The 144179-nt window shown below is 34.2% G+C and overlaps 3 protein-coding genes across 5 annotated transcripts in view; all 3 read left to right on the forward strand.

The window, feature by feature from the left end:
- Positions 1-19228: 19228 nt before the first annotated feature.
- LOC124355712 lies at positions 19229-30635 on the forward strand. Its single transcript, XM_046806871.1, has 4 exons — positions 19229-19820; positions 21200-22145; positions 28754-28910; positions 30486-30635. The coding sequence occupies exons 1-4, from the start codon at positions 19229-19231 to the stop codon at positions 30633-30635; spliced, it is 1845 nt and encodes a 614-aa protein (XP_046662827.1).
- On the forward strand, positions 23391-120984 carry LOC124354303 (rho GTPase-activating protein 17-like). 2 transcript variants are annotated; one of them, XM_046804649.1, is made up of 17 exons: positions 23391-23547; positions 44250-44350; positions 62452-62602; positions 69295-69368; positions 72998-73186; positions 77112-77220; positions 81837-81987; positions 84490-84639; positions 88674-88851; positions 92831-92957; positions 97600-97793; positions 101877-101990; positions 104579-104905; positions 105675-105957; positions 106788-106863; positions 107642-107734; positions 115107-120984. In XM_046804649.1, exons 2-17 carry the CDS (start codon positions 44298-44300, stop codon positions 115205-115207), a joined length of 2370 nt encoding a protein of 789 aa, XP_046660605.1. In that variant the 5' UTR covers positions 23391-23547; positions 44250-44297; the 3' UTR covers positions 115208-120984. The 2 variants fall into 2 exon arrangements, with proteins under 2 accessions (XP_046660605.1, XP_046660606.1); XM_046804650.1 differs by having other exon boundaries at positions 104582-104905.
- A 9496-nt stretch (positions 120985-130480) lies between these two features.
- LOC124356291 (putative inorganic phosphate cotransporter) overlaps positions 130481-144179 on the forward strand; it is a 14745-nt gene continuing 1046 nt past the window's right edge. The window contains exons 1-8 of one of the 2 annotated variants that reach the window (XM_046807474.1): positions 130481-130631; positions 133624-133811; positions 134286-134516; positions 135182-135269; positions 137675-137883; positions 138545-138706; positions 139804-139936; positions 143099-143334. In XM_046807474.1, the coding sequence (XP_046663430.1) occupies positions 130610-130631; positions 133624-133811; positions 134286-134516; positions 135182-135269; positions 137675-137883; positions 138545-138706; positions 139804-139936; positions 143099-143334 (1269 nt within the window). In that variant the 5' untranslated portion in view covers positions 130481-130609. The other variant, XM_046807475.1, reaches the window with a different exon arrangement.

A 144179-nucleotide genomic window follows, 5' to 3' on the forward strand; every position in this document is an offset into this window, starting at 1 on the left:
GCAGTAAAATGGTGATTAGTCTCTTGTCCATTGCCAATCTGATATCATCAGTAATTTTAATTAGGGTTGTGGTGGTGCTGTGATTAGGCCTGAATCCAGACTGGCATTTAGATAAGATGTTATAGGTATTCAGATAAGATGAAATTTGTTGATGTACCACTCTTCCAAGGCATTTGGAGGGACAAGGGAGAATACTGATTGGACGTAGGTCAGAAGGGGATTGAGGATTAGACACTGTTCTCAACGGACGAACTAGAGCATGCTTCCAGTTTAAGGGAAATACAGAGGAATTTAAAGAATAATTGAAAATGACTACTAAAACAGGAAGGGTGATTGGCAATGTATCTTTTAGAAAGCGCAAAGGAATGTTGTCAGCCCCAACTGCGTTGCTGGTCATCCTCGTAAAAGCAGCAAGCACATCAGCCTCACTCACAGGTGTGAAAGAAAACTGGCGGCCAGCAGCTTCCTAAGGAGCAGCCTCCAGTTCAGCAAAATAATCGCTAGCTGCAGATATATTAACAGGGATCAAAATCAATCAATCACAATTCTTTATTGCCAGAAGACAAATACAAAATTTGTATAGCAGTCGTCATAACTCTATAACTATCGTGTAACTCTATAGATTTATTAATAAATAATGTTAATGTTTAAAATTATTTTATTTAAACAATTGTTGTACCTAGTAAAAAAAACAAGATCTGCTTCTAAAATTAACAATGTCAACCTAAGAATAGACAAGTCAACACCCTATGGGAGATGCCCGATCAAGTTGTATGTTCCATAAACTCATTTAATACTAAATAGCGCTTAAGCAATCGTTTAAAATGCAAAGGGTTCGTTTGGTTCTTAATATTATCAGGAAGTTTGTTCAAAAATTTTACACCAACTTCAGATAGTAGGCTCTCGTAAGATTTTAGTCTATGTTGGGTAACTCTAAAATTTCCCGGCCTCTAGTATTGTAGTTATGAACGCCCCTACCCTGCGTCAGCACACACTTCGAACGGCAATATATTATTGTCTCAAATATGTATAAGCAGGGCAGTGACAAAAACTCAAGTTCCCTAAATTTATTCCTACACGAGTCTCTAATTTTCAATCTCAGAATCGCTCAATCGCTCTGTGCGCTCTCTTTTGTAGTCTGAAAAGCTGCATTCCCATAACTGCCCCATAATGCAATGCCTTAGGACAGATAAGGAAATACAACCCCATAGTAAGCCGTTCTCAAGATCTGCCTTGAACAAAATTTTTACAGGTATCTCAGAGCATAAATGCCTGATGAGACCTTTTTACATACATTGTCCACATGTACATTCCATGTCAAATCTCTATCTAAGAATATACCAAGGAATTTGGTGCTATATACTTCGTTGAGTTCTTCTTCTCCCAACATCACTGTTGGCCTATGACCGTTTACAGGTATTCGGTTACAAAAAAAATATATAATTGGTTTTAGAATTGTTAGTATTTAGATTGTGCATATTAAAATATTGTATACAGCTATTCAGCCCTTCAAAAGTTTGGATTTCAAGATTTGACATGTTATTCGATTTAAAAGAAACAGCTGTGTCATCAGCATATTGTATGATGTTTCCGGAATTGACTGATGATGCAACATTGTTCACATATAATAAGAAAAGTATAGGTCCCAGGATTGATCCTTGGGGTACACCATATCTTACTTTCAAAGCTTTAAGTAATGTACCGCAGATCTGAACTTGTTGAGTCCTATTACTTAGGTATAATTGAACCCAGTTTAATGGGACTCCTCGGATACCATAGCCACGTAATCGATCAAGAAGGATCAAGTGATCCACACAATCAAAGGCTTTGGATAAGTCTAAAAAGACGCTAAGTGTCGAATTTCGTTCTTCAAGACCTTTAACTATTAATTCAGTTAGCTGAATGACAGCATCTTTTGTGGATTTACCAGCTCTAAAACCAAATTGGTGAACCGAGATGATTTTGAATTTATCTATAAAGGATAATAATCTAGAGAGAAAGAGGCTTTCAAAGACCTTACCAAAAACAGGCAGTATAGAGATCGGCCTGAAGCTATTAGGCTGGGTATGATCACCTTTCTTAAAAACAGGTGCAATAATAGCTTTCTTTAGAGGCGAGGGAAAAATTCCTTCGTTAAAAGAACAATTTATCAATTGTGGGAGGGGGGCTACAAGTGAGGCAGCGCACTGTTTTACGAGCCACGCCGACATGCCATCGACATCAGCGGTCTTTCTTGGTTTTATCTTTTTTATTACCATGGCCACCTCCTCTTCACCGACTGAAGTCAACATCATTGAGGATGCATGGCAGTTTATAATTGGGCCTGCTATCCTTGCAGTCCCTTTGTCACACACACTTCTTTGTCACGTCATATGTAAAGAAGTCATATAGCAAATTTGCTACGTCCGTCGATTCTTCTATAATGTTTCCAGTTTCAGTCTTTAAATTAATGCTTTTGTATTGTAACTTGTTTTTATGTTTATTAATTATTTCCCATGCAGTTTTATTTATATTTTTGGAAAACGTTAGTTTTTTGTTTACGTCGTAAGATTTAGCGGCGTTAATTACCGTACCTTGCGGTAAATTCTTTTGTAGGATTTAAAATAATCGAGGAAGTACTTATCAGTCGAATTTTTTGACATACGTGACAATTCTCTCAATCTATCGCGTGACACTAGGATGCCCTTGGTTATCCATTTAGCATGGTCGTTTAAAACCTTGGATTTAAAACTTTTGTACGGACAGGTTATATTTAAGTAATAAAGGAAGGTTTCACAAAAGGAAGAAAACATTTGTTCTGAAGAGATTGGTTCGTTTAAAAAATCCCATTTCTCTTTGCTGAGGAGATATTTTAGGTGGGCAATGTTACAAGGTTGCATATCCCTTTTTAGCTTTATTTTTGGGTTAGTGGCACAATGGTGTCGAACTATCAATGACGGCAATCTGGGCGTCATGTTTGGCGATTCCCGTGCACAACACTGATACTACTACGTTTTCAATATTTGAGATAATATTGTCGATGGCAGTTGCAGACGTGGCTGTTATTCGTGTGGGCGAGTCTATGGTCCATGTCAACCCAAAGGTCTTCAATAAGTCACGCAGCTGTCTTGTATCACCGCTCTCTTTTAATATGTTAATATTTAGATCACCAATCACAACAAATTTAGAGTTTTTAGAGAACAAGTTATTCAAAAGAAGTTCTAATTAAAAAAATATTGTATAGACCCTTGAGGTGACCTGTAAATTCAAATTATTATAACATCTTAATTTAATTGGATGTTTCTATCTGTTTTGTAGCAATACAAATTGTATAATAAAATAAATCTTGAGATTTTAAGGACGTCTGAATTTTCAGACCAGACACCTCAAAATCTTTCTCATAGATTGTGTGGAAGAATCTTAAAATCGCTCACTGGTTGATCCGCGGAGATGTCTCTTTTCAATATTTTCAACAGCCCGAGCGATCAACTTGCAGAGAGCTGTTTTTCCGGCTCCATTCAGGTGTTGTCCATGCCGTGTGAAGAGTTGCCGACCAAACTTATTTACATCTAGTACCGACACACCATTCCCCCGTAGGTCTTTAAGTCCATTTAGCTTTTTGTTTGTTAATTTTATTTCTGTATTAATAAGGCAGTTCTCAGGAAGATCATGTCGATGAAAGAGACCTACAATTACAACATTAGTATGCTCATACTGCCTAGTGGCCCTAAGGATTTGCCCAGCAAGCACCCTTGCCGGTCGTCTGTTATTGTAAGTAACATCTACTACGTCATTAGACCCTCCGATGATTACTACGATGTCATTTTTCCCCGACTGCTTTGTCATGTCATAACAATTTTGTAGAACATGACTGAGTGGAGCACCAGAACTGGCACATGCAAAGATATTCCAATTGTCTGCCAATACTGGACGAAGTTTAGCACTCAGTTCCTTAACATGACTATCTCCTAAAACGTTGATACTGCCAGTCACATGAGGTAGACTGTTATAAGTTCCTGTTGTATGTTCAGAAGATTTACTACATTTTGCCTTAGACTTGATTGCTGGGAACTTCTTTTCATTCAAATATTTGGGCCTAACTTCACGACGGTTTTTCCTTTTCCGTTTTTTGTCTTACCAATAGGATATTAATAAAGTAATCATTTATAATATTGAGGTCAAATGGAACAGGTGGACTTATATTGGATTTTCCCACACCAAGGTCTTTAATTTTACTCCACAGTGATTTAGTGGACTGAGGTTTATTTATTTATTTACATTCCAACGGCAATACACCAATTTACACTTTACAACAAGTTGATGGCTCATGTTAAGAAGAAAACAAAACAGCAAAAAACTTAACGAGTAAAACAAACAATTGGATATAACAATAGCTATGCTACAAGATGCTTAACTGTCAATGCAATGCCTTACAACTAAATCTGACATTGAATACTTAAATACTTACACAACTAAGATATCCGACAACTCTGCCACAAATGCTAATAATACGGTGACTAGAAAGTACTACGAATCAGATAACAAAGATAACAGAAAGAACAAGAACAACGGACTTAATAATAACCATAACAAGGCAAAAATATCAGAGCAATGAATAACAAACGAATAAATAACAACACTATAGAATAACAAAACTATAGAGAATGTGATTAATAACAAAAAAGAAATTGCAATAAGACTATGATTATGACTAGAAGAGATGACTAATGCAGGTCTGGGCTAGAGTCCGCAGCAATGCATTTGATGGCTCTAAGGGATGTGGAGAAAAAATCCACAGACGAGCAAATGTCGTTGCCGAGTCGCTTCAATCGTGGGATGGGGCTATGTCGGAAGTAGTTCCTGGCGGCATGACTCAGCTCGAACAAATGCTGCTGCCTTGTTCCTGTGGGGATGCGAAACCGGATCATCTCAAGTAGGCTGAAGCAATAGATCTGGCAGTTTATGAGCCTGTACAGGAAGGAGATATCAGCAACTCTTCTTCTGCACTCTAGACTCCGAAGACCATACGCAGCCGACAGCTCGTTCACTGATACGTCAAAGTATCTCATCCCAGAAATCGCACAAAGCGTCTCTGCACTGACTGGAGCTGTTTGATATGTCCATGTTGATATGGGAGATGGTAGGCCTGACCTACATTGGTTGTCAGCTACGTCTATGTACTCCGTAATTAATTTTAATATACACGTTTCACGGTAATGTACGCGCTACAAGACTTGGCGTAACTATTATACATGCGTGTGCGAATTTGACGACAGAAGGACTCTTACTTGGCGGAACGACAGTCCGTGAGTTATAGGCTTTTATTATCTCGGCTGGGTCACAGTGATCTAATGATAGCAATCATATTCCCTAGAAGAAGAGGGCTACGCTACGTCACGCTTTGATAAGTTGGCGCATGCGCACTAAGATTAATTGCTGCCATACCGGCACATCAAGATTTACCGCCAGTCAATCAGGCTGATACGCGCCGGCTTCCACTTGATTATATTCTGTGCCTTCAGCTTTTGCAATGCAATACAATTACTAATCTGTTTTGCAGAACGTATCATATTATTCCAGGCATTATTGTTCGCTACCATTATTCCTTTCTTTAAATCCTGCACTTTATTTATTTATTTATTTTTTTTTTTGCTAATGCTAGTCTAGTGCAGTAAATACTAAAGTGCAGGACTCACAAAATACCACCATGGTATTGGTAGTTGAAAAAACTGGAACGGGTAAGCCGTGCTTAGTGGTGGGAAATTATAAATACCGTGAGTCTCACACACTTACGAATGGGGATTTTGCGTGGAGGTGTCTCGGGCGACTTTGCACCGCAACTGTGAGGACTGACTCTGAAAGATCGACAATTTTACTCCACAAAGACAACCACTCGGGCAAGCACCCACAAACGTTTCGAAATGTTACTCCTCTGACATCGCCGCTACAAAATAATAACTCAGTGGACTACGGATCTTCTTTCTCGTCGTTGGCACTTTCACCTCTCGTTTCACAAGTTGTGAAAAAAGTTAAAACGGAGGAACGCTCGATTCAGACGGATGATGAGTGTTTAAAGTCAAAAGACGAGTTGCTGAATAGGATCACTGAATTAACCAGACGCCAGTCAGCTCTTATAGACAAAATCCAGAATCTTCAACTGGAGCTTGAAGCCAATGAACACGGTAGAATATCCTCAAGTTCTAACAAGGTCGACGTAGCAATTGGGTGTGATATTCCACATCAACATGACGCTGATCCGCAAACTGAATTGTCGTTTAATGTCCCCTCTTTTGAATGTAAGCAATGCGAAAAAGAAAAACAACGTGTTAAGTATTACAAGTACTCTAATTTTCACTTTCAGATAGAACTTGCTGCTTTCAAAAGTAAATAATTATGAAGACCTACTCAAGCAGCATGAGGTACTTTTACAAGCACAAGGGAGGGAGAAAATAAATGACGACAGTTTGATCGACAAAATGCTGGTAATAGCGGACGATATTCCGATTATAAACAGGTACGATGTACTTAGGGAACCAAAAATTCATGACACTCACTCGAAGGATGGTCATAATAGGTCTGAGGAGCGTCTGAAACCTAAACGGAAACGCAACCGAAAGAAAAAAGAAGCATCTAAACACTCATCCGTCTCATTTAAGCAAAATATAATTCAAAGAGACATATTTGACCCGGCTGTTACACTACAATGAACACCGCCGACGGGGTTTGCGATGTGACGATGTGTAGTCAACCTAAGAAACTTTACGTGTTTGAAGACAGTCACGCTAGAAACATCTCTGGTATATTGCAAAGAAAGGTGTCGCATAGTGTTTTTGTCTGTGCCAGTTCCAATGCTTCCTCTGATTACATACTGAAGAACGCTAACAGTATGGCAGAATCATTGACAAAGAACGATACAGCAGTTCTAATTGTTGGCACTAATGATGTGTCAAACTGTACCCCCAGGTATGACCGACCAGCTATTACTCTGCCAGGACATTTATTGAGATTTATAAGGGCCAACCAATACACCAACTGGGTCGTCGTCTCCTTACCACACCGTTTTGACCTCCCTCCGAGATGCTACACCAACAAACTAGAGAACCAGGTTAATCACCGACTTAAGAGCCTAACTAAGGAGGGGATCAAAGTTATCGACTCTCGTCGACTGGAACGAAAGCATTTTACACGACATGGCCTTCATCTGGATGCCACGGGTAAGGAGGTTTTGTGTGGACTGATTGCACAATGTGTTTCTTCACCATATCCTCAACGCAATGATCAGTTGGAATGCCAACAACAAGCGTCGCGCTTCCAGACACTGGGAATTCGCCTGTGAGATCGGGAGTCACGGACATCATGCCTTAAGTGAACTATTTCGACCGCACTTCAGCCCCAGTTGAGCCAACCACTGGGACAGCGTCGCCGCCTCTGGATTCCTTGTCGGAGTTTCCTCCCCTGCAGCCCGGTAGGAGATCAATGTCGGGGAAAGGGAGCCTTGGTGATGCTGACTCCAAATATGGTTCTGACAAGAGGATACCAGTTCTCGTTAACGAACGTTTTTTTAGATGTAAGCCAGCAAGTAGAGGTAACCAACCTTGTTTAGTTAATGTCCCGATTCTAGATTGTGAATTTTCTGGAATTAATGTCTCAGTCCGTAGAAATGTTCAAAACAACCAACTCAAAATTCTTCACCTAAATATTCAATATTTACGTCAAAACATCGATGAAGTGGAGGTATTATTGGCTACCGAAAATCCGGATATTGTTTCATTTACCAAACATGGTCTGAAAACCGATGAAATTAAAAATGTGAGTTTTGATAATTACACGCTGGTATGCTCATATTGTAGAGGAGTTCGTAAATCAGGAGGTGTTGTTATATTTTGTAAACGTGGCATATCCTCTGAAGTAATCGATCTCTCTCATCTTTCAGAAGACATGAACATGGAAGTTTGTGGGGCTAAATTCACTTTAAAACAATCTTTTACTTTCAATATTATTGGATTATATCGCTCCCCTAACGGAAGCAAAAATGTCTTTTTTAGCAAATCGGTAAAACTTTTTGAGCAACTAAGTAAAAAGAACAATCTGATGATCCTTGGAGACTTCAATATTGATTGGTTGGACCATTCAGTAGCTCTCCAGGACATGAAAGACCTCTTACCTTGTTACGGTCTGAGACAACTAGTTAGCTCTCCCACTCGTGAGGACTTGGTCTCTGGCAGGCAGTCATTGCTGGACTGGGTGGTGACTGACATGCCGGAGGGGAGGGTGGCTGTTGAGGTGATCGGAACAGGAGTTTCTGACCACTTCGCTCAGCTCGTCTCTGTATTTGGCGCCGTCGGGTCAATCGTTGCCAACACACGTCCTAACCGTCAGTTAACCTCAAATAACATTTGCTTGTTGAACCTCATGTTATCCAGGGAGCCGTGGAATGACATAAATCAGTTCCTGCCAGCAGATAATACATTTGATAGATTTTTAAAAACTTTTAGTTATAATTTTGAAGTCGCTTGTCCTAAGAAATTAGTTAAATTAAAACATAATCACAATAATAAAAAGTGGATTATAAAAGGTATAGTAACTTCAAGCAAAACATTAAAATCTTTACATTTCAATTTAAGAATAAGCCCAACACAAGAGAAAAAGAATCATTATAAATGCTATAAGAAGCTTTACTCTAAAGTTATAAAAAATGCTAAGTCCAAATATATGTTTGAAACACTCTCATTATCTTCCAATAAAAGCAAAGACGCTTGGAAACTCATCAAGCCGAATGTAAGAAAAGGCTTGAGTTCGAATTCTGAATTTGAAATTGAGATTGAGGGACGTATGGTAAAGAACAAGCAAGAAATCTGTGACTCATTTATTAGGCATTTCACGACAGTGGGTGAAAATTTGAATAAAAATCGGCACGAACCTCCTTTACAGTTCCAGGTGCAGAACTACCTGCATGATAATCCAGTATCGATGCACCCGGTGACCTCGGGGGAGGTGGTCTCTGCTGTGAAGAGGTTGAAAAACAAAATATCCTCTGGTATTGACGGTATACCAAGTAAAGTAGTAAAATCTTGCATTCAAACCATAAGCCAACCTTTGTCTAGCATAGTTTCAGCTTCTTTCGGACAGGGCCGGTTCCCTCGGGCACTGAAGAGCACAGTTGCGATTCCAATACACAAGGGGGGCATTGTAATACTCTGGATTCTTATCGTCCCATTTCTCAAATTTCTACCTTTAGTAAAGTCTTCGAGCTAATTTTTCTTGGCCGATTAAATTTTTTCTTGAGTTCGAATGAACTTCTACATAAGAAACAATTTGGATTCACGACGGGTAAAAGTACCGGAGAGGCAATAAGTTTTTTCGTGTCGGATATTGTGACCGAGCTGGATCAAAATCGGCGGACTGTGGGGGTGATGATAGATTTGACAAAAGCGTTCGACTGTGTCGGTCACCCACAGCTTCTGGAGTGTCTAAGGTGTCTCGGTCTGGGGCGCTTGGCTATACAGTGGCTGAACTCTTACCTAACTCAGAGAGAGCAGTGTGTGCAGGTTGAGGGTAGTCGTTCATCGTGGGCTCCAGTCAATTTTGGTGTCCCTCAGGGTTCGATCTTGGGACCAGTACTCTGCAACCTATATGTAAACAACTTACCCCAGGCGATCCCACATAACCAGCTTGTTATGTACGCTGACGACATAGCCCTCGGGTTTTCTAGCGGGACAGTGGAGGACTTAGAAATATTAATAGTCATATAGTTTTGACACAGCTGTACCAATTTTTAAATAATTTAAATTTGCATTTGAACTTCAAAAAGACAGTTTTTTTGGAATTTTCAAAACGTATGAAAGATAATTCACCTTTTATTCTAATTAATAATTCAGTAGTACAACAAAGAAGGTGTGTCAAATATTTGGGGGTAAAAATAGATGATAACCTCAGCTGGCGTACTCATATCAACTGTGTATGCCAGTCGCTGTCTTCGACTGTATTCCTAATGTCCCAACTTGCCAAATACCGTAACAAGTTTCTTCTTAAACTTGTATACTGCTCTCTCGTTGAGTCTCGCTTGAGATATGGCCTGCTGGTCTGGGGCTCAGCTACACTAGCACAAATTAATAGAGTGTTTGTGTTGCAAAAGCGTGCTGTTCGTGTACTCGCTGGACTGAAAAAACGAGAATCATGAGAAATTACTTTTAAAGAAATGAACATCTTAACGCTACCGTCATTGTATATATTTGAAACAATAATGTTTGCAAAATTTAACAGTGTAGCAGTTACTGATGGATCCGCAGTACACGAGCACAACACCCGGGCTCGAGTAAACCTCCGCCAAACTCGACACCGGACCGTTTTGGGCAGCGAGTTTACCGCACAATGTCGGTGCCAGGTGCTTTTGGAGACTTCCTGAACCGCTGAAGTGCATCCAAAATAAAGAAGAATTTAAAAGAAAACTAAAGGAGCATTTAGTGGCGGGTTGTTTTTACACGGTGGGAGAGTTTCTAGTATAATAATAATGTTTTTGTTTTATTGTTTTGTTTTCTTGCATTATTAGTTGGAATTGTAAACTTCTTTTTAATCGGGCATAAACTAACAAATGTAAAGTTGTGACTCGTTTTACAATTTTAGTTTTTTTTTTACAATAATTATAATTATGTAGACTAATAAAAAAAATGTAGTATAATATTTACTGTTGCATAACCATTGTATTTTTATTGTTTTACTTTATAAGCTATGTATATACAGCATGTACTTGACTCTGTCATATAACAAAAGTTGTCTTATGACATTAAAGGAATTTGAATTTGAATTTGGACCAGACCACAGACCAATACTCCAGCAGCGGGCGAGCTAGTGTCCTGAACATAAGGGCAGCAGCGCCGGTACTCAGCCCGTGTTTAACTGTCCGGATGATCAAACCCAATGACCTTGAGGCTCTGGAGAAAATGTGGCTGATGTGGGAGCCAAATTCGAATGACGAGTCGATTAAGACGCCAAGGTCCCTGATTACCTCACATCTCTCCACCCGGGATCCGTCCACGGAGTACTCAGCAACTATAACAGTCGTCCTCCTACTATAGGTGATAAGCTTGGTCTTCAAAGGGTTCACAGACATTTCGTTGGAGGTGCACCAATTAATGACATTGTCCAGGGCGCTCTGCAAAACCTGGCAGTCGTGGATAGATATTACCTCAATGAAAAGCTTAATGTCATCAGCAAATAGCAGGAAGGGAACACCAATGACTTCCTCGATGTCATTTATGAATATCGAAAAGAGAAGAGGACCCAGATGGGAACCCTGGGGCACTCCAGAGCTTGCAACAAAGGAACAAGATAGGTGATTGGCAAACCGGACAAACAGTCTTCGATCAGAGAGGTAGCTCTTGAACCATCGCAGCATCACCCCGACGACCCCGTATCCCTCCAACTTAGCTAGAAGGTGCCGGTGACTCATTTTGTCAAAAGCTTTGCTAAAGTCTGTAAACTGCATCCACTTGGTTTCTGCGGCTAAGAGCGTCCATCACATAACACTGGAGTGAAAGGAGGGTTGTTTCCGTTGACCTTCCTGCGAGGAAACCGTGCTGCTCATCAATGATAACATGGTTGAAGAGAGGCTGCAGCATGTCCACAATGAGGCTCTCAAACACCTTACTCAGGACAGATTGCATCACAATCGGTCTGTAGTTAGTAGCGTCACTGCAATCGCCAGACTTCATTATAGGGATCACGAATCCATCCTTAAGAGCATCAGAGAAAATTCCAGTGGACAAGCTGAGGTTGAACAGAAAGCAGAGCAGAGGAGCCAGTTCAGAGTGACAAAGGACTTGAGGACCCCCGGAGTAACCTCATCAGGACCACATCCCTTAGCAGAGTCAAGAGCAACGAGTTTTCCGTGAACGGCATCGAGCGAGACAGAGCAATCAGAGAAGACAAAGGAGGTATTGAAGGGCGGAACAGGCCGAGCTTCGGAAGATGCAGGTGTGTATACAGAGGAAAAGTAGGTGGCGAAGAGCTCGCACATCTCAAAAGGAGTAGAGACCTCAACGTTGCCAAGTCCAAGTGAAGAAGGAGTGGTAGATGTGCGATTGAGGTCATTCACGAAGCTCCAGAACACCTTGACGTTCGAGGAGATAGTAGAGTTGACGTAACCCACGTAGCTAGCACGGCATTCCCTGGAGAGGGTCCGGCAACACTCTCGGATTCTGCAGAACGAACGATAGTCCATATCACCGTGAGATCGTTTGAACCTCTTGTGAAGTATCTTCTTAAATATGACTAGCTCCTTCAATTCTCTATAGAACCACCTAGGAAATACAGAGGGCCCAACACGCTTCCAGGGAGAGTGGGATCTAATGCAATCCCCAAGTTGTTTGCAGAAGCTGGAACAGCAGGTTAACATCATTGCAATTATAATCAAGTCGAGCTATTCCGTGCTGGAGATCACATCTTACCGCTTCTAAGTTACACCTCCCAGTATTCCGAATATATGTGGGGTGGTCAGCACGAGAATTCATTGGGCAGGAAGCAACACTGGTAACGCCAAGGGCAGGGTGACAGGGTTCAGATGCAAGAAGCAGATCGTCCTCCAAAGAGACAGTAAAAAGGTCAGACGAGCCAAATATCAAATCCAATTGGACTCCCCGAACATTGAGGACATCACTGATCTGTGATAAATCCAATTGAGAAGCAAGGTCCAGAAGAACACTCACAGGAGGAGCAACGGGTAGGTCAGGGTTAATCCAGTTGAAGCCAGGCAAATTGAAATCACCGGTAATCAAAACCACATCGAAGTTGTGGCAAGTGGAGATAGTTTCAGTGAGCGACTCAGCAAAAAGAGAGTAGATCCCTGTTGGAGACCGTGGAGGTATGTAATCAGCACAGATCAGAATCTTCAACAAGGGGTTAAGTCTGACAAGTACACACAGAGTCTCAACCGGTAGATCAGGCTGCATGATCTCAGAAGAATGAATAGTCCTGTTAACAGCTATCAGGATGCCACCACCACCCTGTTTACCGCTGGCAAGGGCTGAGCGGTCCTTGCGATAGACAATAAAGTCATCAAAGCCAATCTCCGATGATGAAATAGATGAGTTCAAGTTTGTTTCGGTAAAGATAACAACATTATATAAACAAATAGGGATGACAGCTTGCAGAGAACCTAACTTAAATCGAATTCCATTGACGTTTTGATAGAGTAAATTGAGTTGTGTAGTGCCGTTGGAGATTATCCGTTTTTTGTCTGTACAATCTTGGGACTGCCGTTGATGTACTTAATTGTGAGGTTACTTTCACCCGAGTCTGATCGACGAGCCAACTCAGCTCTAAGGTGCTTGAGACGCACTGCTTCGTTCTTGGTTCTATCACGTCCAACAGATACTTTGGAAAAGTCATCGCCCAGTCACGACATTATATCTTTGGTGGCAGCCCTAGTAATTTTGTTAACAATAGCCTCGTGCCCGACGACAACCTTGATGGGACGAGGTTTGATGCCAGAAGTTTTGCCCACTCGGAAGAATTTGAATTTATGGACATCAATACCAGGATCGATAGCTGCAACTATAGACTGAAATCTTGTCTTGTCGTCCAAGATATTGTTCTGCACAGACCCTTTCTTACTCTCGCTAAGGCCAAACACCATGACATTTTTAGCACGAAGGGTCCTCTCATTCATTTCCTCAATAGCCGAGTCCACATACGATTCCGCAGAGGGAGGGTGACTTTCCAGTTTACATAATCTGGTTTCTTGAGAGATGGCCTTTGTTTCGAGATCTGCCACGCGAGGCTCAAGTAGAGCCATGCAGGTCTTGATAGCAGACACCTCAGATTTAATCTCAGCTACATCCCTAGAAATACTCTCAATCTGGTTGACTTTACCGATGAGCTCATCCAGCTTCGCGATGACAGTAACCATTTGTGCGCTGAGCTGGGTAACAGGAGCAGCCGGGAATGAGGTGCAATCAGTCCGAGAACAGAACCAATCAATGTTGTTATCACCACTTAAGCGGTTATATTCGGCTTTAGATACTTTAACGCATGCCCGATAAAAACCAACGTTTATAGGGACCATCGCAGCCTAAACCCACCTCTGTATCAAGGAACAGCCTCACACAAACAGGGCAGGTGGGTGACATTGTGTAATAATGATGAATAAACAATGACGTATAGTGCTTATGTGAATAATGGTGACAAAATCTAGAAGGCTGTGGCAAAATATTTGCGTAGGTCAATCTTTTGATACTCTATGCAGTTGACACAGGTGAGTGACGCAGGTTATTGACAAGACAGGTGAAATGGAGATTGATGTTATTCATTGATTAAACATGCTAATCGAGTAGAAAGAAGTGTCCAGACTTAAATTGTTCGTTAAGACAGGTATGAAACAAATGGCACATTTAACTCACGGTTCAAAGGCGATAAAAGTCGCATGCAACAAATGTCCAATAGGTTATTCATCCAACCAGGTAACTTATTTTAACGATAGCACTATCCATGTTACACCATAAAATCCGCTATCTAGGATAAAAAAACCTAGATTTCTGAAAATCTAGGTGAGGTTCTAAAAGTGTTGTGTGCTAAAATCTAACTTTGGCGTTACGGATTTGATGCTGCGTGTGATTCATAAGACGCTTATAGGCCTCCCAATCTTGAGTGGATTTAGAACGTTTAGCTTTTCTGAAGGCGGAATCCCTTTGCTTTTGCAAATTTCTTATCAAAATCATTCATCCATGGAGAGGGGGCTTTGGTTACTCTTTTAGTTTTGATTGGGACATGTTTATCAAATAAATTAGTAAGAAAAGCATTAAATTTGGTAACCATTTCGTCTACATTATTGGCATTTCGTCTACTTCATGCCAGGGTAAAGCAGCAGCATCTGTGAGAAGTGATGCATGATCTATGCCCCTGTATTTGCGCTATTTGATTATATTGGGCTTATTTTTGGGTTTATAGGCACAAAAAATGAGATCATGCTTTGAAAGTCCAGGGGCAGGAAATTGTCCGTGGTCGGGTCAGAAACAGCCATGATGTCAAGCCACGTGTCGGTTTTAGCAGTGTGGTGAGTGGCCTGAAGTGGTAGCGGAGACATGTTACATGACTGAAACATTGTGGTCAAAAAGGTTTTTTCATATGTGGTAGGCTCTAACAAATCGGAGTTAAGATCGCCCATGACAATGACATGACTGTAACGAGCCATAAGATCGATGAGTGTGTGTTCAAATTCGACAAGGTGACCGATATTGGGGGCCCTGTAACATGCACCGACCAAAACACTGCATCCCATTAACACTGGCGTCCAAAACCATAAATTCAGGCCGTCCCTCTCTAGATGTATCAGATAAGAATAAGATGGAAGTAGGAAACTGAGACTTGACATAAACTGCGACTCTACCACCACGTTTGTGTAGACGGTCGTTCCTGAAAATGTTGTAGCCAGCTAAATTAACATTCTTGTCGCTTGTGGTTGGTTTTAGCCAAGTCTCAGAGACCAAGATAATGTCGGTATGTACTGGCTCAAAAATGGACGAAATTCGTCAATATGACAGTGATTGTGCGTTAACGTGGGCTGCCTTGAGGAAGTTGTTGTAGGGAGCGAGCAGAGGCGCGATACTGCTGGCAGCGAGGGCCGGCGGTACACGCGACAGTGACATTGCGGTCAGAACATTCACACACACACACACACACACACACACACACGCGCGCGCGCGCAAACCATAACAAAGTAAAAATAATACCTTATCATTTAATATAAACTTAAAATTAATTGGAATTATTACTACTCCAATAATATACATAATGCATTTAAATATGCATGCAAGCTTGCAGGCTCTCATTATAATAATCATTAGTATTATAAATGTAAGTAGAGAAAAAGAGAAAAGAAATTCAACGAAAATTTAGTTAATGAACATTATTAAATCTATATTCAGTACAGAAAAACAAATAAAATGGTAGTGAATTAAAAACGGCAAAAAATTGTTACCTAAATTGAAGAACTGAAAATGGTAAAATAAATGCTTTACTTAATCAGTTAGCGGGTTGGAGGTCGCAGAGCCGGGTCGCCACTCCCTTGCTGCCGTCGCTGCCCAGCCACAGCACCCTGCCGTCCTGGGTCCAGGTATTGCGGACCCCGTGTTGCGCCGTCACCCTCTTCAGCACCTCCAGTCGCCGCGCCGTCAGGTCCTCCCGCACCGTGATGCCCGTGCCCTTCAGCTTCTTCTTCGTGTTGTAGATCGTCCGCCGGTCTCGGTAACTGATGAAGCGGACGATAATAGGATAATGCCTCTTCCTGCCGTCGGGCCCGGGCTTGGGCTGGCTGCCAACTCGGTGCGACCTGCAGATGGCGGAGGCAGGCAGGTCCACACCGAGCTTGTCCCTGCAGAGCTCCACAACGATGCGGTCAGTGTTCTCCCACGTCGTCTCCTCCACCCCGAAGATGCGGAGGGTCTGGCGTCGCTGGAACTGCTCCAGCTCGTCACAGCGCCCCTGCAGCCGGTCGTCCATCTCCTCTAGCCGCTAGGTCAAGGTTCCCACCTGCTCCCGGAGCCTCGCCACCTCATCGCTGACGGACGCCAGCGCCACCCGCACAGCCTCCTCGACGACACTCTTCAGCTCGTGGCTGATGCGGGTCACGAGCCGGCCGAAGACGTCACCAGAAAAAAGATGCTTGCCGACGAGGTCGTCGATGACAGTCGCGTCAACTCTGGCGGCCTTGTCGGTCCCGGTGGCAGGCATTGTTGGTGTTGTAGAGCGGCCGGGGTCGGACGTCACAGATAAGGAGCGCTCGGACCTTTGCTTATCAGCTCCGCCAGATAATGGAACAGGCTCACCTTTAGACCCGGACCTGAGCTGCGGCGGTGATCGGTACATGAAATATTGCACAGATGAAAAAGTGTATGCATTGATGAAAGCATCGTACCTTTTCTCGGAAGAGAGATATTTCGACAATACCTCAAAAATAAATCGCACCGATACGGTGTCAACATTTTTAAACTTTATACTAAAGACTGTTATACGCTACAGTACAAAGTGTACGCTGGAAAAAATTCAATTGTAGGTCATCCCGTTTCAGAACATGTAGTAATGGAGCTTATGGCACCTTATCTGGACTGTGGAAGAACTTTATATGCTGATAATTGGTACAATAGTGTACAATTAGCAGAAGCCCTAAATAATCGAAACACCCACTTAGTAGGAACCCTGAGGAAAGACCGAAAAAATAATGCACCTGTTGTAGTAAAATGCAAACTAAAAAAAGGTGAGATATCAGCTCAGAAAAACGATAAGGATGTAGTCATACTTAAATAGAAAGACAAGCGTGATGTCCTCATGATAACAACCAAACATGTTGATAAAATGAGAACAGTCACAGTGCGCAATAAACAGTATCACAAACCTGTAGCAGTTATGGACTACAATGCAGGTAAATCGTACATAGATCGTACTAAGAAAAACAGTAAAATGGTACAGAAAAGTGGCCTTTGACCTACTTCTGAATGTTTCCATTTTGAATGCATGGTTCATTTATAAGACTGTAACTAAAAATAATTGTTCCATTACCACTTTCAAGGAAGACATAGTAAAAATGTGCATTTATACACCCAGTCCAGAAGTAGGCCACCCGGAACCATTACCTCACTTGTTGGTTGCAAACAACAAACGCATCAGATGTCCATCGTGTTATAAGAAGAAATCCCGTGAGTTTGGACGAAGATTGGCACAACAAAATGCCAAAAATATTTCTACTAAATGTAGCCAGTGTGGAGTACCTATGTGCAAAGAATGTTTTTTTATAAACCATGTAGCTAAAAAGAAATCAAAGTGAAATTTTACTAAAATAATAATATACCTATAGCCTCTGAACTGAATAATTGTCATAATTGTAGCTTTTATTTTGTTCTGACTGTAAAAATCAGAATTTTGACCCTGAAACCAGTAAAATTTACGTTATAAAAAATATAGTTATGGAGAAGAGATTCAAATGTCTTAAAGAATGTATTTAATAACGAAATCGGACGGCAATTCTCAATATTTTCAACGTTTCCTGATTTAAATTAGGAACCACCTTAGCGTCCTTTTATTTCTCCCGTAAAATACAGGTTGTTAAAGGTAGATTGAACAAATAACACAAAGGATCACTTAGTACCTTAGCACAACCCTTTACTATATATGTAGGAATACAGTCAGGCCCAGAAGATTTCTTTGATTTAAATTTTTTGATCGCTACTAACACATCTAGAACTGTGAACAAAACCCCTTGGTTGTTTTCCCTATATAAGTTTTCAACACTCATATTCATGGGTTTACTTCTGGAGTTACCCGAGAAAACTGTACCGGTATATATATACATATTAGTAATACGTAATTATATTTAAAATCCTTATTTACAAATTATAAAATTCTATTATATATAATATTTTAAATCCAAGTTGGATAGTCTGCGTTATAAATATTTTAATTATAATTAATTAGTAATGAATGAAATTAAAATCATTGTAGTGTTCTGTACGTTTGACTTGTCTAGAGTTTTATAAATCGGCTTTCATTAGAAGAAGAAGAAGAAGAAGAAAACTGTGTAACGTGATATTTTATAGTGCACAATATTTAACTTATACATATAGACTTCAGCATTGTTGTGACGGTTCGTGTCGAATAATTTCCTATTTATTAGTAGTTAATATTTTAAGCACATAGTTTATTTTACTAGTTTTCTCAAATTTTACCAGAACTGTAGTCTGCAACTGCAACGCATGTTACTAACCTTACTTCATCTAGTCTGGCTGTTGTCGTCTGCTGGCCACTGTCCCAACGCCTCCTGTCCGCAGATCCACAGCCATTACAATCTTTGTTTGTGCATGGCTTGCTATACTATAACGCATGATTCTTATTGAATATAATTATTGTTGCATGTGCATTTGGTTTTCTTTTTTGTACTTATTTGGTGATCCATATTGCATAATACTTGCATGAGTGTTTGTTCTATGAAATTGAAAGGGCTTTTTACAAGATGGCTTCAGAGTACCCTGAGACTGCGTGTCCTTGCTGCCTCAAAATTGTCTTGGACTCTGAGAAAGGAATCCAATGTGATAAGGAGTGTCAGCGTTGGTTTCATTCAGTATGCATCGGTATGTCTGATTCAATTTATAATGAATTTGCCACGAATGTTAAGAAAGTATGGTATTGTGATAGAGTTGATTGCTCTGTCAAAGTTGACCAACTGCAAACTATGTCCGCTCATATTTCCGAAATACTAAAAAACATGTCTAAGCTGTCTACCAAAGACGAGATTACTATCGTCAATGACGGCATTGCCAAAATAAAGAACGACTTAAAAGAAATACATAGGAAGCTGAATGAGTTTGAACCTCGGCTAAAATCTACTGAAGATAGATTGGATATAATTGAAGAAAAGATAAATGGCATTGGCGATCGTGAATTCAAAGAAATTATTCCAGAAGATATTATCTCAGAGCTCAACGATCGTACAAGAAGAGCGCGCAACGTGCTGGTGTACAATATCCCTGAGAATAGGAGCACGAACAACCGGGCCAGGATTTCGCATGACAAGTCTCTAATGGTGAAACTGATTCAGGTCGTCTCCCTAGACATTGGAACTAACGATATAAAGGTGCTGAGACTCGGAAAGCCAAACAAAGATAAACAACGGCCCATTAAGTTGATATTTCATGAAGAAGCTGAGGCACGTAGATCTAATGAATTGTTCTCAAAGGACTTGGTTGCTGAGGCAGATGTAGCTTTCACAGACATAAGTATCTCAAGGGATAGAACACCCCGTGAAAGACAACGTTTGAAAAGTCTTAGAGCGGAGTTGGATGCTCGAGCAGGAAAGGGTGAGAAGAATCTTACCATAAAATACCGAAATGGAGTTCCTGAAATAACAAAAACGCAGTCAAAAAACGATTAAATGGCAATACACCAGCTACTGTTTATTATCAAAACGTAAATGGTCTGAGATCAAAATTGAAGAACCTGATAATGTCTGTCAATCTTAGTTTGTACAAAATAATCATTCTCACTGAAACAAATTTATCATCAGATATCTCTAACTCAGAGTTGGGTCTCTATAATTATGCTGTGTTCAGGAAAGATAGGTCACCTCTTACCAGTGCTAAAGAGTCGGGTGGGGGAGTCATGATAGCTGTACATTCTGATTTCACCTCATTTGAGATTTGTTCTTCTATAATGGATGTAGAGCATGTGTTTGTGTCTACCCGAACCTGCAATCGTGAAATAATATTTGGCGCTGCATATTTACCCCCCAGCTCACCGTCTGACAAGTATTCCCATTTTTGTGATGCAGTCGAGGAAGTGTATATGTTGTCTGATCCTGGCACTTCAATCGTGATAGCAGGAGATTTCAATCAACCATCAGTGAACTGGATAGATACCTCGGCCCTTGCTCCGCCTATCGGAGCCCAATTATTGATCGATATGTCAAACCTTCTTCAGCTATAACAAGTCAACAACGTTTCAAACAGCAGAGGAGTATTTCTCGATCTTGTATTCTCTTCTGATCCGGAACTGCAAGTGTTTCCATCTATTGACCCATTGATAGTTGAAGAGAGTGCTCACCCAGCCCTCGAATTTATGCTTGCGGGTGACCATACCCCCCAAAACCGCCATACGGCCTATGTACCGAACTTTAATAGATGCAATGTCGCTAGGGTAAACGATTGGATCTCTCAACAGATGTACCCCGCTGAAAATTCTCTCATCGATGCGGAAGTCCTGTTTGTCAAGTTTTGTGGAGATTTGAGGGACATCATATTACAAAACTGCCCTAACAAGAGAATTGGTCACAGCCCCTTTCCCAGCTGGTTCTCAAAGCAGCTTCGTGAATGTGTTATTAAGAAAAAAATACTTCATTCCCGTTTCAAGTCAACGATGAATTTAGAAGATTATAAAATATTTAGAGAAGCTCGCAATGAGTGTAAGAAATTATCAAGAGAATGTTATTCTTCTTATATATCCAATGTTGAGGCGGGCCTATCAAATAATCCAAGGACTTTTTGGGGCTATGTGCGGAATCTTAGAAGTAATAATTCTACTCAGAATTATCTTAATCTTGGCAATCAAGTGGCTAGGGAACCGCACAAGATCTGTGAACTATTTGCTGATTTCTTTTCTTCCATCTACAGAGTGCCCAGTGCTGCAGTTCCTGAATACTCCTTTACCAACAACTTTAATCTTTCGACTGTCCATGTTACAGCCACTGAAGTGGAAGGGATTTTGAGGAGTCTGGATAGTTCTAAGAGCCCAGGTCCAGATATGATTCCCCCGCGTGTTCTCAGGATGTGTGCAGAGGTTCTGGCTCCCCATCTATCGATACACTTCAACAATTTACTAAGCCAGGGAGTGTTTCCTACTAACCTAAAATCGGGATTTCTTGTACCTCTCCACAAATCAGGATCCCGTTCTAATGTGAAAAATTATAGACCAATCGTCATTCAACCAGCTATGGCTAAAATATTTGAGAAATTGGTCTTGGACAGAATGACTTTTACATTTAAGAATCTGATTATCCCTGAACAACACGGATTTCAGCGAGGAAGATCTACTGCGACCAACTTAGTGGAGTTTACTAGTGTTGTTCTTCCTGCATTGTCGAGAGGAAAACAGGTGGATTGTGTTTATCTGGACTTCAGCAAGGCCTTCGACAGAGTTGGACATTCCCATTTGCTGAAAAAACTTGAGGCTTTTGGTGTAACTGGAACCTTACACGCATGGTTTCGAAGCTACCTTGACGGGCGTACTCTTCAGGTCAAGTATGCAGGAACGCTCTCCAGACAAGTTAATGTTTTGTCTGGTGTTCCCCAGGGATCACATCTGGGACCCTTTTTGTTCTCCATGTTTATCAATGACATTGGTACTACTTTATCGAGCCAATATCTCCTGTTTGCTGATGACGTTAAGATCTTTGCTGAGATATCAAGTATCCAACATCAGCAGGAACTTCAAAGGGATCTACAACGAATTCAAGACTGGTGTCAAGCAAGTGGTATGGACTTAAACACTGATAAATGCAACACTATGTCGTACACCAGAGCTCATGAGATCCTGCAGTTCAATTATACGCTCTATGGTGTCACCCTTCAGAGAGTTACGAGAACCCGTGACCTTGTTTTGAGTTCTCCTTACATCAACGCTGGACTTTGGTGAGCACATTCGCAGCATCGTCAGTAAAGCAGTCTCAATCCTAGGGCTTATATGCCGCACCTGTCGTCGTGGTTTCTCTGCTACTGTAGTCGGGACCCTGTATGCTGTTCTGGTCCGTCCGGTCCTCGAATTTTCTTCTGTGGTCTGGTCCCCCTACCAGGTTGGACACATCTCAATGCTTGAATCTGTTCAAAAGCGTGTGTTCAGAACTGTTGGTGTGAAGCTTGGTTACCAGTATCTCGATGTCGATTTGGAGACAATGTCTAATTTTCTTCACCTTCCACCGCTGTCAGTTCGCAGAACCTTAATGGATATGGTTTTCCTTTTTAAGATCTTGAATGGGATGATCGAATGTCCAGCCATTCTTCAGGCAATAGACCTTCATATACCTCGTAGTCAAGCACGGAGCTCCCAACTGTTCACCAGACGTCACCATCATACCAACTACCTTTACCACGGTACGATCCCGAGGCTGATGAGAACGGGCAACAGTATGTGTTCTGACGTGGACTTCTTTGATCCGTCTTTTCGTCACTTCAGGAGAAACGTACTGGCAGCTATAACTTCACCAACTGGAGCCTGAAAATCGACAGTGTGTTCTAAGTGATGAGTGCCTGGGTGGTGCTTTTAAAGGGCCACATCGTGCTTTATGCACGAATATTGGCTGTGATAGCAACTTAATAAGGGTCCACATAGTGCTGCGATGTTATATATTTGCTATCGTTACTGTTATCTATCTGTTATCTATATTTTATTATTTATGTTATTGTTACAATGTATTATATAGTTTATGTCCATTGTTATTGTCCTAGTTACTTATATTGTTATGTACTGTTATTAATTTATTATTGTATATATTATTGTTGCATGCTGCTTCTAAGTTACTAGTCCTCTTCTGAGCTAATTATTGATATTTTGTAAAATGGTGTATTGCCGTAAATGAAATAAATAAATAAATAAATTACCGTGGGTTAAAGGAGCGAGTATAAAGTTATGACTACAATAATACTATATTATTCAGTCACATTATAAACAGTTTTGCATAAAAATTATTTGTAGTATAGTATAATTTGCAGTTGTTATTGTACTGTACACATTTGAAACATCTCTAGTACCTAAAAATTGTTCTAAACATAATGATAATTAATACCAGTTATTTACTGGCTAATATTACAAATGCCAGATTTCTTCAATTAGGTACTTACAGCTGTTCTTCCCCACCTAATCTTGTACAGTTGATGTAACGTAATTTAGTTGGCCGTAACCGTGACAAAATAATTTTGTGGTTGTTGGGTGGAAGTAAACTGATTATCATAAGATGTGCTGAGTTTTAAAGTTATATTACTTACAGTATTTTGTTTAATATATATGTTTCCAGAAATAACCATCTTCACAAAAATAGTGAGTTGAATAATAATATTGATGCTATAGTCTATTGAACAAATTTCCCTTAGCCATCCATGATGTAATGGTTTATGAATCCTAGGCTATGTGGAAATTTATACCAGCTGAGGTAGTATCTTGAATTGGTTGAAAGATGATTTAGGTGTAATAGTATTCAAACTATGTTCTGTAGTTTTACATTTTTATAAATTCAGCCAGAAAGATTTTAAATAAGGAAAAGGAAATTCATATATTGTTTAACCAAGTAGAAAATATTTTCAATTTCCACTAAACATTTTTCAGATTTCATATAGTGTGTGCTAATGTAGAAATGGAACATTTAGTGTGAGGAAACATGAAATAAGGAAGTTACGATGATTGGCTGGAGTAGACATAAAAATTTGCTCTCAGGTTTGCTGATCGATCCTTTAGATAGTTAACCTCCAAAATAATATTTAAAGGGAAGACTTTAATAAGCGGCCTACACTTGTTATTCGATTGTTGTTATCGAACAATTCTGTATATTACCCAACTTCGATATTGTGTAATAATCGCACGCAACAAAATTTATAGTACATCAACAACAAGAATAACACATTACAATAACAAAAGCAATTTAACAATAGCATTAAAAATAATAAAACCAACTTTAACCTAGACCTAAATATGGGAGATATTTCATAATAGTTACAGTTTGCCTGGAAAGCAGTGAGCAACCGCGTTTGCAAAATGGAGGAAAGGATTTTCCCCTTACAGGAGCATTTTCCTGTAGTATAAAAAATCACAAAGGTGGTAGTGCTAGGCAGTCCACTCAATCCACTCTATGACTGTTCACCAAGAACATTCAATCTCTTTTAATCGTCAATTTTTCAATAATTATTTACTTATTATATTTTATGTTTACATAAAACATTATTAGTATAATTTATTAACAACTTGAGATATATTTTAAGTTAAATAAATGGTAATAATATCAAAGTATTTGATAAAGGGTCATTCCACATCTATTCAACCAAAGAAAAATCACTTTCTCACCCACCATCTCAGATTTTTGATGAAACTTGGCTTGTTTGTTCTACCCATGAAGATAAGTTACCATGCCAAATTTTAACACTCTACCTCTTACCGTTTAAAGTTTTGCATTTCCGCAAATTCTAACCTATGGGTATCGCAAAATGAAGGACGCTTACGTTTCAAAAATAATTTGTAACTTTTTTATTTACCATTAAATCTCAATGAAAATTTATAGGCTTCTTCTTAAAACAATGAAGATTCTAGAAAAAAATACCTTAAACCTCTAAGTTAACAACCTACTAGGGCTGAAAAAATATTTTGTTTGCATCTTTGTATTTTTTTTTTAAACGAAGACATAGTTTGCATCACAGCGGTGGAGGGGTATTTACGCCGTCCTGCGTGAACTAAAGTCGCCAGTGTCTTTTTATAAGCCGTTTACCTATAGAACTAAAGTCAAAAAGTGTTTTTAAATTTAATTTGGAGTCATATTTAACTATATATAAATCCATGTATTGAGAACACACCTGTAATTTATCAAACATAACCCAATATCACCTTCATTCGAGTAATTCGCATTAAATCAGCATTGGAAAAAATGTGTTTTTTCTTTACTTTTGGAAATATTTAACTTTGTTCTTAGTCAAATATCAAAGTTGAAATTCCTACACTACTTTAGTACACATAGTATACTACTAGTAGTATACATGCACATGCTGTGCAAAATTCAGTTTTTTGTTCCATGTCCCATCAGAGATATAAGGCTTCAAACAAATTTGAAAAATTTCAGATGTTAAAAATTCATAAAAAATGTAGGAAACATGTTTTAAGGCTAAAACAATATTTCATGTTGTAAGCTATCTAACTGAACAAAAATTTGAACTATGATTAACCACCCATTCTTTGTTTTTTGAGCTTTCAAAATGTTAGATTTCTCGGTTTTTAACATGAAACTTTAGAGGCTATTTTGGGAATAAAACTTTGCATTTAGAGCTATAAAAAAGATAACAAATATTGTAGAGAGATCTTTTTGAAAAGAATGGTGTTTGTTTTAAAGCTCTAGCACAATTCATTCCAGAGATAATCAATTTAACACTTATATCTGCAAAGCCAAAAATCCTTGGATTTTTCTGAACAAAAATGGCCACCATGACTAAACGGTGTAAGATCAAATTCTTTAAAATTAATTTTTAAACCTTTTGGGCATTTCCACAGAAACGTCAACCTCTACCAAAAAAAGGTTTTTTTCATAAAATCCTATGCAACTATATATTTTTTTAAAGTTCAAATACACCTTTATAAGAAACTGGTACTACATTTTCAAAATGAAGTTTGGCTGTTAAGTATGATAGCTTTAAACAAAAGTTTATTTCAATTTTTTCAACAATTAGAAATACGGTCCTAAACAAACAATGAAATAAATATACTTATTATAGAGATTTTAAAATTGAAACACTTATAGTTCAAAACCTTATAAAGTAAGCTAACTTTTGGTATACTGACATAAAAAAAAAAATCCAAAAGTAAAAAAGAATTTGGATCTGTTGGAATATGGCTCACTTTTAATTTTACGTCCGACACCAAAAAAGTACGTTTTAGTTTTTCTGCTGAGTTACAAAATTTTTTTTAAATACATGAAAACTTTGGTTTTTAAACTAGCTTGTTATGTGCTTTAACAACATGCATTGAGAAAATAATTATCTTGCATACATAATTTTATAGACAGGTGTCGGACGTAAAATATTATTCCAACAATTGACTTTACGTCGACACTTACGTCCGACCCTAATGCATTTGGTTCCCATAACAAACCATTAACAACAGCTAGGTCATACAAATATTTTACACTTGCCTTTTTACTAAGGTTTTCTAACTTCTTAAGGTTTGGTTATGTAATGTTTTACACTTAATTAAATTAATAATTTGTCGGTTATCTTTCTATACAATGACACATGAAAAAACTGTGAAAAGGCTGAATGGGTATTAATACCAATTAAAACCTTTTTAAATAAAAATTCCTCTTTGAAAAAGGAAGAAGAAGTAAAATGTTAGGTAGTTGTTTCTATTTCAGGTTATGTTACTTTTATTACTACACAGTAAATGAGTTCATTGTTAGAGAAGAAACTCACAACTCAATCTCCCAACCTGATTCCTTTCTACTTAATATCCAAATACAAAGGTAAGTCTAAATGCATATTCTTAATTCATTCTGTTAGTGTTTTATTGTGCAAAATATCAAACTGAGTAAATATTTAAATAATAATATAGATTTATATTAGAGTTTGACTTTTTCTAACCTCAAAGTAAAATTGTACCTTATGTCCACAAGTATATTAACAAAATTTTAGTATTTAGTTTAAAGAGGCAAACTTAAACCTTTTACTTAAATGCTTCGTGGATTTTTTCAGATGCCGTTAACAAAATAAAGAAAAGATGGCCCGCAGAAGAGAAGGACAGAAGGCTGACCCCAGTAAAATATGCAGCTGCTTTGGAAAAAGATAGGTTGAGAAAAAAAGTGAATAGACAAATATTCAAAGAATCAGCAACGAAAAGGAAATGAAAGATTTCAAATGCAGAGAAGTACAGCGTGTTATGGGTTACTACTCTAAAAAAAATCTTTACCACTTCAAGGTGGTCAGGACCCTGTGACTCCTGAGAAAGGTCAAGGCTCACATTCAGCACTAGGCAGTCTTTAGGTAAAGCTGTTTTAAAAGAGCATCCAGAAGTCTTCCTAATTCACCACGGAAGAAAAGGTGTGTTGTCAAACGTCTAGTGGATGAATGTGGTCTAAAACTTCAAGACCCCATAAGCACATCAAAATGCCATGGCCTAAGCCTAAGCGAAAGAGACAGTTGCCACAGTGGTGACATTTTTTAACAGTGATGATGTTTCTTGGCAGGCCCCCGGTAAGAAAGACAGGATTATTCAGCGCAAAAAAGATGAAAAAGGAAAAAAAGGTAAAATCTTATGTACAGATTCGTTACTTAACAATGTCACTTGGAGAGGCGTTTAAGATTTTAAAGAAAAATATCCCAACACGATTGTTGGCAAAATCTAAGTTCTGTAACTTAAAGCCTAAACACTGTATGTGTTTTGAGAAAATTCCACACAATGTGTGCATTTGCACATATCATGAAAATGTTCGATTATTAATATCAAGTTTGAAACCCCATACTGATTACCAATAGAATTTTAAAGAGTTTATTAACTCCATGGTTTGTGATTCAACTTCCAAAGAGTGTATGTTTCAAAAATGTAACAAACTGCAAAAACAAGATAGATTTTCATGCTCCAGAAAAACAGCTTGGATGAGCCATTAAAGTATTTTCAATGGCAAAAAGTTGAAGGTAGAGCACAAAAGGTTGAAGTTATAAGCACTGTTCAAGGGACTTTTGATGAATTGAAAGCTCAGTTAAAACCCTTTTTTAGTTCACACTTTGATCAAGCGAGAACAGGCTAAAACTTTTAATAATTTAAAGTCAACAGTCAATGGCTCAGAAATTTTGATACAAATGGACTTTTCTGAAAATGCAACATTGTTGCATCAAAATGAAATCCAGTCAGCTCATTGGAGCCACTCCCAGGCTACAGTGTTTACAACATACACGTGGGTGTCGGAGGACATTGGAGAAAGCTGTGTAATTGTATCAAATGATTTGGATCATACCAAAACTCAAATTTTCTGTTACACAAGTTACTTGTTAAGCCATTTAAAGACAAAATATCCCGAAATAGCAGTGGTAAATGTTTTTTCTGATGGTACATCAGCCCAGTTTAAAAATAGGTTTATGTTTTCTGTTCTACATTTACTTGAAATAAAATTCAATATTAAGATCATATGGCACTTTTTTGCAACTTCCCATGGGAAGGGTTGTGGTAGATGGGATTGGTGGGACCATTAAAAGGAGTGTCTGGAACTATGTTAAAGCTAATAAGAATTGTGTTGTCAGTACAGCTAGCCAATTTGCTACAATAGCAAGTGAAAGAAACCCAAATATAATGGTAGCCTTCATTTCCAAAGAAGATGTACACAATTCTTTCACTGAAGTTGAAGAGATGTGGTATTTCAGCAGTCCTAGTGCCAGATACTCATTCTGTGCACTACTGTGCAACTGTCACTAACCAGCGTTACATCATAGTTGGGGAGACTAATACAGGACCTTTCTATGAGAAAAGTAAGGATTTTAAAAGGACAAGCTTTTGATTCAGACAGCAGTGACGAAGATGAAATGGTGGAAGGAGAGCCAGTTCCTACTCTGCAAATAAATGATATTAAGCCTTTTGACTGGGTTGTAGTAAAGTACGAAGATGTGTTCTACCCAGGTGAGGTCAAACAAGTGAAGCTTGAAGAAAATGAAGTGGAAGTACAAGTAATGCATGTTTCAAAGACTGGCAAACACTACTACTGGCCCAAAGATGAGATTGCATTTGTTACCTATTAAAAGATGTCATAAAGAAAATTGGATCTCCGATTCCTTGCGAGGGAACTAGGGAGCAATATAAATTCAATGATAGTATTAATGTATATTAATTTTTTTGTCTTAACATCTTAAAAATGTCTATCACATGTGTTAAGTTAGCTAATAAAAATTGCATTAGTAGTTTAATCTTGTGTATTTTATTTCTCTAGCATCTCAAATCCTTCTTTTTAAGTCAGACATTTTACGTCCGACACCAAAAATTTTACGTCCGACACCAAACATTATTATTTTATTAATGAAAAAACCAGATCATTAATCCAATTAAAATTTTCATGTTTTTATAGCATATCTATTAGTGCACCACACAATTTTTATTGCATGTCTAAGTGAAAAGAATGCATAGAGTTTTTAACATATCTTAAATGAAGTCACCACTAACATTCTCAGCAGTTTACGTCCGACACCAGTGATATTTATTTTATTATTACTTAGTGAGTAATATTTAAGAGCACTTTCATTTATCAAAATGTTCCTTATTGTTAGCTCTTTCAATTAAAGTAGTCAAAGTGTGAAATATTATCTGGCAACTGCAAATAAATTAAGAAAGACAGTAAGAAAAACTGTATGAATTTTACGTCCGACACCGTGGAATTGCCCTTTTATGACTATGGTAAAATCCTACAAAAAAATGCAAATATGGATTGATACGTCTGTATAACCATTTTGCTCATCTTAAGACTCATATTAAGTCTCCACCTTCTCTCATCCTTAGCGTGAACCCATTTCCAGATAGCCCCAAAGGATTCACTCTAAAAACTTCCACAGAATGGCTGAGGCCCTGTTATGCTGGACGCTGAGCACAAGTTGTCCAGAGCTATGACTTCTGCCTGAAAAATTGTGTGAAAAATTCCCATCACACAAGTTTTCCACCATATTCAGAGCTAGATTGGTCACTTCCATGACAGTTATGTTGAACTTGCCACTCACAAGAATCACAATGTGATCTGCATACCTCTGTGCAAAGGCATCACTACTGTACAAGGACATGACTAGGTTGTTTGCAACTAGGTGTCATAGAAGGGGAGTAAGGACGCCACCCTGGGGACAACTATTCCTAATAACAGTGTCAGTTGCACTGATGCTCGCTCCTTTAAGATTGGTAGTAACCACTCTATCCGTAAGAGCAGGGCTCTGATCCAGTAACATACTTGAACATCAATACAATGTCTTGAGACTGCATTGACAATTGCCTGTGTGTTTGTGTTGTCAAAATCTCCTTTGATATCCAGAAAAATACCTATGACTACTTCTTTCGCTGATAGCGTCTTCTCAATCCTGCATAATAATCGATACAGGGCTGAGTCTTATGATCTTTCTAGAATGTAAGCACTGATTAGAATGTAGAGGGCGCTCCAAAGAAACCTAGCAATCATCTTCTCCTTGTTTTAAGAAGAAAGGAGGACAGACATATCCGTCCTAGGCCTCCCTTACCTCAGAATAAACACCACCCTGGATACTCTCCAGGATACAGGAATGTATCTTAGGGCCAAAGAGGCTCTGAATGGTCTGCACCCTCTGCCTCCTACAGGAGATTTCGAAGGACTAAGTGAGTTGATTGCCCACTCGATCCTTCTGAAGGTTATTACACAACATGCCAAACTTCATTGTAAGTGAGTGTTGTATCCTGGAGGGTTCCTTCTACAGCTAAGTGATTGATAATTGTCATGAATGATACAATCTTGAAAGTGTATTCCCATCATAACTTTTAGAACTCCCATATGATTTTGTATGATACTTGTCTTGATCATTCTTGAGACCACCAAGTCGCAAGCTAGAAATGTTTTGCTATTAGGTTCTGAAGCCTTGTGACAATATCAGTGTCAGTACAGAGCTTCTTCCAGGTTAATCGCTTAGCTGTAAGAACCTTGCAGTTGTACAGTACAAAAGTCTCATGGTAGGTATCCTGAGGACCGCAAGGTTTTGCTCTCCTGAATAGAGCCCTGACTCTCTTCCTCAAAGAGGGCCAGTTCAAAGCTCCACCAGACTTCTTTGGATCTCCTATTAATGACAGGACAACTGACATGAAATGAACTCACAATCATAGAAGTCAGACTCTTGGCAGATTTGTCCAGCTATATTGTGTTATAAACCCAGCTGCTACCATCAGATTCCAGTTGTGTCCTTAGGTTTTCCTTGTATCACACCCAGTTTGTAATTCTCGTATTCCTGTACTGTACTTTTAAGTTCTAGGTCTCCAATTTTAAAACAGATGTGAGCATGATCGGAGAGGGAATGCTTGTCAGACACATGCCAATCATGTATCCGATGAATCTTACCCTTTGTTATCATGGTCACATCTATCACTTCCTGTTGCGTCCAAGTGCAAAATGTGGAAGCATTACCTATGTTTGCAATCATTAGATTACGGGACATTATATACTCCAGAAGCGACTTACCTCTGCTGTTTGTGGTGCTACTCACTCATTTGTTATTCGGAAGCCAGGTGCCATCAGCCATTTTTTTTTTTTTTTTTTCACCCATTGCTTGTGCAATTTGAAAGGGAACTTGAGGTTGCAGTCCAGTTCACATACCGTGATTCTGTATCCATGAACTCTGTAGTCCTACAAAATGCTGAAGGCAACCGAACGGGTCTTCGTGAGGGAACTTACAATCTTTGTTCAAAGTTCCAAAGATGGCAAAATGATCCACTTCTAAAAGCATGAGTAACTCCATAGAGTGTAGAGTAGACAGTGCTTTCCCTTTCAGTTGAGTCGATGATTTAGAATCGACCAATAATACTGGTCCTGTGTGCACAATAATTACACTGTAACCACATCCTGAGTTCTTCTAATCACCCAACTCTCATTAACTCACGGTTCCCGGAAGTAGCAAGGGTGTACAACTCATTCCAACATAGTGTATCTTTTAATAGATTGGATTTTTAGGGTAAATGATCAAAATAAACTTTTAACAATCTAAACAAATTTAATATCAATAATTAAATAACAGTTTATTCGTTTCAAAATTTAAGTTTGTAATTAAATCTCTTACTTTGTCAATTAATAAAATTAGTAGGCTACTATAATTCCTTTTAACGGCCTGATTGCTACAATTTTATTTGAGCGAGTTAGAATGGTCATAACCATTTCAATAATCATTTAACTCCAGGATGTGAATAGTTGCATTTGTGAGTTTAAATTTGAATAAGTAGTTGTAAGTTTAAATTTGAAGGCCATGCAAACAGTTTTGAGTAAATATGCCTTCATAGGCCTACTTATGGCTTTATGTTAGTATTGGCTGCTAGTACAATTTTTAATCCATGTTTTCAATTCCTTTGTTCATAACCTTATCAGTTGATAAATGGTACCTTGTTTTACTTGACTCAGTAGAATATACAGAAAAGATTACAGAAACTTGAAGTTCAGGCAAATATGCCTTTTTAAATAAAGACCCAGAACTAATGGATTTCAATGTAAAGTGGCAAACACTCTAAAGAGACAGTAACAAAATTTCTCAGATAAGTACACTTTATTTTGTGCATTTGAGTTTTAAACATTCTTGTGTTTCCTATAAGGCTCTACTTTGAAAATTAACTTTTAGACTTTATATTTTTGTATGTGCAGCAACAAAATAAATACTGATTTACCTAAAATCACAAATGTTTCAAGTAATGAACCGAAAAAAATAGTATACTTTACTTCAATAATTAACAATCTACAGAGGTTTAAAGGTTATAGTTGTGCAAAAGTAACAATTAGTATTTGCTAATAGGTTATGTAGTGTAAAATCCAGTGCACATTCTTTATTTTAAAATAAGATAATTAGTTTCAGTGTAATGAATTGTAATATTTAGTTTAATTTTGTGTATGATTTTTTATACATTACCAATAGTGTAAGGTTTTTATCATTATTTTCATTCTGTATATTTAAATCATGTAAGAATTAGCTACTGAAATAAATGTATCTACAAATTCAACTTCTAATTACATATAGAACTCATAAACTTAAATTTAAAATTTTATAAATTCATTTTTTTATGTTAAAAGGTTATTACGTTATTATCTTTAAATTTTGCTATAAAGATATTGCCAGTGAAACATCTCAACATCATGAGTTCAATCTGTTATAATGCATCAAGTGTAACAATATTATTGAAAGTCAGTACTATTTACAGGTATTTGGTTTTAGAGAGCAGTATAGGTAAAAACTATGTACATATATGTTTGTGGGAATATAGAGACAATCACATACCAGCTCAGCAAGGCAGTCCTCCTAGCATTACTGTTTTCATCACAGAAAAAGTGTATTTAACTTTAATGCCTATAAAGTACTATAAAAGTAATTAGTGCTTTCAAAAGATTTATGCCTTTTATAAAGATTATATTTTGATCAAATATTCACCACAACTGTAGTTTTATGTACTTAAAAACGTTTACAATAAATTTTAGATTTTTATTGACTAAAAAGAATACTTGAGTATTTTTTAATATTATTTAGACCTAATAAATCCTAACTTTAACATAAGTATACATGTTTGTAATCTAAAATGCAGTGTCCTTTCAAAGAATTTGCTCTAAGGATTTTAAATTGATGGCCCTTTTTTCTATTAAACACACGACACCATTAATTCTATGAGGGAGAATCATTTGATGTCCCTACTACCTAAATTCAAGAAAATAGTGAAATAAAATGACTATTATGTAAAAATAGAAAGTTTGTACCATATTTTGACACGGTTTGAAGCGAAGTGTATGGTGTTGTGTGATTGATGTTCTGGAAAGGTAGGAATGCGAGATGGGCTAAGTGGAAGATTGGATGTGCCTGCTTAATTGTAAGCTGGTGTCAATACAGAGGATGTGCTACTTGGAGTGTGGGGCTACAGTGTTACTCTATCCAGCTCAGCCACAAGATTTGATAAAATAGCTTATTGATAACCAGGAGATAACATGGCCTGCACTTCCTGACCAGTTTATATTAATATTATTTTTCAGTTTAATTCAATTTAAAACTGAATATAGCCCATTGCTTTTAAAACCCATGGTTAATTGAAATTGTGTACCCGTGTATAAATGTATAGTTAGGAGTTTTAACTCATTGAGCTCATACATTGTATTATTGATATCTCTTTATGTAACGTTAATAATAAAATTATTTTTAATAGATGGTTGTAAAATGTTTTGGTAAATATTGATAATTTTTTAACAAACAACAATAAAACCACCATAAAATGGTCTGATGGGATTATTAGATTACGCCTACATACAAAATTTGAGCAAAATTGACCCAGTGGTTAATCTTGTTGCTTTATTTATATAGGTAACCCAATGACTTTCAACATTCTTTTCCAAATAAACTTTCGTCGTGCCTATTAGAGGACCCAAAATAAATCTTTAACATATTTTAAAAACCTTTGTGTAGGGAGTAAAAGTAAAAATAAAAAAATATAGTGAGTCTAAATACATTTGAAGAGCAGTGAAAATACATTTTTAAGTTATGGAAGGAAAACACTTTAAAAAATGTATACATTTGTGTTGTAAAATCTATTATGAGTTCAACAATATAATAAGATGATAGCTTAAATAATGTTGGGTATGCTGTTGGTAGAAAGTCTGTAAACCTGCAAATTTCACTGTATGTAGAATTGTTAAAATAGAGAGCCTAGATGTGAGCTAGAAGAATATAGAATAGTTACTCCTTGCATGCGTGTTTGTGGCATATTCATGTCATTATAACTTTTTACCAGACATACAGCAGCTTTGAACACATTCATATCTCATACTAACACCTAAAACTAGTCAAAATTCACAGCACACGATTTCACTAAATAATTAGAGCTGCCTTTGAGCCAATGTTGAAAAGTGTGCATAAATTTAATTCTTCCACCTAGAATCTATTCAAATATTTTGGAAATTTACTACAAACACACTTATGCCAAATGAACAGATCTTTTACTAGGATAAAAGTAATGCTGCATCTGAAAATGTAAAAAATTAACATGATTTCCAACAATTTAAATTAATTTATGAGTTTTAATACAAATTAATCAAACATCTAATAACAGTTTTTAAATATTAAAAACTTTAACGTTTATAAAAGTGTTACTTTATATATTTGCCACGTTTACTGTTTATTGAAAAAGATATACTGAACTCTCTTGCCAAAATCTCTCTGATGCTAATGTCAAATATTGACCTTTGTTTATTCTGACATTTTACAGACTGTCAGAATTGGTTATTGTATTCATATAAAGTGTTTTCATCTCATACCATAGGTGTGTCGTACAGTATCTTACTATATTTTATCTATAAATATTTTATTTGACGTGATATATGAATAGAAAAAGCATTAAATATTTTTTACTTGAAGCCATAGTTTATATCATATATTAAATGATTCATAAAGAGTATCTGTCTTTATGTAGTGTTTTTTTTTATTATTATGATATTGTTCTATACAGGTTTTTCTATTCTAGTACTCTTTTGCTCCTCTCCTCTCTCTATCACATTCTTAGTACCTAGACATACAATATTTAATTTAGTAGTCCTAGTAGATGAAGTAAGAAATAAGTTGTCATTAACACCATGTTTTCAATATTAGAATCACATTACTACTATAACTAGTTGAGCTTACTATCAATATCCATATGAATTTTTGGTACCTTAGATGAATATGACTACGAAGTATTTAGTTAATCAGTGTATAAAATACAGAAGCTTAACAAATTTGATGTTTACGAGGGTGGTTTGATAAGTCAATGCAAAAATCAAATGTACTTGTTTCTTCTAGGGGAGATGTGGAACGATAGTTCTAATAGTTATGCTTAATATACATTTGTAAAAATTCTACCCTTTTACAAGTATATTAACAAAAATTATTCCTTGTTAATCCCAAAAACAGTGGTTGAAATTTGGTGTGAAACTCTACCTCAACATTGGCTTTGAAAATGCTACATTATGGGTAAGTATGTTGTCAAGAATAATAAGACAGAACAAGCAAGTTAAATGGTGTTTAAAGGAGTTTTTAACTATGTTTTATTGTAAACTGGAATTATGTATGAAAAATGGAATGGATCTTTTATTTTTGTTTTCTCTTAAAAAAAAAACAAAAACAAAAAAACACCAGTAGCCTTATGCAATTTAACATAATAAAAGTGTTATGTATATACATCTTGATTAATATTTTTGTTGTAACTCCTTGTGGACCATCGTCCATTGGATTTGAAGAATCGCTTACTATGTTAAAACATTATTTCTTAGGTCCAGTGTACATTTACAAAGTTTAACTTTCACAACTTGAGCAAAAAAAAAAAGAATATTAAGGTGTCTACAACAGGATTTATATTGTAAAATTTTGACTCTGTAAACCAGTATTTTTAAATATCAGATTTATGGCATTGTGATCTCTTAATAGAGACCTTTAATTTGATATACTATTCAACCTAAGCTCTCATTTAAGATTTCATTTTGACTCCTTGTGGTCAGTCCCTCTGATATTCCAGAAAATTTACAGTTACTCCAAAAAGTAGATTTTTACGTGTAGTGACAATGTACCAAGTGTTATTGCTTTATTTTTAATCATTCAAAAAATAATATAATGTTATAAAGTAGCAGCTACCTGCTCGTAAGTGTTGCCCTGTATAAGCACTTCTAGTTTGAGTGAATTATATTTCCGACGACAATGTTGAGTTATTTTCTTGTTGCCTCAATCAAGAAAATAAGGCAAAAAGTGTATATTTATGGCCATTGCAATTTAATTCATTCTTAGAATTTTTTGTTTGGTTTTGGATTTTGCCTTGTTTTCCAAAATTACAAATTAGAGAAGTCTACTTCTGTCAAAAGACAACTAAGATGGATTTTATAACAGTCTTTAAATTCAAAGTAAAAGTTAGTTAGTAATTTAGTTTTTTATATCTAATACTTAACATTATCTGAATATTTTCAGTTAAATGTATAGTAAGAATGGCAATATTTATGTATTTGTTTCTTTATAAACTGAAAAATATTTTGTTCTATTTTAGATTATTTAAAAAAAAAAAAAACACACACACAAACCACTTTGTGTTTTGGTTATGGTTTTTTTCTAGATTATTTTTAGCTGTATGGTTACTCCTTAGAAAATTTAGACAATTTAAATGTAAATCAATTTAAAATAGTGGTTACATTAATAAACATATGGTTGTGCTGTCATAAAACAATGTTTACGCAGAACAGTGGATTACATTTGACAGGATTGTTCAACTAATATTTCACAACTTTAGAGACTAAGATGGAATTTTATGCTACTTCAAAGACTTGTGGGGCGTAGCATGGAGAGATTTTTGAAATAAGAATAGACTTATATTCATCCCAGGTACCCTAAGAATGTCCATGTAAAATTTCAGTACAATCAGTTGAATAGTTTATGTGAAAACAAAACAAAACGAAAAAAGGCACTTTCACATTTATAATATTATATAATCTAATCATCTATATACAGTATGTTTACTAACTCTCTTTAGATATTTGGGAATTTGTTCTTTATGTCAATACAAACAAAAAATGTTAATACAAACATGGATAAGAAATTCTTAGTGTACCATCTGTCCTTATGTATGTATTTTTTAGTTTTAATTTTTTATTTCAGAAACCAAAAAGATAAAAAAACTGAAATTTGACAGAGTTATTTTTCTTGCAATCTTAATCAGAAAAATACCATAAAAATGAAAATATTATACAAATTTTAAAGAATGATAAAAGTTGGCCATTCCACATCAAGTAATCAAAATAAAAAATAAATTTTCCCCAGTTTTTCTTTTTTTAATTATTTTTGGTATAATGAGTTATTACATAAAGTACAATGAAAATGTAAAAAACACAAATTTTTGATCTTATTCAGTTTTTCAACATTTTATTCAAAAAATGTGTTTTTAAGCATGTATAGATTTGTGTTTTATTTCATATCTCTGGTGAGAATGAATATAAAAAGGTAAAATAAAAACCACTCTGCTCGAAAATAAATTAGCTTTGATTAAATGTACAACATGACAGTATTTCAACTACTTATAATATCAACTCCAATAATTTCAACTTATAATTTTAAAACTTAGTATTTTAAACTTGAATTTCCAAAAACGCATATGTTTAAAATAAAAATGATATGAATTCTTAATGCTATTACTAAGTTGTGTGCACAATTTCAATTTGAGATATCATTAAGATTATATTAAAATAATTTAACGTACATAAGCGTACAAAGGAGATGGACATCGCATAGGCTATAATACGTACATTAATTTAGTCAAAGAATGTTTAAATTATGTTATGAGCAGTAAAAAGCTAACAGTTTATAAAATGCACAGTTTTCATTTTAAGATTAATGTAAAGTTTATATATATATATATATATATATATATATATATATATATATATATATATATATATACATACATACATACATACATACACGATAAGTTGGCCTACCTATAGAAGATTAATGACTATGTATTTATTAATTAATGATTAGGTAAGGCAGTCTTTAATATAAGCTCTTTGTCACTACAATAGTTTCATTTTGGTAAATTACACATGTTCTTCCTGTAGTTGTGTTAGGATTCACTTCAGTTAAGATTTTTGTATGACCACTTTTAAGACATCAGGATTGCATGGGAAAACGAAGAAGGGAGCAGGCCAGAAAGATGTAGAAGTGTTAATTTTGCATCTTCACTTTCATTGTTTTTTTGACTGCACACTTGCCAGCCACCAACGCTGAAATCATATTCACATATAAAAAACCTGAAATTTCATCTTTAGGAATGTTTTACCTTCTTCCACAACTTCCTGTATGCAAGAGTCATCATCGCACCAGGAACAAATTTTACACTTCAACTCAGTCAAACTGTGAGGAATGAAAGTATGAAACTGTTGTGTACCTTTAATATTTTCTGCTTTTTTCCAGAGATAAGCAATCCTGGAAGGTTTGACTGATAGGTGATCAATGTGGGGTCCCCATGTCAAATGATCATCCACACAGACACCTAACAATTTCACATTATCCAACAACTCAATATCAGAGTAAATATTGTAATTTACTGGTCTCTGGCTTAAAAAATTACATGCTGTGTGTTATCTTCAATAGCAAATAAATCAATAGCAATACTCCAGAGAAACACAACTGCCACTTTCAATAAAACAAAACTATTCTGTACCAGAAATGACCTTGTCTTAAATAATAAAAAAACAGTTCAGATGACCTTCAGCAATCTACGCAGAGACCTTAACTTGACGCTCCCAGACCTAGAAATAAAAAACACCACCAGACACCTTGGTATCATAATTGATGATAAACTGTCATGGAAGCCACAAATAGATCAACTGTGCAAAAAACTATCTGCAGGAAACTATGTTATACGTAGAATAAAACAAATAAGTGGCACAGACACGGCCAAGGTAGCTTACTTTGCTCTCTTCGAATCACACCTGAGATATGGCATTGCCACTTGGGGAGGAACATCCAAAACCAACCTTGAGAGAGTTCTGATCAACCAGAAGAGGGCAATTAGATGCCTCGCAGGCCTTAACTACCGTGACAGCTGCCGAGAACACTTCAAAAATTTTAAAATATTGACAGTCGTATCACTCTACATAAGAGAAGTAATCTTCCACACTGTAAAAACATCACAGCCAAGACACTCAGATCTGCACCAGCACAACACTAGACATGCCTCGGACTTCGCATTGCCCCCACACCATCTGAGCCTATACAAGAGGAAAACCATCCTATAAAGGAGCCGCCTACTTCAACCACCTTCCAGAGCACTTAAAGAACCAACCACCTCACCGCTTCAAGAAACAACTGACTCTGTGGCTCCAAGAGAGACCTTTTTACACAGAAGAAGAATTTACAAACAGCTAAAAATTGTTACCTTATACCTGTATAACTGACGCTATGTACTGTTCTCAAAGAACATGTCAATAAAGTATATTGTCTATTGTCTATTGTCTATCTTCATTCAATAAAAATCTTTTGGAATAAAGCAACAATGATTCTTGTTGACGGATTCCATTGAAATTTGTTTGATTTTTATTCAGTTCATTACTACTATTTAAAATTGTCATGTCTCAATATAGTATTGTTTTGGAATTGACTGAGAAAGGTAAGTCATTGATTGTGACCAGAATCAAAAGCGGTCTGAGAACAGAGCCTTGAGGAACGCCATACTTAACCAAGAGCTCCCCTTCCCTAGCCAAGATACAATTCTTCGATCTTAATTCAGTAAACTTTGAAAACTCAATATTTGCATCTGACTCAGTATTTTTGAATAGTTTGTGACATTCTTTTATATTCATTAAAACCAGTCTTTTTTCCATGTGTTCATTCTTTCCATTTATTTTCATTGCTACAAAATCTTACTTACTTGGCATAACTCGACTCACATCATCAGAGTTGTAAAAACTTTTACTTTATCTACTATATTCTGTTCAAAAGTTATTTCCTGACTTTGGATTTGAACGGCTTCTTTTACTACGGTAGCGATTTAGCTTTTCTGGCTTGCTTGTTACTGACACTATACTCAAAATTTCAAATTTTTTACTGTGTAACTTTAAGTAATGTGAGGATCAAGAACTTTTCATATTTTTTTTGTAGTATTCTAGAATGTTTCTTTCAGTTGGACAATCATTTCCAAATCTGAGTTACCTTGCTCCTCATTCTGAGAGAGGCTTGTATCACTGACAAACTCAGTGAAATCTTCAGTAACTTTTTCCAATTTCTTCCTTCTGTAACCATGTGGATGCTATCTTTTTTGTAATAGCATTTTTTTTTCAATATTTGACAGCTGATTTGTTTAAATAATCTAATGATAAATCAAATTTGGTAAAGTTTGTGTCTATTTGGAAAGATGATGGTTTACCTATCTTAACAGAATGTAAATTATCAACTCAACATAATGTAAGTGATTGTTTTCTGTTAAGGGGAGAGTTCACGCCAAATTGGTAAAAAATGAAAAATTTTAAAAAATTTGCTTTTTTGTATATTTTGGTTCTATATTCAGTTCTGAACATAAAAATATAAAATATAAGGTCCAACGATTTTTTAAACTTTGAAAATAAATATTTTAAGTTCATAGTTTAGGATTGATTTTTCAGTATTATATGTGAAAGTAGCAGTAGACAATATTTTGTCAGCATTTCTTTACGATTTATGTTTTTTATTGTATCAAAACTATACTGTAATTGTAATTATATTTAGTACTATAAACCATTGTGCCGGCTTATTATAGTTATTGGCTTTTTATTTGGAAAAGTGGGACAAGACAACTGTTTACAAACTAAACTAATCACAGCTGATTCTCTCTGCAGTTTGTTCTTTGTTGTGACATGTGACTGTAGTGTAAGTGCTTTGTTTACATCACATAGTTATATTCATTGTGTTCAGTGGCTGTTGTTATTTGTGCTAAAAGCTAAATGAAATAATCAATTATAGACTTATAGTGCGGGATCTAAAAAACCCTTGAAAAATATGGAAAACCAACCCCCCCCCCACCCCCCACGGGGGTTAAAAAAAATTACCAATTTTTTTATTTGTTTCTATGTTTATATGTAACAACCAGACACAGTATAGAAATTTTAAGTTTATAAATAAAGGATTTAATTTTTTCATGAACTCCCCCCAATAGATGCTTACGACAGCTGCCACACATTTTCATGCTATAGTCCCCCACTCCTGATGCCTTACTTCACTATTTATTTCCAACATCCACCCTTGCATTTGTCTCAGACTTTTTAAAACTGTGTAATTAGTTTTTTCAAGCAGATTACATTAATACACTTTTTTTTAATCTACCAGGTGTTTTGTGTGTTTTTTATCTCAAGTCTAACATGAATTAACAACTAATTCATTTATTACTAATTATTAAAAACAAACTATAAAATGTACACTTAACTTTCACACTAACTGCTGTAACTAGAGTACAAATTTAATGTTATGTTCATGAGGAGACATGAAAAGAGCACAGTCTCTCACAATTTTCCCAACTCCTGTGACTGATCCCACATTGTTCTGCCACAAGGAAATAATGTAATTTATTATAATTGTATAATACATTATTTTTATGTGGTTCTGCAACCTATATTCCAAATAGAAATTACTTTGTAACTAATTTAAAGAATTGCGTATATTGTAAGTTTCATTTTTACCAGTAATTATTCTGAAAACATACTGATGAGCTGAAGTAATATTGCTGTTAAGGTTGTGATTTTGTATTAGCCATTTTTATTAGGCCTATTGATATAAATTACTAAGTATAATTAAAGTTTGCTTTTAATCAACTTTTTATTACAACATTGGATTGAATGATAAACACTTCAAATAAATAATCTTTAAAATGTTTATGTTCTAACATAAACATTTTAAGGTTTGGTTGTGATTCCACTGAGACTCCAAATTGAAATTTTGTACATAACTTAGTACTGACATTAAGAATTCATGGTATTTTTTTTTAATGAACATGCGTTTTTGGAATTTACTTTAAAATACAACTTTAGAAATACTGTCATATTGTATAGTAAATAAAATTAAAGCTTATTCAATTCTGAACAGAATGGTTTTTATTTTACCTCTCTGTCATAATTCTAGCCTGAGATATTAAATAAAACGAAAATTCTTATAAGTGCAAAAACAAAATCACATGCAAAATGTTTTTTTAAACATTGAAATCAAATGAAATTGGGATTTGATCGCTGGATAAAACCGCTAAATTTAGTTACAAATAGTTCCACAGCTAAAACATAAAAATCAGTCTGGAAATAATATAGATGTAAGCTTTTAACTGTTACAATGCATAGCAAAATTGTCATTGTTTAGGCCATAATTAACAGTGCACTCTTTGTAAGTATTGGATACTGAGGCTTAAAATTTGGATTGAAAATTGGAAACGTTTGCTTATAACCACAATGTATATTGATGTTTGATATTTTTTATATTTGAACTCACGAGGTTAGGGCTTGGTGCATCGGAGAGAGTTAAAATACAAAAATATTGATTTGAGAATATTGTTTGAGAATAGGTCGACACCAGTGTGTTTCTGTTGGAACCTCAACGGATAAAACCTTGGTGGGAATGCTAGTTTTTCATTAATACTGAAAAATTATTTCGAGTACTAATAGTTTAATCACAGTTGGAATGGGGGAATACAGAATTTTTTTACATGTAAGAATTTTAAACTTTTTCTCTTCTGGAAACCGCAATCAAATTGGATTCTAATTTTAACACGTGGTTAAAAGAGATTGTTTTGTTTGGATTCAAAATTTAATATCTTCAAGAAAATCAGTTATTGTATTTTTGTTACTAATAGAACTATTTCTTCTTATTATGGGGTCATAAAATCAATTTTTGGGATTGATTTAAAGGATATGGAATTTAAAATTACTTATCAGTACTGTATCTATATAGGTTCCATAAAATTATGCAGTGGCTAGTCAGGGACGGAAAAGACAGTGATGTTTTGAAACATTCATTTAATAATGTTCAACATTTAAGATTGGTTAACTATTCTTATTTTTACGTAACCCTTAATACTTATTTATTGTTATTACCAATACCTTGTAAGGCATTCTATACTTATTAAGTTCATTTCTTGATCAGTCATTTTAGATATTCCATTGATAGACCTCCATATCAGAACAAAGTATGTAATTTTGTTGGAGACTCACACAACATTACATAAAATAGCTAATTTATTTTATGCTTAAAATCAAAATACACCTAAAAATGCTCATATTTTCCAAAAATTTATTTCTGAACACCACTGTTATTAAACACCTGAGAGTAGATGCGCAATTTGAAGGCATGGCCGATTTCGAGTATAGCCAACTTGTGGCACGATCTCACCGACAAGCAGTGATAAAACGTACTCTTCCAAACTTTGACAGTTCTATTTCACTCTCACCTCTGTAATGAATAAATGAATAACAATGGATAATAGAAATTTAAGGTGTTAAAACTGCATATCTAACAGCGGGTTATTTATTTCATGGATTTTAAAACACACTACATGTAAAGAATTTTTATAATTTCTCTAGGGTTTTGTGTGAGTCCAGGATGCCTTGGACCTCCCACATCAATGCCAATGTAAAAATAGATTTACAAATGCAAAAAATACATTTTGAATTAAAATTTAGCCTGCACCAAAGAATGACTGAATGAAAATGTAAAACATTGTTTTATCCTTTTTTATTAATTTTAATATAGTTTTGTATTTATGCCTGGATAATATTCCAATTGGTCTCTCTGAATAAAGATGTGATGTTTCAGTGAGAAATGAGGCATCGCAGATGTTAATGTGACAGGTCAAGATCCAAAATGAAGAAGCAGTTTTTCCGGGTAAAGCAGCTGGCCGATCAGACATTCTCCAGGTGAGTAACCCCGACCTTGATCTTGCCTTATCAGTGGCAGTGGCTGATAGAAGGTTCTCAGCCTGAGATAAGAACCATGTGTTGTATGTGGGTGTGTATACAAGATTGTGGCAGGCCCACATTATATGTTGTGTAATAGTATTGGTTCTTTTGTTGGTTTTACCACTGTTTTTTTAAAAACAATTTTAAAGACATCAACTATTTTTGATGACTTATTGGTTTTTAAAGCAACTTCCAATCATTCCAAACAAAAACTGGCTAGTATATGAGTAATCGCTTTAGGATAGGTTTTGTAGGTCTAAATAAACATTAAAAAATGAAACTAATCAGCTCTGTTTTACAGATCTCAATCGTTAAAAAGGAGGTATGTTTAGATTTTCATTAGTTTTGTGTGTCTGCTAGTTTGCTATCTGAACATAGCTGAAGCTTCCAGCAGCCTGATTAGCTTTTTGATCATTGTTTGCTCAGCTACTACATGATTTTTTTGACATTTGGATAGGATTTAACCCTTTGAACGCCGATATACAGGTAAATTTAGTAATTTTTTAGATTACCCTCATTTAAGGTGAAAAAATAAAAATGAAAATTCCTTAAAACTAATTTTTTTATTCATTCCTAATGACTAATAGTCACACACAAAAAAAATTTTTACAATAATTTAATACTTGCATTAAAATTATCACATTTTTTCATAATAATGGAATATTTCAATCAAAATCAAATTTAGGTTAAAGAGTAATCAAATGCATGTGATGAAAAATATGAAAACTATGTACAAGGATAAGAAAACAAATAAAGTGTAATATGCTGATCTTGATTAGTTTTATAAGTTCTGATAATAATAGATTTAGGCAGTTGTACAGTAAACTTCAAAACAAAAATTGGGATGAAGCCATGGGGTCTCGGGACATGATTTGCAGCCATAATTATACAACAGAAAAGAAATAATAAAAACTTTATTATAACACCTAAAAAATGGTAATAACTATTTACAACTGTTTGTATAAGGAATGACAACGCAAGAACACTTCCCAAAGGCACAATGCGTGCTACACTGACAGTCGGTAATGGCGGATAGTATCGTCATCGGCGTACAGACGGGAATGGGAGAACAGCTGCAAGCAACAAAACAATTTACTGTTTACCTACTGCGGCCAGCTGACAGCTGCAACTGGTTTATCTGGTCAAGCCAGTACATTACTTTGTATTGTGGCTTATGTATTGAACTTATAAACTTCAAAAACAGTAATAAAATATATTTTTATCGATCGGCGGATTATTTTGTCTTTGGCGTTATAAGACCAAAAAACATTGCGGATTATTCCGTCTACGGTGTGCTAAGGGTTAATGATAACTACGTGAGGGCTCCTTGAATTTCCTAGTGAAGTTGTAGATCTAGAAACAATTATTATAGGTTATAAATATGGTGCGAAGAGTCTAGTTTTGTATTTAGCATAGGCCAAACAGTTGTAGAAAACAGTTATCGACTGGTGAAATTTAGCTAAGCATCTCGTATAATAGGGAGGTTAGAACAGAATAAAGTTTAATCTAGCCAACCAATTGTTATTCCTATCTAGAATAATGTTGAATCTATTTCAAATTATTTGAGTATTTTCATTAAGAATTCCATATACTTGTATTTTTGCATGAAAAATATAAAATACCAGAATATTTAAACTTTTAATTTTAATCTTATAACTTATAGGGAAGAATTTCTCATGAGTTGTCTGGTGTAATTAAGTTCATCGATCATCTGTAGATAGTTTGGTTTATTTACTAATTCATGCTTACTTTAAACATTTTACACTTGTTACAAATATTTCTGAAAGGAAGATTTATATTGGTATGTTCTCTATGCTCCCTACTAGTAGAGAGCTTGATTTGAAAATCAGAGTTGATTCTAAAAATTATGGCATGAAATTCAAAGATAATTCAGATTCAAGATGGATCAATGGACTGTATATATTTGGTATATTGTGCTTACGGTAACAATGAAATAGTGGATATCATGTGTTGTGGAAAATTGCAATTCAAGAGATATGTAAGATTTTCACTAATTTTGAATAACTTACTTTCTGTTGTGTATATCAGTAAATTTATTATCAGTAGCAGAAACTACTAAATAACCCAGTTCTCCTCTATTTCCAGTAGATTTGTCGTATTCCTGTATACTCTTTCAATCTTTGATATTCCCCCAGTAATATTATGAGCTAAGATGAAGACACATGAACTTGGTTATTTCAATTCATTCTTTTTGTGTTTTATTAAATGTGAACAACAAAGTGTCATATAGATCTTGCAAAGGTTCAGTTTAACTGATATTGATCAGTGCATGAGTTATATGTACGTTGTGTTCACTTAGTTATAGTATTGTGCACAATTTATGCAAAAAATATAAAAATAAATGTTATAATGATGTTCATAACAGAGGGGAATAAGGATGCAAGTTAGTTGCAAAACCGGACCTTGTTCAATGAGATGAGGAATGTGATTCAAGTAATTAGAAGTTTACTTAAGTAAGTTATCTATTAATTTCCTGAAGTTTTAGGATCATCTCTTTACCCTATAGTGTAAAGACACTATAAAATACTAAGGCTAAAAACTGTGTGCTCAATGAGTTCAACCAATGTCAAATGACAAGCTTAATCTATGAATATCACAATTTAAAATCACAAAGGAACTAATAATTATATTTTTTATTTTGTGAGGGCTATTGACAGCATAGGTGTCTTCATCAGACGTAACATCACAAAAGCTTAGACATTGGACAAGATAATGTAAAGACCCATCTCAAAGTATTAAGTTGGCAACATTTTTGTGAAGAGGATTTTGAAAACCCTTGTCCACCAGTACAAAAAGACAAGAATATTGAAGGACAAGTATCTATGAATGTTCCTTTGGGTGATAATTATTTTATTATTCAGGTTTTGTTTTAACCTGTCAAAGGATGAAAAACATGTTTTTATATTTACAAAAAGTGAAATCTTTTCTCTTCAATTACCAATTATAGAAATGATTAAGGCATTTCAAAGTAAAATATATTTGGTTATATCTGATAGGAAAGATTTTGATAACTTCTGGACTTGCTTTATACTATTTTAGAGTGATCAGTAAACAAGTTTAACCCTTTGTCGTCAGGTCACTGGTGTGGCCTTTACTGATCTTTTGGTTAGCTGAAATGAAATTCAGGTAGTTGTCCTCCCAGCCTGCCGAGCCACGGCTCATATTTAAAGGGCAGTATATGAGTTTCGGCCCATTATATGACGGGAAATAAACACAATTTTCTCAGAATTACGTATTTGTTGTATTTGACATGTTTACCAGTTTTCACCCTTCCCACGCGGAATTTATCTTTCAATTTTGACTCATAACGCGTAATTAACTTTAAAATTTTTTTACATTTTACCAACTCTAATTTTTTTTTGTTAGTGGTGGCTATTAGGACTAAAAAATAATACAGTATCACAAAATAATCAGACCCCTATATTTTTTAACAAATTTTCAAATTTTACAAAAAGTTGAAAAAAACAACCTTTTTACTTGAATTTATAAAAATATTGTCAATAATGACACAACAAATAAAGTAAACAACATAATAAAAAGATAATATAATGCTAAATACAACATGAACACGAATAGTAAATAAGGAAATATGGCAAAACAGGGTTAAACACTAAAATATGCCGTGCCGGGATATATCCGTTTACCACGTAATGGTTCACCGCAGACTAAGGCTAAATCACGCTACGAGGGACAAAGCCACGCCCTCCCACCACTGCGACGCTCCAATGAGGTTCAAACTGTAACATCTGCTTTTCGGAACATATTGTATTCAACACTCCCTAAAACTCTAGCGGATTCCACGGCAACTACAATTTATTAAATAACACAAAATAGACTTTGAAGGATATATCCGTTTACCGCGTTTCAGTCAAAATTAGGCCTAACGAATATATCCGTTTGCCGCATGGGAAGGGTTAAGCAACTTTTTTTGTTAGTTATTCTTTTATTGCAAATGTTCCAAATAATTTAAGCTTTTCTTTTTCCCAATTAAAAATAATAGACATTTAACATTTTTTAAATACCGCTTTATATAAAAGTAATGCTTTATATTTCATAAAAACAGAATAGTCCAAAAGTTATGGAAACCTAAACATGTACATACAGTATTTTACTTATAATAATCTTTGTTTTTGTAGTTGGTAGTGAGGTACAATCAGGTCAGATGGCAACAGCCTTTTTTTTGCATTATTAAATCATTTGAAGCTCTGTTTCTTCAAACTAGGCTGAGATGATTCTTTGTCAGCATATAAAATACAGTATTGTGCCCAAACTGCTGTTCATATACTAGTCTCAAGTGTGGTAATCCTTCTAGAGAAATTAATGCAATATCCAATTACAATTTTTTACTTTATACACAATTTTTTCTAACAATTTCATTGTTTAAACTGTTTTAATGTTGAGAATCAATCAATTTTCACTGAGGACAAGAAACTGAGAAACCTCTCATTGCACTCAGTCCTGAAAGGTCTGCTTGCTTCTGGAGTGACAGGTTATTCAGGATGAGTAAGGACTACCTCCTGTCGAGATCCCATGAGGAAGTGTATGTACCAGGCACTATATCTCGTTCAAGTCACTTTGGAAGAAGGGTAGGCTAGCTCTGTTCCAGCCTCTTTCAGTCAAAATGGGTAGGGAACAGTACTCCATGTTTAGACTAGCAATAAACTGTAGATGGTGCAACTGATTTTGAGTTTAGGAATTTTTTAAATTAAAAATTTATAGCTCTTTAAGATAGCTTACCTAAATGCAGAAAACGTAATTTTTTGATCAATCCACTTAAAATTACAGACATTTAAAGTAGGGAATTTAAGTATTTTGTAACTAATTAGGTCCAAATAAAAACAGCTGAAGATACAGAGTTAAGCTTTAGGGAGTTATATTATTTTTTTATTTATACAATTTTTTATTTTGCTAAGAAAAAAATATAATTTCTTTAAGTAATAAATGATTGTAGTAAACAATCTTCAAACGTTAATAAAAATGCAAGCTTTTCATCTTGATTGGTGATCACAAGTTTATCATCCAAAGTTATCAGCACTTGAGATAAACTACAGTCATCGATTGTTCATTGCTATTTTAATTAGTAGAAAGTTATTCAAAATTCCAAAAATGAACTTTTTATTTCCAAATCGTAGCCTTTTTTCAGAACAAACGCCTTTCTCAAAACATTGTTTTGTGACAGTGGACAGTTTTCAGCTGTTTGTGATTGAAAACATGATTATCATTCAATTACATATTATTGAACTGGTTAAATTTACTTTCTATCTTATATATCAAGTAAAAAAAAAGAAAATTAATGCGGACAAATGGAATATGTAGTGCTACTGTGTGTTTCACCTATATTGCTTATCATTCCTCAATATAGCTAACAAACTAGTCATTGGCTACTTCTCTGATTCCCAGTAGTTATAAGCTTTTTTAAAAGTGCACTCCAGACAGTCAAATGCTTTACTGTAATTGAGAAAGAGACCAATTATGTAATTTTCATTGTCAATTTCTATTATTATGTGTTCTGGCAGGCTGATAATTGCTTTGTTGGTTGATCTTCCCTTATAAATCAATGTATATTGGTTAGAGGGGATAAGATTATTCTGTTTAAGAAAACTTAAAAGTTCCTGAAGTGCAATTTTTCCATCAGTTTGGAAAAGATTGGCATTAGTGAGATCGCCCAATAGTTTTCAAGAGTAGAGTTTGATCCTTTTTTATGTTTTAGGTATACAGAGTGTTATGTTTATGTTTTAGAGAGTATGTTTGTTTAAGTGCTGAGGGAAAATGCCCGTCAGAAAAGGATTTTTTATGATGGATACCAAGAGAATCGTCAGTTCTTCTGTGCAGTGCTTGACTGCTTTTGAGCTGTATTCATCACACTAATTGAGGTTTTGGTTTTGAAAGATTTCATTGTATCTAGAACTTCTTTGGTGGTAGTGGGGCTTAGTGTTAAGGAATAAGCCCCTGTATATCATTTATATGGTTTAGTTGGGGTTTTTATAGTGTTTGAATTTGGTTTAAAGTCTCTTCAGCTACTTATGCAAAAAAAGGTATTACAATTTTGAGCTATTTTATATGAGTTGTCAATAATTTTGTTGTCAATTTCAATTTTGTGTTAATTTCTTCTATTGAATTTAGCTTATGGTACTTTTTGACCATATTTCACAAAGCTTGTTTTGTTATCAGAGTCGGTGATTTAACTGGCATTGGAGTTTCGATGCAGTAGTCAGCTTATTATCATACTCTCTCTTTAGAGCTATCATTATATCTTCATAGTTACTGTTTGCTTCTACTCCATGTAGTTATCCTATAGCATGTGCACTTCAGGGTTATAACTGAAGTTAGGTCAGTTTTTTCTTTGTTTTTAAGTTTTTCATTGGGCATGCTACGTGCAAAGCTGTATGAACTACAGCTTAAAAACTATTATAGGCTGTTTCAGAGTCAGGTGCAGAATAAACAGGCTACCAGACACTGTGCTTCAGTTCAAGTGTTAGCTGATTAAGATTTCCAATACCCAAATGTCTTTTTTACTTGTTTTGTCTTATAGTACTTCTATTTCAAAGTAAATTAGATTCTAGAGTTTCTTATTAACAAAAGTTAATGATATAAAATATTTGTAATGTTTTTACTTAAGTTTTCCACAGACTCTATTGGTGGATATAGAAAATTTCAAACTATTTTTGCATCTTATTTGCACACATTAATTATTTATGTCTTGTTTAGTTAATGTTATGATTAAATATAATATAAAAAGCATTAACGACATATAAAATACAAAAATAATTTTTTGAGTATTTTATATATATATATATGTGTGATGTGTGTGTGTGTGTGTGTGCATGCGTGCGTGCGTGCGTGCGTGCGTGCGTGTGTGCGTGTCTGAACAATTTAAAAATATTGTCTCTTGTTGATTATTTTGCTAATGGTTTTCACTGGAGTAAAAATTGTATCATTTTAGGAAAATTTAAAACAATTAAAAATATTGAAAATTTAATATATACCTATTTTGAGGTATAAATATTTGTATTTAAAAGTAGTTTTAATGAAAATAAACTATAGTTACATAGAGTAATAAGAGGACTGATTATCTAAAACAGTTGATTTTAGGGAGTGTTAAGATAATACAGTTTTTTGATAAATCACACATTCCTTATAAAAGTCTAGTTTTTATTGAGGGTAGTGGAATGTGTAGGGTGCAAATAAAACACGTATTTTAAGTAGAAATATGTACTATAATAATTTTTAATGAAACTACAGTGCATTATTACACTACACATATAATACACAAACCTTTTTAGTTAAATCACTACCTAATGTGATATACAAATATTACAAATGACGAGTCTCAAAGCTTAAACAAACAAACACATTTAACTATTTCTTTTATGTTGTTTGTTTAAGCTTTGAGGCTCATCTTTTTGCCACCAAGTCCTGTAGGCATTTCAAAAACAGCAGCTAAGCTTGATCCACTTGCACCTTTTTTAAATCATTGTATACTTTTAATTTGTCAGAAAAAGACTAAGCACAACATGTTTAAACATTTCGCCGACATTGTTAAACATCACACAGCATAATAAACACTACAGGTGAGACACAAAAGTGAGGACAGCTGTGTATTTCAGCCATATTGTATGTGGGCATTTCTGTCACGCACATGCTTAAATAACTAAACTAAAACATTTGATTGGAAGACCAATTTAATAAAGATTGAATTACATAAAGTAGTTGCTCCGCTGGGACTCAACCTGAATCTCTCAATTGCTGCACAAGAATGTTACATTACACCACAGAACCCTTACTTTTTACGATTCATGTATATTATACGTGGCAGTTCATGTCACACATATATTTCAATAACTAAACTAACGTATGACCGGAAGACCAGATACCTATCAAATGATTTTTAATATATATACAGGGTAACCAGTAATTACTTCTCAAAACTTTACCAGTTAGGTTAATCTGTAGGTCAAAACCAATAATTTTTGTCATATTGTATAATCTTATCATGCTATATAACTTTTAATATACACTGTATTTATTTAATTTTATTAAGAATACTTCACAAAAAGTAATCTACTCAAACCTATGTCTCCCACTTTTCACTTACCACTATACAACAAAACACTCACTATGTAATTACATTATTTTTGGATTTTTATGTTTCCTTTCTATATATGGTTAAATAAGAAAGCATATAATATATTAAGCAGATCATTTGGAAGACCAAATACCTGTCAAATGTGTTTAATATATTATATTCATTAAAGTAACATATAATAGAAGCAAAAGTGACAACAATTTACACTTTACTACTTTATTTCAAAGGCTAAAGCCAATCTAATTGTGTTTAAAGAAAATGGTGGGTTAGAAAGAATGCCAGTGTTTTTTTTAAATAATAGATAACAGTTTTTTATGATAGATACAGATCTTATTGTTGATAGGATGAAGAACTGTATATAACTAATTCTGGGTAGCATCAGAGATGAAAGTAAGAAGAATTCAAGGTCATGTGATCAGATTATTGGATCTGATTAACAAAAAACAATAATAGGTGATAGAATCATTCATGGTGTGGTATCTTGCTTTTATTACATTTTTACAGTGAATGGAATACTCCTCAAGGTGAAAGTTTTCAAAGAATATAACCATTTGATAGGCTCCATATTTTAACCTTTGCAGGTACAGTAGGCATTGATTGATATGGCGATTAAAAATAAAAGTATATTATCCCAATAATTGCTTAAGAAACAAAAATTTTAAACAGTGGCATCTAGTTTTGAATAATTTTCTAGGAGTAAAATGTAAGATTTAGAGTGCTAAATTCAATTACTTTACAGCATTACTAACATTATCTTTCTTCACTTTCAGTAAAATGTGCGTTTTGAAAAAAATGCTTCCAATACACATGTTGTGTTTGATATTAGAAAAACAACAACAACAACAACAACAACAACACACACACACACACACACACACACATTTATATCTACAAATATTTAAATATTAAAAAGAATAATTGCAGTATCATTAATTCACCCACCAATAGAGGGATATTACCATGGCAGCTGCGATATGACTTCATCTACAAGTATTCAGAAGTGGAGACAAATAAAACGACTTCAATGTATCTTATATCTATAAGAAACACAAACAATGAAATCAGAAGATTAAAATGCCTAAATGATCATTAATTATGTAACTACTGTTTGCACCCTTACAGCCAATCTACAGTTGACAAATAATTGGGGTAGTTCAAATAATGTTGTACATCACAGCATCTACTAGCACTGGAACAAAATCATGAATCTTCTGATCTTTATAGGCAAGTTCTTGCCACCAATCCAGAATTTTTTCCTGTGTTTCATGATTTTGAAAATTTTAAAGGATTTATTCCTGCATAAGACCAAATGAAGAACTACAAAATAAATAAATAATGATGTCTTTCATCTATAAGACATTAGTGCCTTACTATCGTTTTATGCATATTTATATGTATATTTAATTCAAAAAAGATGAAACAGCATTTGTATGGTCATTATAAATGGTGAATTTGATGACCATTCAGTCTTTAGTGATGACATATTTACCAAAACATGTGATAAATGCAGAATTATAACTTTTTTTCATATTTTCCTGTATAGTATAGTACTTTGAGAGTGTATTGTACAAATAAATATACCCTTTTTCAGCACAAACTTCTGAAATACATTTCTGTTCCTTAAAAAACTAAACTATGGATATTTATGCAAATTACAAAACAATTCCTGTCTTGTACTATTATCCCACGCTTAGTCCTAAAAGGACCTTTGCACCTCCCTTACTTTAATTTTGTGTCCTCAAAGTCCGAGGCTTTTGCAAAATCCAATCAAATTTTAGGGCTCCTGTTCTCTGATATTCTTAGGGCTGAGGAGATATGCTTCCAGGAATCTTTTTCGAGTTTCTAAGATAGCAGGACAATCTAACAAAATATGCTCTGCTGATTTCTTCCTCTTTCCTCAGAGTCTACATTCGTTAGTCTGGCTAAGGCCTACCTTCATAAGATGTTTCCTTAGGGGGCCATGTCCTGTCAACATTCCTAATATTAGTCTTATATCCTTAGTATTCTGATCTAAGAGAGCTGTCCACCCTTTAACGTAAGGGGGGACTATAAACATTTTGGATAGTCTTAATCCTGAGGCTCTACTGCAATTAATGTTTCTTATCCTCTTTTCCCAATCTTTGACCAGAGCTTTACTGTTGGAGAAGGCTATCCCACAACCTGGCTCAGACCCCACCTTTGTGGATTCCGCTCGCTTTTTGGTGAGGATATCTGCTTTTTCATTTCCATGAATGCCTTCATGACCCGGTACCCAACCGAGTGTTACTCTGTTACTCGTTGCCAGCTCAGCTAGAGCATTCTTACATTCGCAGACCGCTTTCGAATCAAATGAACAGGTATCAAGTGCCTTCAGTGCAGACTATCAGAAAGTATTAAGTATTTTAATCCTTTTGTCCTCATTTGTATGAGTCTTCTGGAACATGAGTCTATTGCCATGACCTCCGCCTAAAAAACCGTGGCATGTCTTCCTAGGGGCACAGCCATGTCGACTCCTGGTCCGTGTATTCCGTATCCTGCCCTAGAGTCAACCATCTGTGTAAAACTTCAGGACTCTTTTTGTAGGGTAGGCCTCCTTTTTAATCCATTTCTCCCTACTTTCGATAGAGACCATATATGGGTTGTCAAAGGAATATTTCTTAACCATTGCGTCTGACACATTTCAGCCTCAGGAAATACTTGTAGTATTTTCATGTGGCCTTCTAAGGAGGTAGCATTTATTACCTTTGTTCTTAGAAGCTTCATTGCACTTAAAGCGGCTGTTCTCATCACCTCCTGCCCCAGAGGAGTGTATCTCAGGACCGCTTCAATTGCTAGTGTTGGGCAGGAGCTCATCGCTCTCGTGATGCTTAAGCAAGCTAGCCTTTGAAAACTCTGTAGCCTTTTAGCAGCTGTTGTTTGTTATACTTTTGGCCACCACACTAAAGCAGCATATGTGACCATTGGTTTTATTATGGTTTCGTAAATCCAATATATCATTCTGGGTTTCAGTCCCCATTTAAATCCAAAACGTCTCTTACAGGCCCCAAGGGTCATTGCCGCTTTGGATATTTTATTTTCAATATGGGAGTTCCAAGTGAGCTTCTCATCCAGGATTAAACCCAGGTATTTCACTTCTTTTGTTTGGTTTATGCTGATTCCCTCCAGAACAGAACTGTGTAAGCTGGAACTTTCTCATAAAGGTTATCATATTTGTTTTAGATGGGTTGATCTGTAGACCTTCCTTATGACACCAGTTGCTTATGAGGTTTAGTTCTTTTTGAATTAGGCGTTCCAGCGTGCCTTTGTTTTTTCCTTTGACCATAAGCACTAGGTTGTCCGCATAACATAGTAGCCTTGTTCCCCTCTTCTCTGCGTTGCTAAGAAGATCATCCACCACCATCGCCCACAGGAGAGGAGACAGAACTCCCCCTTGGGGGCAGCCTTTCTGGGCCGTGATAGCGGCAGATTCGTCTCCGTACTTTGCTTTTACTTTTCTGCTTTTTAGGAGGGCTAGTATCCATTTGTCTACATCCGGGGGAACTCCAAAACGTTCCATAGCAGTCTGTATGGATTGATATGTAACTCTGTCGAAAGCTCCTTCGATGTCCATAAAGACGTTGACTAGGGCTCCCTTTTCCTCTAAGGTGTTCTTCACCTCTCCCACTGAGCTGTTGAGAGTGGTGGTAGTTGATTTACCTTCTATATAAGAGTGTTGTGTGGGACTAAGTGGGTGGTCTGGTAATATTACGTCCCTTATGTGTCTGTTTATTATTTCTTCCATAGTTTTCACCATGAAGGAGGTTAGGCTTATGGGTCTGTACGAGTTGGGTTTAGTCGGATCCCTGTCTTTTTTCCGTACGAACACCACCAGTGCTGTCCTCCAGTTTTTTGGTATGTATCCTAAGGCGAAACTGTTTCTAAACAGAATGATAAGAGTATTTAGTAGGATGTCCAGCCCCTCTTGAAGAAGGGCTGGGAAAACTCCATCTGCCCCAGGTTATTTAAATGGCTTAAACGATCTTATTGCCCATTTAATTCTTTCGCGTGTAAATAGTCTGTTAGACTGCTGTCTGGCTTTAGCAACCTCTCGGCTGGATCTCCCCTCGATTAGAGAATAAATATCCTCATTTCGAGTCAAGTGACCCCCCGGGAAGTATGTCTCCAGAAGCAGTTCTAAGGTCTCCTTCCTGTACACTGTTAGGTCACGGTTGGCCTTTACTAAGGTCCCCATAGGGTTAGTGTGATCAGTTTGGAGAGTTTTTTGAAGCTTGGTAGCCTCAGGTAGGCTGTTAATGTTTTTGCAAAAATTTCTTCAGGTTCTTCTTTAATTCATTCCAAGTTCTCTCTTATATTCGTTTTGGGCATATAAGGAACCAATCGTCAGTCCTTTTTGCCCATTTTATTAGTTTCCTAGTTTTATTTCTTAGTTTTTCTTACCTCCCAGTCCACCACGGCACGTCTTTCTTCAGCATGTTTTGCCTGAGAGGGCAGTTTTTCTCATAGGCCTTTATTATAGCTTGTTCTACTAATTGTGCAGACCTTTCTATGTCAAATTCATTTTTCTGGAAGGGTTCTATTTTTTTCGGCTAGAGACACTCGATATCTCTTCCAGTTGGTAGATTTAGGAACCCTTTGGGTCACGTTTTTTCCCCCTATCTCCTCTATGTCGAACCTAATAGGACAGTGGTCCGATAGTGAGGCCTCCTCTGAGACGTGCCACCTTACAATGTTTATGTTTTTGAGTCTTGTGGATAGGGTTATGTCTAGGACTTTTTTCCTAGTTCTAGTAATAAAGGTTGGACTTGACCCTCTATTTTCTAAAACTAAATCATTGCTAAAAAATAAACTGCAGAAGTTTCTCACCTCTTGGGTTTATGTTTGTGTTTCCCCAGTAGTTATGGTGAGCATTGCAGTCGCAGCTGAGAATGAGGGCCGAACCTCTATCTCTGTAGCTCTGCAATAGTCTTTCTATCTCTTTTGGTGGGCAGCTTGTTGACGGGTTGGGGAAATAGTCGGAGGCTATAGTAACCTCTTTCACCCCTTGCTGTGATGCTACTTTCACTGTAGCCACCATCGGATCTCTTGTTATTAGATCTGTAATAGGAAAGGCTGTTATTTGTTTTGAAATTAGAATACATGTTCTGGGGTTTTCAATTGATCGATCATATATGAGATTACCGACCGGAGTCGTCAATCCTCTGATGCAACCTCTATTGATCCAAGGTTCCTGGATTAGGGCGATATCCTGTTCTGTTGAGATAAACTTCCTTCCCAAGATGTCGGTTGCACCCTTAGCATGGTGAAGGTTTATCTGTATTAGGTGCATACTTATGCCTTTTTTCCATTTCCCCCTGGTGGTCCATCTCCGTCCTTCCTTTTGGACGAATATATATCAACAAAAGGATGATTGTTATGTGTTCCAGTATCATTGTGTTGTTTGTTTTGGAGACACTGTCTCCTTTTCTTCCTCGGGCCGAAACGGATGGTCCTTTTAGAAAGAGTCCAAGAACAGGTTGGTTTTACGCTTTCGATCGCTGCACTGGCTTGTGGAGTAGACGTTTTAGGTAAGGTATGTACAGATTGCTCTGATACCTTCATGGTCTCCTCCACTTCCATCTCTTCAGCGGTGCTTATTTCCGTGGTGACTGTCTCAGATTTCTCTGGTCTCCTCAACCTTCTTAGGTTTTTCCGTGTTTCCATAGTGTTTCTTTTTCAGTCTGAGCTGAATTTTTCCAAACTTTTAGCCGATCCATGGACCCTACTTCTCAAGTTTGTTTGCTGTGGCGGAGTCGACTGCCAGGGTAAGTAGTACTGACTTTCCCTTGTCGCTTCTACGCAGGACGTTCTCTAACAGATAGCTCTTTGTTTTGTACTTTCAAGAATTTAATAATATTGTCGGTGGTTTCATGTACACTGTTAGGAAGATAGACAGTCGCAATTCTTGTACATGGAATTTCTTCCTCTGGTACAATCCTCAGACTGACCCCTTCCTAAGGCTTAAGGGAATCTTGCTTTCCCTTCAGCCATTCAGCGGTATTGGTGTTTTCACAAGTAAAGATCAGAACTCCTTGTATCCTGTTGATACCGTAGAATCTTGGAGAGTAGGGACCCTCCTGTTCCTCCACGATAGCTTCCAGGATGAAGCTCTGGATCTCCTCCATCTGTTCTGTTGTGAGTAGGGTCTCGGGAAAGTTGGGAGTGTAGACCCCACCCTTATACCTTCTACTGCTTGTTTATATGAAGGTTTCTGGGGCTGTGCAGATTGCTCCTTATGTTCCCCTTGTCTTCCTTTGTTTTTTTTTCTTTCTCCGATGAACTTCCGGTGTGGATCCATCAGAGTGAGGTCTTTTTGATTTTTTCCCCCTCCTTTTGTTTGTTGAGAAATTAATTTTTTGTCTTCTGGAATTGGTTTTAAGGCTAATTCCCTGTCTTCTTCCTGAGAATAACCTCTTCCGAAGCCAGGTCATACGTTTCCTGGCAGCTCCACATAGTTTAGGCAGTTCTGGGAGCAGCCTTTCGTCTTTTACTTCCTCTTCTTTTTGGTATTTGCCTTCCTGTATGGCGTCTTCTTCATCAGTGTCGACTCTAGCCGAGTCTGAGGTTTGAAGACTTCTACTAGGAAGGCCGCCTGTTTTTTGAGTTTGTTCAGGACAGCTAGGGTCGGAACCCATCATCAGTCCCTCTATTTTTTGTGAATTTTCATCCTCTTTTTGAGTGCTACAAGAGCTCTCTGGTTGGTTTTCGTTTTTTTGTATTTCTTTACTCATTACCACGAGTAGTGGAGATCTAAAGGTCACCCCAAGCATTGTCCCGTTCTACTTGGGGAAGGCTATTTAAACTGGAGGTCGCCAGGTATCCAGAGTTCGCATATTAACGACCAAGGACTCCCTTGATTACTAAGCTCTCGGCATATGCTGTTCCACCTTGGCTTGGATACAGAAGGAAATTTAGATTTAGGATAGTTATAGATAGATTTTTACCCGATAGGTGAGAGTAGTACGAAAAGAAAAATGAATGTAATGAGGATAGTTTGAAAGAAGCCCACCAGATCAGCTCAGGCTGATCGGAATAATAAAAGAAGACAAGATTTGGATTAGGTAGTTCCCAGGTGCACGTGCACGAAAAATACAGCACTTGAGAAGAGAGAAGATGGCTGTGCGTGTACTTCGTGGACGCTCTGGTTTGGCACATGTATTGGGGTATGGAGATCCCGCCACTTCAGCACCTAGGGTTTTCGGTTAGTATTGTTTTGAGCAAACCATCATTGGTTATACATTTCATGTGATCGAATATGGAATACCAAGTATTATAATCAATGAAATTATGTTCAATGGCAATTCTGAATGAAGTTACAGCTGAGGACCACTGGTGGCTCTCATGGTGTGGCCAATTCTTTAATGCCTCTATGCTTGTATTTTTTTAACATTTATCAGCTGTTAAAACAAATTATGCTACTGCAGTTTTTTTTAGCATTACCAATGTTTTTTTCCATTTTGAGGGCCCCCGCTAATTTATGTGCTGTCTTGTTTGCTTATTTTATGATCCTCAGTTGTGTGTGTGAACTATAAAAATGAGTACAAAACGTCTTAGAGATGATGATGAAGATCTAAATGATTTTGTACACAGAATTTGAGGAACCTTTGAGCACGGATCAAATGCATGGAAGTGATGTATCACAAGATGAGGATGATTTTGAAGACAATGTTAGTGCAGTTTCCAGTGAATTGTTTGGAGGTTATGACTCGGACATGGATTCAGAATATCTTCCGTCAGGGAACAGCAGTGAATAAAGTGACATTGGCAACATAATAGATCAAGATCAACTAAATCAGCCAGTCCAACTACCTAACATACTTCAGGAGCCTGAAAGTGCAATCCCTCAGGTAAATCAAGACATTCAAACTAACGAATTAGGATTGATCCGGGAAAATACTAATGAAGATAATTTATTATCTTTTCAATTTAATGCACCACCTCTTCTATCACAAGAGATACAGGACACTATTGAGAGCTTCTCTACTTGAAGTGTACAATAAAGTCTTTGTTGAGGATTCTCTCTCTTTAACCAAATTGCAGAGTAAACTTATATGTTCAGCTGACCATTGAATCTGCTGAACCCTCTGAAAAGTCAAGGCTCAAATCCTGGCTTCCCACAGATGAAAATGAAATAAAACAATTAATTGTTTGACCTCTTTATATGGATTGGGCTGGTTCAAATGTCAAGCATAAATTGTTACTGGAGCAGAAAATCTATTTACAAAACCAAAATGTCAAAGACTATGCCTAGAAACAGATTTGAGCTGTTTCTCTGGATGCTTCATTTCTGCGATAACAGGACTGCTGATGAAACAAACAAGCTCTACAAAATACAAGATATACTTGATTTACTACATGAAAAATTCAATATCTTCTCTGAGACCTCAGCAAGACGTCTGTACTGACGGAAGTTTGATCGCTTTTTGTGGTAGAGTAAACTTTAGACAATACATCCCAAACAAAAGAGCCGTTATGGCGTCAATCTGTTTCATCACTTTTCACAATATTGTTTAAAAAATCTTCAAATCATCACTGTACCGTGTCTGATAAATCAAAGCACTTTCAAGTCTTTTGGTTTTGTGCACGTCAGTGGTCATGTTTGGAACCCATCAGGAACACAGCTTGCGATAACCTACAGGACCTGTAAGCGATCTGTAACAACTTCGTACAAAAGGGTGCGTGAAATTTGTTAGAAATTGTCAGATAGCGTTGTCATGGTGAAACGTCTGTTCTCTTGGATGTTTTCGTCAACTGCCCTTACCAGATCATCGATGATGAGAGAATGCCAACCACTCTGATTCTCATCATGCATATTTGTTCGACCACCATTGAACATTGTAACCCACTGATAACCTTCCGCATTATCTATTTTTGATGGCAAACTGTACAGTACTCATAATATGTTCTTTATTGACACAGTTACATTGCAGATAATTTAAAGTTGTATATTCTGAGACACAGTTATACAAAGTAATCACATGATTCTTTTTAGATTTTCTATTTGAAAATATAAGAGAAAATAAAAGAGAAAAATATAAAAGGAAATAAAGGAAAATAAAAGATAATAAAAAAGTAACTATGAGCAAATTGCCTCCACACGACCTCCTGTGTTCAGGTAGGAGGTGTGATCTCTCACGTGTTAAACAAATGTCCAATATCCCATTCACCTCAATTGTTTACTAGAGAAAGATATGTACTGCATAGTAATTAGGCTTTCCAGTATTTTGTCTGAGCGTGTTACAAAAATAGATTCACAACATTTGTTTCCTCATTTCCTGAAACATTTGTTATGACATGTTAATTAATATAACAATGAGAAGATAATTGCAATTTGATTCCAGTATCATTTTAACTTAGATGGTAATCTTTTAGACTGGTTAAATACAAGTCTTCTAGTGTTATAAGAAGTGTTTAAATATATTTATGTAGTGTATTTGTTTTTTAAATATGTTTTACATTTTTATGGATATTGCAGTAGTAGAACTTAAAATTCTATGTAAAAATAACATTTAACCATGGCTTTGCACGTGATTTCCTATTGAATAATAGTTACGTTATAAGCATATTCTTTTTAAATTGCATAATAAACCCTCCTGACCACTTAGTAGGCTGACAATTTTTGTTTTTGTCGGTCCAGGGTGTGAAAATTTCTATTCTGTATGATATATGTCTTGAATGAAATGAGCTATAGATTTGAAATTTTGTATATAATGTCAGCGTAGCCTGTTACGCCACACGTGGTGTGAAAAAAGAAGAAGAAATGTGGTGTGGCGGGCTACTACCTTTTAATATGTTAGAAAGTAGGGCTTCAGACAGTCAGGTGTTAACCCAAAACACAATTAATGTTAATCCGGTAAATCCCTTACAATCCAAAGTGAAGTGTGTAGTTTAAAGAGTTCAATACTATTTCAGTTTTGTAATGTAGTGCTATTTACAGGGCTGGCAAGACCGAAGTGCTCTCCGATGACCTGCAGGCAGCCGATAGACGGGTGGAGTTCATTCGGTTGGCATGCCAGAACACCAGCAAAAAGTTGAGCGGTTCTTTGCAGACTCAAGGACAGGATGCAACAGCGAGAGAGAAAAGACTGGTCAGTGACTGACTGTCAGTAGGGGATGATTATAAAACCTCTTCCCTTCCAATAGTTTCTTTATGTTGCAGATTGTAAAATAATGTCATATAGAGAATGTTTTCAGGTAACAAACTACATTTCTTGTAATTTCCAAACTTTTACAGTACCCCTTTTGAAAAACATTTGCTCCAATCTCATGATTTTCATATTACAATCCCTCCCTCCCTTTCGTGTTAGTATTGTTACAGGGTCCCCACCCGACCGTGAAAACCGTGAAACCGGGAATAAGCCGTGAATTTCGTTCACCGTGAAAAAACCTTAAATAAGCCGTGAATTTTGTTTACATACCGTGAAAATCTCTACAACTTTTGAACAAATAAAATCAACACGGGTCGTCGTCAGACGATCATATGGGAAAGTTGACCTTCGCTATTGCAAAGTAAAAAGTAGCACGCAATGTAGGGGATAGACCACGAAGTTTGACAGGTGCTGCTATCTGAGCGATTTTACTGATAATATGGTTTATAAACAAATGAGGAAAAGGAAGGGCCGGTGGGAGATGACGCTTCCGGCTCAAATCACGTGAGGCCTGTCTTTGTCTGTCGCCAGGTTCCGGGCCTTGGCTACGCTACGCGGCTGTAAACAAGGCATTCTCTGATTGAACGCGAGATTAATAACACAATTTAATTACTTGATAGATTGTCGTTTAATGTAAACACTTTTCGTATTGGAGTTTTATTGTATCAGATATAGTCTATTATTGTTTTCATAAAATAAAAAAAGTATACAAATCCTTAATCTAATGTAAGGAATTTAAATTACATTTTAACTTAATTTCATTCTATTAAATCCCTTATTTTATTTAAATATTAATGAGAAAAATGCTATTCAGTACGATATCTATATCGTTGTGTGTAATGACTGTTAACACAATGTAATAATTATAAAAAATTTTAATTTATGGTGGACAATAAATTGAATTAATTTAGGGTCTTGCGTAAATAAATAGTATAATAATGTGACGGAGCAGAACCTACACGACACATATCAATTAACGCAGCGAGACCATAACTTTATAGGCCTATATAACTGTTTTAATTACCAGTAAGGTCGTTTGAGAAAACAATTTTATTTTTCATCTCTTTAGATATTAAACGGTAGTGATATGCGTTTTCCTTATCAATAATATTTTTTATCATTCCTAAGCTGCATGGATATTACGAGTGTACACGGTTTAAATCTTTTATGGTGAATGTGTGTTTAAATTGTATAATGTATTAGTAAAATATTACAAATGAAACGTCATGTTATAAAAACGTTAGAAAAAAAAACCATTGCATTTTTTCTAACCAGGAAACAACAAACGTCAAGTAACTTTGTAGTGTTAAGCTTTATTACTACAAAACTACAAATCGAGGAAGTCGTCCAAGTATAATTTTGTCGGGTTCCATACGACTACGTTAACGCTATTAATCATTTCATGCAGATGAAAAATATATCGTACAAGGTTCATTTATTGTAATGTGGTGCAGCGATGTTATGGTAAAAATAACCTTTGTTGTCTACTGTCAATGAGAGTGGAAGGGGAGGGGTATATCGTGTACTCCACTCCCCCATCCTCGGACAACAGCTGGTTTCATGTCTCAACATGAAAGATTTGTTTCCCCAGCTCGGCACTCCAATCTTATTCTTATTGTGAGAATTGATATAAAGATTTAAAGCTTTTCATTCAACTCATTCTGACACTTTCTCACGGAAATTCTTCTGTTGAAAGAGGCTTCTCTGTCAACAAACAGTGTATAGTTGAAAACTTGAAGGAGGAGAGTTTAGTCGCGTTGAGAAAAGTTTGTGACGGCGTATCAGCAGCAGGAGGATTGGAGGCAATGGAAATCACTAATGAATTAGTTCATGCTGCCAAAAATTCCCACGCCCACTACTCGGAGCACTTGGCAAAACAACGAGAAGAAATGAAAGACAAAATTAATTCTGAGAAAGAGAGGAAGCAAGCTGCAATAGAAAAAAAAGAATTGGAAGCACAAAAATTCCAGGTTTTGTCCGACGCCAGGAAAAGGGCAGCTGAGTTAGACGATAAGATACAGGAACTTAGCAAAAAGTGCAAATCGTAATTCACTTTTATTCTAGACATTTTTATCAATTTCTTTATTTATGTGTACAAATATAATTTTTTTTGTATAAACTGGTACCAAATAACTTTTCTTATAACAAGTTGTATATAATTTTTATACATTTAACGTTTATATGTTATTTTAATTTCAATAAAATTGCCTTTTCTTATGTACTAATTAAAATGTGAACCTGTGATTATGTGAAAATTTTCCTGTGGAAGAAATCGATCGAAATAATAATAATAATGTGTTAAACAAGAAAATAATTTAATAATCACGCAAGTGTACTTCATGGACTCAAACGAGTTAGCCTTAGCCAATGTACGAATCCTGTCACCCTGCATCTTGTCTAACCTGTGTCAACAAAGTTCTCTTCAGATTTCAACAAACTTGTAAGTTAAAGAAAATTATGAGCTATGTGCATGCTAATTATATTGAAATTTGTCTTTGTCATTGCTTTGATGACTGTTATGATGATGTTTTGTAAAAATAATATGCCTTGTTATATTCATTATGTAGCAAATCGCACATAAAATCGGGCGCTCGCCGCTCATTGCTTGCGTCGTAACCGAAGCCTATTGTTATTTCGTTCTTTTAGACGTTTCCGTCAATTGCTGCACGACCAATGACATCGTTAGTCAAATGGAAAGAAGTTTTATATTGTATTTTACCGCTCTGCCGCGTCTGTAGTGTTTACGTCTCAACTTCGCCCCTCTCCAACACGATTTTGTTTGTACCGGTAACGTTGTTTATGAAAACTTTCCGACCTTGAATTTTAATTTTTTTAACCGTGAAAACCGTGAATTAGCCGTGAATTTGAGTATTTAGATTGAGTGGGAACCCTGTGTTAGAAAGATTATAAAAATAAACATGTTGATATCTTTGTCATAATTTGTTTTAAGGCATCCAAAAATTGAAAATACGAATTGAGTCTGTGTAAAAAAATATTAATCTTTATCAAACATTGAGGAATAAGTAAATTTTGAACGCAAAATACTCAAGAGTTGCTGGAAGTTAAAAGAAATTGATTTGATAATTGGAAATACTTTCCAGTTATTTTTGAAAAAACTGAACGTATTGCAGGAATACAAACACAGCAGTATATAAAATATTGAGTTTTGAGGGTGGTAAAAATTCCTTTATAGTGTTCCACTTGCATCCTACAAGAGCATGCAAAAACACTGAGCTATCTCCATCCATAGTTAACCTGTGTTTTTTTAATGTTGTATTATCAATTAAGCTTTGATTTTGGATTTATTGGAAACTCATAAAAAGAAGAAATATTTGTATTATAATGAAGGTTTGTGCTAAATATCCTTATATTTGTATATAGTCTGCTCAACAATGTATCACTAAAGGATAATTGGTAGTTGAAATTTTGGATGCTAAAAGCATATTGTTCTACAGTGTAAGCCACCAACATTTTGAGTTGAACAAAGTTGTTGTTTAAGTTCAATTGTTAAATCTGCAGCTTTTAAAAATTTAGTATTGGCAGGCGTATTCTATGATAACCTGAATATTTTATATGGTAGGAGCACTTCATATTAGGGGCAGATAAACCAAAACTGATTAATTGGGGATTAGATCAGATAGAGGTCAGTTTAACCCTTGTAGTGTTAATCAACAAAATTTTGTTGCCTTTTACCGTTTCTGTAGTGTTAATTGACTACATTTTCTTGATCAAACATTCCCCCACATAATATACTACGGCAATGTTTTGATTTGATTCATGCACCATTGAATTCGGAAAGAAAAATGCTAAAGAAAGCTAAAGCTTTATTCCTTTATATTATTATGACATAGCAAGTTGATCATTTCAAACATAAAAGAAAACATCAACTGTTTGTTGTGAACACCATCTTGTCACACCATCCTTGTGAACACCATCGGCATAGTTAAAGTTTACTTCTGTGCTGAATCTTGTATTATTATAAGTTTTATTCTTGACTAGTGTGGTATTAAATGTGTAGTGTGTTGTTGGATATTGCACTAGTACCAATAAATATATTTTAGAATAAAGAAATATTTTTTTACTGAATTTTGTTTGATAAATTATCAGCTCTGAGTAGGGTATTGGAATATCACGTGGCTAAAATTCATTTCACATAGTTTATTGTTTTTTCTTTTACTTACTAATCATTATTACCAGCACTCTTTTTAGTTCTGAAGTGACAATTAAGTCTTGGTAAATAGACAGTTTTCACAATCAAATATATATTTACTGTAATTTCTTTGGTTATACGAGGTGTGTCCAAAAAGTGTCCGACCTTGATGTCTGGCATGAACTGACGTTACTCAGCGGCAACGGCAATCTGGTTCCCTTCAAAGTACTCCCCTCTACAAGCCACTACCTTATTCCAACGCTCCTCCCACTTCCGGAAACACTTCTTAAATTCATTTTGCAGAATGGGTAACAGGTCCTTCGTCGCATTTTGTTTTATTTGTTCAACATCGTCAAATCTTTTTCCTTTCAAAGGAATTTTTAATTTCGGAAATAGCCAGAAGTCACATGGAGCTATGTCAGGACTGTAGGGAGGCTGTCGTAGTTGGTTGATGTTGTGTTTGACCAAAAAACGCTGAATAAGATTTGAGGAATGAGGTGGCACGATGACGTGGTGCAGGATCCAGTCACGGCTTGTCCACAGTTCAGGTCATTCAGGTCCTTCACACTGCATCTCGTAGCCGCCTTAGGACCTCAAGATAATACTCCTTATTAACTGTCTGGCCTTATTCACTGTCTAGCCTCTTGGAGCATATTCGTTGGACCAGGACAACGCCGTCCTGGTCAAAAAAAACTGTCAGCATTGTCTTGACATTGCTTCGATTTTGTCTTGCTTTTTTCGGCCGTTGCTCTTTGCGAGTTTTCCACTGTGAAGATTGAGCCTTTGTTTCAGGGTCGTAGCCATAAACCCATGACTCATCACCAATAATAACTTTTTTAAATAGCCATGGTTCACTTTTTATCAAATCCAGATTGTCCTGTGCGATTTCAAGTCGACAGTTCTTTTGGTCTTCTGTCAGCAGCTGAGGAACAAATTTTGCCATAATACGGTTCATTTTTAAATCTTCGTGTAAAATGTTACAAACTGACGATTTTGGTATTCCTAAATCTTCTTCCAGCTCTCGGACAGTCAATCGACGGTTTTCATTAATTGCTGCATGAACACGTTCAAACTTTTCAGCGTTTCTGGCCGTTGAAGGCCTGCCAGATTGGGCATCACTCTCCACTGATATGCGGCCATTTTTAAACCACCTAAACCACTCTTTATTTGTGTATCGCCCATAGATACGTCACCATAAACTTTCCGTATCATAGTAATCGTCTCTGCGCTGTAATCGTCTAGTGCGCTGCTCAACACATTCAGTCATATTGAAATGCGACGCACACACATGGCAGTACTGTACGGAACAGAGCGCTGTGACTCACTGAGTGACCGGATCGTATTCAATGCCTAATATGGGAAGGAGTAGGCTCGCCCCTCCCCTCCTATAACTGGTTTGAGTTGGTCGGTTAGGCCGCGGTCGCCTATTGGTCGTATACTTTTTGGACAGACCTCGTATATGATAACTGTTAGGATCATTGTTTGTCATGTATATACAACTTTGAGTAACCTGTATAGTTGTGGAATAAAAACTTTATTGGTCATTTCAGTAATAAGAAATAGATTTATTCTAAAATATTGGTAATAAAATAGTGATTTATTGTAAATAAACCTACTAAATTTATTATATCTGTAACTTTATTGTTCCTAATGCATTTTAAAGTGTTTGATCACTTATTCTGGTAGACTGGATAAATGTTATGGAAATATGCCATACACTAGATTTTTTGTTTTAACCATTGATTTAAAATTGTTAGAGATGTAGCCTCTAAAAGTGTTTTATAATAATAACATAATATTAATAAACTTTTATCACTTTTAAACATTTATTTTACGTACGATGTACATTTCGGAATCATTGATTCCATCTTCAGGTACAAATAAGGTTAAGTTAAAATAAATAATTAAAATTAATTTGTCATGTGTTTTTTACTACCTTGGTGGCTAAATTTGTTGTATTTAATTTTATGTGAGATCATTCATTGTATATTGTTTAAAAGTCTATCGAATAATAAATTTTTTGTTAGAAAATCTTTGTCATTTAATAATATATTATGATTAATTTTGGCACTTTTGTAAATTTCAAAATGTTCTAAAGTAGATAATAAGCGACTTTTTTTGCTTGTGTGTAAAATTTCAAGATTGTTTTCGATGTTAGTGTATGTATGGCCGGTGTTGTTTAAATGGTCTGCATATTTTGAATTTGATGATGTTTTCAATGCTTTTATGTGTTCATTAAATCTAATTTTGAATGATCGGGCCGGTTTGTCCAATATAGTGGGATTGACAATCGTTGCAATTTAATTTGTATACTCCACTATTGTTGAATTTTGAATTTTGATTTTGGTTTGTTGAATTGCTTTTGTTTTTGTCCAAGTCCAATGTTGTTCGATGTTTTGAATGCCAATTGATATCCTTGTTTATAAAATGATTTGTTAATTTTGTGATAATGTTTACCACATTTTTTGTTTTGATATTTCAGAAAAAGAATGCAGAGTACCTACTTGGCATTGCTATGCTAGAAAGCGGGACCTGTGAAGAGGACTGTTTGCTAAGGTAAGGCTATACTGATGGTGGTCTATGTAAATAAACAGTGTTCTATTTATATAATTGTTAGATCACTTATTTAAGTCCAATATATGAAGTGCAACTGGATTGCTGGATTAACAATTGAAAAATAAAGAGGACGAAACTGTTTTGTCCCAATCTCAGTGATACGTTCCTGCAGTTATTTCTTATTTCAATTCTTAAGCCATGGAATGCCATTTACGTTTTAGGCATGTACCCAATTACAGAATTACATAAACTATTTTTAGGATATAAGAACTCAGTTACTTCAGTGAGCTGTAAGTGTCCTGTTTCAATCATCTTCATTTGCTAGTTTTGCATTCTATTGTGACCAGTGTTCTATTGAGGCTCAGGGAAATCTAGGAATTCTCCAGGATTTTTTAAAACTCTGGAAATCTTATGAAAAAATCAGAAATTTTAAAAATGACTCTGGAACTTCTTAAATTTGGTTTTCACTGAATTTCTTGTCATCCTTTTGTTTAAAATCTCAAGTTTAAGAGCGGAAAATATTTTCAATATCTTAGTTAAAAGTAGTGACGTATTGGAAGTCGAATCTTGAATCCACAGAATCTTCAATAAAAATTCGGATTTGATAATCGATTGACGGGACACCACAATAGTAACTACAGAGATCCGCCATGTAATTAATTATTGGCTGATCAGTTTTACTAAAATTACTGATTGTTAAAACATGTTTTTGCTGTAATTTTTGTTTTGAAAAACATCAAATAAATAACTTACTTGACAAGTTATCATACTTTGATAAATACATTTTTTTTGCAGTTAGCATTTATTATACTGTATTTACATTCCAGCATTGCTGCGAGTCTCCTGCATTTATTCACGGACGGCAACTGATTGACAATATGCAAATTACTGATCACTAAAACTTTGTTCGTACTTTATATTTGAAAATCTGTAAATAAATAACTTAATTAACAAATTAGCATATTTAAAAAAATAAATTTTGCTTTTATTTCTATATTTATGTACATGAATTGCCACAAGTCTGCTGCGTATTTTCTCAGATGGAGCTATTAAGAAGAGCTGTTGATAGATTTAATGACAACATCAAAAGAGAAAACTTTGTATGAGGAAACAAATTAAAACATTAAAGCACTAGACGAGGTAATTCATTCTTAAGCTAAATAATTAGATATCTTATATTAGTGACTTTGTTTTTTTAATTATAACTTACAACATTGAACACTGTTTAATAAAACACATACTAATCTTCTTGCTTTACTATTTTATAAGTACAACTTATATGGCTTCATTTTTTTCAGACATTGTGTGATACCTTACTAATATAAGCTTAAGGTAGTATTAAAACCTGTTGCTTTTCATCAGATTACATTAAACTAACTCTTCGATGTCTTTGGAAATTCCAGAAGTTTAGTCTAAAACACCTGAAAATCTCAAGGAATCTCACTTCAAGAAATGTACAGCAACTCTGATAAAAAACATGTTAGGATGGAATAGAATAGAATATACATACATTTATAACAATAATAAATGTATATAATAAAGAATGTATGTATGTAATGTGTGTAATGTATGTAATGTATGTATGTATGTAATAAATGTTAATGTCATTGTAATATATTTATTACATTGACAATTAATACAGTAGTTGTTTTGCAAAAGTCAAAATATACATTTCTAAATGTATTATAGTTTAGGTATTTCCTCAGTCCCCACAATTGTACATGTGGGCACCACATTCGCATATTAAAACATTTAAAATACATTTAAGCATACCTTAAAAACATTAAAACACAAAATAGGGTTAACAAAGTGCTTTAGGTACTAAGACTCCCAAGTGTGATCCATGAATTCGTCAACCGAGTAAAAATCTGAATTAATGAGGTGTTGTTTCATTCGAGATTTTAATAATATTTTTGGATTATTAAAATTTTATAGTGCCTCAGGGAGACTATTTATAAGTCCGATCCTATCTTGTGATTACAGGTGTTTGAAAGATGCTGTTCTATGTTGGCTGGATCTTTAACAGTCTCTAGCTCTTGTTTCATAGCCATGTATGTCTCTGATCATTGTCAATTGTACATTTGTATTGACAGTACAGAGCAGTTTCCAAGACATAAAAACCAGGTAATGTCAATATGCCCAATTCCCTGAAGGCATTTCTACATGACTGAATTTTAATTTTGCAATAATTCGAACGGACTTTTTTGTTATCTGAACACTTTCAAAACTTGATATAGCGTAACTGCCCCACAGAGTAATACTATAAGACAAATGCAGAAATATTAATCTCTAATAAGCCTTATTAGTACATCAGAGATGCAAAATTATGATAGATTTCGGAGAATACAAATCCCGGACGTTTATCTTGCGCAAATCTTTTTTATATGCACTTTCCAAGTTAAACCCTTGTTGAGATGTATTAAAAGAAATTTGGTACATTCAGTTGGTATTTCATTAGAAATTCGTCCATGTAATGAGAAATTAATGTAATTGGTCTTTGTTTGTTTAGTTATTTTGAATAAGAGAGTTTAAATTTATAAAAGTTTGAATTTACAATGAAGGTAATGATTCAGCACGGAAGCAGAGAGTCGTATCATAGGCGTATTGAATTATTTTTCTATTTTTAACTGATTCCTGAATATTATTAACATAAATCAAAATGCCAATTGGACCTAAGATAGATTCCTGAGGGACTCCTTGTTACACTTTAATTCCCTTTGAAGGTGTGCTCTGGACCTGGATATACTTACTACTTTCGCTAAGGTAAGAGTGGAGCTACTGAAGGGGCACCCCTTTTGCACACACAAAAATTCAGCCTGTGAAGCAATGAATTATGATTTATGCAATCAAAGGCTTTTGAGAGGTCAAAAAAGGCGCTGACGACTGTTTATGCGTTTCAAATCCCTCTACGATCAAATTTATGAGATAAGTAACTGCATCAAGAGCTGATCTTCCGTGTCTTAAACCAAGCTTTGGTTTTCCAGAATTCAGTTCTTTTAACAAAAAAAAGTTATTAAAAACAGTTTTTGGATATTTTACTAAGATAAATAAGATGTGCTCAAGGATTAGCACAGGTGAAAACTTGTATACTCCCTCTGATACCATGATTTGCATACTGATGAAAGGTTTTTGTCGTGACTGTCGCCATAAATGTTTATTTTCAAATCAATTCTGCTGAAAGCCGTAGGGGGTTGAGACCTATTCGCACATTTATTAATTTATATTTTTCAGTCCTTATGGATGTCTTACATTTAATATTCTTACCATTCCTCTTTAAATATATTTCTTATGTTAGTTTATTTTAGTTTTCTAGGGCTAAATATCTTTTTCTAATGGTTATCAGCATATCATGGAAAATTGTTTTTGTATAATTTTTTCTCTTTCATTGTAAAAACTGTATTTATCAGACTGATTGTTTCTTCTAATAACATCACGCACTTCTGATAGTTTGGTTGTAGGCTATTTGCTTCTGTTTGGGTTGATTTTATTTCAGTCATCTTTATCATATTTTTCTAAGAAAAAAAAGTATTAATGATTTTCAAAAACAAACAAAAGCAAGAGATTTAGAACTTTTTAAGGAATATAGAGTATAGTACACATGAATGATATGTTTTGCAATTTTGCTGCAGACATGTGATATCCGAATGTGGTAAGCTAGAGATGTGTCTGGCTAACGCTTGTGTGGACCATGAAGCTCGAGTTGAGGCTTCGGTGTTAGCAACACTGCAGCAGGTCTGCGATGTCGACGTACCTAACATCATGAAGTACAAGAGGAACCTGGCGAAGCTCATATTGGACATGGATAGTGCCAGGACGAGGTAATGAAACTTTGTTGAGCACACTATTCAGTAGCTATACGTGTACTTCAAAATATGAGCCGTGGTAAATTATAAAAGCAAGATAATTTGTATTTATACTTCCGTTATATTAAGAGTATTTAGTCCTGAATAAATTTAACATTTTTGTTCATCAAAATCTCTTTATTTTGTTGTGTTAATATTAAAAATTAACTTCAAGAAAAAAGAAATATAGTTTTACAGTGTTGAATTTGTGCACACTTTTAGCTTACAGTTTTTATTATTTAATAAAATTTGAACTAGTTGTTCATTAAAGTTTGCAGCTGAATGGATAGGTGTATTTAAATAAATAGTAAATATGAAGATTTAGAAAATTAATTTTGATTTAACATGAAAACATAATATTGAGCTGATGATTGAGCTATTAGAGCCTCCGTGAGGGTACTTATTCCGTAAGGTCTGTAACTTATTCAAAATTCACACTGCTCAATTACTGGTCCAATCCTTTTCTTATGTATTTAAAAATATAATCTATACGTACAAACTATAAACACCTTTGTTATTAAATATAATAATTACTTTTATTATATAACACATTTTTGAATGTGAAGTGGGATGTTATTTCATAGTTGCTCTGTTGTAAATATTATATTTATCATGTGTCTATGTAAGTATTCTCTGAGAAATTCCCATAACAACCATTAAGCACTAGTTATGTAAAAGTGTATTTGTGTATTAACCCTTATAACCCAGGCGGACAATATATTGACTGCTGAATACTACGCGAAGCGTTACGGGCAGACAATATATTGTCCGCCGAATTACTCGCCAAACGTACGGGCGGACAATTTAGTGTCCGCCGATTTCATGTTTTGAAATAAAGTATATTGGCTCATGAAATATATATTTAATTGTGTTTATAGTTTTTTGTAGTTTATTGGTGATTTAGTAATCAATATAAATTATCTATTTAAAAGTCTTTGACATTTTTTTATTCTACAGTAAATACTGAGTCGTCCACAGCTGATCAATGCGTCTTGATAGTGGTGTACAGGGTAGGCCTAGGGCAGGACGTTTTTCTTCTTTGATAAAATTACCCAGTAACAAAGTGAAAACTTGTTGGGTTTGTTCTGATAAGGGCACCAAATGTAACAGGAGTAATAGAAAGAGATCTAGAACTGTCTTTTCTCTTTGCCAAAAGGGCTGCCATCCAATGTGTTTGCCCAAACACATTTGCAATTAGGCCTTACTCTTACTCTTACTCCTGTGGCCACTCGAAACCCAGATGATTTTTGACCTCGCCAACAATGTCTCTCCAACTTCCTCTATCTTGAGCCACTTCCAGTGTAGCGCCAATTGTTCTTAAATCCTTCTCCACCTGATCTCTCCATCGCATCCTAGGTCTGCCCAATGGCCTCACTCCCTCTGGTTCCCCTCACCACACCTTCTTTATCATTTTATCTTCTCCCCTATGGGCAACATGGCCCATCCATCTCATTCTTTTACTCCTGATCAGTGCAATCACATCGGGATCTTGGTATATTTCTCTTAATTCTCTGTTCTTCCTGATCCGCCATATGTCTCCTTCTTGAACTGGTCCAAAAATTCTTCTTAGTATTTTGTTTTCAAAGGTTATTAACTTTTTTTGGGATTTCTTTGTGAGTGCCCATACTTCCGACCCGTACATCAAAACTGGCAAGATCATGGTTTTGTAAATTCTTAATTTAACTTTCCTCATTAATAGTTTGCTTTTGAGAAGTTTTGCAAGGCTCCAGTATGTTCTATCTGCTGCTGCTAATCTACATTGGACTTCAACTTCTTCTCTATTGTCATGTGTTATCGTCACTCCTAAATACTTAAATTCCTTTGTAGCCTTGAAATCATGGTTGAGTACTTCTAGCTTTTCTCCTTCCTGTTCCATTCTTCTGCTTATTTTCATGTAGTGTGTCTTGTCTTCGTTTACTTGTAATCCTATTTTTGCAACCTCAACTAAAAAGGCTTCTACTAGTCTGTTTAAATCCCTCTTTCTCTCAGCTAGAATGGCTACATCATCTGCAAATGCCAGGATATTGAACTTATCTCCCAATTTTACTCCTTCAGGCATCCCCTTTATCTTTTTTAGTGCTTCTTCCAGAGCAAAGTTGAATAGAATTGGTGATATTCCATCACCTTGCCTCACTCCTGTATTTATATTAAACAAGTTTGTGTACTCCTTTCCCACCTGTACTTTTCCTTTGGAGCTGCTTACACAGAGTCTTGCTAGACTTATCAGTTTATTTGGGATACTAAACCTTTTCAAAATGTTCCATAGACTACTTCTACTTAGGCAATTAGGCCTACCAGATTAAAAATATTGTAAATATATAAAATAGTGTTTGTAAAAATGTGTAAATAGATTTTGTGACTTAGTGATAGTGAAAAAAACTTCATTGGTTCAATGATTGGAACTCCTTTTGATGCTATTGGTGAGTGATTTGTATTTGTTTTTATTTTTCCAAAAATTGGCACATAACCATTTTAATTTATTTTATTATAAAATTATTTTTTGTTCCACTAAGGGTATGAAATTTTGATATGTTATGGCTAATTAAATGCAGAACTGAAATATTTGGCTCTCCATAATAAAGTTTTTATTATTTCTTGTAGTTTTAAGGCTTAAAAGTTATTTTTTAACATTTTTAAAAGTTTATAAACATAAAAAACATATAATAGCTAATTATTAAATTGCTTTGATAAACTTTAAAATTCTTTATTTAGTTAGAAAATTTAATTCTGCAAATTTTGGTACCAAAAACATTACAATAGCCTGAGTAGAAATCAGAAAAATAATTTGTTATAAAAAAACTTACAAAAACAAAGCAGTGAGCATGCAGCAGTTTTATGAGACTTTCATAAAATTGGCGCAGCAGTTTTAAAAGAACATAGTTTTTTTCTCACGGGATAAAAGGGTTAAGACCAACAATCCGCTTGATAACTTAATAGACACTACTTATGTGCTAAGCTGTTATACTAATGTGTCATATATGTGTTGTAATTTGTATAGGGCTCACAAATTTTTTCAGAAGTTTAATTTAGAGTTGTAAGAGAACAAAAGAGTGAAGTTCTGACAAAAAGTAAAATTAGTTTAGTTAGCAATCATCTTTAATATGAAGTGGGCAGTCTTGCAGGAGAAGAATGTGGGATGGAAAAGGACTTAATATCAACTTTGTGATGTTTTGTTAAAATCAGTATAACCAACCCAAAGCAAAGGCTATACAAATGATAAACTTGTGTGTTATTGTCAAATTTTAAATCTCTTAGTTTGTTATTCTTTAATTACATTTTTTGTTTGTAAGTGTACAAGTTGTGATAATGAAATAATTGGACTTAGGAAATAATGAGTAAACAACATAGCTGAGAGGGGGTGGCTGCAACAGATTCTCAGTTAAAAATCTTATAACATCAAGTTTTCAGTTTATTAGTACATCTGACTTTTTTGTAACACTACCAAACACCTTTCTCAATAAGTATATGGGGATAATCTTTTGTTGTTAATGATGTTAATGTTAATGATGACCTGTGTTCTGGTAGACCAACATAAGTATAAGACACTAACATTAAAAATTTGTTAAATTATTGGAGAAGACCAACTTAAACGTCTCTGTCTTGGACGAGTTTGATTTAGCTGCCTGTGAGTTTTTTCCTAAAACTATTGTTTCTGTTCCAAGATAGCTGAAAGGAACAAGATTGAGTCTATTTAAGCAGTAGAAGCAAACTACGGGGATTATGAATATTCTTACAGAAAATTACTTCCAACATTCCATTGTGCAGTGTAATATTCGTATGGAGAAAGTGAGTCACAATCTGCCGTTCAGCATGTTTTCTCTGTATTCGATGTGTATATCCTGTAGGTTATTATTACTTCTATGACATCCACAATATATAACCGGTTATCCACAATGTTCAGGTATCAGACTGCTGTCAAACACAACTCTTCCTCCTCCTCCCAGGGGAACAAGGTGGAGTCTATACGAGACGAACTAGAGGAGGCAGAAACCAAGGTGGAGCAGTGCAGAGTGAGTTATGAGTGACATTCTCAACATGTGGTATAATTTTAAAGTTTTTTATGGGGGAGGTTTGTGAGACACTAGGCTACAACAATCATTACCTTTGAAGAAGGAGATGCTGGTGGTGTCCCATCATTCCTTACTGCACACTTTGACCGGTCAAAGCTACAACATTGTTATTCTAAGATCGCAGTGACCTAAGCCGTGAGGTTCCTACAATTTCCTTCCATAGTTTGATGGGATTTTGATATAAATTGCCTCCAATCTCCCATACCCATTCTGAATATCCTGTCATTCCCATAATCTGACAAAAGACCTTTTGTATTGGATAATAATGGAGGTTTAACTTACATTCTTGGTCCACAGAACAAAAAGAAAAAAAATACAAAGGGAACTGCTCAAAATCAATTTAGATTTCCAAACTACTGATGCAGAAAAGATTATAGAAAATAGTTTAGATGTTATGGCCAAAAAATTGATAATCAGTCGTGTATTAACAAGTTCGCTGCTAAAAATTAAGTAATGTGTGTTACTAGAGACCCGTGATAACAGAAACGTCAGATGATGATGATGTTACTAGAGACTAATTTTTTTTATTAGTATTATCAGTAATTTAGTTGTTGTGACACGGGTTGGTACAGAAAGGTCATCAAACACCAAAAGAGCCGAATTTCGCCATTTTGAAACGTGCAGTAGATTAACTGCACACGCTCCTGGGGCCAGTCTCTCTTCAAAGCGCGCACTGTTTTCCTTATTGTTTTTGAAAAAACAGACCACTAACGATTGTTTATAATAATACTGGAAACAAATCACTTAGTATAACTAAAAATATATTGATAAAAAACACTAAAAACTACTATTTACAACCCAACCATCCTCCCCAAGGTACGCTTCATTAGTCATGGAATTGGTCAAAGCGATGTGGGACACACAACCCAGGCTGTCCATCACATTCTAAACACTGCCACATCACGTATTTCTTTCTGTCTTTTTCATAGCAAACTCTGCACCTCTTTTGTTTACTTCTCTTTCCACAAGCCACTTTTTCTGTAATCCGTGAGGGTACATGGGGGACGCTGTAGCGCTTCAGAGGTCGAGGAGGCTCGGGAACGTCGGGGAGTAGCTTGTCAATAATCTCCAGACGGAATTCATACAATGGCATTTTGTTTTCTCCATTTGATGTGCGAACTTCGTTTTATAGAGATAGTGTGCATTCACTAACATCATCTGAATTACGTGGACAAAAATCTTCTTGTACCACCGCAGTGTTTTCCTTTCGCAAGGATAATATGACATCATTTGGTCACTGCGGTCCACGCCTTTCATAAAATGGTTGTATTGAACAATTGGTAGTGGTTTTAGTCTCTCCAAACCACCTCAATTAATTGAATTCACCGGTAAAAACAGTAAAATTTGAAGTAGTCTAAAAACTAACCACAAAACGCTAACTGAGAACGGCGACCACAAAAACGTGGGAAAAGTATGTCCCCACGAGCGGCAAAATGGACAACCATACACGATGAGTGCTGAGAGCACACTGACTGGGTTACTAAACAATGGCGCTGTGCAGTAGATCATGCGCGCTTCTGGCACGAGGCAGCCGTGCAGTAGATCTACCGCACCCGCATTGAACGTGTTAAGTTGATTAGTGGATTTTGTAACCAATCAGTTGATGTTAAGTTGATTGTTGTATTGAGAATAACTGAGTGATCTGTATGATCAGTAATCAGCTGCTTTAAACTAAACAAAAATATTGTCATAAAATTAACATTTGAACTTTGGGAGAGCTATGAAGTTGGATGTATTTAATATAAAGTACATGAAGTTTAAAAGCTTTCGATTGATACCAAATATGGATATAATAATTTTAGATACTTAACTATAGATAATAGTTATAAAGGTCATTGACTATTCTATGTACACAGTAAGATTTATTTGGACTCAATAAATAAATGTTTGTCATTTATACCATTTGTCACAATTTAGCTATCCACATTTAATTTCGATTATACTCTTTCTGAGCTAATTTTTTATAACTATTATTAAGCATTTGGTAGGTATTTTGTAAAAATGAATACAGTACTCTCAGAAATCTGGGCTAATGTGATGGACAGCCAATCTGGACTTTAAAATATCCGGATTTACCGGAAGTTGGTATGACTCATTATTTCTGTCGTAATCGCAGAGAAATATGATGTGTGGCAGTAAATAATGCATAAAGCATTCGTGGTAATGTGTAAGGATAACAACAAACTTGTTTGAATAATAAACATTTCATAAAACGTAAGATTGTGTACATACACAGTACATATACACAATGTAGTACAATGACAATCTAGCCGGTGCGCTCCCTGCCTTAGTTAATGTACCTCCTGCTCACAGCGTCACTGTTGGTCACTCCCCCCCCTCGACTTTACAAGCAGGAGTGCGGTGGAGTCTCAGCCGCAAATGATGCAATTTTGAAAAATGTTACTTCCTCAATTGTGGTAAACACAAGCTTCAGACTTTCCTATGGGAAAACATAGGCGTTATTGATCTAATTTTGATCCGTTTCCTCCAATAGGATCAACAAAGATGAAAACTAATTCAAAAACAGAATTGTCTATGACTGTAAAAATGGCAACCTTTGGCCATTAAACTAAAGATCTAATAAGAAAATAAAAACCCTTCTGGCAAAATGAAATATTTTCTTCAATAACAATGAGACATCCCATCCAACTTGGACGTCCTTATTCGGAAAAACATTCCATCTGGCCTCATGACTTGCTGCTTTCTGATGCGCTTTTAGCTGTTCGTCACAATGTGACAAGCAAGGAGAGTCACCACCCATCTCTACTGATTGCAAGAGTTCTATCCATTCAGTTTCTTCCTTTGTCTTAGAGACAACCACTTGGATTTTTCCTTAACTGGGTTATCTAATAATAAACAGTAAAGTGGTTCATCCACTCTCACTATTTCTTTGGCGGATACCCTTGGAACCGGATAAAGTCCCTCAAATAAATGAAGTTCACTGTTTAAGAACCGTTTGAGACGACTGTCTTCTGCATCTGATAATACAGACAAAGTATCGACCGGGGAAGTAAAATTTAAGTAATCACTGGATATTTCAGCCTCAGTTTAAAGCTGAATAAGATCCAGCTTGGTAATGCTTTTTATTCTCAGTATAAGGTCAGCAGTAAGTGACAGGATGTACGTCACATTCTAGTGATATAGTCTATTACCAACCCTTCCGTCCAGGGAGTATACTAACTCGACCTCGGAATGTCGTTCGTCTGCTAATCGAAGAGGGTCGAGCAGTTCTCGGCATCTCAAACCCAATTATTCCACTATTAATAGATTAATCCATACCTTTTCTCCTCTGAGGTTTACAGCAGTCCCGGTATTCAATAATGTGAAAAACGACTCGCCATACAAGAAAACCTTGATGTGCGATCAAGGTCGGTCTTATTTTGGCTTTCCCCGATGCCTCCTACAAAAGGTTCTAATTGATTCAAGCCACTAATGCATACTAATTGATAGAGATGATATTAAAATCATCAGCAGACTGAAAAGTAGTTTTAGCATTGGATATGATGACATACCAATGCCAATATTAAAATATGCTATGGAATTTCTCCCACAGCTTCATAGTTAATTCATATTTCCTCTCTGGACTATTCCCTGAAAAACTAAAATTAAAATTTTGTTATGCAGGATATTTACATTAAAAGTTTTATCTTCCAAAAAGAATTTTTTATTTTATAATCGGTCCAGACTAACGGAGTTTGGATTATTGTGATCCAAATTTCTGAGAGAGCATCGTATTAATAATAGAAAAAGTATTAGTCCAATATTGGTATAGGGCTTAGCAATTGCAGGGTATTGCCAGTAAAGGATTTGTTATTATTATGGAATATTAATTATCATCAGTTAATGGTAACTGAAATTAATAATTTATCACTTATTTTTACATTCATAACAAAATGAGATAGAACTAACAAATATTTTCTAAATAGTTGTGTGCTCCACAATATATTTCTCTTCGGACATTTAAAATACCTTTTTAGCTAGTCTTATACATCCTTCATAAAGCACAAACTATAATGTTTGTAACTAAAGGCCTTGCCACACACTAAATTATGTGGATGTATAATATATTGTTTGTGTGACTTGCACAATATAACTAAACCAAATTGTCTATAAATTTTGTGCATTATGTAAACTTATGTAGTTGTGGAGACCTGTTAGGTTTGAAATGTATGGTTAAAACATGAATCGTAAATGAACCTTTATATTAATTAGTTATATTGTTAATTGGAAGCACGTGCAAAGATTGACCATGAATTATATGAAGCAAAGAATGGTGTCATAGAAATTTATTTACAGATATTGATTTCCATAATGAAATAAGATGTAGAGCTGAGGGTGACTGTTACAATTATCTCTTTATTTAAATAAAGATTTGTTTCAAGAGCTGTTGAATTTGGTTGTCTGTCATTACTGGTTATGATCTTTTTGAGTTGCACAACTATCTATATTGTGCAACTCCCTATGTGACAGTGTATTATATAATATACTGAAGCTTATAGAAGGGCTTTATGAGTCCATTTTGCAAAGGTCAGTATTGTGATACAAATGTTTGGCAGGACGGTCTGGCGTGTGAGATGTTCCAGTTGATAGCCAAGGAGGCAGAGCTGGCCACAACAGTTCTGGAGTATGCAAGGTTACAACGTTCCTACCACCAGACAGCCCTGGCCACATTAGACGAGATGATACCAGAATTGGAGTCAAGTATCTGTGAGTACTTCAAACAATGAAAAGTAAAATTTTATAACAGCTTTCCCTGAACGTTTACTCAACAATTAATCACGTTTTTCATTTTTAAATGAAACATATTGTTCTCTGGAAATATCCGCAAACTGGCATCTTTGAGCTACAAGATCCCATGATTCATCTGAGAAATAGTCTCATTTGGGAATGTGATGGAAGTAAAATAACTTTGGATCATCCAGTTCGGTATACAGAGGTCTTTATTCTTGCTTCTGTGGTCTGCTACAGAACTAACTTATTTTAATGTCACTGCAATGTTTCTGGGAGACATTGCGTTATCTCTGTGTATTCATTTTAGGAACTAATCATACCCTTTTTCTTCTACAGTGGACAAAAATAAACAATTCTAGTTCTTGTTTCTTCATGGATTACATCAGAATTTATTATGGACTGCCATTAAACTTTCTTTCTTTTTCTTCCCTCTATCACATTGTACTGCAATGGTACACTGTAAATCAGAAACAATGAGGAAACTGTCCTCATGACCTAGAAAGAAGCTTGGGATACTAGTTGTTGATTGTGAGTTCTTTTGCGGTAGCAGCCAAACTAATGATGTGTATATTTTATTCATTTGGGACAAGAAGCTGAGGAAAACCCTCATTTCACATTGTCCTAAGACCTTTGCACTTACTTCTGGAGTGGTAGGATTTTCAGGATGGGTAAGGTTGGTAGAGGTCGTTTAGAGTAAGGTATAAGGTCCTATCGATATCCCATGAGGAGAGATAGCACGATCTTTATCTCAGTTGTGTCACCTAGGAGAAGAGAAGACTAGCTCTGTACCAGCCTCTTATAATCAAAGTAGGAAGGGGAGTCCTCTTGTTTAGCCTAGCAACAGCCTTTAACACTAAGTAGTAATGAGCAAATCAAGAATTTTTGAATCTCAAATCCGATTTTGAATCTTAAAAAATCGATTCGCGATTGTCAAATTTTGCATCTTAACCCTGGAACTGGAATATTTCTCTCAGTGGCGGAGTGTTTTTAGTACTTCGTACATTCCCTTATATTTATTTTATTATTACCTGTTTACTATAGAGTACCTATGTCATATTATATATTTTTTCATTCTTTGTTCAAGAAACATTTTTCACATAATATAATTAAAACAAAAAAATATATCCTTACTCTACCTCTTCATGAAAAACATTTTTTTTACAAAAAAGAAAAGTTAGTTCAAAGTTGTTGATTTGTAAAATTGTTGTTGTTAGTGATATGCAAAATCCAAAGTATAAAAAAGAAAGAGCATTTAATTCTGAGTATAAATAAAACAACACATGGTTTATAAGGTATTTATTTTGTAAATGTGGTAAACGATACAAAAATCATACACTGACATTCGAAAGTGCTACTTACCAACAAAAGTAAGAACTTCAAAGCTCACTTGGAATTGTACAATCTTGTAACTATTAGTTCATATTAATTTTCTTTTTTATTATATCTTTTTATTATATATTTTTTTAATTATGTTCTGATTGAATGTCTAAATCGGAATCCTCATCGTTGCTTATTTCATGTTTAACTAGTTTTCGAATGTCACTTGAACGATAGCGGAAATTACGATTCATTACGTAAACACGCACAAAAAACTTACTATTATTGTGTCATATACAAAACCATCATTAGAACAAACTCAAACAAACAATAAAGCAGACAGAACACCATGCAGCTGAAGAAATAACAATAGCCGAATGAACCAGTTGACTCATCGCTGCGTGTGCAACTAGCGCAGTACGCAGGAGTATGTAAACAAACAGTTCAGAGATTATAAAACATATGGACGTGTAACGAAACAATAAAATTATTTATTAGTGCATTATTTATATAAATTGAATCTTCTTCTTTCGATTGGTATCAATACCGATACTCTTTGATTGTGTTTTAAGTACGCAATATTGAGAAATAAAAGACATATTAAAATGCCCGATATCGGGCGCTGCCATCTAGGATGCGACTAAAACGCCCGATATCGGGTGTTTGCCAGTTCCAGGGTTAATAGCGTTTTTAGCCTTAATTTGATTCAGACAAAATAATCATCAATCCAATTTTTGCTCTTTTTAAACCTCTTGGAGACCGTGTGATAACATAAAAATTAATCCAAGAATACAAATATAAAAATCAATTAAACAAGTTATTTATTACTAAAAGTTATTTTTCTGAGTTAATATATGGAACAAAACACATTTTATTCTTATAAATTGAACTGCTGTGGGTTATTAAGGCAATAACCATAACAAGACATAAGATATTCAATGGCAATGTTGTCCTCATCTGCCTCTGATGGTAGATAAACTTACTTGACACTTCATCACTTCTAAATGTGTCACTCCAAGAAACCTCAATTCCTGTTATGTAGCTGTATGTGGATGGTGAGAAACAAGACGCATGCAGACCATATTTAATATATAGGAAGGGAAGCATGTACTGTAGTGAGAGATCTGCACAACACTCACAGTTGTATGTGGTTGACCGCAGGTGATTGCAGTGTTAAGCCGGTGTTTGGAGTGTCACTGGAAGAACATCTGAGGGTTACCAATCGTAAAATTGCCTACCCCATAGAGCTGTGCGTCTGTGCCCTCAGTGTACTAGCCATGGATGAGGAGGGCCTCTTCAGGGTTGCAGGCGGTAGGTTCAACGTTCATCTTACAGACAATTATTGAATATTACTTACAATGGTGATATGACATATTGTGCAAAGTAATATAAATTTTCTTTCCTCTTTACTTCTCAAAATATTGACATTTCTAAAAAAAAATTGAGAACAAGGATTGTGATCATATAAAATGGGTTAGGAAATTGTGTCTTTAAAAATTATCTAATATAAAGCATGAAATTTCTTTTAAACGGTTAATATAACTATAGTGTTTTTACCACTGCTTTGTCAAAAATAATGAAGTATCCCGTCATGATCAATTATTCATAAATACCAATGCACATTCTTCTAAATTTAAATCGGAATAGTTCTGTAAAAACTAAACATTCAGAAATAAGAATCATGCCAGTATTTTATGGATATATTAATAAAACTGTATTGTATTTATATCAATAAATAAAAATAGTATGGCTTATCTCAAGATAATTTGGAATCCCTGAAAAAACTAAATGCATGGGACAAGGTTTTATAATTATTAACAAATTATTTTAGTCATTATACAACTATGAATAGTTGTAAAACTGAAAGAAATTTAATGAATTATTATATTCTTTCTTTGAATGAAAAAATTATATTTAAAAATGAGTAAATTGTTTCTATTTCTCTAATTAAGTATTAATAGTCCAGTCGTGTTACTTGATTGAAAAAATAAATGTTTTCTTACAGCAAACTAATGGCACAATTTAGTCAAATACATCATAAATGGGATGTAAATGGGAAAATAAAAAAAAACATTCTGAACCAAAATCGTCTATTAGGGGGTATAGGAGGGGTGGTTTTAGGGGTGAAAATGGTTTTTTGCAATTTGTGACTAAACAATGCATCCTATTGAAAAAAGTCAAATGAAAAAGTTGTTGGAAATAAAAATATCTACAACTTATGTAGTAATCATTTTTGCCCTAACCTCAAAAATTTCCAAAAAAATCCAAAAAACTGTTTTTTTTGGTTTTTAATTTTTTTCTTTTACAAAAATGGTTCGATTGAGCTGAATGTTTGATCAAATATACTTTGTACTATTCTAAAAATACTGTATTTTTTTCATTAAGAAATATTCAGCCGTTATGATAAAATTTTACTTGAAAAAAAATTTTGATAATTTTCAATCACCATTTTAAAACATTTTTTTATCAAAAAAGGTTCTCTGACGGCTCATTTTTTTCATTTTTTGTTTATTTTGAAAAAATGAAATAAAAAATATGTAGTTTAATTGAAAAAACTGTAGAAAAATTGAAAATAAACAAAATATTGACATTTTTCATTATACATTGTATTATTTACGTGGAAAAATTGTTATTATTTATTTAAATTATAATTTTTTTTTATACCAGTGCTATTTGTAAGCATTAAGCAAAATAATAATGAATCATGCATATTTAACAATTACGTGGAAATTTTTAAATAAATCAAAAAACAGAATTCGAGTCGTAGTAAATTTTTGTTTTTATTTGTATTTTTCGTCATATATTTTTTTATTTCTTTACAATATTTTTTACAATTCTTTTTGAAATTGAATCAAGAAACCATTATTTCTTTCCAAAAGTTAAAAAAAAATTTATGTACATTTTATTTTTTTTCAGTGAACTTAAAAATATAACAACCAAAAAAATTTTTTTCCATCTTATAATTACATTTTCAATTAAATGTTTAAAATCATGTTTAAATGATTTCAAACCTTGCTATGATGATTTCATAAACTTTGGATCTGATATCTTCTAAAATTATGTTAGCAGCCATTTTAACTATTCTTTTTTTTCATATTCTACGTCATCTGATCGTGATTCATACCATATTCTACTCAATTTTTTCCCTGCTTTTTTTAAATGTAATGATTGTATCTCCTTTCATTGAAGTAAACACAAGATCGTTATCAAAACTATCACTCAATTTTTTAAAATGTATTTAATGTTGGGATATCACCATCAAAATCTTCTTTAATTTCGTTAAGGGAAAATTGGCACTCGGATGAATTTTATTTAAAGTAATACACGCAATAACTTATGAAATCTTTAGAATCTACACTCGATGTATGTCTACAAGATGTTGAGCTTATCCCATCATAAAAAGATGACATGCACCTATTATGATAATAAGCTTCAACTTCATCTGATTCTTTGAGAAAATTCAGTCTAACTAACAGACTTTTATTAAATGATTCTGAAACATCTCTTTCCTTTAAAGTTGATAAAATTTTTTCTTTAGTCTCAACCTTCTGCATGCCGCGAAATGCTCTATTTTGGTTACAAGTTTCTTTACAAAAAACACAATGACGCTCAAAATCACGTGCTTCTTTCATAATCTTCTTCCCAATAGACTTTTTATTGTTTGTTCTTTGGAAGCTGTGGCAATTTTATTGATCGAGGTCTATTGTATGCCGATCGACAACCATCATGAATGTGTGCTTCAGTCATTTTCTGAAATGTTTTGTACCGCTGATCATTCCATTGTTTACTTGACGAAATAAGAGTATCTGTCCCTCGACTTTTTATTTTCACCAAATCTCCATCGTGGCTTTTACAAATGATACAAGAAGGTACCTTTTCCATCATTTACATGAATCTATAAAATGCAGAAAGCACGATAAAATTAGTATACTGAAGAAAAGTAAAAATTACTAGATAAATAGCATGCGTAAAATTGTATGTACAGAGACCAATATAACCTGACTGACAACAAAGCAGCAGCTGCTTCTTATTGAATGCTTAGAAACATACTGAGACCCGTATAATAGAAGAATAGGATTGACCCCACCCTTTTGCTTCAAGGACACTATTATATACCTGTACTATATATACCTGTAATCCAACTTTCACATTCAACAATGTTTCTAAACTTTTCAAAATATTCGAAAATTCTTCAACATTAAAAAAATTATAATCTAAATAATAACAATTTTTCCACGTAAATAATACAATGTATAATGAAAAATGTCAATATTTTGTTTATTTTCAATGTTTATGCAGTTTTTTCAATTAAACTACATATTTTTTATTTCATTTCTTCAAAATAGACAACAAAACGAAAAAAATGAGCCGTCAGAGAACCTTTTTTGATAAATAAAAATTTTTCAAAATGGTGATTGAAAATTATCAAAATTTTTTTCAATTGAAATTTTATTATAACGGCTAAATATTTCTTAATGAACAAAATACAGTATTTTTAGAATAGCACAAAGTATATTTGATCAAACTTTCAGATCAATCGAACCATTTTTGTAAAAGACAAAAATTAAAAAAAAAAAAAAACTGTTTTTGGATTTTTTGGACATTTTTGAGGTTAGGGCAAAAATGATTACTACATAAGTTTTAGATTTTTTTATTTCCAACAACTTTTTTATTTGACTTTTTTCAATAGGATGCATTGTTTAGTCACAAATTGCAAAAAACCATTTTCACCCCTAAAAACCACCCCTCCTATAGACGATTTTGGTTCGGAATGTTTTTTTTTTTTATTTATTTATGATGTATTTGACTAAATTGGGCCATTAGTTTGCTGTAAGAAAACATTTATTCATTTGACCATTTTGAACTGCTATTTCTCCTGGACTGTAAATTGACTCAAGTACCTGTGTTTCTCTTTGAGTTCCAGATCTATTGTGTAGTTTTTAGTTTTCTTATATACATAATAATACTATATTGCTATGTTCTTTGCAATTTTATATACAATAAAACCTACGTTTTAATGTTATGCCATTTTTCATATTCACTGTGTTAAGTGATTGAATAAGGATGATTCTGATTCTATATATACATGCATATAACTTATGGAATAAATCAAATTTGGAAAAATATTTGTTTTTCATTTATTTTTTAAAGTTTTAAGTTCTGGGAAGTACACAAAGGTTTACAAGGTTACGATTTCTCTGAGTTTCCAATACAAAAACCAAAAGTTTTCCATAGAAAAGTTTGTACACCTTTACTACCCAGATTTCAGTTACATGTACTTGAAGATAGACTGCGTTTAGATTAAGAGTACTAATTGAATATTGACAGATTTATGATTGCCTCAGGAGCCTCTAAGATCCGACGGATGAAGCTCAGCCTGGATGCCAACTGTATGAGCCTTGGCACGGCGCTGGAATACCGAGACCCCCATGTGATAGCCTCGGTACTTAAGTCCTATCTGCGCCAGTTACCTGAACCCCTCATGACACACAAGCTACATGACCAATGGATAGCAGCAGCCAAGTAAGTACATTGTATTTTCTTATTTTAAAGGCAATAATTGATCAAAATTCTTTACTTTTTAGTTTCTTTAAACATTTTTATTGGTTATTTAGAAAAAATCTCAAACTTTATTGTACTTTATATTTAAATAGTCAAAAAATATATGCAACTCCTAGAATCTCGAGTCCACATCTCAAGAGATTTAATGAACTCTGTGATTAAAAAAATTCAAAAACAAACTCTTTCGTTTGTTTTGAAATGAGAAAGCATGTAGGTCGGTTCTCTTTGTGGATGATACCCCACTCTCTTAAATCATCACAGTTCTCTGAACAACTTAGCGGTTTCAGGCTAACAATTTAGCTATCAATGATACTAAAACTGAGTGTACAATATTTTCTATTAATTATAATGTATATAGGGATATTAAGCCTATCAAGTTACTATTAATTCATTTTAGATAGTTCATATTTAAAATATATGACTAAATCCATATACATAATCTTTGTAAAAAGTTGTAGCTAACTTCCTTTTGGTTGTTTTGGTTAAACACTTACCGAATTTTTAAGTATGTTTTATTTACCGATGAGTCACAGTTCACTCATGATGGTATCAACAATTTACGAAACCAACATTCATGGGCAGAAGTGAATCCTCATGCAGCAATTGAACATAACTTTCAATAGTATTTTAGCATTAACGTATGGTGTGGTATTATTCATGATCAGCTGATTGGACCATTTATTTTTCAAGAGTGCTTAACAGGTCAAAAATACTTACAGTTTCTTAGAGAAGAATTACTAACATTGCTTGAAGATGTTCCTTCTTGCTACGCAAAGCCAGCTGTACTTCCAACGCGATGGCGCATCGCAACATTTTTCAAAATTTGTTTCCACCTACTTGAATCAACATCCAAATAAATGGATTGGTCGTGGAGGTTTTATTTACTGACCACCTAGGTCATCAGATCATACTATGTTGGATTTTTGCATATGGGGATTGATGAAGCAGAAAGTTAAAAGGTTAAAGTTTCTGTTAGGCACTACTTACACATATTATTGAAGCTTATACACAGTTTAAGGATAGCCCTGTTGAATTATACAGAAAGTAATCAGAGCCATTCTTAAACAAGCAGATAAATGCATTTTACGTTGATGGAGAAAATGTACTGTAATTTGGTTTAATTTTATTTTGAACTGTTAAAAATAAAAATTAATCTAACTAAACATTTATTCACTTTCTATGTACTTTATTTACACAGTTGTGTTCACAATAAAATTTTTATTAAAACTTTTGACATGTTTCTTGGTAAAATAACAAAGTTATTGTTGTCAACAATGAATAAATGTGTTTCACTGCATTTTTTGCTTTTTACACTGATTTTCTCAAAAGCTACTTAAATTTCAGCTCTAGGATCTGTTTTATTCAATTTATCAGATCAAAAACAATAAGGAATGTTTGAATTCACCCTTTAATCTACCTTACCAGAATTTCAGGAAGACCTCTTTTTACATGGTGAGTTGAAATCTAGGTGAAATCTTTTGCTAGCTGTAACTCGCTGACATAGCATTTCCGGACCATGTTTATATAAACTTTTTTTTAATTATATTTGCATGTAGAATGAGCTCTCACAGCTTCTGTATATCTTTGTGAATCACCCTGTATACAACTAGAAGTATGTATTTGTTAGATTTATGTAAAGTTAAGCTTGAAAAAACTAATAACAGCCATAGTTATATGAAAATAAAGCTATTTAATAAACTGCCAGAAAGTGCGTGGTATATTAGCCTTTACAAATTCAAAATAGTCCTTGACAAATGGTTAAAAGATTAACATTCTTTACAGTTGACAAATATTTAGTAAGCAATGTTGAGCATGTAAAATTTTAACTCTTTGTTACCGATCTGTTTAAGGAATTTATTATGTTAGTCCAGACTCATTTTTATATTTTTAAAATTGGTTTTAGAAATATTTATACTTTGCTATTATTTATGTATTGTTATTTATTGTCATTTTTACTATTATTATTTTACAATATGTAGTATTATTGTTAGTATTTAGTGTTATTTTTATTATTTATATTGTTATTGTTTATTTGATATTATTACTACTCTTTTTTTAATATTCTTATGTTATTGTTCCAAGTAATGTTATTCATTTATTATATTAACAATCTATATAGTTGTTTATTACTTAGTTGAAAAAGGAAGGATTGCGAGTTAAGAAATATATAAAGGAGAGAAATAAGGATAATTACTTACAAAAATATAAATAATTAGTAAAATGAAAGATTCGATTGAATTTCAAGAAGGAAAAAAATGTACAAGTAGATTAGAGATTTGCAAAGAAAATTAATAATAGTCAAACAACAGAGTTATGGTTAAGACGTTAAACGTTATACCTAATATAAAAAAACCATAAATTTGTTTATAAGGAAGGGGTCGGCGGGAAGACACTATTTGTAAAAGGAAGTCGTGGAGATAGGATGCCAGTACAATCGCCGAATAGAAAACAGTGGTAAGGCAAGTCCAGATATTTTTTCGGGTAGGAGATAACTGGTATGAAAGAGAAGCTCGTTAAGGATGAGGTGCCAGGACAACCACCAAGAAAAGAAAATATTAAATATGGCGAGCCTTGAAAAATTTAGAAGGAAAATGTTTAACATGACAAAAAAACAATCTGACTAATTGGAATTCAAAATTTAAGTTAAATTGAAAAAAAAAATAACTTGAGTAATTAAAGTTTTAAGTTAAATTAATAGAGTTAAATTTATTCTAATTAAATTTATTCATTCTCTTAAATAGCAAACAAATTATTAAGAGTTTATTTAAAACCAAATGATCCTCTCATCAAAATAAATCTATAACCATTAAATATTAATAATTCATTTCAGATCAATTAATTTCCTTCAATGCCAAATATAATATTAAAGTCTATTTCACATAAAATTTGGAAAAATTATTGATGGCGGAGATAAATACTTCAGTAGGGAACAGGGTCGTTGTACCTTACCAGATGCTGTATATTGACGTCGGGTTGAGATGTAGGTTAAGCGAGCAGGGTTGGGGAAGGGGTTGTAGCGGTCGTAGGTATAAGCAACGATTGTCGGCCTGCACCGTTCGCGGTTACTGTCTTTTGACTCTTCAATCAGCTGTCGTTATATAGGTCCGTGCGACCGTGGGGGTGGGGGAAGCGTTCCCCTCTTGCTGTGATCGGCGATATTCCGTGGAGGCACGGACGTGCCAGATCGTGCCTGACTCATCGTTAGTGAAATAATAATAATTTCGGTACTTTTAAACTTCGGATAACTATAAAACTCAAGTCTTTGTATTGTAAATTTAAAGAAATGTTATGTTCTATTTTATATTTTATTACGCAATTTCACTAATCAATATTTAATTTTGTATGTTAAGAAAAAAGTAACATGTTACAAATTATTGTATTTATTATTATTAATTTGATGAAATAGAAGCAGTCCACAATTTTTATGATTCCTTAACAGAACTTATCCTTGTTTGGAAATGTAATTGTTGGTGCTAGAGTCTGGTGCTGGTTAAGATAGTATTTTTAGATAAATTAAAACCCACATAAGATTCTACATTTATTAGACAAAATTGTAATTAACTTTACTCTAAAATACATGCTATTTCAAAATGGAAATGAATATTTCATGTTATCATATCTCTCAGTTAATGTAAGAGAACACAAAAATATAATAGAATACAGAAAGATAAATTTCCTGAGATTCTGTACTTTTTTTTTTGAAGAAAATTTGACTCCAGTCCACTATTTCCTGACTTAAAAATACCACTGTAAATATTTAGTGAAAATGTTTCAGCATTTTATATTACGATCTTAATATTTGTTTTGTAATTATTTCATTATATCCTAGATTTACTTGTATAACATTATTGTGTTAAGACTTACGGACAAATATTATGAAGTTGAGACTACAGAATATTTACCGCTTTCATTTTTTCTCATGTTTGAGTTCTGTTGGCAGGGTCACCGAGTCAAATGATGCGAGATTACAGGCTTTGTGGGGCGTTGTTCAGCAACTACCACCTGCCAACTTGGAGAATCTTCGTTATCTTGTCAAGTTCCTAGCTTTGTTATCACAGAACCAGGAGGTAACATGAGAGTGGATGTGTATTGTTTGAATTTTACGATTATATCTGTTAGTTATGTTAACCAATTCGTAGAGATTTGTACTTGAAACAGTCCAATTAAATTGGTCGTGTATGAAAGGGCACCACGATGTTGTGCTAGGTGGATATTATGTAACACTATTATTCTCATTAGTTGTGGATTCTGAAACTTAAATAGGCGTGCTAATTAGTTTCTGGCTCCACTTTTAACATGGGTATGAATATTAACTATGTTATAAATAGGAATTCGTCTCAAATCTATAAATTTTTACTTCAGAGACTTAAATTTTAGAATTCATTATAGTAGAGCGTTGATTATCTGAAAGGCGGTCATCCAAAACGTCGGTTAACCGAAAGCCAAAACCGCCAAAGTTTTACAATTGATCAGCCAATCGGTCTTGGGTTGTATATTATGATTATGAAGGCTCTTATTGTCACTGGATCCTAGATGTTGCTGAATGGTCTTGTGCATGCCTACCACTTGTTTCTTCACATCGTTGGCATTGGTTATATTGTTAAAAACCATTGAAAAGTTTATATCCATTTATAAATATATTGTGATATAAAAAATCATGTGATTTATCGACAGTATGACATATAGGATCTATATCATCTACATTACCATGCAACTGAACATGCAGCGCTGCTCACTGATTAGTTTCTCTGGTGACATTAAAAACCAGCACGAGTAGGGGAATTGGATAGGACTGGATTGGTCAATCAGAAAACACAGTAATAACGGAACTGGCTGGCAGGAGCGCATGCGGCATTGCGTTGCACGCGATTGACATGGTCCGCCATTCCACTACAGAATACTGTTACGTACAGTACTGTTCCATATCCACCTAACCTCACTTGTCACTGAAATCAGTGTTGTTTTAACCTGTGTGCTATTGTTCGTTGAGCTGTGTGATATAGAAAGTTGTGTGAGAAGATGGAAAGTTTAAGGTGATTTTTTTTCCATCGAATTTTACCTCAGTCCTTCAATTCATGGACGAGGGAGTGATTGAGGCATTCAAGCGTTATTATGGAAAAACATTGCTTCATAGTGTACTAATTGACCAAGAAGAAAATAAAACAATCCTTGAAATGTACAAAAATACCAACTTAAAGGATGCTATTTATATGGCTGCAAAAGCATGGGCTAATGTCGTAGAGACTACCGTAAAAAAAGCCTGTAACAAGCTTTGCCCAACATTTGACTGTGAAACTAGGTCTACACCTGAAGAACCAAGAAATGATACCTTTATTTCAGAAGTGTTGAAAGAGTCCTCAGGATTTGAAGAGTGTGACCGAGAAACATTCACGAATGGTTAGAGTGTGATGAGGATGATTCTTACATTGACAGATGATGATGTAATAGCGCAGGTACAAGAGCCTGAAGATGACATTGATGAAGATGACGATCAAAAGATGACAACGTTTCGGTTGGAAAAGATCCGACCAATGAAGGAGCGTTCCAGTGCTTTGGATGTGATGCTGTGCAACTGCTGTCTTTAAAATGCCTATGAGACTTAGTGTAAAAAAAGGGTGTCAAAGCTTATCAAACATGTTCAATTTTTTCTTTTAGGTTAATTTTGTACGGTTTTGTCATATGTATCTAATTATGCGTTGATTTTTTACTGTTCCTATTTTATTTTACTTTAAGTAAATTTTGTACATTTACAATGATATCTAAGTCATTGAGCCAAAATTGTATTTACTGTATGTGCAGTCCCTACTTTAATGTGTTACCTTCACATTCTATTTTATCCTTCCGTGTGATATTAAAAGGTGCTATTGCGTGTTCTAGTCCAAAAACATGTTTATTTGCTGTCCCACCCATTCCCCTACCATCAACGTAAAACTAGACTTTTGTACAGTAATGTTTGACTATCCAAAAAATTGATTATCCGGAAACCCCCTTCAACCAATTGTTTTGGATAATCGACTCTCTACTGTATTAAATAGTTAAAAATTTGATTATCTGTCAATACTGCAATTTGTATTCAAAATGGAGTTTCTTATGGAATTTACTCGTACTATATTCTGTTGGGTTTCTTATACAATATTGAATATAAATTATAAAAAAATAGTATTAATTAAGAGATAATCATATTTTTTACAGTTCATTAATATTCAGACATTAAAATTGTGAGAACTGAAAAACCAGATAATTATGATGCCAGCCGCTTAAGCTGAAAAGTACGTTATGAAACTTGTTCAGAGTTAAGTGCGCTCGTTACTCTTTGACTCTCCACTGAGAAAGTTGTATGCTGTTAAAATAAATCTTTTGTGAAAGTATTTATTGATGGGATTCGATAATCAAATCTGTGGAGATCTGCCGCATCATTAGTTATCGGCTGATCAGCAGTACACAAATGACTGATCTTTAACAGGTGCTTTTGTCGTACTTAGTGTTTTAAAAACTGTAAATGATAACCTAATTGACAAATTATTGTACTTTAGTAAATAATATTGTGCTTACAGTTAGTACTGTATTTGTCTATATTTACGTTTGTGCAGCTTCGTGAGTATGCTGTGTTTATTCGGGGATGACAGTTATTTGGCATTATGCAAACTACTGATAGTGAAGTGATTTTTGTGTACTATGTCTTTGCTAAACCTTAAATAGTTAATCTAATTAGTGGTTTGTCTGCTGCGCTTATTTGCTAAAATGCATTTAAATATTTTTTATAATAACTACAGTTAGTTTGGAATTTTTTAAACGTTTTAAGTTTAAAATACATGTTATAAGTGATACAAATATGTGCGAATATATTTTCATATTAAAAGCATATATTATGGAAGCCCATATTATGAACTACTAAAATAAATTTAAAGATTGGTGTTATGACTTACTTATTAACCCTTTTAGTGCCAGGATCTCATAACGAGACAATGTAAAAAACACGCTTGAGTGCTGAGTCTCGCTCCTAGACGAGATGTTTTTACACGAAAAATGTCGGAGTCTCAGAACGAGATGATTTCTATTTCATTTTTAGTACCTATATAACTTATAGATATAGAGATATACTTATAGATATTTGTATATCTTAAAATCTATAAACTGTAATGGAATTGAAGTAGCAGTCCAAGATCAGTAAATTTTTGTGGTTTGAAATTGATTATAAATTAAATTGGTATTCACATATTTCAAATTCAACAAAAAAAACCTTCTTCCATAATTTTTTCTTTGAGAATGCTTAAATATACAACAACATTAAAAACTCAACTTGCTGTTTATAATGCTTATTTCTCCTCACGTATGAATTATGGTTTATCAGTATGGGGTGTCTCTAGACATGCTGATATTGTCTTCATCCTGCAAAAGAAGGCTGTGAGAGTTCTAGCAGGCATATTTCCACGTGCCCTTTGCAAAATCAGTTTCATTAATCTTTAAATTTAATTTATTTAAAGATTTATTTAAATTAAATTTAACACTACAGCAACTGTATCTTTGAGATAGCGTGTTCAATAGTCAAAACTTTAACTAACACATTCATGGAGAATCAAACAGTCCACAGCCATAACACAAGACATATAAACATGTTATAAAACCAGTACAGCATAGACTAACTTTGTTCGAACGTTCGCCTCAGTATGTGGGGCCGGAAGTGTACAACAGGTTACATGTGCATCTTCGGAACATTACTTGCCCAAGTAAATTCAGAAAAAATCTACATAAGTGGCTGGAGTAAAGAGCATTCTACTCTTTAACAAAATTTTAGAATATCATTAAGAAAATGTCCTATACTCAATATAATTAATAGACTAATAAGTTTGAATTGCTGTTTTATTTATCATATCTATTGAAATTTACTTATTGTTTGTATTTGACATATTTTAATCTATTGTTCTATTGTATTTATTTAACTAACTCATCAAACAAAATTATTGAATGTATAGCCCTTATTATATTTTTATAATTTTTAATGTATCATATATTAAAATTGTTATTTCGTTTACTCTACTTATTGTTATTTGATTTTAATCTATATTTTAAGGATTTTAATGTAGTTTAGTCTTTTTAAGTTTCATGACAAATCACCTGTCATACAATTTTGATGTATTGTGGTGCTTATGAATGGCACTTGTCAACATTGGTTTTTTATCTTTGGTACTAAAAGGATTCAAATGTAGCCACTTCTCTAAACCTCTGCAAATCTCGTAAAATAGAGTGGTATTCTTGGATTACTGTTTATGTTATTAGACAGTCACCAAATGTTTAAGTATGACAGCTACTACAATTCAAAATTTTGATAATCGGCAATCAGTATTTTAAGATTTAGAATTGGACTTGGGGTTTAAAAAATTCTGAATTTGCCCTTCTGTAGCTGAGGTTATTGTAATGTTGAAAATGACTTAGTGCTATGACAATAACAAGCTATGGTAAAATGTCATTTGTAGAGTTACTTGCATAAAAGACAATGAAATGTCGATTGACAAATGTAAGACTGGTTAGTTGTAATTTCTGATGGAAAATCCTCTTAGAGTATGTACAATTTTGTTCTTGAGTATACATATTAAGTTCATTTGATATAATTTAGGTAGACATAATTAGCTATGGATGCCTTAAATTAACTTATGGTAATTTGACAAATATGATAATTTGGGGTGTTAAAATATAAAAATTGGTTGGCAGGTGAACAAGATGACTCCTCAGAACATTGCTATCGTGGTAGCACCCAATCTACTCTGGAGTCCCAACGATGATGGCAACAACATCAACGCCAACATGAACACGGCCAGCCTACACAGTCTGATACTGGATAGTCTTGTTACCTACAGTGATTGGTTTTTCCCTGGGGAGTATGAGATGTTTGTCACACTCAGCAGGTAAATAAACCACAGAGAAGTTTTTTCTTGCTTTGAATTCTTATTTTGTTTGGAACGTATTCTGTATTGATTAATGTGTTATATTGATGAATGTTAACATTAATAAAATAAATATTTATTTTTATTATTAAAGCATATTTCTGATATTTACTTAGTGTTACCAGTGCTAGATTTTTAAAATTTTCCGCGCTTTTACTGGATCAACACTTATTTGTATTCAACACATGGCATGAGCTCCCACCAACTTTTTTAATATACTTAAGTATTTAAGTATACTTTTTTATACTGAAAATGTTGTGGGATATGGTCATAAAAATTCAGTAAAAGTTAATTTTTATTAAAATTGGGTAAATTTGTTTGATATTCATTTTTTTACCATTTCTATCAATATATTTTTGATATAATTATGAAGAATAAAATTTTTCGCTTTTGTAAAACATGAATATATAAATTTACGTGTGTACAATCAAATATGAATTATATTATAACTATTATGTTTTTCATCATTAAGTAATTAATTATCAAACTACCCTCTAATATAGTATGAGTTCTCTACGCCAACTACCATCCTTGTCTAGAAACCTCTAGAAATCAAAATTAATGCTAATATTAAAATTCCTTCAGTGCAAAGTACTTACATCAAGTCTAAAAGATTAACAAGTCTTATTTTGATTATAAAGCTAAGTCCAATACCTTCTGCCATTCAAGTCCTGCTTCATTCAACATATGCAAACCAGGCAAAACTGAATAATTTTACATAATTGGGGAGGTAGTGTATATAAAATTTTCTGTAATAGTGTCTTTTTATACAGAACTTAGGTGGAACTATATTACACAGAACTGGGTGTCAGGAAAGGGGAGTTGTCATGAGGGGTCCTCATGACTCTAATAATCTGTATGTTGACCTCTTGTACGTGAGCACTGTTCAACCACACAGGAGCACAGTATTCAGCAGTGGGATATACCAGAGCCTAGGTAGAAGTATACACTTGTGTGTTGGTTCCCCGAGACAATCCAGCAACGTGCAATACTATGGGGGTCATTCAATAACAAGACAAATTACTACTGCTCAAAACAAATTTATTCAATCAGTACAAGACTTTGATTTCTTTTCCACACAGTTCCCAGCAACACTTATGCACTTGTTCCATCTTTTTGCTAATTTGTAAATACTCTTGGAATAAAACTCTTTGGGTTGATCTCGAAGCCATTTTTGCACTTCTTCATTGGATTGAAAATGTTTCCCTCGTAAACCCTCTTTGAAGGGTCCAAACAGATGAAAGTCTGATAGGGTGAGGTCAAGGTTGTAGGAGAGATGTGGAAGACTCCCACCCCAGTTTCTGAAGTGTTTCTTTTGTCAGCTGTGCCGTATATGGAAGGGCGTTGTCATGAAGCAAAATCATACCTTCATTCAAGAGCTTGCGGCGTTTTGTTTGAATGGCGTGTCTTAATCTTGATTTCCAGCATACCACTGTCTTACTGGCTGTTAATTGTTCTTTGTCCTTCAAGAAAATTACAATAAATCGGTCTCTGAAAATCCCAGAATACTATAAGCTTAACTTTTATCGCAGATGGCTTGGTCCTGAATGTTTTGTGAGTGGAAGAAGTTGTATTCTTTCACTCAAGGCTCTGTTGTTTTGACTCTAGGTCATAGTGGTGGATACATGTTTCATCAAACGTTACAATTCTTTTCAAAACACTTTTCCTTCAGTAGAATATGTATTTTTCAACTGTTTGAAGCCGGGTTTCTTTATGAGTAGTTGGATCAAAAATCTCGCACAGGTTTTCTTGTACTCCAGTTTTTTGTGAATAATTTGATGGTCAGTTCCAACACTCCTGTTTATTTTTTAACTTATCAGCTCAACAGTGACACACCTATTGTCTTGAATTAACGTGTCAATCCGAGATTTGAGAGAGGAAGTCCCAACTTTGACCAATCATCCACTACGTGGCCAAGTTGAAACTGTTCTACCCATTTGTTAAACATTCGATTTATTCAAACAATCGTCTCCGTATGCTTTTAACATTCTTTCGTGGATTTTACAACCTTTCTTATCATCTGCAACTAAAAATCTGATCACGGAAATTTGATCTTCTACAGTGCAGTGTTTGAGTGGACTCACCATTGTAAACTGAGTAAATTTGAGGCTATGTTTACAAAATATGATTGAACAGCTGATAAAATGTCATTGCAAGGTTGACAACTTTGTCTTAAAAGTTTCATATAGATCAATTCAGCCACTTTTGAGCATTTGTCTCGTTACTTTTTTAATGGTCCTCGTATATTAACTATAGTTCTCACTTTAGCTGCTGTTTTCAAAGGTGGCCTTTAAATGTGATAAATCGGCCTAACAAAACTCCCAGGTACTATTGATCATAGTATTTAAGTTTGACTCCATTAAAGCTATAATATTAAGCTAATAATAATATTTTTATAATATTAATATTAAGCTTATAATTAACCAGTTTATTGCTGGGGTGAAAACATGCAATCTCCATCTTAAAAGTGTTGGTCTTTACCTTTCAGATTCTAAAATAATTCTTGAGAATGGCAAGATCATTTGTGAGTGTGATTTCAGTAGTTTTTGTGTTTCTGTATTGAAAGGCTATAGCTGGAGTTTTATCTTTAAAGGCTATAGTTGGAGTAAATCAACTTTTTGGATACTGTGTCTGGCATGTCGACTGTATACACGTTTGACAAGATGGGAGAAAAAACTGATCCTTACAGGAGGTTGTCATGTAAAGAGCTTACCTTACAACTTACAACCTTACAACTAATACGACTTGATTAACCTGTTTCTTAGCATTAAATTAACAAGTTTTGATAGAAATGGACAGGAAATCAAATTTTTTAAACTTTACTAATAGGCCCTTTCTCCATACTGTATCATAAGCCATGGATAAATCAACGAATTCTGCATTTTCTTATCAAACACATTCTCAACAAAAGATGTAAAAGCCAGAAACTGGTCACAGGAACTACGTCCAAGTCTGAAGCCAGCTTGTTAAAAAAGAATTGCTAACATTGACAATAGGGAATATTCTATTGTACAGCATCCTTTTTTGCAGCTTATAACATACACTCGGGAGAGCTAATGGGCGATAATTTTCAACACATTCTGGTTCCTTGCGTGATGTCAAAACATTTATTTTAGATTTATTGAGACTAGTGTTTGTTAATGTCTAATATATCATTGAATAGTGTCAAGACCCATATATTTATTTTTATTTACATTTTGCAGATTGGAGATTGCCTCTCCAAGCTTTCTCAGATTAAAGTGTCTAGATTCTTCTAATGGTGCTTGCTAACTCCATTGTATCTAATTAAGCTTATAGAGACTTTCTTATGGAGATTTTCTTTTAAAAGGACCAAACTTTTCAATTGCTATGGGTAAAGCTCTCACTTTGGATGAAATACTCCCAGCGTTTCTAAAACATTGTAGACAACAGTAAATCTATGACTCTTAATGTTATTCAAAGTTTCTATAGTTTTTACCTATTTTTCTCTTCTAGAAGTATTGTGGGAGTGGAGCAGTAGAAGTTAAAGCAAGCCTCTCCAGTTTCATTATACTCATGAAAAAGGTCCTCACATTCTTGACTCCAGCCCAGAATATATTCTCTTCTGAATCTCTTTGAAACATTTTTTTTGGTTGTGAATAGAATAAGACCTGTAAAATGATTGTAATTTTATATAATTTAGAATAAATAAAACAGATAACATCTTCCAGTATAGATGAGAAAGTTTCCCAATCAACTTTATTGAATTTTCATGTAGGCCGAGGGTAAGATTGTATTAAATGTATCTGAATCCCCACAGTAACAGAAATTTCCTATATACAGTCACTGATATAAAAAATTAATGAATGGAGCATAGTACAAGTCATATGAATACTATTAAAGCCAACTGGCTAAATAAAACTTGGATACTTAAGCTCCAAATTAAAATTCCATTCTGAAGAAGTAGGTTTTATTTCAAGAAAAATAAAATACACTCTTCTTAATAAACTCTGTCTATCATGATTCATATATTTAAAATGTCAAAATATTGTAATAAATTATCTCACAAACTTGTTCTTGCCGTAGGGTTCATGTGGTGAATGGCCATACGAGAACAGGCAGTGGAGACACTCAACTAATCTCCACAGAGACTGGTATTAAGAGGACACAGTCCAGTAGTAGTCTGTCCGAAGATCAAAGGTGAGCTTAGTTTGCTTAAGTTATAATACGTAACTAAACCATGGGTACTAAACATTTTTATAAATGGTTATTTTTTTAAACCTTCGCATTCAGTGTAATTTATTTAAATATCCATACAGCCATATACTCTCCACGATGATTTTAAAGAGATTGGCCCACCGATATATAATAATATTATGAAAATAATTGCTAAGATCAGGAAACGTTTACCTCCTGTTTTCTAGGAAATCTTCCTCCCAGGCAGTGGTGACTGCGAGTTATTGGCCTGGGGGTTCATATGTATAAACCCCAAACTAAAAAATGAAAGGTCGATAGGTTGTTGACAGTTTTGCAATATATGTCAAGAATTGTATTAAATTGCTGTTTTGTTAGTTATTTCTGCGCACGTATGTACAACTATACGTTAAAAGGATAGGAATTAAAATTAAAATGTTGCAGGATGATAAAATATAAGACACAATTAGAACACATTGCATTATTTGTTTAAAATTACTTCAATATGTAGATTATATGAACGTTTTAAACTTTTAACACATTCAAGACGTGTACCCCATCAGGTACATGCAATGTTTCACAACTGCCATCGTGTACTACATACAAATAACGACCAAACTAATATAATAATATTTGCTTGTATGCCGATGACTCTAATGTAACAATCTCTGGGAAGACCATGGAATGTATTGAGGAATCATCTTTTATTTGCCTTTCAATCATTAAAGACTTTTTTGACAGTAAAAATCTTCTCATAAATTCAAGTAAAACTAATTTTATATCTTTTAATACTAAACAAAATAGAGAAAATGAACAACCAAATATTTTTTTGGACAACACTTTATTAGAACAAGTTGATCATACCAAATTTCTTGGCCTAATGATAGATAAAAATCTTTCATGGGATAAACATATCGACTATGTTGTTAGTAAAATGTCATCTGGATTGTATGCCCTAAGACAAATGTCTAAAATAAGTAATTTGAAAACTCAAACACAAATTTATTATGCTATGGTCCATTCTCACCTAGCCTACGGGATTAGTGTGTATGGCGCTACAACAAAAAGAAATCTTGATAGAATACTGCTTCAACAAAAAAGGGCACTTAGAATAATGTTTAACTTAAAAAGAAACCTATCAGTGAAACATATTTTTGTAGAATTAGGCATTCCAACTGTTTTTGGATTATACATTCTGGAAACTGTAGCATATGCTAAAGTAAATATAAATTTTGTCCAAGAAACAAATAGGCATAATTATAACACTCGTACAAACAGGCAAGTAGAACCCCATAATTTGAAATTTTATAGTAAAAAAAACAAAATTTGTAGGCACTAAAATGCTCTATCACCTTCCCCGGAAGTTTTTGTTGGAACAAAATTTGATTAAATTTAAAAAAGAACTAAAAGAATTTTTGATTAAAATAGCACCATATTCCATTGAGGACTTTTGGGAAAGAAACTATAATTAAAATTTATGTATACACTTTGTCTATTTATTTACTTATAAGCTATTATTTAAGTTGTAGTTTATGTATACACGTAGTGCCATAAACTTAAGAAAATTATGTGATAAGATCCTTTTTCTGTATAAGAATTTATGTTAGAAACTAACTACGTCTTGGAAAATATATATATATATATATGTGTGTGTGTGTGTGTGTGTGTGTGTGTGTGCGCGTGCGCGCGCGCGTGTGTGTGTGTGTGTGTGTGTGTTTATTTTTTCTGTTTGGTGACCTGTTAAATGTTGAATTGTTATTTGTTTTTAAATTTTTGCTAATTATTATATTAGTTTGGTTTAAATTATATGTCAGCTGTTGCTTGTATTAATTTAATTATTATATGCAAATTTTAGTTATTATTTAACTATTATTCAATATTATTAATTATTAGTAATTATACTTATTGTAGGTTGACGCTATTCATTGTACAATGTACATTTTATTGAATAAAGGATTTTTGAATTTGAATATTTGGTTTATTGGGCCAAAGATCGGTGGAATAATTGACCCAGACCCATAGAAAGGCTTCATGAAATAAAAAATGTTAAGTATTGATTTTTGTTATTTTTTTTAGTTTAGTGGTATTTTAAAATAGTACATCAGATCATGTGTCATGTAACAGGTTTCATTAAATATAGAATGAGTAACATCCCCTAGCTTCCTGAGCTCAGCCAGAATCCCTGGATGGAATATGCACCAACATCAAACTTGATGTTACCTGTATAGAATTGAAGCTTGTATTATTTGAAGCCCATTTAAGGACTATTTCATATTAGATAGTTACAAGCCTACATAGATCATACTCACTCATTTTGGCTATTTTTCAACAAAGTTATTCATTATTCGATTTAACAGAATGCTACCTTTTTCAATTAGATCCTAAATTTCACTATTTAAACATCTCTAATTTAACTATTTTAAACTGTGGTATTTTCCAGTTTCAAATGATACAAGGTTTAAGTGATATTGAAAATAGTTAGCTTTAAAACGCTACAGGCTTAAATTCAGATGGGGTTGATCTGTTTAGGAACATATCTAAATTAATTTTTTGCTGTTACACCAATGGTTTCTGTCTGTTCTATATGCCTATAGCAGCCCACCCCAAGGAAGTCCTAAGCCAGTGACTCGCAACCGGAAGAACAAACCTGCTCCAGTTCCTCCAGCAAACCCACCCAACCGGGATTCTGTGGTTGTGAGGGAGATCAATCGAGACTCCATGGTTGTTGTTGGCAGCAAGACAATGGAAGAGTGTAGTCAGAACACATCGGCCCCTGGAGGAGAGTGCCAACCGATGCTGGGCTTTGAAAGGCTGCTTGCTGAGAAGAAAACAGAAGACGTGGACAAGAAGATGGAAGAGGAGAAGAAAACGGAAGAAGTAGAAAAGTCACAGAATGATATAGAGTCTTTTGCAACAAATAAGTAAGTGGTGGTTTATTCCTGAAGCAAATTTGTTTTAAAATATTACATAACTTGACAACAAGCTAAAAATTAATTTAGTGATTACCAACTTAGTAAATGATTTAACAATATTTATAATGTTTTGTTCCTGATTCAGATCAAAAGTAGTTGGGTAAGTAACTGTAAACCCCAGAAAATTTTCAGTTCCAGTTTATTGGGTCGTAAAGGCATTCCTGGGAATGAAACAGCAGACCAAGCAGATGGCTCTGAAGTCTTGGCAGGGCCAGAGCAAGACTGTGGGTTAGCTTTCTCCTACAGGAGAACTAAATGAAAACCTAGGAAAAGAGGGTCAGATTCGAGACATGGAGGGCTCAGGACTCGGACAATCAAAAATGTTTATCTCGTCTTATTTTAAAGGAAGGACTAAGCTCCTAGATCTAAGCAAGAAAATTTTACGACTAGTGCTTACATGTTAACACAACATTGCACTTGTTAGAAACATCTGAAGAAGGTGAGTCCAATCTAGGCTGATAAATGCAGTCTCTGTGTTGGTTTTTGCAGGAGCCTCAAATTTGAGGGATAAATAAAGTAAAGAGGTTTAAAGGTCATTTTAGGATTAAGTATGGGATCCTAGACTCCTTTCTCAGATAAAAAAATGCTGTGTATAATTTATGTATGTGTGGATGTGGTATAAAACTTTTTCACTGGTGGATTTGAAGAATTATCCAGATAAAGCAAACAACCATTAAGTCTTGAATTTACATACTTTGAACAAACCGTTAACTTTCAGAGCAGTTCTTCCAGTACCGGAACCATCAAAACCTCCTGAACCATTAAAGCCAAAGCCTGAATTGCGAGGTTCAGTGGAGCTGGTGTATGGGACCTTGGAACGTAAGAGGCCACCTCGCCCCACTCCTGCCCCCCGGTCATCTGTTCCTGACTCTGCTGCTGTGATAGGAGGTGAGAAGCCTGCTGTGCCTGAACGACCTGCCACCCTTCAAAGGCCTCTTAGTAGTTCCTTCCGTCTCAGCCGCAATCTGTCTGAAATGGACTCAGACAAGAGTACTTCTGACGTAAGTCGCTTGATAATTTTTCCACTTTTCTTTTCAGCATTTTACTGCCTTATAATCTAAAGACCTAGTGAGGATATGATAAAATAGAAGACAGGATAAATACTGGGTAACAAATAAAAAGTGCTAAAATATGACACTGATTTTTCCATCATACATGGCATTTCATCCTATAACACTTCCAGAGGGTCCTGATGATATTAGTTTCTCCATAACGCTTTTTCAAAACTAAGTCATGTTTAAGATAATTTTATTTAAATGTGGTCTATTCCATTTGTAACCATTGATAAGCTGTAAAAAATTCTGAAAATTGCTAGCATGTGGAAATTCTTTTTATACTGAAAATACATATGCTAAATTATTGATAATAATTATTATGACACAATTTTTGTAATTGTTAAAACCATTAATCCATGCTATGTACAAAGTAGTGATTAATGACATTATAAAGTAACATTTTTTATACTCATGGTGTATAACAAACCTAGAAAATATTTAAAAAATGAATGAAGAAGGCTAAACCCCATGACTACTGGTTAAATAATGTAATGCTGATACTTAGGGGTTTTTCCACATGTAGAGATGTCCAAGCTGATTTTGCTGTTGAGAGTGTTTTGTTGGGATTTAAAATTTACTGATGTGCAAGTTTTTTCCTCTGAGTTCTTAGATTGAGAGCAGAGGGAATGTTACTTTGATATTAAAACACCAATCAAAGTTGTGGGGAGAAACAGTTCCACCAGGGTTTTGGACCCTTCAGTCATGCCCATATTGTTCATTCTCTTGTGTAAGATTTCAGAGGTTAGAGAAGGACATTAACTGAGTGAATGTTGCAGGGGCCAGTGTCGCTGGAAAGAGCCCACATGTACTCAGTAGATAAACAGCAAGTGTCCATTATACAAGTCAGTGGAGGTAGGTTGGGTACTGTTAAACAGCAATTACTGATCTTTAAAATCCATTAAGTTTATGTATCTGACTAATACTGTGATTAACTAATTGGGTAACAAAAGGGAATACTTTGTTTAATCCTAGAACTAATTAAAGACTTGTGGCGAGTTATTTGTATGTAATCTCGTGGCATATCTTTTGATCAAGGTTTTTTAAATATTATATTTATTGGCATCCGAATATAGATTGTGACGGAATCTATACATTATTACAGTCAGAAAGATGTGACTCAGATTTTGATACAAGATACTTAAGGTTTACATAAACAAATAATTATGTAACAAAAATTAATGATCAAAATGTGGTGAAAAATCACAATCAATTCTCGCAGCATCACCAATGATGAACATTTAATATAGTATACCATATAACTACTGGCAGCTTGTTCAAGAGTTCAAGGAGTTCAATATTAGAAATAGTTTCACTTATATTAAAAAGTTTTCTCTCCAGTCATATTACTCTCAATAGAGTAAATGTCAGCCAACTCTTCTGTGATTTTAAAATCACTGTTCACACCACGAACAAATAAAAGAGCTTGAGCCAAGTCAGTGACATCAGTTGATTCGTCAAGAGCGATTGAGAACCATTCAAAGTCCTTTATGTCTTTCAGCTGATAAACAATGTTATTTTGTTCATCAGCAACTGGTGGGAGATGCTTCGCTAAACGTTCAGACAATTTATCTTTAATATGTACTTTTTTGTAAGAAATCTTAAAAAATATATTTGTCTATTGATTGTGTAGGGGAAAAACCGGAGAGGCCACCCAAACCAGAGATGCTGGGTCACACACCTGGACACAAACGTACAGCTTCCGAGGGAAATGTGGTTGATGTTGGTTAGTACGCTGACGTTGTTGAATTGTTAATTTTTAAAATGGCTCCTAATAAGTAGGCAATGCTACTTTGTTTCAATTCAGTATTTAGTATTTATACATTAATTTCAATTGTGATTCAGAATTTTTTTATCTTGAAAATAATTTTCCGTCCTGTAAAGCGAAAGTTGTTAAAGTTGTGTAATGTTCTAAGGAGTAATAGTAATAAAATTCATACTGTGGATGTATAGTATGTAACAAAATAATTTTCGTGTTATTTGGTTTGTTATATATTGTTGTTTGTGTGCTATATGCTTTATTTTATTTTAAAATTTATAAACAGTAAAACTGAAAGTTTGGTAAAATTAAATTGTTAGCTTTTTATAATTAAGGGGAGCGGGTCGTTCCTATCCCGCGCATGTTAAATTTTACAAACTTTAGGTACATGTATTGTCAAAACTAAGTAAGTTACAACCTTCAAATTTTTTGTAGGCAAAGAGTACTCCTTTATAAACATCTCTTGCAACTTTAGTAAAAAAAATCTTTTAAAAAAATTTTTTTAGGAATTTTTAAATATTGTGTGTAAAAAAATTATTTTTTTATACCAAAAAATTTTTTTTTCTCATTTGTTTTTTTAGATAGAATGATAAAAGATGCAACACCATTTGGAATTGCACTGTTCTATATGCATACCAAATTTCAATTCTCTAGCATTTATAGTTTTTGAGATACATGTACCTTTATATGAAAAAAACCAAGTTTTCCGGAAAAGTCCGGTAAAGGCAAAAATGACTGCTAAACTAACCTTTTGCTGCTAAAACATCCCAGCTCCGTACTCAGGGTCATCTGGGTCTTCATTTTCCCTCTTCTAATGCAAGTTTTCTTTTCCTCCTAGCAACTCTAGCCTCCTTGGTCATGTCTAAAGCAGATTTTTCTGCCTTTTTCAATCGTATTGTATCAAAATTTCGCAATGCGGCAACAGACTTCTCGCTCAGTTTTGATTCCTAGCTTGTTATACACATCCAATTTGCTGGTGAATCCATTATTAAAAAGTTAAAACTGCATCATATATGCCAAGTTTTTAGAGTGTTTTAGCCTTACAAAAACATTTTTAGGCACCTTAGACCAGACGGCATTGTTGAAACTTTCGTTCTGGTTTTGAGTCCTTTTGGTCAAGGGCATTTTTTTAGAAGATCCGGATTGGCTAAATCTCTATAAATTTGTTTGATCTGTACCATCACTTCATATGGCAAATTGTGTGACTTATGGCTGAAAGTCTGATGTAGGGCTTCGGCTTTATTATAACCGCACCACGACTCCGGCCCCTTTGGACATAGGCCATGTTGCGGAGTGTCATCATTCGATATTTTGTGGAAATAAGTTGCCCACACATTTTTAACCATTTGTTGAAGATCTGATCCACCTCTTTTTATAGCTAGGCCATAATATTCTTGCAGCTTGTCTATGTCATTATTTGTTAGCCTATTCTTGCCCCCTATTGCTCCTATTATCTTTTAGTTTTGTTTTTTCCCAACCGTTTCTTCAATTTCCCTTAGTCTGCTCCCCATTCTCTTCTTGACATGATTGACGCATTCCAGTTTTCTTACTTCTACTTCATCTCCATATGGCTTATCGTCAAACCACCTGTTTTAAAACCATTGCCGTCACCATCTCCTAAGTATCGTACATTTCGATCTCTGGACTTTCGGAAAACATCTAGGGCACCCGCAACTTCCATGCCGCCACTTGACCCTTCGTAGTTTTTGGAACATATATGATAAGGTACTATTTTTTTTTTTATTTTCATGTACAGTGCAGATTTGACAGTATTTGGACATTATGGAAACATCCAACACCTTGCCAGTATCTAATGATGTTACTTTGACAACCCCATTCAGTGACTTGTGTCCCCTCCTTTGCCAAGACCCATCTAAACAAACCGTCAAATCTCTTTTTGACGTTTCTTCACACTCATTTACAGACACAGCTTTCCTCAATTGCCTGCTTCATACTTTCACTAGCACAATTTTTCAACAGCCTGATATATTATGTTACTATAAGGTCCTATTTTTTTTAGGTGGTAAAGGTAAGTCTAATAATGAACACAGAATGTTACCTGCACTGATACCTTTTTTTCCGATCGTTCTCATGCCGTAAATAAATTTCAAGTTTACCTCATATTTTCCATTCTCATTTTTTTTTAGAGTTGTAAAAATTAGTTGATTCCAAAACAAACACAACATTTCAGTTCAATATTCACAGCCAATCCAAATCTTTTCTTATCCGTAGTACAAAGTTCTATGCAGTCTTCGCTATCGCAGAATTTTACATTTTACAAATTTTTTTAATTGCTCACTAAATAAACTAAGATCCAAAATAACACTACCCATTCCAGTTCCTTCATAATTGTCATATTTATCAAAGGACAGTTTTTTTAGAAGCAGAGCTAATGTTTGCATTAGTAGTAGGCCTAGGGCTAGGGCTAGCAGAATCTGTTTGGGTAGGCCTAGATTTAGAGTCCAACTTACGGTACTTGTTTCCTCTAAACTCACGTTTAGATTTAGTTTTGTAACTAACCTTTGCTCTTGGCATGGTTATAAGAAGTTGTAAAAACACTTCAAGAAACAATACACACTCCTAATCTACCACTAACTATGAATAAAGTGCAACACTTTTAGTAAAACACAATTATCCGACACAAACACAATATAACATAACCTCCTAAGCATATCAAAACAAATAAAGCAATATTCTTTCTGTCATCTGTATTCCCAGTTTGTCAGTACCCAGGTTGACCAACAGAGCAAAGCCATAACATACTTATAACTAAACACACATGATATATATGATTGTGTCAGCCAACATCTTACGAACTGCTGCAAAAAACTAGTGAACATCTTTTGTTTGTGAATTTTTTTTGGTAATTTATAAATTTATTTGAGCATTAATACTTACATATTTTTAAAATACACACTTTAAACTATTAAAAAATGCAATAAAAAATTTTTCTAATTTTTTTTTAATTTTCATCGACCTGCTCCCCTTAAAGGGTTTATGATGTTGTAAGTAATAACAAACAGGTTTTTTTAACAAGTTTTTTTAAATAAAATAAGTATGGTTCTACATTTTTTAAATATATTTAACTATATCATAAGTTCAAACAAGTTTTACAGTTCCCAATAAAGTCAAGCTGATTGATTATATTTTAGTGCCCTAAGAATTAAATTGCTTTAGTTAAGAGGTAGATAACAAAGTTAATATCTGTGAATATTTCCCTGAAAATGTGATCAATGAAGGGCTAGGAGGGAATATCATATCTGCAATGTACTGATTTAAAGTTCAAATATGCAGAAAATGTTGATATACACTGTAATGTAATACCTTCATATACGGGGTTCATTTTTAAAGTAAGAACCAATTACTCATTGTGACCGTGCATCCTGTCACATGTAATTCATTTCATGGTCAGCCTCTCATGGTCAGTCCTCCACTACGCCGCCATTACGTTTCATGTCTCTACCATTGTTGGTTGTGTGGTTATACTGCTTTGTTTGTCACCATGTCATTAATTCCGCAGATTGTGAAGTGCACTCAGTAATTCAGTTTCTAAATACAAAAATAGTTTGTTCTGCAGAAATTCACCGACAACTTGTTGAAGTTTTTGATGGTTTAATGAACGATGGAAATGTGCGGAAAATGTGTAGGCATTTTAATGAAGGAAAAATGTTCATGATGAAGAATGACCTGGATGGCTTACTGTCATGAATGAAGATTTGACAAAAAATGTTGATGAGGAAATTCACCAAAACAAGCACTTCACTACAATTTGGGAGGTAAATTTGATTTATATATGTATTTTGAGAAAATAAAGAAGATTGAACTTGAACTTAAATTTGAACTATTGAGACACTTCATCAGAATTCCACAAGTATTATGGTCTGTGGTTTATAATATTGTTACTAATAAACTTCGTTACAAAACAATGTTTGCAAGATTGGTGCCAAAATATTAACAGACGAACATAAAGCAAAGCGTATGGTATATTCTTTGTCCTTTTTGGAGCGCTAATACAAGGATTGTGATGAGTTCTTGTCATATTGTGACTGGTGATGAGACTACACTCCAGAGACTAAACATCAATCCAGTGAGTGGAGCCAATTTAGTGGAGTGATGGGAACCAAAATCTGGTGCCACAAAATGTTTATATGTGCATGTTGACTATGTGGAGAAGTGAATAATTTTTTTATAATTTAGTTTGTGATACAATTTAAGTTCATACATAAAGATCCATTACAAAACGGTTCTTACTTATAAAATATCTATATATATTGGACATTAGAACACTGTAGTTTTCAAGATTAGTTCAATAATGCTACTTTATCTTGTACTTCAAAGTACACTGCTGGCCCACCTTGTACCTTATAAATAAAAAAAAATAATAATTTTTAGGTTTTGATTGATTCTGAATCTTTGTAATGTGCTAATTAAATTGATATATAACACTTCGGTATTTTAAGTTTATTCTCGACTATAAAAAATTACAAAGTTATGCTGTCGCGTCTTACTGACACAAAATCAAACTTAAATCAACGCTTTTTACTGGTTATAAACTCTGCACCTGTTGATAAATTTTATACGTAATATCTATATTCAACCAATTTATAATTTAACTTTTCATGTTGGCTAACCTGCATTGCTTAAATGCTTTATTGTCAGGTGCATAATATGCATAATAGTGCGTCGGACATGTTCAGAAGCACATTCTGAGGAGGCTTCAAAGTTTATGGTGTGACATGAAAGGGAAGAAAGTGATGGATTGAAAAATTGGTGGGAAAACAAGGAGGCTGACTGATAGTGCAATAGATTCATTGCAAAATTATTATGAACTTGCCATTAGACGCAACACTGGTGATTTAGGAAAAATGAAACAAGCAGTATAGGCGACATTCTATCACAAAATATCAACAGAAGACAAACCTAAACACGAGCTATGCGATGTACAGTGTTGTAAGTACCAAACAATTAACTGAAAAAGAAGCAACAGTCTATAAACGTAAAATTTACTAGACCAAGGTGTATGTAACTTTATAAAGCCAACATTCAAGAATTTGTCAAACTCTGACCTGCTACGAAAATGTTTGCATGGTAAAACTCTAAATGTGAACGAGAGTTTTAATCCAGTACTATAGTCCAGAATACCTAAAATCAACTTTGAATGGATCTCTACTTTCAAATTTGGCACATACAATGCTGTGATAACATGGGTAGCATTGAAGTGTTCAATGAACGATGTGTAAAAGTTGGAAGTAACAGTGTAAATACTCTCTGAAAATATACAGCATGTGATTGGAGAAGGCAGACTATGCAGCTTTATCAGAAACTAACTGGAATTATAAAGAAACTCCTATTAGACACAGAAAAGGAACAAGAATTGATTGGAAAATGAAAAGAACAAGAATTAGGCTGGCACGTTTTGATTATACGTAATATTTTCTTATTCCACCTTTTCCTGAAAACCGTGTTTATATAATATTCTCTTAGTGCAGTTTTAAAAGAAAACTAAAATTATTTATTGTACAATATTTAATTACAACTTTCTCAAGTACACTGTAGAAAAATACACTGAATAAAATAAACAAACAAAAGTTTTATATATATATATATATATATATATATATATACTTTCAAATTTTTACCATATAATTAAGATACATTACCATATATACGAGGTATGGCTATTAAATAACGGGACTGACGCTGCAGTGGAACGAGTGCGCATGCGCCAACCAACAATGACCAACAGCTGTGTAGTTTGAGACTTCCTCTTCAGAATGCAGTTTCTGTAAACAACATCGTTGTGTCATAACCTTCATTTATGTAAGTTATTTTGTTTTGCCGGAAAAATGGTTAGCGTAATAATAGAGCAACGAATTGTTATTAAATTTTACATTAAACTTGGAAAAACCGCTACCGAAACCTATAATTTACTAAAAGAAGTGTATGTGAGTGAATGTTTATCGCGGACTCGTGTTTTTGAATGGTTTAAGCGTTTTCAAGATGGTCGACAAGACGTGGAAGATGATTCGCGGCCAGGTCGTCCTTCAGCATCAAAAACGGAAGACAATGTCGTTAAAAGTTGCTAATTTGATTCGGTCTGACCGACGATTAAGCATTCGTGCAGTTGCTGAATCTGTAGGCATTGATAAAGAATGTGTACTGCAAATTTTTCATGACAATTTGAACATTCGAAAAGTGTGTGCAAAAATGGTACCAAAAATTCTTACGATTGATCAACAAGCAGCTCGTAAAAATGTTTGTACTGACACTTTGAATGCCATTGAAAATGACCCAAATTTATTGGAAAGAATAATAACATGTGATGAATCATGGTTTTTTTTCTTATGATCCGGAAACGAAGCGCCAATCCATGCATTGGAAGACCTCAACTTCACCGAGAGCCAAAAAAGCAAGAATGAGCAAGTCAAAATTTAAAGCAATGATGATTGTTTTTTTTCGACATTCGTGGGATTGTGTACCTTCACTGGGTTCCTGAAGGTCAAACAATTAATCAACATTACTATCTTGAGGTACTTAATAAACTACGTGAAAGAGTAAGAAAAAAAACAACCCGAAATGTGGAAGGACAAATCATGGATTTTGCACCAAGACAATGCGCCAGCTCATTCCGCATTATCTGTCAAGCGGTTCCTGACCAAGTACAGCATCCCAGTGTTAGAACATCCACCTTACTCGCCAGACCTAGCACCATGCGACTTTTATCTTTTCCCTAAGGTGAAATCTGCATTGAAAGGTACGAGATTTGAATCCGTAGAAGCTGTTCAAGAAAAAGCGGCAAGACTCCTGAAAGAGTTGACAGAAGATGACTTTCAGCATTGTTTCCAACAATGGAAAATTCGCATGGAGCGTTGCAGGGATAGAGAAGGGGTGTATATTGAAGGTGATAATAAGTAATTATGTTTAAAATGAAAATAAATTTTTTTACAATATCAGTCCCGTTATTTAATAGCCATACCTTGTATTCCCTACCAGAAATATGTTAATTGCACTTACAACATAATAAAATTTTGTTGCTATTTTATTAAAAACATATTTTTTATTACAAAAAGTTTCTATTTTTCTACATGTTTCTAAAACAACTGGTAGTGAATCTATATACATATGTCTGGAACATGTGGCAAAAATTTTATTTTCCTATCTAGACTCTGAGAAAAAGGAACATAAATTGTAAAACTTTAAACTCTTATGGGCGTATATCACCCCTTAAAGGCTTATTACTGTGAAGTAATAGTAGTACTTGGCTATAAGAGGGTTAAAAATTATGCTGCAAAGACAAACTATTTTTCTACCACCAATAATGCTACTGACACTTTTGCAGGGTCCAATTCACAAAAATCACCAGTGAATCCGTTACGGCCCCCAAGGCCCACACCTCCGCCACCCCCGACACCCAAGCTGCGTGAAAGCACGGACCTGTGACCCCACTGACTTTAGGACCTTATCGATCCCAGGACCCCAGTGCCTCTGTAGCTGCATATCTCTTTCATCTTTTTGGAATTAGTTGCTTGACAGTCTCTTGTTTGTATATAAGAACTTTTAACTGCCACACTGAAGCTCAAAATAATCTTTAGGCTTTTGCGGATTTTGTAATGGATTTGTATATAAGAATTTTATCTTGTTGATCTTTTTAATGTCGATGTAAAAATACCGGACTTGTTAGATTTGGACAATCTCTGATGTTCCTTAAAATAGTTCTTTTTGAGAAACTTCCATCAATACCTCTGCTGGATGCAATATAAAGTTTAAAGACAATTTAAACTTGAGTGAAATTTAATTATATTTTTATTTTAAACAATTGTTTATTACCCAATAATACCTTAAGAAAAGCAATATAATTAAATTTTACATGTGATACAATAACTATTATTTGTGTTTTATAAAAAGTTGTATTGGTTAAGCTTACTGAAATATTTTTTGGGAGCTAAAGTGTGTTACTGATGTATTCCATAACAATTATTAAATAGTAACATCATATTCAAAACTGCTGTATGTTACAGCAATATTCTTGTTGTTTTTTTGATAAGTATTTGATTTTAAAATAACATTATATTAGTTATATTTTCTCTAATATAGCTGTAACGTTACCGTGTGTTATGTTGCCACATAATTTTATATTTTAACAATGATGTTTGGTAATATTTGCCTATATTAATCATATGAATTAAAGTCTAGCGTTAGTAAAAACTGCAAGGGCCTAACTTTTGCCTAATTTGCTTCGTCTTGAAGCAACTAATGTTGAAGTTCTTGGTGTTATAAAGTTGTTAATCATGATATTGTTAGCTTGGCCCATATATAGTTCTGTATCATAAGTTGTTTTTTTACACCTGTTCACATTTTTGAGAAATAATTATAAAAGTGAAGTGCAATACGCAGACCCAGAAATGTAAAAGCTTACCAACGAATATTAACCGAAATAATTTTAATTATAGTTTATGTAGTGGCTGTAAAAAGTGAAATAAGTATGGATGTTTAGTTACAAGTAAGCTTTGTAGTTTAACACTGATATTTAAACACACATTCGAAGTTTACAATTCTATTATAAAAATACTTGTTAGTTTTAAGAATTGAAATGGAAAATGTATTGACGTTTTGGTGACCCTCTTTTAATACCAGTACACCTGTGAACATAATAGAGCATTTTATAAGTTGAAATATTTTAAAATATAAAAATATTACATAGTTATACACCTGTAAAATTGACACTTAAAGGGTCAAGTTAAAACAATAAATATGTAGTTTTTAAGTTAAGTTTTGGGTACAAATTAAATCACCAATACAAGAAATATCACAATATTATGTTCCAATATTTTTACGAATTTGTATTCAACTACTAAAGTACTTTTTCAACTTTATGCAACAGTTTTGTCAGTTTTCAATGCAAACAAGAAATAAAGACTTCAACTCGCAATCTCACTTGTAATCATATAAAATTGTTAAGATACTTTTATTAGCTCTGTCTTTATTCCAACGTACGATTTTAGTGTTTTTTGTTGTAATAACTAAAACAATATATTTACAACTGTTTCCTTATGTTTATGGCATTCTTTTCCCTAGTAACTTGTAGTTTTATAACATTATAATTTATTTTATTACAAGTCAGCTAGTTGCACAAGGGTCAGTGAATTCTATACTATTTATGTTATACCATTTAGCTATTGAAGAAATGTTCATGTTATGCAAGTCAAGATGCATTTTATGGCTTATTAAGACGCTTTATGTAAATTATAATTATAACGTAATATGCTGTTAGAACTTAGGGCTACTTTTGTATCTATTGTATGTAGATTATTTGCATTTAACAGGATGTATATTTCATGTCGTCTATGTAACGCTAGGTTTTATATTATGAGCGCCATTTTTGTATTCTGTGTAAAGCTACCAGAGAATATTGATATTGAATTTTGTGTTGAAATTTTAAATAAAAACTAAGATTTCAACGTTGTAATTACTTAGTTTTTAATAATAAAAAATACTTGGTAATATAAATTAATTTATACACTTTGAACATTTCGTTTTCCATCAAACATATTTACATGGAATTTTAATAGTTAAATGCAATATAGTTGTGTGTTAGGGCATGAAAATTGGTGAGAACATCGGTGTAAAAAGTTGTTCTGAAACATCAGTTTTAACTGATCGGAGCTTTATGTTGTACTGAAGTTTTTCCTCTTGAATTTCAGTCAGATTACACCAAAAACTAGCTATTTTTATGAATTATTCGAGACTATTAACCCTTTGCACGCCAAGTAATTACGTATATGTTTTGCCCTAGCGCCAAATTACTGAATATTTAAATTTGTTGAAAACTGTATAGCCATTTTTTTATTTGTTTAAGTAATTGATTTGAAGAATAAAAAACCTTGAAATGCTTTTATGGGCATTTTTTAAAACGAAATATAGATATTTTTCTATTTTTAGGACCAGTAGGTATGAAGTGAATGAAAACGTTATTTTGATAAAACTGTATAATTTTTACAAACGTATACCGGTACATGAAGTAGATATGATGTGTGATAAGTAAATAAATACACATTTTGGAAAACAGTAAAAAAAATCTTACGAACTGTTTTTTCTTTACGAATAATCGTCCAAAGTATGTAACTCCAAGAACGAAATCGTCAGTCCGGATCGTCTGCGTTAGCCATAATTATGGCAATATATTGACAAGTTACGTCAAAATAATAAATAATAGTTATTACTATAGTAATAATTTTAATAGTTCACAAGCACTAAACATAATATAAACTAATAAAACTGTAAAAAAATAAACTGTCAGTGAGCAGGAACACTAGAGATAGAACTTCACGAAATGGCGGCGCTTCACGAAATGGCGGCGAGTATAATCGCTTTGGGCGTTTCGATAAGTACGGAAAACAAACATGAATAGAAAGAAACAGCTGTTACCGATCGATAGTCCTCAAATGTTCAGTTGGCACATTAGCTAATGCACTAGGCAGCAAAAGTGACTTTCTCTGCCATGTAGCGACAAATTCTACAACTATTAAACTATCTAATGTTGTAAAATGTAGTTCGCGATATAACTCGCTATGGGCGCTGTACGGACTTTTATGCATGCGAAATAACTCGCTTATGGCGTGCAAAGGGTTAATGTAGAATTGTTAACCCTTTGAGTGCTGCTTTTCCAAAGTCATCTGTCTAAGTTGCTGGCATGTATACTTTATAGTTTGTGAGTGTCATACACAAAAGCAACATTATATATAACAGCAATGTAACTAATTATTTGTATTGAAATAAAGAATAAAAAATAGGTTTTTTTAATAAAGATTATACTTTAGTCAAAATACTGTTATGATAAAATGATTACATTTTTAAGAAGCATCAAGTTTGCACTTAATTTTGTTTCATGCAATATTTTTTTGTTATAATTTGTATGAGACCTTGAAAATCTAAACAAAACCCATAAACAATATATTTTTCAACAAACATGAAGAACAGTACTAAAAATAAGTATGCTCTCCATATTGCAAGTTTTTGGCAAAAATGTACTAAGAAATTAATAAATCAAATATATGTATATTTGAATTAAATTTTGGAAGAATGGAATACAAATTGTACTATGATTTAAAGAAATTATGTTATCATCATCTTCAAACTATTGTTAATAGGCAAAACGACCGTAAAATATGAAATAATTATCATTATTGTTAAGAATATTTGATTACACTAATAACTGTCAATTAAAATTATTAACATTTTATTTGAATTCAAAGCAATAAGATAAATTTGATAAAAATCGGGAAACTTCATATGGTACATCTACGTGCAGGAAAAAACAACATTGTAGTTACAACAAATTTATAGTTAGCATTGGCTACTGGCATTAGTTGCCAATGTTTGTTTGACTGAAACAACTACAGAATATATAATACTACTGTCATACATCTTCATAATCAATACCAAAAATATAAGGCTGTCTTAAAAAATTGAATAAATTGACTTTGGAGTACTCAAAGGGTTAATGTAAATTTACAACTGTCTGCTTATACCTTATGTGAATTTCCTTGAAACCAAGAGAGTCAATCTTAATAAGACTATAGTGAGCAATAGTTAAGATCTAAGATGAATGAAGAAAGATTGGTGCAATATGTGCAAAAAATATTTAATCTTAAACAATGCTTAGATGAGGAACTAAAAAACCTGTTTTAAAATTGTTAGGCGATATAAGTTATAAGCTGTAAACAACTTAAGACCAGGGGCTGTGATGGAGTGGTTGTCAGTTACTGGATTCTAGTGTGTAGCACTGGTTAAAAGCTACAAACTAGTTCTTGAGTAACCAGTGGTCCCATAACTATCAGACATTGGCATGTTGGCAGAGCAAATATTTTGGCCTTGTTGATACACTAACCTTTACCTCATCTTATTGTAATGGCAGTACTATTATCTTTCATTTATCCTTCTATTATTGATATGTTTTACAATGACTTTAACTTTGTTAGTACAAGTGAGCTATTAATTTAACTTAATAATCATATTTGATTTAAATATTAAATTTCAGTGTTATAAACTCAATATTATGTACATGGCTATATATACATTTTCTGATTCCACACTTGTTTCAAAAGATTTTATATGTATTTTTTTATTATTTACCAATAAAATCGTTTTCAGAAACACTTGCCACGAAGTGCTATATGTTTTCATTTTCAGTGCTGACCATTACAGTCTTTCTATTGCTCTCAAATTATTTGATAATTAAGAAATTTGGAACCTCAGTTTGTAATATATATATATAAAAGCTTTTAATTTGTTACAAATAGAGGATGGTTGCAACAATAAGTTTTTACACGTTTTGGGGTAATTGGCAATTAGCAACCAAATTAAGCAATTATGCAAATAGTTGTTGAATTTGAAATTCATAGTTAGCTAAAAATTTGTGTGTAATATTCAATGTATTGACATCTCCATTTGTAAGGAATAAATTATTATTAATAACTTGAATAAAAATTTATTAATTCAAAAACACTAAACCCAAAAAAGGGTAGGATTGTATTTATCAACAATATATAGACAGTAAAGTCTCGGTAAGCTTGGATTCCAGTTGATGTATGCCAGTGACTTTTTATTTCCAACTAGTATGCCAAGTATTGACAGTTTGTAAATCAACCAGAGTTTTAAAATCCAAATCTATAAATGCAAAATTGTTGTTTTGTTGCCAATCTTGTCTTCATTTTCATATTTTAGATGCAATGTCCAGTTATGTGTATAAGTTTTTACCACTAATGAGTAAAATTGAGATATTTATGCAACTAATTCAACTTAAGCTAAAAAATCAACAAAAGCTGTTGCCAAATGTACTTTTAAATTTATTTAGATTTATTTTGGCAAATGTAAAAAAGATAAACTATTTAAGTTAAAAATGTTTATAGCTAAGCTTAATGATAAGTTACTCTAAAAATATTGTTTTGCCCAATTAAAAATTGACAGGACAAAACTTTGATGTCACCTTTCTGTGAAATTGACTCCTCTTTAAGATGTAAAACAGTTTTCTTAAAGTACTCAACAGCTAAGTTCAAGTAAACCTTTATCATCACGTATTTAATTGGTGATGTAATGCTAAAGGACATACCCCACTAATTCAAATATTGCATTTTATTTTAACTAATGTGTAAAACTATAACTATACATCTTATGTAAAATTTGATTTTAAATAACAATAATTACCTGTTTTAAATTAATATGTGTTTTGTTTATTCCATTCCGTGTACTACACTACAACTAGCTATACATTAATTGTGGAGTAACTTGGATACCCGAGTAGGGTGGTGAAGCTCTCAACTGTAACATGACAGAGTAATAGTCCAGGAGTATTCAGTGTATGTTGCCAAAATCTTATGTGAGATTTGATTTTAAATAACAATAATTACCTGTGTTAAATTAATATGGGTTTTGTTTATTCCATTCCATGTACTACACTACAACTAGCTATACATTAATTGTGGAGTAACTTGGATACCCGAGTAGGGTGGTGAAGCTCTCAACTGTAACATGACAGAGTAATAGTCCAGGAGTATTCAGTGTATGTTGCCAAAATCTTATGTGAGATTTGATTTTAAATAACAATAATTACCTGTGTTAAATTAATATGGGTTTTGTTTATTCCATTCCATGTACTACACTACAACTAGCTATACATTAATTGTGGAGTAACTTGGATACCCGAGTAGGGTGGGGAAGCTCTCAACTGTAACATGACAGAGTAATGGTCCAGGAGTATTCAGTGTATGGTACCAAAATCTTATGTGAGATTTGATTTTAAATAACAATAATTACCTGTGTTAAATTAATATGGGTTTTGTTTATTCCATTCCATGTACTACACTACAACTAGCTATACATTAATTGTGGAGTAACTTGGATACCCGAGTAGGGTGGGGAAGCTCTCAACTGTAACATGACAGAGTAATGGTCCAGGAGTATTCAGTGTATGGTACCAAAATCTTATGTGAGATTTGATTTTAAATAACAATAATTACCTGTGTTACATTAATATGGGTTTTGTTTATTCCATTCCATGTACTACACTACAACTAGCTATACACTATACAACTAGCTAATTGTGGAGTAACTTGGATACCCGAGTAGGGTGGGGAAGCTCTCAACTGTAACATGACAGAGTAATAGTCCAGGAGTATTCAGTGTATGTTGCCAAAATCTTATGTGAGATTTGATTTTAAATAACAATAATTACCTGTGTTAAATTAATATGGGTTTTGTTTATTCCATTCCATGTACTACACTACAACTAGCTATACATTAATTGTGGAGTAACTTGGATACCCGAGTAGGGTGGTGAAGCTCTCAACTGTAACATGACAGAGTAATAGTCCAGGAGTATTCAGTGTATGTTGCCAAAATCTTATGTGAGATTTGATTTTAAATAACAATAATTACCTGTGTTAAATTAATATGGGTTTTGTTTATTCCATTCCATGTACTACACTACAACTAGCTATACATTAATTGTGGAGTAACTTGGATACCCGAGTAGGGTGGGGAAGCTCTCAACTGTAACATGACAGAGTAATGGTCCAGGAGTATTCAGTGTATGGTACCAAAATCTTATGTGAGATTTGATTTTAAATAACAATAATTACCTGTGTTAAATTAATATGGGTTTTGTTTATTCCATTCCATGTACTACACTACAACTAGCTATACATTAATTGTGGAGTAACTTGGATACCCGAGTAGGGTGGGGAAGCTCTCAACTGTAACATGACAGAGTAATGGTCCAGGAGTATTCAGTGTATGGTACCAAAATCTTATGTGAGATTTGATTTTAAATAACAATAATTACCTGTGTTAAATTAATATGGGTTTTGTTTATTCCATTCCATGTACTACACTACAACTAGCTATACATTAATTGTGGAGTAACTTGGATACCCGAGTAGGGTGGGGAAGCTCTCAACTGTAACATGACAGAGTAATGGTCCAGGAGTATTCAGTGTATGGTGCAAAAATCTTATGTGAGATTTGATTTTAAATAACAATAATTACCTGTGTTAAATTAATATGGGTTTTGTTTATTCCATTCCATGTACTACACTACAACTAGCTATACATTAATTGTGGAGTAACTTGGATACCCGAGTAGGGTGGGGAAGCTCTCAACTGTAACATGACAGAGTAATGGTCCAGGAGTATTCAGTGTATGGTACCAAAATCTTATGTGAGATTTGATTTTAAATAACAATAATTACCTGTGTTACATTAATATGGGTTTTGTTTATTCCATTTCATGTATTACACTACAACTAGCTATACATTAATTGTGGAGTAACTTGGATACCCGAGTAGGGTGGGGAAGCTCTCAACTGTAACATGACAGAGTAATGGTCCAGGAGTATTCAGTGTATGGTACCAAAATCTTATGTGAGATTTGATTTTAAATAACAATAATTACCTGTGTTACATTAATATGGGTTTTGTTTATTCCATTCCATGTACTACACTACAACTAGCTATACATTAATTGTGGAGTAACTTGGATACCCGAGTAGGGTGGGGATGCTCTCAACTGTAACATGACAGAGTAATGGTCCAGGAGTATTCAGTGTATGGTACCAAAATCTTATGTGAGATTTGATTTTAAATAACAATAATTACCTGTGTTACATTAATATGGGTTTTGTTTATTCCATTTCATGTATTACACTACAACTAGCTATACATTAATTGTGGAGTAACTTGGATACCCGAGTAGGGTGGGGAAGCTCTCAACTGTAACATGACAGAGTAATGGTCCAGGAGTATTCAGTGTATGGTGCCAAAATCTTATGTGAGATTTGATTTTAAATAACAATAATTACCTGTGTTAAATTAATATGGGTTTTGTTTATTCCATTCCATGTACTACACTACAACTAGCTATACACTATACAACTAGCTAATTGTGGAGTAACTTGGATACCCGAGTAGGGTGGGGAAGCTCTCAACTGTAACATGACAGAGTAATGGTCCAGGAATATTCAGTGTATGGTGCCAAAATCTTATGTGAGATTTGCGGATACAACTTTTCCTAAACATTTTGCAGTCTTGTTTGGTTATTGAAGATTGTATCTTTATAATAAAATACTGTTTCATTTCAATAACAATTATGAGATTTTATCAACAATATCCACGCCATCACATCATTGAAATATGTATAAAATCAAACTTCATTTGCGCTACTAACTTCAGTGTTTTCATAACAGATTCTCAAACTTCTCTCCGTTAACAATCTGAACTTTAATTTTATAAACATTTCCATTTGTGAAACTATTTGTTTCATTTTTAAACAAAAATTAATTAAATCGAGTTTAAAGGCAATTTTGTATATTATTTGTTATTGTTTCAATTTTAGGCACAAGGATATTTAAAATATGAGTTAGTCACCATTTTGTACTGCCTTAGAGACAGCGACTTCGTTTCACTGTTAATTTGTTGTCATAAAGATCTTTAAAAGAATGTATAACTTGACTGGGTTTACTTTCAAAATTTTTAAGTTGGACCAGAAATTGTACTTTGGGGTAGAGTCAATCTTGTGATACTCATTGAAAAGTGCAGTTTTGTACCTCACAGAGGTATACTGAGCTTGGGTTTTCTATGTGTGGTTGTTAAAAAGTTAATATAGAAATCAAATCACTTTTATTTCCACACAAAAAAAAAATGAAATACAGAATTAATAAATCTTTACATTGAAATGATAACAAATGTAGCATTTGTATATTATCTGATTCATATGAACATACAATAGTATTCTAGTAATACAATTCAAAATCTAAAATTAAATAATTAACATTAAATAATATAAAAAGGACTTATGTTACATAAATAAATCAATATAATGAATAAATAGATGAAATATACATATATATACATATACATGTATATACACATACATACATATCCACATCCATAGACGCATACCTAGTAAAAACAGCATTAAATTTGCTACATAATTTCTAGATAAATTCAAATAATGGGAAAAGAGCCTACATGGGCCTTAATGGCCTGTGCGTAGACTCGAGTTGAAATTGTTAAGATTCGAATTTTATCTCGAGCAGAGTTTAGATTAATTTTATAAAATTTGATAATTGAAAGAAGACATCTAAAGCAGAATAAACGACGGATATGACCTCGAATTCCGATAATCAGCAATATAGAGGAGAAAGTAGACAAAAACAAATGAAAATATTGAGTGAACAAAAGTTACAAAAAATAGGCTAATTACTTAAGTGAATGGATTTTATTATCTATAGTTTGAAGAGGAGAGGAGAGGGGACAATGCCGTCAGTCAGTTGTCAGACAGTCTAGGTCCGTCTGTAGTCAACAGAGATAAGTATCTGGGCCCTCTCACTGCTTATGAGAATCAAAAACTCCTTGACATGTTTCTTAAAAACCTCAAGAGAGGGAGAGTCGAACAGCTTGAAATTTCTAAAACTATTAGAATAATTTCGATATAAAATGTGTGCTAGATAAAAACTGTTTGTTGTCGCAAACGATTTGTGTTGGTGAATAGTGTTAATTCCGACTATATTTGCATATCTTGTGTTATAAAAATGTGGGATTGTAGAAAAAATTGAGCCGAAATGTTTGTAAATATGAATAAATAAGACTAATAAAAAATTTTTTAATTGGCAGAATTCCTGTTTCTCGAAACAATAAATCAGAGGGATATCGTCTACACTTCCCAAAACCGGCTTTCAGAATAGATTTCTGAACTATATCTAAACTTTCAATGTGTGAAGGAAAAGCACCCCCCCAAGCTAGAATGCCATAAGAAAAAAGGGATTGCACATAAGCAAAATAAACGATTTTAGTTTCATCAAAACCCAAAATGCTATTTAACTGCCTTAAAGCAAATATATACTTTCTTGCTTTATTTTTTAAGAAATTAATATGATCTATCCATTTCATTCGAGAATCAAACAACACACCCAAATATTTGTATGACGACACTTTCTCGATTTTATTACATCCACAGGCATTGTTATAGTGATTGTTACAATTATGAATAATTAAATCGTGTAAGTTGTAATCTGAATTTGATGTAAGAGAAAGGGGCATAAATTTAGTTTTTGAGACGTTAAGTGATAAAACATTTTGGTCCATCCATTTTTTAATTGTCATGAGGTCATTTAAAGATTTATTTTGAACATCCTGCCAAGATTTACCTTTGATAATAATTAGCGTGTCGTCAGCAAAAAGAAATAGTTTACCATGAATCTGCAGTTTTGAAATGTTGTTAATGTATATAAAAAATAATACAGTTAATATAGAGTATCCATACTTTTTATTCACCCTGTATAAAGATGGCAAGGGTTATTCCTGTTATCCTTTCTGATGTTATTGTTTTAAATGAACTCATCATGGTCTATTCTTAAGTTTTACCATTACCACAAATAACTGAGTGAACTGGTATGTTTCTGCATACCGGTACTGCAACATCACAAATTCATTGCAGCAGGAATGGGTGAGTCTACTCTTGCTTATAATACAATGCAATCTTTAAGTAAAAATTTACACTACAAAATGTTTTAACAAACTAAAAATAACTATGTTTTAAAAAGAAATAAGAAAAACTTTCTCAAATCACTTCCATTTTATCAATAGGTACTAAAACTGTTAAGATACAGCCTAACAGCAGGTCCAGTTACAGGTTAAAGCATAATAAAACCTGTATGTATCTGGGTCTACGATAACCAGCATTTCTGATATCAGGTCTAGTGATAAGCAACTAAAACATTTTGAAAGAGATTTTTGAGTGAGAACTGCCAATATGAATGGGTATGTAAGCTCGGCCACCTCCTGCAGAAGGCTGCATGAGTAACAGAACAGGGCTAGAGAGAGACGGAAGGGGGGTTTCAAGAATCAAGAATTTGTATTGCCCTTAAACATAAACATTGTAACTGACTAGGTCATAGGCTTATAATGATTTTTTTTCTCATTTACTATTAATTAAAATTATATATTTTTTGATAGACAATGTATTCATAAATTAACAATAAAATAAGATTAACAAATAACAAGGGCCTAATTAAAATATATTATGAACTTTGGTCTGTAGATAACACATTTAGAAAAGACAACAATGTGGTTTCACTTTAAAATACTAATACTAAAATACAATTTACAATAACAACATAAATATATAATTGTTATTAAAATGGGACCAACACATAATTAGAATTCAGACGTTAAAAACGTAATGTACTATTATCACAGGCCAACAATTTTTCAATGGAATAAAAATATCCTTCATCCATCTATTATTTTTTTTGAATTGTTTCAAGAGCACATCCCATGTATTCTTTGGCAGTTTATTGAATAATTTAGTATTCATATTTGTACGATTACTGGATTTTTTCTAATCTTACTAATGCTAAGTCAAGAAGTTGGGTTTTCCTTCTAAAATGATCATTAGCTTGTTTTCTTGCATGAAGGGTATTCAACATAAATCAAGTAGTAATATATATATATATATATATATATATATATATATATATATATATAAAAAAATCTTGAGTCACGATGTATGTTGCCAATAAACTCCAAAACGACTGAACCAATTTCAATCAAATTTCACATGTATCCGTAATTTAGTCTAACTTAGAAGATAGGATAGTTATTATCTGAATTATTCGCTTATGTCGTGAATATAAACGAATAAAATGAAGAAAAGTTTTCAAAGCGCCTGCACATTATAACCTGCAATTACGAGATAGATACGTATATTAAACAGTGAAACACTATTTGAAGGCGCTAAGTTATGATGTATAATTGTCTAAACTAAATTTTTGGTTGAACTTAAAGGTTGAGTGGTAGACCACTTTGTAATAAAAATACATTATGCATGTACAATACATTTTTGACATATTTTCTTGATCGTGACATCAAGGTAAAATCTACATCGGGGTTGGAAATATAATTTACTTCAACCAGAAATGCTCATACGCGGGCAAAACTTACGAAAAGCGTGCGAAGCCGCGGGAAACAGCTAGTATATATATATATATATTACTATATAATTTGTATATATATATAATATATATATATATATATATAATATATATATATATACAAATTTGTTTGGAAGTCATTATTTTTAATTCGTTGAAAATTGGTAAACATGACTCAGAAACATTCTTGATTGCTTTTACAGAAACTATTGGCCATGAGAAAGCATTGTTGTGAACTGCAACAGTTGCCCCATAGAGTTATTTCATATCATGTGGGAACGGGAAAATGCATAATAAGCGGTTAACTTATTTGAAGTAATACAGTTTCTTAGTTTCCTAAGAAGAAAAATTTTGTTTCCCCTTCTGTCACAAACAAGATATGTTTGCTTGGCATGTGTGGGAGAACCAGGTCTATGCATAGAAAAATACTTTGACATCTTCCACAGAAGACTGTAAACTGGTAACAGGGAACTGTAAATAGTTTTTGTGTGTAACAAACGGGCTCTTACATTATCCTTTGTAAAGAATATGTGTTATTTTTCATATTACATTTATTCAAACAATATATCTGTGTTTTTTGTGTTGAGTAACCACGCAACAGCGTTGTGCCCAGCAAAGCTATTATATTATACGCTATGTGCGGGACCACTGTCCGGACAGTTCCGTTGCTTGGAGACAGATCAAGTGAAAATCCAGGTCACCTGGGGCATTTCTGGTCCTGGATATTACTCATCACAATTGGCAAGTTACTATTTATCTACTTAAAAAAAAATGCCTATGCCAAAAGTGCGGGACACTGTCCAGACAGTCCCGGCCATTACTTGTGTGTAAGCACGTAATACCATCTAATATGGTTTTTTATCATAATGAACCATTAAGCCCAAATGAACGAAAATCACGAGTTCGAATTTTGCCGCATATCGGGTACATTATGGGGGCATTTTGCCACAGTGAACTTGTTAATGAACGAGCTGTATACCGATAGGAAGGCTTTGGTTAAAGAAATGTACAACAAAGTGATGAACACTTTGCATAACATTCAGCATTTCACGTTAGCACGAGCCGTAAATGACTTTCACAGGATGGTGTGCGCAATATTTATGAAGATTAACTACACTTTCAAAACTGCTTTAAGTCATAATCAATTAAGTACATCCTATGTAATTACTTTCAGCAGTAATTAAAGTACGTTTATTCACACTTAAATTTTTTTGTTTGCCAATGGTAAAATATATCTCCTCAATAACGGTTAAAAACAGCAGAGAGTTTATACAACTTTCTGCACCGCAGAATGCAATCATGTGAGATTTTAACATGAGACGTATTAACACAATTAGTAGCCTACCTACTCCAACACTTTTTGGTGACTGTGTGTAGATTTTTATGAATAGAGTAAAAAGAAAAATATATTAGGGTGGAAAGTCGGTACTATTTGATTTCATGCATTCTTGCATTGTAGTACTCTTGTTAGCTCACCGGAACCTTTGATTATGTATCCCTGTTTATGAGAAGACATTGCATCCAATGCTAAAACCTTTTCCCACTGGAAAGTTTGTGGTTGTGAGCTACTTAGTGGCAAACGTAAGAAGCAACGATTATAAATACATTACAGAAAGCTATTTAATACAAAATGTTATATGGAGTAAACTCTATGACAACAATTAATTTAATATACATAACATTAATTTACACCATTAATCTAACTTAAAAAATTTGAGTGTATCAAGTCAATGAGCCCAGAGCCAATTTGCACTGTACGAGGCACACAATCAGTTTTTTTTTTCTTGAACTGTTTAAGGAAGTTTGAAGAAAGAAATTGACTGTCAGTCACACTAATTTTGGTAGATGGTATCAAAGAGTTAAAAATATTAAGCGATATTTTTTTCTTAGATTACAGTTTTCCCGCTTCGTTACACGTAGGCTACATAAAACTGGCCATCAGACAAATAAATAATAATTCTATGTCATTAAAGAGACTGTAAGTTGCTACTTTAAGAGTCTTAAAATATTTAGCTACTGAAGAGTTAACATTTATCTACGGACTTTAAATTGTTAGTTGACGGCGATTACAAATTTATTTACATGACTGAATGTTGGTTTTAGTTTGTCACGGTAGTAAAAATAAAATCGGAGAAAAAAATATTATTTAATATTTTTCCCTTTTAATGCCCCCCGATTTCAACCTGAACCAAAACTAGCGCGGTGCGGCTGATGTTAAATTTCATGCCTAGGAGAAATTTATCTATCAATTACAAGAAAGACCAGGTAGTGGATTTAAACAATTCAAATTGGCTATCGGTTCTTTGGCTAGTATTCTAAAGAGAATGAGAGACAAATATGTCATAACTAGTCTGTAACTAACTAAAGAATGTCTTTGTCACTCAAACGTTAGCCAAAAAATTAACAAAACTAACAGTGGTGAACAATTTTTACTCTTTTGTCTCTGAACATGATTTCGTAATTGATAAAATACGTGGTCAACAGTAACGAAGCCTTCGTCCTTCGTTCAGCCAGTTAGCGATTTACAAATCGATATACTTAGTACCCTTGATCATACGAATTCGTATGTATATGTAATATTCTACTTAAATATTAACCTAAAATATATTACTCATCGAATTAGGTAAGTTACCGGCAACTTGAATTGAGTTGGTATTTAGTATCATGTGATAAAACAAATGTTTTATATTGTTTACTTGCGTGTCAGTAAGGAGCTGTCATTTTGTGATTCACCAAATATTTACAAACGTGTACTATTTGACTTAAAATGTGTTATTCAATGTTGATATTAGATATTTGTAGAAACTTAAATGTTGCAACAACCAGCAAGTGTATTTGAGAAGAAAAAGTTAAGAATATGTCTGATTTTTTGAGAAAGTGTAAGAAATGCTAACTTACTTCATACTGTAACAAATTAATTAATATTAACAGAAATACACCAATACGGAAAATACGTTTAGAATATAGCGTTTTAAATATTTAGTACACATTATAATTCAGAATAAAGTAAAAGAGTCCAACTCAAAAACAATATATCATAACTGACAATACACAGTGATAAATCAGCATTGAACAAATCTCACAGGTTAGCAATGTACTATTTCCCGTGATATACCATCCATTTCTAGACACTATGGTTCCACCACGAATAACCACGGATTTGTGCTATAAAAATTTGTAGTTTTTTCGTTGCAAATCATATGAGTACTGTATTTCAGTATATACCACCAATATACTGACAACAAAAACTCTTTCAAATGAACCTGGTCTTTGTTATATACTTTTTTAGTAAGGTCTTGGCGGAATTTAGACTTTAAAACCCTTTCTTAAATCAAAGCTTTTGGAATATGGGTCTAATATGAAGGGGAGGGGTTATGTGGGGTATTTTAGTAATTGTGGTAAAAAATGTGGTAGAGGTGTCACACCACACTAATTTAAATTGATTTTGTAGGTAAACTTTTTTGGCTGAGATTTCGTTTTTGAGGTTAAGATTTAATGTATGTACTTATTATAGCTTTTTATATATTTTTTCAATTACGCCCATAATCCATACTCAAGGCTTTGCCCAAACCACGAGGCTTTAAACCCAAGGCTAATGAAAAGCTTCTTGACACTGTTAAGTTATAACTACTTCCGTACACTCGCATTTTTGAAAATGAAGATAAACATGAATAATGTAAAAGTGAAAACACTGTAATAAAAATAATATTTATGTTTGGGTTTTTTACACGCACTATGCTCCCAAGATTTTTTTTATATTAATTGGTTGTGTGTCAGTATTTAAATTGTAAGCCAATTGTGATTGTAACTTTTTATTTGTTTCTTGATCTTAAATCTGTATTAACCCTTTTAAAAAGTATGTTCAAAAATATAGATGTCTTAAAATTTTAATTGCTTGTTAATTAGTTCTAAGTTCATTAGAGAGTCCCTACTTAACTAACTGTTATTTGTTGTACTATTACTGCAATGTAATAATAATCCAATATACATTGTTTGGCTAACTTACAAAGTGTCTTGGAGATTGATAATTATAGTAATAAAAAGGGAACCAATGAAAACTTACTTCAGAACATACGAACATTACACCAGAAACTACTGTTAAGGCATATTCTCAACCTCATAGTCACGTAACATCCCACCTACCTGTTTGTGGTTTTTTATTTAATTATATTGTTCTTTTATTGACTCTAGTTTTATCCCGTTATCCGTTAAAATAATACTAATTAAAAGTTATTCTTATATAAATTTTAAGCAATTCAAAACTGAATATAAAATGTAATTTAAAATACAAATGCCTATACTATTTAATAATGTTTTAGTATTTTATTTAATATTTCAAGTAATAGTGTAGTTAACATACAATAAGTACACTTATTACCGCGCTCGCGCGCGCGTGTGTGCGTGTGTGTGTGTGTATAAGTAATAAATGTTCTTGGACCAAGAATGTGGTTGTTGAACATTGACTGCAACAGCCAGAAAGCAATCTCTCGCCTCAGACAGTTTACATTGGTTAGTGTTCCATTGCCTTGAATTTCTGACATTGTAGAAGTGTAGCTACCTTTCTAACACAAACTCCACTTGATGTGTCAAAGGCAGCTGGAAATGTATTGGCTGTAAAACGAATATCCGGTCCTTAGAATCCGGTAACATTGAGTTATGAACTAAAGAGGGATGTGTTCAACCCTATTAATATCGAACAACATGTTCGGGATTTTTACTAAAATACCCAGTTATTGGCTGAGCTTTGGCGAATCCTATTCGTCGAGAGGCTGGAAAGGAATCCTATTCGTTCTGTCTGTCTGTCTATCCGCAGTATTTCTCGAAAACGAAATGACTTACAGATTTGAAACTTTGCTTGTAACTATTTCTATATAAGCAACATTAAGTTAGATGATGATACATGACACTTCAAGGAGCTTGACTGAGTTTTAGCGAGTAGACTTATGTTGGGTCTTATGGGTAACCATGATAGCAACGAGAAAATAGCAGAATAAATAATTTTTTAAAGAAACTTCATTCATACGTATGAGATTTGAGTATGTGAAATTTGTATTCATAGAGTAAAATGAAAAATAATAGAATTAATGTTATAATAAGGTGAAAAGATATGATTTCGTTCATTCTTGCGTTGTCTTATCCTCCCTAGCTTACTGGAACTTTTATTATTTGAAAATTAGTATGATACCTAACTTATAATGAACAAAAATTTTAATGTATTATGTGGCAGGATTTAATCGGCTGACTTTAAATTTTGCACAAAACTTCATTTCTACAAAGACAAGAATATTATATTCATTTCTACATCCAATACCATATGCAGGTGCATGTGAATGGTGAGTTGTTTGGCTGAACGTAGTTTGTGTTTATATTTTTGTTTTGTATGATTGCCTGTGTATCTATCTGCCCGAAGGACATCTCGAACATTAAATGAGTTGTAAATTAAAATTTAGACTTGCAACCTCAGCGAATCCTGTTACGCCATACGTCGGGTGGCTTACTACTACCCTGTAAAGCAAATAACTTTTTTTCATTAATTGAGATTTTTAGCAGGTTATGAGTAGCGGTCTTTGGATAGCACGGAGATCGAACAATAAAAGAAAACCTAACGTCCTGCGTATAGGAAATTGGGAGTTTTAGCATAAACTCAGGTATTTTATATGTATGTCGCTGACATTTTAAACGAAAATCTCTTGTCTTGTGTGGTTATTGAGTAATGAGAGAATAGAAAGATTGAATGGATATGGGCTAAGGTAACAGGAACCTTGTTTCAAGCCTCAAAATTCTCGAATGTACTAATACTTTTAGCTATATACACGACACTGGTGCCTGGTAATCAACATGTAGCCTACACAAAGCACACTCTTGTCGTAGGCTGCGTACATGTTCCCCAACGATTTCTCGTGTGTTGGCTGATGTTTGCTGGATGCGTTATACCTATCATGGACCGCCAGATATACTTCCAGGCTATGCGCACTATGTACGTCGCTACTCCGACGGAACAGTCCAAGAGCGAATGTCCTGTCATGATTAAAAGGCGTAAACCTTACGATTCTTTCCAGGTAAGCTTAACTCTATCGTATTTGACTACACTGTATATTGCAGTTCTTTGAAATCACGTATAAACGAATGTAATTACTAGTATTTACAGCAATCATACTTTTAAGTGTTCAACTAATTTGTGTGAAAACAACGAGCTATCTAATAAATAATAAATAAATAACTGGATTATAGAATTTATTATGTACTATCATGCTTGTGCAGTGTTTACGTTTATTAATACATAGTTGCTCAAGGTAACTGACCTCAGGTTACTTTTACATAATTACTCTGGCCACACATTTACTTTCGAAACACATTCTTCCAGATTTTAATTAATATTTGATTAATGTTTTAAGTGATCATTATTTATAATCTCAAATAACAAATAAATAGTTTAAGTTGTTTCTTTCATAATTGTGAGTTTGTCCACCCTGTAGTTTTCTTTATTATTGTTAGTTTCATAGTTTTAATATCCATAAATATTTTTAACATAGAACAGGTTCCACTGGGACGTGAACTTAGTGAGAGCAATTACCCAAGCGTCCTACATAGGGTTTCTCATCTCCAACGTGCCGGCAGGTTATCTGGCAGACCACTACGGTGGACGTGGGGTGTTGGGCGCAGGGGTGCTGATGGGCTCTATGGCCACCTTGATGTTGGCCATTTTCGCTGTCCACGGAGTTGTGCCATTGCTCATCACCAGACTTGTCCAGGGTATCGGTCAGGTTAGTTACATTAGAATCCGATTGTATTGAAAATCAATTGTGTTCAAAATAATAAATAATTTGAACAAGGCGTAAGATAGATTTTCCATCCGTGTAGTATTCTAATTTTATGTCATAAAACATTTTACAAACCATAATACCCATCCAGAAAACTACTTTTCAGAAAATATTCTTCTACAACATCCAAGTGGCACTGACTTTGAAGGTTGGAATGACGATAAAGATCAATACAGTGTTATCTGTGATCAGTAGTTTCCTAAAAAGAATTTGAACTTGACCGATCATACCGATCTGCCCCATCCTAGAATGTTTAGATAATAGTGCAGCAGTTGGAGTTCTTTTTCACAGTATAATACGTCATATTCCTTCGGAGCTAAACATTTGATCCATCAATTATTTTAGCACCTTGGATTGTTAACCTTATTGACTTCCTGCTGTTTCCAACACATTAAGGACTCTATTATAAAAGTGATAACATGTAGATCATATGCAATAATAGTTTGAAGGAATTTAATTTGAGAAGAAAGGTGAATCTATTTTACAAATGAAAAGCACGTTATAGTAAACATTATTATGTTCTATTATTAAAAACCAAATATTTTTATCTACATACTTGATTTTTAAATGGTGGAAAACTCCAGAACTAAAAGAATTTGTTGTTGCAGGGTTTGGTGTTTTCCAGTACCCACTCATTGATAGCTCAATGGGCGCCAACCTCGGAAAGAGCGAGATTTGTTGGTATTGTTCGTTCAGGTAATTCATTCGTTCAAAGCCTTTGCTCGATTTGTGTATAAGTTGTGATGAAGTAGATGTGGGTGTAGGCCTGTGGATATGTGGGTTCTTATAACACAACATATAAAACACAGTCTTACTGAAAAACTAATCATAGCGCGATTAGTCACGACGCGAAGACAAGCCAGACAACTTCAACTGGCGGGAATCATTTGCGAACCCTATTGACGTATCCTAGTGATTAATCTTAGTGATACGACTGGGTTTTATTGTCTATGGTTCTTACAAATATGCCGACTCATTGAAACGCCTGGGTTTGGATTGTCTATGGTATTTACAAATGTACCGACTCAGTGAAACGTCTGGGTTTGGATTTTCTATGGTATTTACAAATGTACTGACTCAGTGAATCACCTGGGTTTGGATTGTCTATGGTTCTTACAAATGTACCGACCCATTGAAACGCCTGGGTTTGGATTGTCTATGGTATTTACAAATGTACCGACTCAGTGAAACGCCTGGGTTTGGATTTTCTATGCTATTTACAAATGTACTGACTCAGTGAATCACCTGGGTTTGGATTGTCTATGGTTCTTACAAATGTACCGACTCAGTGAAACGCCTGGGTTTGGATTGCCTATGGTTCTTACAAATTTACCGACTCAGTGAAACGCCTGGGTTTGGATTTTCTATGGTATTTACAAATGTACTGACTCATTGAATCACCTGGGTTTGGATTGTCTATGGTTCTTACAAATGTACCGACTCAGTGAAACGCCTGGGTTTGGATTTTCTATGGTATTTACAAATGTACTGACTCAGTGAATCACCTGGGTTTGGATTGTCTATGGTTCTTACAAATGTAGCGACTCAGTGAAACGCCTGGGTTTGGATTGTCTATGGTTGTTGCAAATGTACTGACTCAGTGAAACGCCTGGGTTTGGATTGTCTATGGTTCTTACAAATGTAGCGACTCAGTGAAACGCCTGGGTTTGGATTGTCTATGGTTGTTGCAAATGTACTGACTCAGTGAATCACCTGGGTTTGGATTTTCTATGGTATTTACAAATGTACTGACTCAGTGAATCACTTGGGTTTGGATTGTCTATGGTTCTTACAAATGTAGCGACTCAGTGAAACGCCTGGGTTTGGATTGTCTATGGTTGTTGCAAATGTACTGACTCAGTGAATCACCTGGGTTTGGATTGCCTATGGTTCTTACACATATACAAAATACTAACATCCCACTCTTGAAGAGTTGTGTCACTTCAAAAATATGTTAAAAATTGTATGCTTAGATAGTTAAATAAATGTTTTAAATTTAATACTGATTATTTAGTTATGAAAATAAGAAGAGTAACATTTTTTTGTAAAGGTTCACAAAAGATTTATTGATTTTAAATAGAAAAGGATAGTGAGGATTATAACGTGTCCTATCTCACACATATTATGCAACGAAATGGATATGAGGTCAATCCACAAAGCAGGGTAGGAATGGTAAAATAAAATGATTCGTTCTGACTTATTTCACAAGTTTTCTCTACATGTTTACTATATTCACAAACTTATATCATGATAAACTATGCGTATTTAAGATATTAAATTATTGCTTGATTTCACGTACTGGGAGGCTGTAGTACAACAATGGAATTACATTATTTTAAATTTGTAAAAATCAACATGAATAAAGCACATTATTTTTATTAATTGAAAATTGCAAGCATATGAAAAAATAATTGCTATAAACGTAATTTGTGAACACAAAATGAATTATGGTGATTAAAATGTACTAATATTAATTCATAAATACTATAATTTACGTTAAATCATGCTTTTTTATTTCTAACTGCTTAAGGGGATTAAAGGATGGAAGTATACGAAGATATGATAGGAAAGGAACCAAAACCAATACATGCAGTATTGTTGCATTTTTACTTAAAAAAATCCAGACATGGATGGGTGATAGATTATTTGGTACTATACAAATCGGCCCACACATAAAATTCGAAGGCACACAATACGAACAATCAAGAGCCTCCTTATTTATGTTTTAATGTCATTGCCACCATGTTTAATCCGTTGGTGTGAATTTTTATTTAATAAAGGTAAACTCGAAAACTTCACTATATATTTTTGTCAGGAACACATTTTCCTTCTCACGTTCTCAATGTTGTTTAAGCCATAAATAATACTTGACTGAAATTACTTGGAAACCCATTGTAACCGATCGTCTGTAGTTTAGTACCACTGAGATAGTTTGCTAAACTTTATCGACTTGTGTCCATATTTTGGACTATCCTCATGGAACAATCCTCATAACACCATATCATTTTCTAAGGAATAAGTGTATTATAAATATACTTGTAGTAAAAGATTTCAGACAACTACAACGTTAAATTTAATCATATCTTATATCTAACTTCTAGGAGGCAGCCTAGGATGGGGTCTGGGATATGTGCTGTCATTTATGTTCAAAGATAAATGGAAGATGCCGTTTTACGTGACCGGAGTACTGGGTCTGATCTGGTTCTTTGTTTGGTACCACTTTTGTAAGAGCAAGCCCAGCCAGAGCGCCTACATCAAGGACACTGAACTGCAGTACATTCTGGACAACAGAGAGGGTATGGCAGATCAGGTAAGGGCGACTAAATTATGGTTTCAAATAAAACGACCTTGTTAGGAGAGGAGTTCCAAACTGCCGGGGGCAAGTGGTCTAAAACGTCGAACTTAGAATCTGTGCTAGAGATATTGCAGATTCAAATCTTGTCTGTGGCTGTAGTACTTTTTATCAGTACCTTGTACTGCATCGACTTTCCCCCTTTTTTGTGTTTGATAAGATCATCGCACAGGACAGTGGCACATTAGTGTGGGAAATATAGGGTCAAAAAGAAATGGCCTCTATTACAAAAAAATAAATAAAGAGTGAGTCATAATGGACATTTGAATTGAAAATACTTTACTATAGAAATTTTAAAACGAGAAAGTACTTAGAAGTCCCTATCTCTAAGAAGACACCAAAACAGATATTATCTATCTGAATGCTCAAGGGGATAGTGAGCATACACTTTTCTAAAGAACTCATAAATTATTTAAAAGTAGAATCAGCTGTTTTGGGTAACCTGCGGATTAGCTTTATATGACAAACATTTTCCAAATTTTCACTGCGAAGCTGTAATATTTCAAATTAAGGTCTTTCACTAACTTTTTATATCAATCTAACTAAACAATCATCTTGAAGAAAAAATTTCATCTATAAAAGACAACTGTGTAATTCCAGGTTCACTAACTGCTTACAGATTCCAAAGAGATATCTCCAACTCCCGTTGAAAGCAGTGTTCTCGTCCCGTCCAGTGTGGTCTCTTCTGTTCATCAACTGGGCATTTTGTTATGTTCACTACACGATGACGAATCAGGCCAAGTGGTACGCCGTCAGTGTTTTGAGGCTCACCGACGATTTAGTGAGTTGGGCAACATTAATATTGATGAATGAAAATGTTAAATTTACCTCACTCCATTGCGGAAAAAAGAGAAATGAAAAACTAGTTTAGGGAATGACTACCTAAGCTTTGATTTTATTTTGGTCGTTACAAAAGTTAAAACGGGGATTACTTTCTTCCGTTTATAGTTGAGATATTTCAAGGCAATGGACCAACGCATCCATTACATGGTCTCTCAGGCATTGCAAAGCAGCTTTCAATTATGCAGTAATTAATTGCACGTTGATGGAATTACTTTGTAATGAAAGTTTGTATTTTACCCAATGGAAACTATCTTTGTTATACCACATAGACTAATTGAATGAGTTACATTGTATCTTTAGTATTAACATTAAAACTACTGATATATATATATATATATATATATATATATATATATATATATATATATAGCTTTTTTCAGGTTCACTAATCAATATATGTGTGTTTCGTTAGAAAAAAGTTAAGAGGCCCGCAATGGGAAAACAATGTAGAGATACAAATGTTGATATTAATACAAATCTAATAAACTTTAGAGAGCCAGTCGGGACTCTGGATAGGTCATAAATTATTGGCAAAGGCAAGTTAAGAATAAGATGTGTCAGAAGGGTGCAAATACCCAAAAAATGCTGAAGTAGCCAATACAAGAAACTGAGGAGACTGTACCTATTAGTACTTAGGTTATGATATGGCCAGGCCAGCATACCATAGATTACAAAGTGAGCTAAACAATGATTTCAAGGCCCAGTAAAGATTATTCTGAACAGAATACCAAAGAAATGAAGAGATTTCTCACAAACATTATGGGCATGCTGATTCCACTCCAAGAACAGAATTGAAAAATAATTGTATACTTGTAAATTGCTTTAATTGAGATAGACGATTATTAGTGGATGTTTTATAAGGCATAACAATGCTTTTCTATTTTGTCATATTTTCATCATGGCCTCTTGTGGTTGACCAGCAACTCTCTAACCTAGAAGCCCTAAATTCAGTTTCCAGACAGAATACAAGAGAAATAAATAAATAAAAAATGTAATGTCTAGTTTAAATTACAACTGTAACTGTTATGTTAACAGACCGATGTCTTAGTATTTGCTCATGGTTTTGTTTTGCCCATCTCTACAATATTCTGGGGTTTCGTAAGCGATTACCTGGTAAACCAAGAGTACATGACTCGCACAGTCAACCGGAAGGTGTTCGGAGTAACGAGTAAGTACATGTTTAATTCTATTTCTATATTTTTGTTAAAAACATGCCGGTTATTTAATATAACATTGGACAGTATAATTTTATTCCTGATTTGAAATGGCTAATTATACGTCCTGTAACCTAGAAAGTTGGGGGTTGGTTTAATTAAAATTTATATCTGAAATCCCCGTGTTTCGTTTTGGATTCTTCCAAGCATACAAAACCAAACATTAATGTAAAATCAAAACTTGGACTTCAAAAATTCAGAAACCAATGCAGCGTATATTGATCGATATCAAGGAAATATTAACTACTATGTACCAGTTACAGCTGAAACCTTTATGATGTTTTTGGGAGTAGACATTCATATTCTGCTCGTCTTCTTGGAGTTATTGTTGCTATGAAACTGAAATGGTCTGACTTATTTGATGTGTTAAATGTAAACAGTATAATGAAATGTGCTTTTGGCTTTTGTGGATCTTCCTTTGAATTCCACAGAGTTTTTAAAACGCAAAACAATTTGTACGTTTGATATGCAGGGTATAATATTATGATAATTGGAGGTCTCTTTTCACCTTTCCAAGTATCTACATTTAGGACTGTCTCTATTTATGGTTGTCCTTTAGTTTTTCAAAACTGCATTGCTCTGCAATTTTACAATACCGTTCATAGGGAGGTTACGGTGTTCTCTATTCACAGACTGAGTTCCTAACGGCATAATTTGTTTTTTTAAACTGTGTTATACTTCCTTTGTTTAGTCATACGAGGTATTCCAAATACTAAGCTGTGAGCTACCTGTATTATAAATTATGTCACCTTCCTTAGAAAGCCAAAGCCTTAACCAGTAGGATATAACAATTTATATTCTACTTATTTTTAGCAGCTATTAAGTGTATTTAGTAAAGACGTAAATGGTAATTTCAAGGCCTGACCGTCGGGTCAGTTGCTCTCAGCATTATTCTAGTGAGACTTGAGTGTTTTATATTTTCTGTGATAGGATTCTACACGCAGTTAGTTCAATTCAACTATGAGATTTTCACAGGAGTCCTCTCATGTTATCTTTTTTAGACGCGTTTATATTTCCACCAAAGTAAAAAAGGTTTCTTTATGCAAAACCTTCTTGATTGATTGAATTGAGTTTATTTCCATCAAAATCACATAAAAAACTACTAAAGTAATATTATATAATATAATTATTAATATATAATTATATAATATATATTAAATTCACACACACACACACACACACACACACACACACACACACACACACACACACACACACACACACACACACACACACACACACACACACACACACACACACACACACACACACACACACACACACACACACACACACACACACACACACACACACGCGCGCGCGCGCGCGCGCGCGCGCACACACACACACACACACACACACACACACACACACACACACACACACACACATGTATATATATATATATATATATATATATATAAAATAACTCATCAGGCTTTGGACCATAAAACGTAGCACACAAATATTGTTATGGACTCTAGGTTCGTATCAAGAAAGGATGTGTAATGCATCAGTAAAACTACGCATTCGGCATTACTGACTCCAATATGCAACATTTTAAAACAACCCAGCTCAACCCAAATTCTTTTGGAAGATAAGCTGATTGTCTGGAACGAATGTACTATGATCCATACGGGAGGATTTGAAGCTTCGGAAAGCCTCTGGGTTGTTTTATTAATCTTGATAATATTATGAATACAAAAGCACCTTACTTTGTTTGTTTTGCCTTTACACACAAATTATTTAGCCTATTGTACTTAGATTTTACATGGAATTTCTTAGCGTCGCTGGTATGAATTGGCCTATTTTTATTTAGACAAATTTTCCGAACTACGCCCCACTGATCACTAGTGAAAAATCTCTTCTTGGTCTATAGGTTTTGAATTATTAATTCAAAGAGCCTGTTAAATGTAATATACTGTTCTATGTAAACATTGTATTATGAGAAAACTATCAACTATGTTAATTTAATTCTATTCCAATTTTAAATGTTTGTAGATGTGTGTCTTCAAACCATAGAATAAGAATGCAAGTAACACTTATTATTAATTTTAAACCTTTTCTCCAGATTTAGTAACACTATACCTTTAACCGTACATTTTAGTAAACTTTAAGTATGTAGTACTTGGTCAGTAGTGCACATATCAAAGATAAAATTATTGCATAGCTTTAATTGCAAATTTTAAGACCGTTATAAAACCAATGTTACTTGGTTTTTGTGTTGTGATACCGGTTTTGATTTAAATTAAATAATCGTCAGTTACTGGTGTCATATAGAAAAACTTATATTACTTTTAAATATCCAGTTTTGGGATTGTTAGTTGATTTAAAATTTACAAAACACTGGTAAACATACATAAATAATAATTCTTTACAAAGTAAATAATGTAAAGCTTATGTTCTGTTTTATGATAGTCGACCATCCCAATCCTAATTATTATGATGAGCCTTACAAGTAAAGGGAACAGGAAGGACACCGTCATTATAGACAAATGTTTGTCAAGAATAGCTTTAATCTAATTCGCTGAATAATAAATTAAGTATTACTGCAACTTCAATACAATTTTCCAGTTGTCTAGTACTATTTCTTTGGACACCAAACTAAACTTCGTTGTTTGATATTAAAATTGTATTTATTTTGGAGATTTTTATTAATTTTGGAATCGATTTTATCTCCCCAAATAACTAATTTATATCATGCTTGCTTTGTTAAGATAAATCTTCTACAAGTTAACACTCTTCTCAACATAAATAATTTTATAATTATAAACGTTATGGAATTTGATTTGGTTTCTTATGTATGTTTAAAAGCCGTATCATATTTAGCATAGCATTATACTTTCTGAAGAGCCTTTTCCACTATTGTAAGATGCGATATATTGAGGGGCATCATGACCTCCCTTGAGGAATGTTGTTATGACTTTCTTTAAGGATATTTCATTTTAATCATCCTTCAGGGATTTCATCATGCCATTTCGTCATGAGTTTCCCTTGTAATGAAGCATTAATTAATTAAATCCTACATAGTTTATGAATGCTTAATGTTGCTAGTTAATTCATGTAACGAACTATTCTGTGCATGCACATCCTGGAGATTCGTTCTAATTTTGCAGGCAATATGATGGTGGCTCTCGGCCTCCTTTTTATCCCCTTGGCAGGCTGCAGTGGCATCACAGTTGTTTCGATCCACGTAATTCTAAGCTACATCCGAGGAATCTTCTTCTCCACCGTGTACGCCAACCCGATAGACCTAAGTCCAAGATACGCTGGGCTGATCATGGCACTCCTTAATTCCACAGGAAATGTTACTGCACTCTTCTCCAGGGAAATGGTCTCTGTCATAGACGAAGTAAGTAGGGTCACACATGTTGATGTGTTTACTAATACTGAAGTAGTTTGGAATATTTCGATATGGATGGAAAATGTACATCAGAATCACCCTATGTGATATCCTTTTAATAGTTGAACGCGGTTTGAGAATTATTTTTACTTTCATCATCATCATACTCAATACTCTGTGGAATAACTCAGAGCTTCTGATAGCTTCTGCGATATCACTGCAAGCGGATACGTAGTAAACAAGTCAACACTCACTATAAAACACCTTGATCAGCCAAATTAATCCCTTTCAACAAAACTAACACAACAGGACGTTTGAGTACTCTTTGTTAGCTTTTCGAGAACTTGTTCTTTGGACAAAGACAAACAAACACAAACTGCTATAAAACTTTGGGTCGGTAATGTATACTTTGTTGTCTAAAATTTACCATCCACATAAGACTTTTAAGTATTGCATGGTAATTATGAGTAGTTTGTCTTATAAGAGCACAAACATTCAAAGCAACATGTTTTTAAAAAGTGGCAGTATATTAGGAAGTGAAAGATCAAAGAGGATATATCGTTATATTAAAGTATGTTCCTCTGTGGTTCAAACAGACATAGACTTCACAGTACTCAAAATATTGTCAGGTTGATATTTATGTTGCTTTTAGTAAAGCTCCACAAAATCGAACATAGCAGTGAAAAATTAAAAGAACTTAAAAAAAACCCTGATACAAATATTCTGTATATTTTTTTAGTATCGAATAAAAAGTGAATGAATAATTCATTACAAGACAATATAGCCTTCAGAGTGAACATATCTCAAATCGACTGTGAGAGAACGAATTAAGAATAAAATTATTCACTAGGAAG

Source organism: Homalodisca vitripennis, chromosome 2 (genome assembly GCF_021130785.1).
Source record: "Homalodisca vitripennis isolate AUS2020 chromosome 2, UT_GWSS_2.1, whole genome shotgun sequence".
NCBI lineage: Eukaryota > Metazoa > Arthropoda > Insecta > Hemiptera > Cicadellidae > Homalodisca > Homalodisca vitripennis.

What these genes read in the sequence shown, in the direction of transcription:
- LOC124355712 (XM_046806871.1), top strand. Translation starts at nt 19,229, where the DNA reads ATGTCTAAGCTGTCTACCAAAGACGAGATTACTATCGTCAATGACGGC. An exon ending in TACATCAACGCTGGACTTTG is followed by an intron (nt 22,146 to 28,753) that starts GTGAGCACATTC and finishes TGATTCAGACAG; the next exon opens with CAGTGACGAAGATGAAATGG. An exon ending in AAAATGAAGTGGAAGTACAA is followed by an intron (nt 28,911 to 30,485) that starts GTAATGCATGTT and finishes GATACTCTCCAG; the next exon opens with GATACAGGAATGTATCTTAG.
- LOC124354303 (XM_046804649.1), top strand. Translation starts at nt 44,298, where the DNA reads ATGAAGAAGCAGTTTTTCCGGGTAAAGCAGCTGGCCGATCAGACATTC. An exon ending in CAATGGATAGCAGCAGCCAA is followed by an intron (nt 88,852 to 92,830) that starts GTAAGTACATTG and finishes TTCTGTTGGCAG; the next exon opens with GGTCACCGAGTCAAATGATG. An exon ending in GGGAAATGTGGTTGATGTTG is followed by an intron (nt 107,735 to 115,106) that starts GTTAGTACGCTG and finishes ACACTTTTGCAG; the next exon opens with GGTCCAATTCACAAAAATCA.